The 144,179-nt window shown below is 42.6% G+C and overlaps 5 protein-coding genes and 1 long non-coding RNA gene across 12 annotated transcripts in view; 2 read left to right on the forward strand and 4 right to left on the reverse strand.

Annotated features, from left to right (window-relative positions):
- The first annotated feature begins 6,323 nt into the window (after positions 1 to 6,323).
- Positions 6,324 to 29,044, forward strand: LOC123993211. 3 transcript variants are annotated; one of them, XR_006831396.1, is made up of 7 exons: positions 6,324 to 6,617; positions 24,613 to 24,733; positions 25,135 to 25,984; positions 26,095 to 26,189; positions 26,369 to 26,497; positions 27,301 to 27,438; positions 28,718 to 29,044. It is a non-coding gene; the product is annotated as an uncharacterized LOC123993211 (long non-coding RNA). The 3 variants fall into 3 exon arrangements; XR_006831398.1 differs by having other exon boundaries at positions 25,135 to 25,566; positions 26,369 to 27,438; XR_006831397.1 differs by lacking the exon at positions 6,324 to 6,617 and adding an exon at positions 20,836 to 20,892 and having other exon boundaries at positions 26,369 to 27,438.
- Positions 29,045 to 34,028: 4,984 nt separating this feature from the next.
- Positions 34,029 to 49,491, forward strand: LOC124004525 (CCR4-NOT transcription complex subunit 4-like). Of its 2 annotated transcripts, none has more exons than XM_046313254.1 (13): positions 34,029 to 34,246; positions 35,486 to 35,704; positions 39,212 to 39,409; positions 40,685 to 40,771; positions 41,956 to 42,057; positions 42,338 to 42,463; positions 42,904 to 43,031; positions 43,432 to 43,656; positions 44,226 to 44,283; positions 44,998 to 45,259; positions 45,478 to 46,035; positions 46,388 to 46,633; positions 46,813 to 49,491. In XM_046313254.1, the coding sequence occupies exons 2-13, from the start codon at positions 35,531 to 35,533 to the stop codon at positions 47,193 to 47,195; spliced, it is 2,547 nt and encodes an 848-aa protein (XP_046169210.1). In that variant the 5' UTR covers positions 34,029 to 34,246; positions 35,486 to 35,530; the 3' UTR covers positions 47,196 to 49,491. The 2 variants fall into 2 exon arrangements, with proteins under 2 accessions (XP_046169210.1, XP_046169211.1); XM_046313255.1 differs by having other exon boundaries at positions 46,388 to 46,630.
- Positions 49,492 to 74,675: 25,184 nt separating this feature from the next.
- LOC123993219 (potassium voltage-gated channel subfamily A member 1-like) lies at positions 74,676 to 77,511 on the reverse strand. Its single transcript, XM_046295123.1, has 2 exons — positions 77,288 to 77,511; positions 74,676 to 76,847 (listed from the first exon to the last, which is right to left on the reverse strand). The coding sequence occupies exon 2, from the start codon at positions 76,611 to 76,613 to the stop codon at positions 75,135 to 75,137; it is 1,479 nt and encodes a 492-aa protein (XP_046151079.1). The 5' UTR covers positions 76,614 to 76,847; positions 77,288 to 77,511; the 3' UTR covers positions 74,676 to 75,134.
- Positions 77,512 to 94,796: 17,285 nt separating this feature from the next.
- Positions 94,797 to 97,984, reverse strand: LOC123993225 (shaker-related potassium channel tsha2-like). 4 transcript variants are annotated; one of them, XM_046295151.1, is made up of 4 exons: positions 96,215 to 97,984; positions 95,842 to 95,904; positions 95,604 to 95,657; positions 94,797 to 95,471 (listed from the first exon to the last, which is right to left on the reverse strand). In XM_046295151.1, exon 1 carries the CDS (start codon positions 97,707 to 97,709, stop codon positions 96,258 to 96,260), a length of 1,452 nt encoding a protein of 483 aa, XP_046151107.1. In that variant the 5' UTR covers positions 97,710 to 97,984; the 3' UTR covers positions 94,797 to 95,471; positions 95,604 to 95,657; positions 95,842 to 95,904; positions 96,215 to 96,257. The 4 variants fall into 4 exon arrangements, with proteins under 4 accessions (XP_046151107.1, XP_046151115.1, XP_046151098.1 ...); XM_046295159.1 differs by lacking the exon at positions 95,842 to 95,904; XM_046295142.1 differs by having other exon boundaries at positions 95,842 to 97,984.
- Positions 97,985 to 136,475: 38,491 nt separating this feature from the next.
- Positions 136,476 to 141,144, reverse strand: LOC123990383 (galanin receptor 2a). The gene is made up of 5 exons (XM_046290946.1): positions 141,111 to 141,144; positions 139,249 to 139,519; positions 137,843 to 138,137; positions 137,388 to 137,575; positions 136,476 to 137,267 (listed from the first exon to the last, which is right to left on the reverse strand). The coding sequence occupies exons 1-5, from the start codon at positions 141,142 to 141,144 to the stop codon at positions 137,039 to 137,041; spliced, it is 1,017 nt and encodes a 338-aa protein (XP_046146902.1). The 3' UTR covers positions 136,476 to 137,038.
- Positions 141,145 to 142,483: 1,339 nt separating this feature from the next.
- LOC123993244 (parathyroid hormone-related protein-like) overlaps positions 142,484 to 144,179 on the reverse strand; it is a 3,492-nt gene continuing 1,796 nt past the window's right edge. The window contains exon 3 of the mRNA XM_046295173.1: positions 142,484 to 143,869. Coding sequence (XP_046151129.1) covers positions 143,389 to 143,869 — 481 coding nt within the window. The 3' untranslated portion in view covers positions 142,484 to 143,388. The remainder of the gene's footprint in view (positions 143,870 to 144,179) is intronic.

Here is a 144,179-nt window from a genome sequence, read left to right on the forward strand (position 1 = left end):
AGTACCCAACTCACTAATGACCATCAGGTCGCTAATGGTCTGATACTCAGCACTCGATTTTCAGGACACCAACATCAAAACCTCACCCCAATTGTAAAGTATGGTAGAGGGAGCATCATGGTTTGGGGCTGCTTTGCTACCTCAGGGCCTGGACAGCTTGCCATCGTTGATGGAAAAATTAATTCCCAAGTTTATCAAGACATTTTGCATAAGAATGTTAGGCTTTCTGACTGCCAATTGAAGGTCAACAGAAGTTAGGTAATGCGACAGGACAACAACCCAAAACACAGAAGTAAATCAACAACAGAATGGCTTCAACAGAATATGCCTTCTGGAGTGGCTCAGTCAGAGTCCTGACCTCAACCCAATTGAGATGCATGACCTCAAGAGCATCCAGGTGCACTTTTGCAAACTTCAGACATACAGCGATGTTTTTTTGGACAGCAGTGGCTTTGCTCTTGCAGGTCATCTTCGCAGGACAACAATGCTGAACTTTCTCCATTTATAGACAATTTGCCTTACCGTGGACTGATGAACATCAAGGCTTTTAGGGATACTTTTGTAACCCTTTCCAGCTTTATGCAAGTCAACAGTTCTTAATCTTAGGTCTTCTGAGATCTGTTCAGGGCATGGTTCACATCAGGCAATGTTTCTTGTGAATAGCAAACTCAAATTTTGAGAGAGTTTTTTTATAGGGCAAGGCAGCTCTAAACCAACATCTCCAATCTCGTCTCATTGATTTAACTCCAGGTTAGCTGACGCGACTCCAATTAGCTTTTGGAGAAGTCATTAGCCTCGGGGTTCACATACTGTTTCCAACCTACACTTGGAATGTTTAAATGATGTATTGAATATAGACCAAAAAAAAAAATCAACAATTGTGTTATTAGTTTAAGCACACGATGTGTGTCTATTGTTATGGTTTAGATAAAGATAAGATCAAATTTTATGACCTATTTATGCATAAATCCAGGTAATTTCAATAGGTTCACCTACTTCTCTTGCCAAGCCTGAAAAGAATATATGCGAAATTCAGATCATGATTATGCCAATATACAATACATAGCCTACCACATATTATGCATGGCAGAAAAACATACATAAAAACTGATTTAAGACATCTTTGGTGCTAAATTAGTTTAGCTTGTACTCCAAAATTAAACAAATGATAATAATCGCCTTTGAGTTTGGACTGTATTATTATTTATACCGGATGGACTGCTTACCTAATACCATGCTCCAAACTTTATATCCATGAATCTGGGAGAGAACATATAAGCTTAGGCGATGCTTTTGGTTCATTGATTGTGTAGGTTGTCTACTAGAGTTAGCCTACAATTATAGTGAACTTGATTTGATTTTGAAAAGCATAGTAATAGGGATTTTTGTATATTTTCATAAATAATAGGCTGACACATTATCTTTAGCTATACAGAATATCTCCCCACCGCACATTTCAATCTCCTCCTTTCTCTCTTGAGCATGCAGAGATAGGGGCTGGCAACAGTTGAATAATGAAATATGTTTCCTTCTAAAAAGGTTACTATCGATGTTCACGAACAGATTTTTACTTGGTTTACCAAATTAAGCACTTGGAAAGCTGCGGGAACACGGTGGGCGAGTCCATGGCGTACAGAGTTTGGGTGGCATATCACTGGTTGTGCAGCGAGAGCATGCGCCACAAACGGTAGTTGATGCGTGGAGTGAAATAAGTGTACTTATAAACCAGAAAATCTATATGCAATCCCGTGTGAAAGCAGAGTTTTGATGGTTGCCACTAAAAACAAGAGGATCCCAGCTGCTACTATATTTCTTGTTTATTTCTCAGCTTCTCATATTAAGCACATGCTCTGCTATAAAACCGAAGAAGCCTACCCAGCATCATTGAACAACGAACTGGTGGGAAAGCGGCCTCTATTTGCTATTGGAGGGCATACTGCTGACAATTTCCCCCCTGCCCACTTGATAATGTGCCATTCTAAATTTAAACTAATTTGACATATTAGTAAAACATTTTTTAAAATTGAGAATAGTCTGTTGGATGACAATATGATCACTTGAGAGAACAGCTGTGCAGCCTTGAGGCAAGGAACAGGGCACAAGCTTTTTTGCAACTTTTTCAAATAGCCTATTATTATCATCATCATCATCATCATGCAGCCCATATACGTTTTTGATTCTAAGACATTCTGAGGTTAGTATCATTCAAAACTAAAGTTGCCAAATAGGTCCTATATGCTAGATTGGTTTCAAATATTAACTTTACTCAACATAGCCACTTCACTTGCTCCGGAATGGGAAAAATATCCTTTATATTTTATTCAGCCAACTTATATTCTTCTTACTATAAAATCACATAACATAAAATAATGGCACAGGAATTATATATATATCTTGCAGTGGTGGAAAAAGTACCCAGTTGTCATACTTGAGTAAAAGTAATTGCTTTTAAAGAAAATTACTCAAGTAAAAGTGAGTCACCCAGTAAAACATTAAAAGTATCAAAATTTAACTTTAACTGCAAAAGTTTAAATCATTTCAAATTGCTTATACTAAGCAAACCAAATTACAATTTTTTTATCCACAGGGGCACTCTCCAACACTAGTAGGGATGCCCAGGGATGTTCTCTTGATAAGCGTGTGAAGTGGACCATTTTCCTGCCCTGCAAAGCATTCAAACTGTTGAGTACTTTTGGGTGTCAGGGAAAATGTAGAAGAAAAAGTTGTCAAAAATATGTAAAGTACAGATACCCCAGAAAAACAACTTTAGTACTTTAAAGTATTTTTACTTAAGTACTTTACACCCCTGATATATTGTCTGATAAATTAACAAGCTTACAGCCTATGGCATGGCGCATAGCCAGATATAGTAGGCCAACTGATATTCTATGCTTCTGAAATACATTTTCTTCATATCATGTTTCTTTAGACCAGCCAAAAATAAATAATGGATTTATTGTGATAGCTTTCATGGGTGCAGGCCTGGATATGCTAAACATGTTTGTTAATTAATAGACAATTACCATGAGAGACCAGAGCCCTATACAGTGTGGCAAAAAAGTATTTAGTCAGCCACCAATTGTGCAAGTTCTCCCACTTAAAAAGATGAGGCCTGTAATTTTCATCATAGGTACACTTCAACTATGACAGACAAAATGAGAGAAAAAAATTCCAGGAAATCACATTGTAGGATTTAATTAATTTATTTGCAAATTATGGTGGAAAACAAGTATTTGGTCAATAACAAAAGTTTCTCAATACTTTGTTATATACCCTTTGTTGGCAATGACAGAGGTCAAACGTTTTCGGTAAGTCTTAATAAGGTTCAAACACTTTTGCTGTTTTTTTTTTTTTTTAGAATATCACTTCTTCAGGTCACCTATACCATCAGGGCTCTTGATTGTTTGGTTGTCTTTAATTAATCTGACCTTGATATAGCGTGACAACATGTAAACAATGTGTAAATTAAGCCATTCTCTGCTTCAGATGCATAATGAATGTCAAGAGGTGCATTGCAAATGCCCATAAGGCAAATGTCATCATACTGTAGGCCAGTGGTTCCCAACTCTGGTCCTCAAATACCGCCAGCAGGGTAGCCTAGTGGTTAGAGCGGTGGACTAGCAACCGGAAGGTTGCAAGTTCAAATCCCTGAGCTGACAAGGTACATTGTCAGCTCTAACCACTAGGTTAGGGATTTGAACTAGTCCACTGCTCTAACCACTAGGCTATCCTGCCACCCCCTGGCCATCATCACCAGAGCATCATTTCAGGTGAGCAGATTTATATTCCAGCCCAGCAATGGCACACTTAAATTATCAACTAATTAGGTTTGATAAATTGAATAAGGTGTGCTGGGCTGGAACCAAAACCTGCACACAAAGCCGGCAGGTCTGCTCCAGTCATAATACACCCTGCTGGCTTTGTGTGCAGGTTTTGGTTCCAAGCCCAGCACACCTAACACACCTTATTCAATTTATCAAACCTAATTAGTTGATAATTTAAGTGGTGTGTTACTGTAATTTTTGCTTACACAATTTGCAAACATAACACAGTATACTAAACAAACACCTTCCTAATATTGAGTTGCACCCCCATCCGATGCTTCCCACAGCTGTGTCAAGTTGACTGGATGGACCTTGAAGGAGACTGGAAGGGTGGTGGACGATTGTTGATTAACACAGAAAACTGTTGAGCGTGAAAAACCCAGCAGCATTGCAGTGCTTGACACAAACTGGTGCGCCTGGCACCTACGACCAAATCCTTCTTTAACCCATTTCCTCCCCTTTATCTACACTGGTTGAAGTGGATTTAACAAATGACATCAAAAAGGGATCATAGCTTTCACCTGGATTCACCAGGTCAGTCTGTCATGGAAAGAGAGCAGGTGTCCTAATGTTTTGTATACACTGTGTCAAACCCATGGTATACAAGTGTAACGGATGTGAAACTGCTAGCTAGTTAGCGGTGGTGCGCGTTAAATAGCGTTTCAATCGGTGACATCACTTGTTGAGACCTTGAAGTAGTGGTTCCCCTTGCTCCAACAATACACATTTAAAGCCAGTCAAACACAACAAGGCATACATTGAAGAAATACAGAAAATCAACAACAAAATCAATTACATAACTGTAATTTACATGTAAACCTAGGCTTTACTGCTCATGTAGGAAAATTTGTCCAAGTAAAGATTCGCTCATTGTGAACAATTAGCTAGCTCACGTGCAAATGGGTGCTAATGAAAGCTATGCTAACATCGGTGCGGTAGTTGGTCATGTAAAAATATACCACTGCACTGGTATATGAATATTACGACATACATTATGGATAATGACAGTCTCACTTACTTCCATGGTTTATATTTTTATCCATGTAGGTTAGGTTCGATGAAGATTCACTTTCGTTGACACCTTCGAAGTTTACCTCAACTTGGCTGACCTTGAAGGAGACGGGAAGGGTTCTGGTTAAACGCGTTGGACTCCGCCACATATTGAGCCCGGGCCCGGAACTGCACACTGCAGTCAGGTGCTTCTCCAGCGCTGAGCCATGCTTGTGCACATTTGTTGATGTTCGTGTATAAACGTGTAGGCTGCATTTCAAGCTGTCTTTGGAAAGCCAGACAGGTAAAAAAAAAGTTTGTCTTAATTGTTGTATTTTGAGACAGGCACATAATCCATTGTCTAATTCTCTGTATGGTAATAATGTTTTATTTTGTTAAGTGGCTTCTTGCATCATGGAACACAATGCAATTTACAGTCACCTATTTGGCCCGTGGTGTTACAGACCAAGTTAAAACATTTTTATATCAAGCCTTTCATAACGTAAAAACGTTTTTAAAAGTCTAATGCAATGTAGGCCTGCATATAGGCACCTTCATAGAAATCAAAAGCTATTTCCATGTGAAAATGCTATTGGATTTGCTCTAATGGTTTTGTTGGTAGGCCAACATTATGCTCAAATAGCCTTTTGGCTACAGCGTCAGGGTACAGCCTCAGCGTTCACTGTAAACGCGTACTGGAAGTTGCACAAGTTCAAGTTTAAGCTCACAAGACCTCAAATTTGCCCAGTGCCCCAAAAGTTTGACGGAAAATTGAGCCTGTGCAACTTGTTGATGGATCAGTCTGAGCCTTTGAATGAAGTTGAATGCACACAGATCCTTTAGGGTTATGGCTGAGGGATTTTCCAACACATTCCAACCTGGTTTTGATGAGTAATGGCATATTCTCTGAAAAGGGTGCTAGACTGCAGTTGAATATACGTCCAGTAATCAACATTTTAATTTTAGTTAATGGATGCATGTTTATGTGTAACAGTATAATTTTAAACCGTCCCCTCGCCCATACCCGGGCGCAAACCAGGGACCTTTTGCACACATCAACAACAGTCACCCACGAAGCATCGTTACCCATCGCTCCACAAAAGCCGCGGCCCTTGCAGAGCAAGGGGAACTACTACTTCAAGGTCTCAGAGCAAGTGACGTAACCGATTGAAACGCTATTTAGCGCACACCGCTAACTAAGCTAGCCGTTTCACATCGTTACATATGCAGTCTATATAGTTTAGCAATTGGACTATATACACAATCAGAATGGCATTGGTTGGCTACTCTCCAAATGGTACAAATAAAAATGTAACTATACAAAACCCTTCAAATAGTTGAAAGAAAAATGTAAGCAATTGCAATTTACTGTAGGCCCATTTACTGATTCCAAAATAGAATAGTGGGTACGGGATACGCATCAGACTAAGGCAAAGAAATTGAGCTACTGCTGCCCTCTAGTGACTGATAATTACAAGCCTGAGCACAAATCTGATAGAAACGTTCTTATTTGTCATTTCCTGCCAATGCTAATGTGTATAATAACATATTCACCAGAAAATGACTTTACTTGTACCTGAAGGCATTTCCTTGTTCATGTCTGCACATCCTGTAACTTCTATCAAATTCAGCTGAGTGATGTGAGCTGTATCACTCAACACATTTCCCGACAGGGCTTTTATCCTCACTGTGCACTTAGTCTACAAGAATGGTGTTGATCTTATTTGGTTGATTATCTCTGGATTTACTCTGCCATCAACTCTCATGATTCTTGAATGGCTACCTCTGAATTGCACAGAACAGGTAGGCCGATGTGTTAACACAAGTTATTTATCAATGGAAATTAATGACATATATAATATAGACTGTGGAATGCACATTTCCCTCACTTGGCTCCAAACACAGTTCTAATGTTTCCTATGTTTGTTCATGTTGTTTTCCTTTTCCAAGTATATGCCTACTGCTAGACATATCACACGTGAGAAGAAAGTTTAACAACGCAGATAATATCAAAAGATACATTATTGTATAGCCATCCTGTGTCGGCTTACTCTCCACCACAGATTGTTTGAGGACTGATGAGAGTGCGCTCCGGTCATGTCACATATCTATCCAGCACTGTTCTCAGTAATTCAAATGCTCTATTCTCATAGCTGAGGGTGTTTTCCGAATATTTTTTATTTGTTAAATGTTTTTGATATGTCTTTACATGGTGAAATGTATAATGTATTGAGAGTACGGATTATAGAATAAGATAATGTAATTGGAGAAATAGCCTACCTGTTAAAGTTCAGTGGTAGGGGTTTGGCTTTTTACATAGGGTGTGTTGCAAAACGTTTTGCAACAGACATGTTTTGCAACGGAATCTGACTAATGAATACACCCCTGTTCAGGTGGCTCATTTCATGTGAGCTTAGACTGGAGTGACATGTCCCAGGGCTCTCTCTAAAACTCAGCTGTGTGAGGAATTAGTGATACTCTCTCAAAGATATAGGCACTCTGCCTTAGAAGCCAGTTGTAGCTTCAGTGACTTGGCCATTTTGTTTGTTCTTTTTAAATTATGTGTTTGTATGTGAGTGTTCGTCAACATCTTGTAAATATCCATGGATCCAGCTGACCTTCTGCTACCGTAAATAAATAGCATTATGTTTCCATCTGACTCCTGATGCTCCAATGTGGTCTCAGGGCATTTCATATTATTATGTACATAAATCCAAGACACTCCATTTAGTGTGATATGTTACTTTTCGTATGGTGTGTTAATTTGTTAATTCGTATGATATGTTACAAATTTGCTAAACATGATAAGTGAAGAATTAACGCTAGCTAGGTGGATAAGTGCTAGCAGTTAAGGTTAAGAGTTAGCTAACCTTCACCCTTTTAGCTAACACACTAAGTACACTGAACCAAAATATAAACATGCAACAATTTCAAATAAGGAAATCAGTCAATTTAAATAAATAAGGCCTTAATCAATGGATTTCACACAACTGGGAATAGAGATATGCATCTGTTGGTCTAAGATACCTTTAAAAAAATGTAGGGGTGTGGATCAGAAAACCAGTCAGTATCTGGTGTGACCACCATTTGCCTCATGTAGCACAACACATCTCCTTCACATAGAGTTTCAGGCTGTTGATTGTTGTCCCACACCTCTTCAATGAGGTGTGAAGTTGCTGGATATTGGTAGGAACTGAAACACACTGTAGTACACGCTCAATGGGTGACATGTCTGGTGAGTATTGTAACGGTTTTGACTTGAAGTTATTATTTATAGGGGTGCCAGGTAGGTTGTGCCTACCAGAGAAAACATTGATTTCTCCTTTTGGTTTGGGAGGGAATGAGTCCCATCTGGTCCGTCAAGTCTACACCAACACAAAGGACTTATGTAAAAGACAGGATGGAAACACTTCATAAACCCTTAAAACATTGGAAAGAACATCAAAAACGACTATTATTTTGCGTGGGTTGTATTACCAACATAAATGATCACACGCATAATACAACAAATAATGAGCACTGGTTCCTCCAGAAATGTCCTGTACCTCGGGCCTAAAAGAGTCCAGCCCGGTAAAGAAGTTCAGGGAACTCAAGTGACCTTAGTCACGCAAAGTTTATCCGTTCATACAAGTGTAGCGTAAAGCCAGTATCAAATCATATAATCAAAATAATAATTTTACCACACAACCATCAAGCGTATCAAATCTTAATAAGTCCTCAACTATAACTAACTACATAAAGCATCACAGTATACATGAAAACAAATGAAATACCGTATACAAAAAGGTTGTAGTCAGACAATCCAATCCGCCAACAGATCTCCAGCGGAGGAAGGCCACGAAGAACAGAGAGGTGTAGTCCACGGACGCAAAGAGTGGATCCGGTCTTGGGTACAACTCTATTAAGCTACAAAACAAACGGAACTGCGGGTTGACCACATCCTCATTCACGCCTCCATCACAACCCCAATTTTGCGCAGCTGATGCTTGCTATTTAATTGGGAATTAAAGGGAAAGCGCCCTATTGGAAGGAGAAGCACTATTTAATTGGGAATTAAAGGGGAAGCGCCCTATTGGAAGGAGAAGCACCGAGACGGTTCAGAAAAATTCAGGGTCGTCACACAATGCAGCCCTTGTAAGTACTGGGACATTCAACTTCCAGGAATTGTGTACAGATCCTTGCGACATGGAGCCGTGCATTATCATGCTGAAACATGAGGTGATGAATGGCAGGACAATGGGCCTTAGGATCTCTTCACGATATCTCTGTGCATTCAAATTGCCATCAATAAAATACAATTGTGTTTGTTGTCCGTGGTTTATACCTGCTCATGCCATAACCTCACTACCACCATGGGGGGCACTGACATCAGCAAACCACTCACCACATGACGCCATACACGTGGTCTGCCATCTGCCCGGTACAGTTGAAACCTGGATTCGTCCACAAAGAGCACACTTTTCCAGCGTGCCAGTGGCCATTGAAGGTGAGCATTGGCCCACTGAAGTCGTTACAGGCTGGCACGTGGTCTGCGTTTGTGAGACAGGTTGACAAATTCTCTAAAACGATGTTGGTTTATGGTAGAGAAATTAACATTCAATTCTCTGGCAACAGCTCTGGTGGACATTCCTGCAATCAGCATGCCAATTGCACATGCCTTCAAAACTTCAGACATCTGTGGCATTGTGTTGTGTGACAAACTTCACATTTTAGAGTGGCCTTTTATTGTCTTGGCAAAAGAGAAATACTCACTAATAGGGATGTAATCAAATTTGTGCACAAAATCTGAGAGAATTAAGGTTTTGTAACATATGGAACATTTCTGGGATCTTTTATTTAAGCTCATGAAACATGGGAACAGCACAACACATTACCTGTGTTCATATTTGTGTTCGGTATAGTTGCAAAGTAGCTAAAATGCTTTTGTCCAGATTTGAACACAAAATGTTTGGGTTGCTAGACATTTGTGTTATACATCCACCCATCCACTCTCCTTTCATTTATGACTTAGTAACCTTCTGTCTTATGTAATCATACCAAAAGTAATATATCATACTAATTTGAGAGTCCCTGGATTTACATTTACTATGTTATGTCTAGTCGATGAGACCAGTCTAGATGCTCGCCACGACAAAAGGGCAACCAGTGAAGAACAAACACCATAGTAAATACAACCCATATTTATGCTTATTTATTTTATTGTGTGTCCTTTAACTATTTGTACATTGTATATATATATATATATATATAATATGACATTTGTAATGTCTTTACTGTTTTGAAACTTCTGTATGTGTAATGTTTACTGTTCAATTTTGTTGTTTTTCACCTTTTATATTCACTTTGTATGTTGTCTACCTCACTTGCTTTGGCAATGTTAACACATGTTTCCCATGCCAATAAAGCCCTTGAATTGAATTGAATTGAATTGCTCGCACCCCCTGACAAGACCATCTAGGGTCCACTATGTTACACACACTTAATTAAGCAATAAGGCCAGAGGAGGTGTGGTATATTTAAGCAATAAGGCACGGTGGGGGTGTGGTATATGCCCAATATACCATGGCTAAGGGCTGTTCTTTGCACAATGCAATGCGGAGTGCCTGAATACAGCCCTTAGCTGTGGTATATTGCCACAATAAGCATTCAGGGCTCGAACCACCCAGTTTACAATTGTTTATAATGGCCATTATAAACTGGCTGGTTCGAGCCCAGAATGCTGCTTGGATGACAGCCATGGTACTGTATATCAGACCGTATACTACGAATATGACAACACATTTTATTTTTACTGCTCAACTTACATTGGTAACCAGTTTATAATAGCAATAATGCACCTCAGGGGTTTGTGGTACATGGCTAATGTACCATGGCTAAGGGCTGTATCCAGGCACTCCGCATTGAGTTGTTGCTAAGAACAGCCCTTAGCCCGTGCTATATTGGCCATATACCACACCCCCTCTGACCTTATTACTTAAATTTATCACGGCTAAGGACTAACAACACTGCTAGCTAGCCTGCTAGCCCCCGAATAGCAACACTGCAGAAACTATTACTATTGCAGAAACTATTACACTCAACGGAACGACTTGATTAGTGTAGTGTCAACAACGCACCCACTGCCAGCTGGCCTACTTCAGCAGTACTGTATCATTTTAATCATTTTAGTCAATAAGATTCTTGCTACGTAGCTTAACTTTCTGAACATTCGAGACGTGTAGTCCACTTGTCATTCCAATCTCCTTTGCATTAGCGTAGCCTCTTCTGTAGCCTGTCAACTATGTGTCGGTTTATCCCTGTTCTCTCCTCTCTGCACAGACCATACAAACGCTCCTCACCGCGTGGCCGCGGCCACCCTACTCTGGTGGTCCCAGCGCGCACGACCCACGTGGAGTTCCAGGTCTCCGGTAGCCTCTGGAACTGCCAATCTGCGGTCAACAAGGCAGAGTTCATCTCAGCCCATGCCTCCCTCCAGTCCCTCGACTTCTTGGCCCTGACGGAAACATGGATCACCACAGACAACACTGCTACTCCTACTGCTCTCTCTTCGTCCGCCCACGTGTTCTCGCACACCCCGAGAGCGTCTGGTCAGCGGGGTGGTTCCTCATCTCTCCCAAGTGGTCATTCTCTCTTTCTCCCCTTACCCACCTGTCTATCGCCTCCTTTGAATTCCATGCTGTCACAGTTACTAGCCCTTTCAAGCTTAACATCCTTATCATTTATCGCCCTCCAGGTTCCCTCGGAGAGTTCATCAATGAGCTTGATGCCTTGATAAGCTCCTTTCCTGAGGACGGCTCACCTCTCACAGTTCTGACTTTAACCTCCCCACGTCTACCTTTGACTCTTTCCTCTCTGCCTCCTTCTTTCCACTCCTCTCCTCTTTTGACCTCACCCTCTCACCTTCCCCCCTACTCACAAGGCAGGCAATACGCTCGACCTCATCTTTACTAGATGCTGTTCTTCCACTAACCTCATTGCAACTCCCCTCCAAGTCTCCGACCACTGCCTTGTATCCTTTTCCCTCTCGCTCTCATCCAACACCTCCCACACTGCCCCTACTCGGATGGTATCGCGCCGTCCCAACCTTCGCTCTCTCTCCCCCGCTACTCTCTCCTCTTCCATCCTATCATCTCTTCCCTCCGCTCAAACCTTCTCCCACCTATCTCCTGATTCTGCCTCCTCAACCCTCCTCTCCTCCCTCTCTGCATCCCTTGACTCTCTATGTCCCCTATCCTCCAGGCCGGCTCGGTCCTCCCCTCCCGCTCCGTGGCTCGATGACTCATTGCGAGCTCACAGAACAGGGCTCCGGGCAGCCAGCGGAAATGGAGGAAAACTCGCCTCCCTGCGGACCTGGCATCCTTTCACTCCCTCCTCTCTACATTTTCCTCCTCTGTCTCTGCTGCTAAAGCCACTTTCTACCACGCTAAATTCCAAGCTTCTGCCTCCAACCCTAGGAAGCTCTTTGCCACCTTCTCCTCCCTCCTGAATCCTCCGCCCCCTCCCCCCTCCTCCCTCTCTGCAGATGACTTCGTCAACCATTTTGAAAAGAAGGTCGACGACATCCGATCCTCGTTTGCTAAGTCAAACGACACCGCTGGTTCTGCTCACACTGCCCTACCCTGTGCTCTGACCTCTTTCTCCCTCTCTCTCCAGATGAAATCTCGCGTCTTGTGACGGCCGGCCGCCCAACAACCTGCCCGCTCGACCCTATCCCCTCCTCTCTTCTCCAGACCATTTCCGGAGACCTTCTCCCTTACCTCACCTCGCTCATCAACTCATCCCTGACCGTTGGCTACGTCCCTTCCGTCTTCAAGAGAGCGAGAGTTGCACCCCTTCTGAAAAAACCTACACTCGATCCCTCTGATGTCAACAATTACAGACCAGTATCCCTTCTTTCTTTTCTCTCCAAAACTCTTGAACGTGCCGTCCTTGGCCAGCTCTCCCGCTATCTCTCTCTGAATGACCTTCTTGATCCAAATCAGTCAGGTTTCAAGACTAGTCACTCAACTGAGACTGCTCTCCTCTGTATCACGGAGGCGCTCCGCACTGCTAAAGCTAACTCTCTCTCCTCTGCTCTCATCCTTCTAGATCTATCGGCTGCCTTCGATACTGTGAACCATCAGATCCTCCTCTCCACCCTCTCCGAGTTGGGCATCTCCGGCGCGCCCACGCTTGGATTGCGTCCTACCTGACAGGTCGCTCCTACCAGGTGGCGTGGCGAGAATCTGTCTCCTCACCACGCGCTCTCACCACTGGTGTCCCCCAGGGCTCTGTTCTTGGCCCTCTCCTATTCTCGCTATACACCAAGTCACTTGGCTCTGTCATAACCTCACATGGTCTCTCTTATCATTGCTATGCAGACGACACACAATTAATCTTCTCCTTTCCTCCTTCTGATGACCAGGTGGCGAATCGCATCTCTGCATGTCTGGCAGACATATCAGTGTGGATGACGGATCACCACCTCAAGCTGAACCTCGGCAAGACGGAGCTGCTCTTCCTCCCGGGGAAGGACTGCCCGTTCCATGATCTCGCATCACGGTTGACAACTCCATTGTGTCCTCCTCCCAGAGCGCCAAGAACCTTGGCGTGATCCTGGACAACACCCTGTCGTTCTCAACTAACATCAAGGCGGTGGCCCGTTCCTGTAGGTTCATGCTCTACAACATCCGCAGAGTACGACCCTGCCTCACACAGGAAGCGGCGCAGGTCCTAATCCAGGCACTTGTCATCTCCCGTCTGGATTACTGCAACTCGCTGTTGGCTGGGCTCCCTGCCTGTGCCATTAAACCCCTTCAACTCATCCAGAACGCCGCAGCCCGTCTGGTGTTCAACCTTCCCAAGTTCTCTCACGTCACCCCGCTCCTCCGTTCTCTCCACTGGCTTCCAGTTGAAGCTCGCATCCGCTACAAGACCATGGTGCTTGCCTACGGAGCTGTGAGGGGAACGGCACCTCAGTACCTCCAGGCTCTGATCAGGCCCTACACCCAAACAAGGGCACTGCGTTCATCCACCTCTGGCCTGCTCGCCTCCCTACCACTGAGGAAGTACAGCTCCCGCTCAGCCCAGTCAAAACTGTTCGCTGCCCTGGCCCCCCAATGGTGGAACAAACTCCCTCACGACGCCAGGACAGCGGAGTCAATCACCACCTTCCGGAGACACCTGAAACCCCACCTCTTTAAGGAATACCTAGGATAGGTTAAGTAATCCCTCTCACCCCACCCCCCCCCTAAGTTTTAGATGCACTATTGTTAAGTGACTGTCCCACTGGATGTCATAAGGTGATTGCACCAATTTGTAAGTCGCTCTGGATAAGAGCGTCTGCTAAATGACTTAAATGTAAATGTAAATGTTTTTAGGAATGACGCAAAGCGTGTGCCTGGATACAACCCTTAAATAGAAATCTCACATGACCAAAAGTATATGGACAGATGCTTGTTGAACATCTCATTCCAAAATCATGGGCAATAATATGAAGTTGGTCCACCCTTTGCTGCTATAAGAGCCTCCACAATTCTGGAAAGGCTCTACACTAGATGTTGGAACATTGCTGCAAGGACTTGCTTCCATTCAGCCACAAGAGCACTAGTGAGGTCCGACACTGTTGTTGGCCGATTAGGCCTGGCTCGCAGTTGGCGTTTCAATTCATCCCAAAGGTATTCGATGGGGTTGAGGTCAGGGCTCTGTGTAGGCCAGTCAAGTTCTTCCACACCATTTTTAATGCTGAAACAGGAAATGGCCTTCCCCAAACTGTTGCCACAAAGTTTGAAGCACAGCATTGTCTAGAATGTCATTGTATGCTGTAGCGTTAAGATTTCCCTTCACTGGAGCTAGGAGCCTGGACCATGAAAAACAGCCCCAGACCATTATTCCTCCTCCACCAAACGTTCCAGTTGCCACTATGCATCCGTCAAACCCAGATTTGTCTGTCAGACTGCCAGATGGTAAAGCATTATTCATCAGAAGATCTCTTTGTTTCTTGAGACCTAGAACTAGCATCTCTGTTTTGTCCGAGTTTTAAAGTAGAATATTTGCCACCATCTACTTCATTATGTCTGAAACACAGGATTCCAGGGAGGGTCATTTTGGGGCTTCACCATGTTTCATCGAAATGGACAGCTGTGTGTCGTCTGCATAGCACTGAAAGTTAACATTATGTTTCCGAATGACATCACCAAGAGGTAAAATATATAGTGAAAATAATAGTGATCCTAAAATGGAGCCTTGAGGAACACTGAAATTTACAGTTGATTTGTCAGAGGACAAACCATCTACAGAGACAAATTGACATCTTTCTGACAGTTAAGATCTAAACCAGGCCAGAACTTGTCCATATAGACCAATTTGGGCTTTCAATCTCTCCAAAAGAATGTGATGATTGATGGTACCAAAAGCAGCACTAAGGTCTAGGGGCACAAGATGCAGAGCCTAGGTCTGATGCCATTAAAAGGTAATTTACCACCTTCACAAGTGTAGTCTCAGTGTGGTCTAAAACCAGACTGAAGCGTTTCTTTTACATTGTTTGTCTTCAGAGAGGCAGTGAGTTGCTGCCTTTTACAAAAGTTTTTGAGAGGAATGGGAGATTCGATACAGCAGATCGTTTTTATATTTTCTGTCTCAAGGTTGGCTTTTTCAATTGAGGCTTTATTACTGCCACTTCTAGTGAGTTTGGTACACATCCGGTGGATAGGGAGATGTTTATTATGGTCAACATAGGAGGGCCAAGCACAGGAAGCAGCTCTTTCAGTAGGTTAGTTGGAATAGGGTCCAGTATGCAGCTTGAAGGTTTAGAGGCCATGACTATTTTCATCAATGTGTCAAGAGATATAGTATTAAAAAACTTGAGTGTCTCCCTTGATCCTATGTCCTGGCAGTGTTGTGCAGACTCAGGACAACTGAGCTTTGGAGAAATACGCAGATTGAAAGAGGAGTCCATAATTTGCTTTCTGATGATCATGATCTTTTCGTCAAAGAAGTTAATGCATTTATCACTGAAGTGAAAGCCATCCTCTCTTGGGGAATGCTGCTTTTTAGTTACCTTTGCGACAGTATCAAAAATACATTGTGGATTGTTCTTATTTTCCTCAATTTTAAGTTGGAAAAATAGGATGATTGTGCAGCAATGAGGGCTCTTCGATACTGCACGGTAGTGTCTTTCCAAGCTAGTCGGAAGACTTCCAGTTTGGTGTAACGCCATTTTCGTTCCAGAGCTATTTCTGTATACCAGGGAGCTAGTTTCTTATGACAAATGTTTTTTGTTTTTAGGGGTGCGGCTGCATCTAAGGTATTACACGAGGTTAAATTGAGTTCCTCAGTTAGGTGGTTAACTGATTCTTGTCCCCTGACGTCCTTGGGTAGGTGGAGGGAGTCTGGAAGGGCATCTAGGAATCTTTGGGTTGTCCGAGAATTTATTACATGGCTTTTGATAATCCTTGGTTGGGGTCTGAGCAGATTATTTGTTGCAATTGCGAACGTAATAATATGGTGGTCCGATAGTCCAGGATTATGAGGAAAAACATTAAGATCCACAACATTTATTCCACTGGACAAAACTAGGTCCAGAGTATGACTGTGGCAGTGAGTAGGTCTAGAGACATGTTGAATAAAACCCACTGAGACGATGATGGCTTCGAAAGCTTTTTGGAATGGGTCTGTGAACTTTTCCATGTGAATATTAAAGTCACCAAAAATTAGACACAGTCTCAATGGGGATAGCTGAGCTGACTACACTGACTGTGCTACTGGCAGACTCCACTAACCTGGCAGACTGGCTAACAGCCTGCTGCCTGGCCTGCACCCTATCTCATTGTGGAGCTAAGGGAGTTAGAGCCTTGTCTATGTTCGTAGATAAGATGAGAGCACCCCTCCAGCTAGGATGGAGTCCGCCAACCCCCAAGCGTTTTGGAGTGGGTCTGTGACCTTTCCCATGTGAATATTATCTGTCATGACTACAAGATCCGATAGGAATTCAGGGAACTCGGTGAGGAACACTGTATAAGGCCCAGGAGGCCTGTAAACAGTAGCTATAAAAAATGATTGAGTACGATGCATAGATTTCATGACTAGAAGCTCAAAAGACAAAAACGCAGTCGTTTTCTTTTTGTAAATTGAAATTTGCTATCGGAATTGTTAGCAACACCTCCGCCTTTGCGGGATGCGTGGAGGATATGGTCACTAGTGTAACCAGGAGGAGAGGCCTCATTTAACACAGTAAATTCATCAGGCTTAAGCCATATTTCAGTCATGGCAATCACATCAAGATTATGATCAGTGATTAGTTCATTGACTACAACTGCCTTGGAAGTGAGGGATCTAACATCGTAGCTCTATTTTGAGATGTGAGATATCACAATCTCTTCCAATAATGGCAGGAATGGAGGAGGTCTTTATTCCAGTAAGATTGCTAAGGCGAACACCGCCATGTTTAGTTTTGCTGAACCTAGATCGAGGCACAGACACTGTCTCAATGGAGATAGCTGAGCTGACCACACTGACTGTGCTAGTGGCAGACTCCACTAACCTGGCAGGCTGGCTAACAGCCTGCTGCCTGGCCTGCACCCTATTTCATTGTGGAGCTAGGGGAGTTAGAGCCCTGTCTATGTTCGTAGATAAGATGAGAGCACCCATCCAGCTAGGATGGAGTCCGTCACTCCTCAGCAGGCCAGGCTTGGTCCTGTTTATGGGTGAGTCCCAGAAAGAGGGCCAATTATCTACAAATTCTATCTTTTGGGAGAGGCAGAAAACAGTTTTCAACCAGCGATTGAGTTGTGAGACTCTGCTGAAGAGCTCATCACTCCCCCTAACTGGTAGGGGGCCAGAGACAATCACTCGATGCCGACACATCTTTCTATCTGATTTTCACACTGAAGCTATGTGGCGCTTGGTGACCTCTGACTGTTTCATCCTAACATCGTTGGTGCCGACGTGGATAACAATATCTCTATACTCTCTACACTCGCCAGTTTTAGCTTTAGCCAGCACCATCTTCAGATTAGCCTTAACGTCGGTAGCCCTGCCCCCTGGTAAACAGTGTACGATCGCTGGATGATTTTTTAAAAGTCTAATACTGAGGGCAATGGAGTCACCAATGACTAGGTTTTTGAATTTGTCAGAGCTAATGGTGGAAGTCTTCCGCATCTCAGACCCCGTAACGGGAGGAGGAGAGTACAGAGAAGGCTCGGCCTCTGACTCCGACCAGTTGCTTAGTGGGGAGAACCGGTCCAAAGTTTCTGTCGGCTGAATGAGCGACACCGGTTGAGCATTCCTACAGCATTTCCCTCCAGAAGCCATGAGAAAGTTGTCCGGCTGCGGGGACTGTGCGAGGGGATTTATACTTCTATCTGTACTTATTGGTGGCACAGACACTGTTTCATCCTTTCCTACACATGCATTACCCTTGCCTAACGCTTGCATCTGAAGCTGGGCTTATATCACGGCTATCCTCACTGTAAGGCGATCGTTCTCCTGTATATTATGAGTATAGCGACTGCAATTAGAAGGAATCATGTTAATATTACTACTTATCTTCGGCTGGTGGAGGTCCTGACGAATCACGTCCAGATAAAGCTTCCAGGATGAAAAAGTTTCAGGAAAAAAGTAGCGTGAGGGAAAAAATACAAATATAAAACGGTAATTAAAAAGTAAAAGCCGTAAAGTTGGCAGGTAGCAAAATAAGGTTATCAACAAACCGCACAGAGTACCTAATCAAGTCTACAAGTTGTGTAGGTAGGTAAAGTGACTATGCATAGATAATAACAAAGAGTAGCAGCAGTGTGGGGGGCAATACAAATATTCTGAGGAGCCATGTGATTGGGTGTTCAGGACTCTTATGGCTTGGGGGTAGAAGCTGTTTAGAAGCCTCTTGGACCTAGACTTGGCGCTCCGGTACCGCTTGCCGTGCGGTAGCAGAGAAAACAGTCTATTACTAGGATGGCTGGAGTCTTGGACAATTTTTAGGGCCTTCCTCCTTCCTCTAGTGGGTTCGATTCCTGGGACCACCCATACATAAAATCTATGCATTTAGCAGACGCTTTGCATAAAAACTCCAAGAGCCACCACACGATCTCTCACCCACTCCCAAATGTGAACTGGAGGGCATTTAAATAAAAGAGAGAAGAAAATGCATTTTCAATTTGTCAAATAAAGTTAATTAATTGACTCTTTCAGGTGGTGTTGGATCTGCAACCTTTTTTTAAATTTTCGTGTTGCAATATTGGCCATATGTGCACTTGTTTGAGATGCCCTGTGCACTAGGTAAGCAAAGTGTTCCCATTTTGAACCATTTCATTTGTGAGAAAATACCAAATCCGTCTACCAGGCAGACAGGGAGATCTGTGGTTAAAATCCCCGTACTTACAGTCCTTCAACGACCCCCGCCCACATCAACGTTTAATACTAGCCTACGTAACATTTAATAACTTTTAAAACCATGGCCACAGAGAGAGTCAAATTATACCGCAAAGAGCTGCTGTTTTTATGAAAAAATATTTAGCACTGTTACAAAACATAAAATGTGCTTCTCTACCACTTCCACTCGCGCTGCAGCTGCAATGAATGAGTAGCCAAGTGTATTGACATCCTTGCGTTTGTATTATTATTAGCAGTTCGTCGTGTCTATTTTATAATATCGAGGAATATTTCACTTTCTCTGGTCATAGGAACAACATGAATTTGTACATGAGTCAGATGCGGTGCTACTCGATTTTCGAGGAGGCCCTCATTGTAACTAAGAATTTGTTCTTAACTGACTTGTCTAGTTATATAAAGTTTCATTTATGCTCAGTTGTGCCTTGAAAGTGCTACACCAACTGTTCTATTTTGTAATCAAAGCTCAAGTTTTGAAATATAATATTGTCCGAGAAGAACAATATTGTCAGGCCAGGCATATAACCAATATGCTGTGATCATGTATTTGGCCAGGCATATAACCAATATGCTGTGATCATGTATTTGGCCAGGCATATAACCAATATGCTGTGATCATGTATTTGGCCAGGCATATAACCAATATGCTGTGATCATGTATTTGGCCAGGCATATAACCAATATGCTGTGATCATGTATTTGGCCAGGCATATAACCAATATGCTGTGATCATGTATTTGGCCAGGCATATAACCAATATGCTGTGATCATGTATTTGGCCAGGCATATAATAATAATAATAATAATAATAATAATAATAATAATAATAATATAATATAATATAATAATATAATAATAATAATAATAATAATAATATAATATAATAATAATAATAATAATAATAATAATAATAATAATAATAATATAATAATAATAATAATAATAATATAATAATATAATAATAATAATAATAATAATAATAATATAATAATAATAATAATATAATAATATATGCCATTTAGCAGACGCTTTTATATACAGTCATGTGTGCATACATTCCAATACAGAACGACCACCAATATGCTGTGGTCATGTGCTGTGATCATGTATTTGGCCAGGCATATAACCAATATGCTGTGATCATGTATTTGGCCAGGCATATAACCAATATGCTGTGATCATGTATTTGGCCTACTGCACAAAGCTCAATCTTACATAGCTTTTTTTTAGGTTAATGTTACATTTTTTAAGTCATGTTTAAAAAGAATCTCGGCTTGCTTTTTGACTTGACTCAGAAAAGGTTGGTGACCCCTGAACTAAACTATACTGTATGTAAGACATATTCAACTTTAATTACATTACCCTTTTTTCCTGTTTTTTAAATTCCATTAATCATCTGTCCATGTCATCATATATTGCATTTTATGGTATGAAAAGTTCTCCCTTAGTTGAATTGTGCAACTCTTTGCATTGATAACGATAGATCTATATTTCTACATACAGTATAGTTTTCTGGTCTTGAAAATGTTAATTCCCAATTGCACAAATTCAGTGAGACTGGGTGAATCCATCAAAGATCAAGGCCAGAGAGTTCTATGGCAAAGTCAGGCAAGCTGTGTCAACAAAAAGCATGGTTGGGTCAAAGTTCACTCACTCTTCTGGGAAAAAAATGGCTGTCATTCCTCAGTTTCTAATTTCTCACATGCTGGGGAAGGTAAGGATTTGTTCAGCATTGTTGGAGACCAAGTTTATTTCATAATGAGCTGATGTGAATTATGGGAAATGGGATGCCTAGTGTCATTTCTATAATACGTTAGTGATGAATGTATGAGTATGCCTTAAATCTTAAGGAATTGTTATGTCAACTATTGATTCAGATCCTGAAAGACATTCTCATGTCTGTTACATAGCAGCATGTTGTGATTGTGAGTTACTTGGTATTGAATCATTGCTGTTGTTTTTGTTATTGCCTAAAGGCCTTTTTTGTGTGAACTTTGTACAGTATGTGACCATATCTTTGACAGAGTCCATTCCTCACTTCTTTTCAAGGAGTTGTTCCATTAAGTTACACTGTTGACTGTGTTTTGCTCCACCATTATGACTTTATATTGATAAGTATGAACAATTCAATAATTAACCTTACATATAGCTTATTGAGAAGGGTCTTTGATCAGTTATTGTATGGAGTGGGATAAGAAATCAATAGGAACATAGACCACTCCACAAATTTCACAATGTTGCAAACAGCACTGATATTGGGGTGTAGGTTGCTTGCTGAGTGTACCCCAATAGGTGGGAGTTAATTTGTTCCAACTAACTGGAGCATGGAAAATTTCCTGAATGGTTGAACTGGATGTTTGCCTTGCAGTGTCGGGGTAGGCTACTCACTGATGCTTTTGATGCTGGAAATCCAAGACTGAGAAATCTGTTTTCTGCAACTTCCTGTACTCTTCAAGTATGCCTGTACAGTCATGACCAAAAAAATTGAGAACGACACAAATATTAATTTTAACAAAGTCTGCTGCCTCAGTTTGCATATACTCCAGAATGTTATGTATAGTGATCAGATTAATTGCAATTAATTGCAAAGTCCCTCTTTGTCATGCAAATTAACTGAATCCCCAAAAAAACATTTCCATTGCATTTCAGCCCTACTACAAATGGACCAGCTGAAATCATGTTAGGGATTCTCTCGTTAACACAGGTGTGAGTGTTGACGAGGTCAAGGCTGTAGATCATTCTGTCATGCTAATTGAGTTTGAATAACAGACTGGAAGCTTCAAAAGGAGGGCGTGCTTGGAATCATTGTTCTTCCTCTGTCAACCATGGTTATCTGCAAGGAAACACGTGCCGTCATCATTGCTTTGCACAAAAAGGGCTTCACAGGAAAGGATATTGCTGCCAATAAGATTGCACCTAAATTAACCATTTATCGGATCATCAAGAACTTCAAGGAGAGCGGTTCAATTGTTGTGAAGAAGGCTTCAGCAAGCAAGCAAGTTACAAGCAAGCAAGGTACAGGGTTTGGACTGGGGTAAAGTCATTTTCTCTGATGAATCCCCTTTCTGATTGTTTGGGTAAAAAGCTTGTCCAGAGAAGACTATATGAGTGCTACCATCAGTCCTGTGTCATGCCAACAGTGAAGCATCCTGAGACCATTCATGTGTGGGATTGCTTCTCAGCCAAGGGAGTGGGCTTACTCACAATTTTGCCTAAGAGCACAGCCATGAATAAAGAATGGTACCAACACATCCTCCGAGAGCAACTTCTCCCAACCATCCAGGAACAGTTTGGTGACAAATAATGCCTTTTCCAGCATGATGGAGCACCTTTCCACAAGGCAAATGTGATAACTAAGTGGCTCAGGGATATTTTGGGTCCAAGGCCAGGAAACTCCCGAGACCTTAATCCCATTGAGAACTTGTGGTCAATCCTCAAGAGGCAGGTGGACAAACAAAACCCCACAAATTCTGACAAACTCCAAGCATTGATTATGCATGAATGGGCTGCCATCAGTCAGGATGTGGCCTAGAAGTGAATTGACAGCATGCCAAGGCGGATTGCAGAGGTCTTGAAAAAGAAGGGTCAACACTGCAAATATTGACTCTTTGCATCAACTTCATGTAATTGTCAATAAAAGCCTTTGACACTTATGAAATGCATGTAATTATACTTCAATATCCCATAGTAACATCTGACAAAAATATATTTCTGTCATTTTCAAAACTTTTGGCCACGACTGTACTTACATAAATATTCAGACCCTTTACTCTGTGGTTTGTTGAAGCAGCTTTGACAGCAATTACAGCCTTGATTCTTCTTGGGTATGACGCTTCAAGCTTGGCACACCTTTATTTGGGGAGTTTATCCCATTCTTCTCTGCAGATCCTCTTAAGCGCTGTCAGGTTGGATGGGGAGCGTCGCTGCAGAGCTATTTTCAGGTCTCTCCAGAGATGTTCAAGTCCGGGGTCTGGCTGGGCCACTGAAGGACATTCAGAGAGTTGTCCCGAAGCCACTCCTGTGTTGTCTTGGCTGTGTGCATAGGGTTGTTGTCGTGTTGGAAAGTGAAGCAGATTTTCAACAAGCATTTCTCTGTACTTTGATCCATTCATCTTTCCCTCAATCCAGACTAGTCTCCCAGTCCCTGACTTTGAAAAACATCCCCACAGCATGATGCTGCTACAAACATGCTTCATCGTAGGGATGGTGCCAAGTTTCTTCCAGATGTGACGCCTGGCATTCAGGCCAAAGAGTTCAATCTTGATTTCATCAGACCAGAGAATCTTGTTTCTCATGGTCTGAGAGTCCTCTAGGTGCCATTTGGCAAACTCAAAGCGGGCTGTCATGTGCCTTTTACTGAGGATTGGCTTCTATCTGGCCACTCTACCATAAAAACCTGTTTTCGCTTGATCATTATGGGGTATTTTGTATAGATTGATGAGGAAAAACATGTATTTGGTACATTTTAGAATAAGGCTGTAACGTAACAAAATTTGAAAAAAGTCAAGGGGTGTGAACACTTTCCGATTCTGGATTCTGATTTCTTTATTCTGCTGTCAGTGTTTACCTAAGAGATTCTGAGTTGAGATTGCTGAGGAGAGTTTCTGCTCAACTCCTGAGACATGGCATCTCAACATTTCTTAGTAGATTATGCATCATGATGCAATTGAATGTTGAATTTGTTTTAATTATCATAATTTGTTGTACGTTTATATTCTCTAGATTTTTGAAAAATACATGCTTATTATTTTCCCTAGATGGTCTCTTCAGAGTCCACCCGTCAGTATTCCAGGCGTTGGCAGAATACAGGTCGGTGGTGGCACTAGAGAGCACCATTATTACCCATGGCATTACCCATGGCATGCCCTATCCACACAGCGTGAGGTACAGTAAAAGAGAACCATTTTGTTTAACAAAGTTCCTGATGTAAAGGTGTTGTGCGTGTTGTTTATGTCTCAAAAATAAATGCACTTTCAGTATTTTATGTACTATTTCATTGAGGTTATTTCTACCGGTATCCTTTGTTTATTCATAGTTAGTACTGGCAGTTGCTAAGTATCCCAGTTTTGCCTCATTCAGCACAGCACAGCTCTGTGTGTGTGTGTGTGTGTGTGTGTGTGTGTGTGTGTGTGTGTGTGTGTGTGTGTGTGTGTGTGTGTGTGTGTGTGTGTGTGTGTGTGTGTGTGTGTGTGTGTGTGTGTTCTCCAAGGTCTCTGTGGTGGCACCACTGTATCAGGAACCATGATAGCAGCATACAGAGCTGGCATCCCTGTCTCTGTCAAGTGACTCAAAGTGGCTGTTATTTAGTCAGGGTCATTATAAGCTGATAATAAAACACTATAAGGAGTCGTAAATCTTACATTGTCATCAATTGTACAATGTATTACAACCGCTTCATAATGCAGCACACCTGTCTTTTTCTCCTGACCTACAGCGGGTACTCTGTCCTTGGGTCTACAGAGCGACCTGCTATTAGCTGTGCCCATCCCTGAGGAGCATGCAGCAGCCGGCCAACCGATTGAGGACGCTATACAGGCTGCACTGGCAGAGGCCAAGTAAGGAATGCATTAGGCTTAAAGGGATGTTCCACTCAAAATGGAACATAATATGATTTTTCATGTTGCCTCGATTACAATTGCGACCTGTAGCTGAATCCCCATGTTCTTTTGGATATGTATTTTGCTTACTTAGGTATTTGATAGTGATATTGTGTTTTGTCAGTATCGCTACAGAGCCCCATTCACTGAGCACTTAGTCTTTTGGTTCTCATGTTGTTTTTCTGAACGGTTATTTCCTGATCTCTAGATAGCTGCTCGCATGGCTGATATCACAGGAAGTCTCCTTTATCACAGAGTCTCTTTGTGGTTGCACTAACATGAGAACAAAATGGAAGTTTCAGTGTTTCACCTTTTAGTGACACGATTATGTCTCTGTTTCCTTCTAATTTCCCCTCTAGTGCCAAAGGCATTAGAAGAAGAGATGTGACGCCCCCTTCATCCTTCAAAAAGGTCAACGAATTGACCAGAGGAAAGTCCGTCCTAGCTAGTTACCTTCTCAGATCAATACCGTGACACAAGAAACTATGGTAGAGGTAGAGAGAGAGAATCAATCTCAGTGTAAGGTTAGACATTGTGGCGAAAAAAGGTAATGATCTGACATATTGTTGTTCTTAAAAAATATATATATATTATATATTTATATATCTTTCTCCATATAACTTTATATGAGGTCCCTTAACCTCATATTCCCAAAGATATCGCTCATGCATAATAGTGCCAGGTTGGGCAGGCAGATAGCCTGTGCACTGTCTGAACGAATACAGAAGAAGAGGACTATTCCTGGTCTTCGCATAAAAAGAGGAAGAGAAAGATTCTGACTATCAAAAATAGTGAGTACTAGTCATATGTTCCTCATCAAATGCAGGTGAACCCCTCTTATCTTGTCTTATAGAGTGCACCATCTTTCCCCACTTTAGTTTGAGCATGATGGACAGTGTGTGACATGCTTGCTGTACAATACCACTGTGGCTTGTTTTTAAAAAAAAATCATAGGTGGCGTGAACGTGGATTTTATTGCAATGGGGAAAACAGAGTAGCTTGTGGTACGTTCACAGAAACTCACACAAGCTTCACATAGGCTTACATCAAACACACTGTACTGTATACTGTAGGCATATGTCTACAACATTCAGATTATGTTAATATAATGGGTTTATTTGATTGAGACATAACTACTTTTACATTTCACATTTGGACAGACGAATACTGGAATTGTTGGCCCTGGTGGAGTAGGAAGGAACCTTGCCGGTTCGTTTCTAATTTCCTGATCTGCAAAACTTCAACTGTTTATGAGGATATGGTGTACAAATATTACATTGAGTTAATGTTGAGTTCTTTTGGGATGTTTTTCTCAACAGACTCTCTGAACAGAATGGGACAAAGACCTCTGTTCATCTCAGCCATTGGAACTGACTCTCACAGTGTTGCTGTACTGAACTAGTCTCAGCACATGGTACATATGCAAAGACGTTTAGGAGCGGTGTTGTGTGCTCTTATTTCAACTCTAAATCGGGCCCTTAGCGACTGGTAACAACTGTTTGTTATGACCAAATGCAAAGCAGAAAGAATCCCTCTCCCATAGTATTCCGGCATGACATTAAATTGCTGCTTCTTCTTGTTGTTTTATCTAAGTGCACCAGTGGCGTCGCCAGGCTTCAAGAGCAGAGGACCGCAACTTATTGTGCCGGGATGACTGAGAACGGTGACCTGAGTCTCGGATTGGGCGACAGGCATAACCGCCAGCAAATCACAGAACAGTATGTGAGTATTTCTGAAGCAGGTACGAGACATCAAAGTCTACATATATCAAGTTGTTGTTGTTGTTGTTGATATATTTGTTGTTGTTGTTGAGAATAGCACTGAAATAATAACAACTTTACCCAGGACTAAATTAGAGGGAATGTCAAAATATTTCAACAAACAGGTGTCCCAGTTTGAGGAAAACGTTTCAGGGGTTTTCTCTCATGTGTCTGTATGGCAACCACAATCGACAGTCGTCAATAGTGATCGATCACCATTTCTTCACCATCCGTGTCACTGTTTCACCTGTCTTTGTGCTGGTCTCCCCCACCAGGTGTCCCCTCATTATCCCCTGTGTATTAATACCTGCGTACTCTGTTTGTCTGTTGCTACTTTGGCTTGTCCCGACAAGTCCTACCATCGTGTTCCCTGTGCTCTAGTTTTTGGTTGTCTTAGTCTTCACAGTTCTGACCTTTCTGCCTGTCCTGATCCTGCCCGCTGTCCTGTACCTGCCCGACTCTGATTTGGATTACAACCCTTTGCCTGCCCCTTGAACTATAATAAACTCTGAGACTCGTACTATCTGCCTCCTGTGTCTGCATCTGGGTCTTAGCCTGAGCCGTGATAATCGGTGCATGTCTGTTTGATCAGGGTCCATTCACAAAGAATCTGAGTAGAAGTGCTGATCTAAGATCAGGTCCCCCCCTCTCCATATTATCTTATTCGCCATGATTTAAAAGGCAAAACTGATCCGATATCAACAGCACTCCATCTCTGAGACGCTTTATACATACGGACCCTGATCTGATAAACTTGTGTTGCAGTGTGGTATGAGCCAGCTAATTCTGACAAGGCATACAATCATCTCCTGTCTGACAGCTGGAAGGCCCTGGCCTCCACCTCCCCCAACCTGGCTGAGCTGTGTACCATGAATAAGACATTAGGCCTTCCAAAACCTTCAGGTAGCTGCAATACTTCAGCAAATGCTGTACTTGGATCATTTCTAATGCGTGTATGTTTTTCATCACCATCCTCTGGGACCACCAACCACTTCACATATTTGAACTATTCCAACACTATCTGATTTATTAACCAGTCAACTAATCATCAAGCCCTTGATCGTTTGAATCAGGTCTTCTAGTGTTGGAGTTTAACAAAGATGTGGAAAAGCTGGGGATCCCCATGGATTGGGTTGAGAAATACAGATTGTTTAAGAGTGTGTGTATATGATGAGCATATTACGAATGAGAATGTGGTCTTGTCTTATGGCGGCAGTGCTGCCTAGCTTTGTGGAGGAGGTTCTGAGTTGTGCCATGGTTCTCACATGCCCCCTATTGGACAACCTGCACTGTGTGGTGGTGACCCTGGGGGCCATGTCAGTGCTGCTGTGTGGTGGTGACCATGGGGGCCATGGGAGTGCTACTGTGTGGTGGTGACCCTGGGGGCCATGTCAGTGCTACTGTGTGGTGGTGACCCTGGGGGCCATGTCAGTGCTACTGTGTGGTGGTGACCCTGGGGGCCATGTCAGTGCTACTGTGTGGTGGTGACCCTGGGGGCCATGTCAGTGCTGCTGTGTGGTGGTGACCCTGGGGGCCATGTCAGTGCTGCTGTGTGGTGGTGACCCTGGGGGCCATGTCAGTGCTACTGTGTGGTGGTGACCCTGGGGGCCATGTCAGTGCTACTGTGTGGTGGTGACCCTGGGGGCCATGTCAGTGCTACTGTGTGGTGGTGACCCTGGGGGCCATGTCAGTGCTACTGTGTGGTGGTGACCCTGGGGGCCATGTCAGTGCTACTGTGTGGTGGTGACCCTGGGGGCCATGTCAGTGCTACTGTGTGGTGGTGACCCTGGGGGCCATGTCAGTGCTACTGTGTGGTGGTGACCCTGGGGGCCATGTCAGTGCTGCTGTGTGGTGGTAACCCTGGGTGCCATGGGAATGCTACTGTGTGGAGAGACCTTCCGCCTAGGAGAGGAACAAGGGTAAGCGGTGTGAATAACTATAGCATACCATGATGGGAATACCATGATGATGATGGTTTTTGTTTGTCAGAAGGGTCAGCTATGCACCATCCACTACCCTGCTTTGGCTCAGACCACAGAGGAAACAGTGAATGTCTCAGGAGTAGGAGATTGGTATGAAGATATGTAGGGGCAGGGAATAAACACATGAAATGAAAAAATACTTAATTGACTTCATAGGTGAAATTAGGTTTCCCACTCACCCCTCTTTCCCCTCTCCTTAGTCTTGCAGTTGGGATAACGGCTGGGATGTTCCCGGGCAGAGACAGTCAAAGCTGTGTTAAGATGGGGCTCCTGGCAACATGCCTGTCACTGCCCTCGCCACACCCCACCTGCCCAACTCTGACCACAGACTATGTTGAACCAAACAATGTCCAACCACCCCAACCCTGGCCACCCTTATGTGGATGGAGGAATGAGGAACAACTATCTTTATTATGCTGTTCGACCATCAAAATAACTTTTCAATGATTAGTTAAAACGCCTCATCTACCACAGTGACAGAATGGTGATAATTTGCATACATTTGAAATAAAATACTTTTATTTTTACTTTTCTTCTATTTACTACATTATTTCAAATGCCTAGGCAAATATAACATGCATGTTTACAGTTGCCTAGCAATAGCCTTGACCTGCTATAAGTGTTCTTCTTCGGTGAGGTTTAATGGTGGCTGGCATCCAATATGTTATATTAGTACCACCAACTAGGTCCATTACACTTTGTGATACAAAATGGGAAAGGGGAACCGAAAAACAATTATATACAGTACCAGTCAAAAGTTTGGACACACCTACTCATTCCAGGGTTTTTCTTAATGTTTTATTATTTTCTACATTGTAGAATAATAGTTAAGACATCAACACTATGAGATAACACATATGGAATCATGTAGTAACCAAAAAATGTGTTAAACAAATTAAAATATATATTTGGGATTCTTCAAAGTAGCCACCTTTTGCCTTGATGACAGCGCTGCATACTCTTGGCATTCTCTCAACTTCATGAGGTAATCACCTGGAATGCATTTGAATTAACAGGTGTGCCTTGTTAAGTTAATTTGTGGAATTTCTTTCCTTCTTAATGCGTTTGAGCCAGTTCAGTTGTGTTGTGACACGGTAGGGGTGGTATACAGAAGATAGCCCTATTTGGTAAAAGACCATGTCCATATTATAGCAAGAACAGCTCAAATAAGAAAAGAGAAAGAAAAAAAAGAAGAGTCCATCATTACAATAAGACATGAAGGTCAGTCAATCTGGAAAATGTCTAGAACTTTGAATGTTTCTTCAAGTGCAGTCGCAAAAACCATCAAACACTATGCTGAAACTGGCTCTCATGAGGACCGCCACAGGAAAGGAAGACCCAGAGTTGCCTCTACTGCAGAGGGTAAGTTCATTAGAGTTACCCAGCCTCAGAAATTGCAGCCCAGAATAAATGCTTCACAGAGTTCAAGTAACAGACACGTCTCAACATCAACTGTTCAGATGAGACTACGTGAATCAGGCCTTCATGGTCGAATTGCTGCAAAGAAACCACTACTAAAGGACATAAATAATAAGAAGAGACTTGCTTGGGCCAAGAAACACGAGCAATGGACATTCGACCGGTGGAAATCTGTCCAAATGTGAGATTTTTGGTTCCTACCACCATGTCTTTGTGAGACGCAGAGTAGGTGAACGGATGATCTCCACATGTGTGATTCCCACCGTGAAGCATGGAGAAGGAGGTATGATGGTGTGGGGATGCTTTGCTGGTGGCATTGTCAGTGATTAATTTAGAATTCAAGGCACACTTAACCAGCATGGCTACCACAGCATTCTGCAGCAATATGCCATCCCATCTGATTTGCACTTAGTGGGACTATCATTTGTTTTTCAACAAAACAATGACCCAACACAACTCCAGGCTGCGTAAGGGCTATTTGACCAAGAAGGAGAGTAATGGAGTGTTGCATCAGATGACCTGCCGCTGCTTTTGCAACAGCTAATGGGGATCCTAATAAAATAGCAATTTCTTGGCCTCCACAATCACCTGACCTCAACCCAATTGAGATGTTTTGGGATGAGTTGGACCGCAGAGTGCAGGTAAAAAAGCCAACAAGTGCTCAGCAAGTTCAGTCCTTCAAGACTTTTGGAAAAGCATTCCAGGTGTAGCTGGTTGAGAAAATGTCAAGTGTGTGCACAGCTGTCATCAAGGCAAATTGTGGCTACTTTGAAGAATCTAAAATTTGTTTAACACTTTTTTGGTTACTAAATGATTCCATATGTGTAATTTCATAGTTTTGATGTCTTCACTATTATTCCACAATGTAGAAAACTTCTGACTTGTACTGTATATACAGTTGAAGTCGGAAGTTTACATACACTTAGGTTGGAGTCATTAAAACTTGTTTTTCAACCACTCCACAAATGACTTACTAACAAACTATAGTTTTGGCAAATCGGTTAGAACATCTACTTTCTGCATGACACAAGTAAGTTTTCCATCAATTGTTTACAGACAGATTATTTCACTTATAATTCACTGTATCACAATTCCAGTGGTCAGAAGTTTACATACACTAAGTTGACTGTGCCTTTAAACAGCTTGGAAAATTCCAGAAAATGATGCCATGACTTTAGAAGCTTCTGATAGGCTTATTAACATCATTTAAGTCAGTTGGAGGTGTACCTGTAGATGTATTTCAAGGCCTACCTTGAAATCAGTGCCTCTTTGCTTGACATCATGGGAAAATCAAAAGAAATCAGACAAAACCTAGTAGTATGCAAGTATAAACATCATGGACCAACGCAGCTGTCATATCGCTCAGGAAGGAGACATGTTCTGCCTCCAAGAGATGAATGTAATTAGGTGGGAAATGTGCTAATCAATCCCAGAACAACAGCAAAGGACCTTGTGAAGATGCTGGAGGAAACAGGTTCAGGTTCAAAAGTATCTGTATCCACAGTAAAACGAGTCCTATAGTGACATAACCTGAAAGGCCACTCAGCAAGGAAGAAGCCACTGCTCCAAAACCGCCATAAAAAAGCCAGACTACGGTTTGCAACTGCACATGGAGACAAAGATCGTACTTTTTGGAGAAATGCCCTCCGGTCTGATGAAACAAAAATAGAACTGTTTGGCCATAATGACCATCATTATGTTTGGAGTAAAAAGGGGGAGGCTTGCAAGCCGAAGAACACCATCCCAATTGTGACGGGGTGCTTTGCTGCAGGAGGGACTGCTGCACTTCACAAAATAGATAGCTTCATGAGGTAGGAAAATGATGTGTATATATTGAAGCAACATCTCTAGACATCAGTCAGAAAGTTAAAACTTGGACGCAAATGGGTCTTTCAAATGGACAATGACCCCAAGCATGCTTCCAAAGTTGTAGCAAAATGGCTTAAGGACAACAAAGTCAAGGTATTGGAGTGGCCATCATAAAGCCCTGACCTCAATCCCTTAGAAAATGTGTGGTTAAAACTGTAAAAGGGTGTGCGAGCAAGGAGGCCTACAAACCTGACTCAGTTTCACCAGCTCTGTCAGGAGGAATGGGCCAAAATTCACCCAACGTATTGTGGGAAGCTTGTGGAAGGCTACCCAAAACGATTGACCCAAGTTAAACAATTTAAAGGCAAAGCTACCACATACTAATTGAGTGTATGTAAACTTCTGACCCACTGGGAATGTGATGAAAGAAATCAAATTTGAAATAAATCATTCTCTCTACTATTATTCGGACATTTCACATTCTTAAAATAAACTGGTGATCCTAACTGACCTAAGACAGGGAATGTTTCCAAGGATTAAATGTCAGGAATTGTGAAAAACGGAGTTTAAACTTATTTGGCTAAGGTGAATATAAACGTCTGACTTCAACTGTATATATATATATTTTTTGTTTCATAAAATGTGTTATTATAATAATAATTACCCTACCAACTAACCCTATACTCATTTAAATCCCATCACCTTAATCCACTACTTTGACCCTATCGGATCCTACCCTAGGCCAATGACCTGAGAAGACGGGACACTACAACTCAACATACCCTGTGACTCTACTGAAGTCAAATCACGTACCCCAATGCACTTCTCTGCTGCTTTCACCGCAGCATCTATTTTCCGTGATTTACATTCCATTTCTGCGGGACAGTTGATAACCATTGCTATGAACTCTAAGAAGCCAACCTTACTGAAGCATAAATCACTCATTGGCCTATACCTCTGTGCTGGCACCAATCTACTATTCACAGAGTTCCTCTCAGAATCCCTAACCCTCGACCCATCCTCCTCTACTTTCTTCACTGCCTCAGCATACCTTCTGCACTACTTTGACTCTATCCACCTCAACCTGCCTCTCTCACACCCAACACTTCCGGTCCCCACCAACATGGGCACCCCTACAGTTGACACACAAAACTTTATCCACCGAAACTACACAATCCTGTACCCCATGCCCTCCTGCACACTTCCCACATCTTGGAATCTCCCTCCTACACGCTCTAACAGGATAACTGATATATCCTAACATGACCTTGTTGAGTAAAGACTGAAAACTCAAAAGGACTGACAGTGACTTCTGTTTCACCACGCTCAATACCGGGTCTGCGTCGCACTAAACGGTGGGCGTCACAAACACAGTGAATCCTCAACTTCAATTGCTCCCCCATCACACTTAACGCTACCCCAGAAAGCACTCATTTCAATGGTGTCCTATTCCTAAGAGCAAAGGAAGAAACTGATCTTCACCCAATTTGAAGAAAGTCCACGTTGGGTTACGTTCCTCGACTCAACAGCACCCACCATCTTTTCAACCCAACCTGAAACCATCCATGGGATCAGCAAAAAGGCCTGTTCACCCTCTTCAAAAATCTCACTCCCACTGGACCGAATGTATCTTTATCATAACCATGTCCATCAATGCAACTTGACACCAATCTCCCTCGACATACCCTCTTCAACAGAGTCAAACCCATCCTCTGCCTCCCTCCGTTTTTTCAACCTCCTCTCTTTCCCTCCAATCCTCCTCCCTTAACCAATTACCCGACATCTTCTGAAAATATTAAACTTTTCCAAATCTATTTTTGGCCTCCTCGAGAGACATGCTAAGCCCTGTCTTGCAGACGGGTCACAAGGAGTAGGGATGTTAACCCCCATGTCCTGGCTAAATTCCCAATCTGGCCCTCATACCATCATGGCCACCTAAACATTCCCAGATTACAATTGGCTCATTCATCCCCCTTCCTCTCCCATGTAACTATTCTCCAGGTTGTTGCTGTAAATTAGTGTTCTCAGTCAAATTACCTGGTAAAACAAGGGTTAAATAAAATAATAAATAAAGTACTCCCTCTACTTCAAACACACTACCAGGCACATTCCCAGATGAGTCGGGATTTTGTTTACCAACCACCAAATTGGAAATTTGCCCGTCAAAAGTATCCAGACTGAAAGCATAATTAACTACATTTCCCACAATGCATTGTTGATAGCCTCCCACGCAGCCTCAGTACGTACTGAGCGCTTGCCCCATTCCCTCCTCCCTATTTTAACGCTAGTTAAGATGGTGGTTAGAGCGTAAAGTGTCTCTACAGATAAGAAAGAAAAGGGCAAAACATCTATCAAGCCTTTTGAATTATAGCGAAATAATAAACCTAACATAATCTAAAGTGTCTATCTATACAAATCTGGACAGTTCAGAGACATTAGCAATCCCCGCCCAATTTGGTGTGACTGTCCATTTGGAGTGGAATCCCTGTAATACGGACAGGGTAAGTGGCTAGCAAGCTAGCCCGAACTATTATTGTAACTGTCTGCTACTGATTTCGTGGCAAAATAGCATTAGCTCCATGGTTGCATAAACGAATTGATACATTTTCTATGTCAATGCCATCCTTTGCATCGTTGTCTATTTGTGGATTTACTGAACTGTCAATGGTTTACTGTGTCGGCGTCTGTTAGCTAGTAAACTAACGTTAGTAGGCCGCAGCCGCTAGCTAGCCAAGTTAGCTAACTGCGAATGCCAGCCTGGACTCTGAAGTTAGCTTGTAGGCTAATGTTAGCCTATTAGCACCTTCGTCGGTTAGCAAGCTGTCACTTTGTATTCACAAGACTCCATGTCTTGTGAACTTTGGTTAACTATTTATTCAACCCAACATTAAGTGCATGTCCTTTTACTCATCGACTTGAGTATTTTATATTTTGTTTTAGCACCTGAACGGCTAGCTGATACATAATGTCATGCCGTGAACTAACATTAGAGAATCATTGCAAACCATTCGCAACATGCTAACGTTAGTTAGCTATCAAGCTGGTTGGAATAGCTAGTAACTATCAGTCAGCTGACGTTTGCTGCTTGCTTGTACAGCTGCACCAGAAAGAGGATAGGGGCGCGAAGCCCTTCGTATTTAGGCTGTAGTTTAGCAACGGATTTTGAATTGCAACTCAACCAACTAGTGTTACCCTTGTAGCTATCGTTAGCTGGCATGTAGCTAGCTAGTTTTTTACGATATATTTAGCCCACTTACAACCAATAACTAGCTCTGTTTCAGTAACATCCTATTTGCAATTTACATCCCGGACAAGCGCAAACTCATCCTCAACAAACCCCAAGATTCGATAGGCCTGTTTATTTGATCAACCTGTGATGTAATACAGTTGACAGCTACACGATAGAACGCCCTCCTACTGTCAACACCACCTCATTCGTTTGTTACTTCCACAAGCCACTACTTTGTAACAACTGCTAACAGGCAGAAGATATTGATGAGCCTCATACCATTTAGCTTAGGCTACATGATAATAGGACATCCCTCTTTACCAGTACTACTAACTAACTGAGCAGGTCCAGTTTGGGCCTACATTTTGCATTGACGGTAGTGTGTACTCTTCATGTTCTCCATTATTCACAATTTATATTCTTCAGAAATGCTCCAAATAGAGTTTGAGTAACAATTGTGTCCATCTCAACTTTCTATCCTCTCATCCCTTACTACGCTTCTCTTTCCCAGCCCGTGACCAGCCGTGACATCTGCTCCACCTCGCCGTGCCATAGGATGTCCCACAGCCCCGAGATAAAGGACGACTCCATGGAGTGCCCCCTGTGCATGGAGCCGCTGGAGATTGACGACGTAAACTTCTTTCCCTGCACCTGCGGCTACCAGATCTGCCGCTTCTGTTGGCACCGCATCCGCACTGATGAGAACGGCCTCTGCCCTGCCTGCAGAAAGGTACATAACCTATCTTAACCTGGCCCTTACCTTAACATTCCGTTGGCACTGCCTCCACACAGACAAGAACAGCCTCTGCCCATCCTGCAGAAAAGTGAGCCTGGCTGGCGGGTGGTGCTGTCAATAAACATAGTTGTTATGCAAATGTGACATACAATCTCGTAGAATATTATTCTGCTCCCAACTCTCCTCAGAAGGATATACAGTGCATTTGGAAAGTATTCAGACCCCTGGACTTTTTACACATTTTGTTACGTTCCAGCCTTATTCTAAAATTGATCAAATATGTTTTCCCCCTCATCAATCTACACACAAAATACCCCATTGTGAAAAAGCAAAACTATTTTTTTCTCTTTTTTTTAAACGGATACCTTATTTACATAAGTATTCAGACTAGAGTTTGACTGATTAATCGGAATGGCCGATTAATTAAGTCCGACTTCAAGTTTTCATAACAATCGGCAATCTGCATTTTTGGATACCGATCATTATGCACTCCACGAGGAGACTGCGTAGCAGGCTTGACTACCTGTTATGTGAGTGCAGCAAGGAGCCACGGTAAGGTGCTAGCTAGCATTAAATGTATCTTATAAAAAAACAATCAATCTTAACATAATCACTAGTTAACTACACATGGTTGATATTACTAGTTTATCTAGCTTGTCCTGCGTTGCATATAATCGATGCGGTGCCTGTTAATTAATCATTTAATCATAGCCTACTTCGCCATACGGTTATTTAACAAGCGCATTCGCAAAAAAAGCACTGTCGTTGTACCAATGTGTACCTAACCATTTACATCAACGCCTTTCTTAAAATCAATACACAAGTATATATTTTTAAACCTGCATATATAGTTAATATTGCCTGCTAACATGCATTTCTTTTAACTAGGGAAATTGTGTCACTTCTCTTGCATTCTGTGCAACAGAGTCAGGCTATATGCAGCAGGTTGGGCCACCTGGCTCGTTGCGAACTGTGTGAAGACCAACTTCGCCAAACGGGAGATGACTTATCAAAAGTGCATTCGCGATAAAAGCACAATTGTTGCACGAATGTACCTAACCATAAACTTCAATGCCTTTCTTAAAATCAATAGAGGTATATTTTTTAAACCTGAATATTTAGCTAAAAGAAATCCAGGTTAGCAGGCAATATTAAACTAGGGAAATTGTCACTTCTCTTGCGTTAATTGCACGCAGAGTCAGGGTATATGCAACAGTCTGGGCCGCCTGGCTCATTGCAAACTTAATTATGACATAACATTGAAGGTTGTGCAATGTTTCAGGAATATTTAGACTTACGGATGCCACCAACAGTTCCGTAGTTCACTGAAAGAATAAACATTTTGTTTTTCAAATTATAGTTTCCAGATTTGACCATATTAATGACATAAGGCTCGTATTTCTGTGTTTTATTATGTTATAATTAAGTCTTAAGACTGCTCTATCAAATCAAACTGAGCGGTGGCAGGCAGCAGAAGGCTCGTAACTATTCATTCCAACAGCACTTTTGTGCATTTACCAGCAGCTCTTCCCTGTGCTTCAAACATTGAGCTGTTTATGACTTCAAGCCTATCAACTCCCGAGATTAGGCTGGTGTAACCGATGTGAAATGGCTAGCTAGTTAGCGGGCTGCGTTCTAATAGTGTTTCAATCGGTGACGTAACTCGCTCTGAGACCTTGAAGTAGTTGTTCCCCTTGCTCTGCAAGGGCCGCGGCATTTGTGGAGTGATGGGTAACGATGCTTCGAGGGTGGCTGTTGTCGATGTGTTCCTGGTTTGAGCCCAGGTAGAGGAGAGAGAGACGGAAGCTATACTGTTACACTGGCAATACTAAAGTGCCTATAAGAACATCCAATAGTCAAAGGTATATGAAATACAAATGGTATAGAGAGAAATAGTCCTATAACAACAACCTAAAACTTCTTACCTGGGAATATTGTAGACTTGTGTTAAAAGAAACCACCAGCTTTCATATGTTCTCATGTTCTGAGCAAGGAACTTAAATGTTAGCTTTTTTACATGGCATATATTGCACTTTTACTTCTTCAATACTTTGTTTTTGCATTATTTAAACCAAATTGAACATGTTTCGTTATTTATTTGAGGCTAAATTGATTTTATTGATGTATTATATTAAGTTAAAATAAAATTGTTCATTCAGTATTGTTGTAATTGTCATTATTACATTTTTTAAAAACAAAATGGCCGATTAATCAGCATCGGCTTTGTGGTTCTCCAATAATCGGTATCGGCATTGAAAAATCATAATCGTTCGACCTCTAATTCAGACCCTTTGCTATGAGACTCAAAATTGAGCTCAGGTGCATCCTGTTTACATTGGTCATCCTTGACATGTTTCTACAACTTGATTGGAGTCCACCTGTGGTAAATTCAATTGATTGGACATGATTTGAAAAGGCACACACCTGTATATGTAAGGTCCCACAGTTGACAGTGCATGTCTGAGAAAAAAACAAGAAATGAAGTCAAAGGAATTGTCCTAGACCTCCACCAATCAGGCCTTTATGGTAGAGTGGCCAGACGGAAGCCACTCCTCCAGAAGCCACTCCTCCATAAATGGCATATGACATCTCGCTTGGAGTTTGCCAAAAGGCACCTAAAGGACTGTCAGACCATGAGAAACGAGATTTTCTGGTCTGATGAAACAAAGATTGAACTATTTGACCTGAATGCCAAGTGTCACATCTGGAGGAATGCTGGCACCATCCCTATGATGAAGCGTGGTGGCAGTATCATGTGGTGGGTATGTTTTTCCGTGGCAGGGACTGGGAAACAAGTCAGGATCGAGGGAAAGATGAACAGAGCAAAGTATGGAGAGATCCTTGATGAAAATAAGAATTTTTCTTAACTGACTTGCCTAGTTAAATAAAGGTAAAATAAAATAAATAAAAAACCTGCTCCAGAGTGTTCAGGACCACAGACTGGGGCGACGGTTCAACTTCCAACAGGACAACGACCCTAAGCACACAGTCAAGAGAACGCAGGAGTGGTTTCAGCACAAGTCTCTGAATGTCCTTGAGTGGCTCCGCCTGAGCTCGGACTTGAACCTAATTTAACATCTCTGGAGAGACCTGAAAATGGCTGTGTAGCGACTCTCCCCATCCACCCTGACAGAGCTTGAGAAGATCTGCAGAGAAGAATGGGAGAAACTCCCAAAATACAGGTGTGACAAGCTTGTAGTGTCATACCCAAGGAGACTCTAGGCTGTAATCGCTGCCAAAGGTGCTTCAACAAAGTACTGAGTGAAGGGTCTGAATACTACTTACTTATTTAATACATTTGTGAACATGTTTTTGCTTTGCCATTATGGGGTGTTGTGTGTAGATTGATTGGGGGGGGGTGGGTGTAATTGAATACATTTTAGAATACGGCTGTAACAACAATGTGGGGAAAAATTAAATGGGTCGGAATACTTTATGAATATGCTGTACCTACGTACAGGTGAGCTTACCTGTCTTTCTATCTCTGCCCCTACCATCCAGCCGTACCCGGAGGACCCTGCGGTGTACAAGCCCCTGTCACAGGAGGAGATTCAGAGGATAAAGAACGAGAAGAAGCAGAAGCAGAACGAGAAGAAACAGAAGGTGACAGAGAATCGGAAACACCTGGCCAGTGTCAGGGTGGTGCAGAGAAACCTGGTTTTTGTTGTCGGGCTCTCTCAAAGGCTCGCAGACCCAGAGGTGAGACAGGACACACACACACACACACACACACACACACACACACACACACACACACACACACACACACACACATGGGGTCAGGGTGGTACAGAGAAACCTGGTGTTTGTCGGGCTCTCTCAAAAGCTCGCAGACCCAGAGGTGTGACAGGACACACACACACACTCATAGGGTCAGGGTGGTGCAGAGAAACCTGGTGTTCGATTCCACAATATAAGCCTACTATATAAATCTAGACGTGTGAGTGAATCGTTTTTTTTTTTACCCTCTTTTATAAAATGACTAAACGGTTTCTAGTTTTTATTTTATGCAAATCTTGAGGCCCCCTCACGCCCAAAGGAAACGCTGGCATACCGAAAATGAAGATATTTAGTGAATTTCCTACCTAAAATGTCAAGACTGCTGCCACTTACATAGGCATACATTTTATGTCTATGCTATGGGCTGACTGTGGCTATCCCTCGGCTGGATATGAGTAACACGGCTCTTTGCCTAGGGGTAAATATGTGGTCCTCTGTAGCTCATTTGGTAGAGCATGGCACTTGTAACGCCAGGATAGTGGTATAGATTCCCGGGACCACCTGTACGTGAAGTGAATGCATTGCATGACTAAGTCTCTTTGTATAAAAGCGTCTTTCAAATGGCATGTATTATTTTTTATTTTTTTATAGTTAAGGTGGCAAAATTCCACACATTTTCCAAAATTCTCAGGTTTTCCAGAAATTGGGAATCCTCCAGCGAGGATTTCTGGAAAACCTGGGTGTTGGGTGTTATTTTCCCACATCGGTTTTAAGCTAAAATGCCATAGGTTTCTTGTTCTATATGAAATATATTCCGTGTGATCTAAAAATCCCATTCCCTTTACAGTTAACCCATGCATGCTTGTTTGCCTGGGCAATGTTTTTTGCTGCTTAAATGAGCTGTTGCACATATAGTACATAGTTTTATCGTAGATTACTTGACGTCCACAGATGTGGGTGAAGATCAAAATAATTTAGAACATTGTTCTAACACACACACACACACACACACACACACACACGCTAAATCTAAGTCCCCAGCCCTCCACTGTGCTTCAGCCATAACCTAGTTAGTGTGAGCGATATAGCATTTCATCTCACTATTCTCTTACTTGATCATATTTCTGGTCTACTGACCTAGCTATATTTGTTTTCCCTCCCAACTGTATTTATACAATTCTGTTTGTGAACAATTTCCCCATAATGCTAGAGCATAGTACAATCATCCCTCTATTTGTCTCTGTTTCTCCACAGGTTCTAAAGAGGCCAGAGTATTTTGGGAAGTTTGGGAAAATACACAAGGTGGTCATCAACAACAGCACATCATATGCAGGTTCACAGGTAAGAGCTGGTTCTATGTGGCTCAGTTGGTGAAAGGCACGGTTGTGGGTTCAATTCCTGCAGAGATCCCATACAGAAAATATTTACACTGACTGTGCTGCAAATCACTTTGGATAAAAGTGCCTGCTAAGTGGCACATCATAAGATGTGGGATTATTCAAACGTTGGTACTCTTTCGATACCAGAACATGAAAAACGGTTCGGTGTTAGAATTTGTTTCTTCTGATATTTCTGTCAAATGTCTCCCGTAGTCTACTGATTGGGAGAGGGGAGCTAACACGATGCTGGGCTGCAACATGCTCGCGCCCCACTCATGCTGCACAGAAGTTAACACATTTGAATAATGCAACACGGCATGTAGAAATGTTGCAACTGCAAATAACTGTTCACAACATGGTCCATTTACAGACTAGAACACTTTACAATACAATAAGATACCGATTGCTTTCAACTTTGTAGGCGAGCTTTCCTTGCTAGCTTACGGCGGAAGTTAACGTCAGTTCACTACCCTAGTACTTTGTTTGCGATATTATATGAACATAATGCGAATATAGGCTGATTTCAAAGCTCATTCTCACCTAAAACCATAGTCATTGCCAAAAAAACTCCTCGTTTCCTCAGCATCACGTCCCTCTCCAGTCTCTCTCACTGTGTGAATGATGTCCTTAGGTCTTAGTGTGCCCTTTTATAGAAGAGATCGTTTCTTCTACGCAAATGTGGATCAGTACAATAAAATAATTCCCAAATGGAAGGGAATTGTTAGCCCCATGATATCATCCAAAACATGCTCACTAACTCGATGCAACACACACACACTCCTATTGAATATGTATTCACCTGTATTGTGAATAGGCGTTGGCCTATTTCTATTTACCCACTTTATCTATAGAGATTTACCATTCAAATAAATGATTAGCATGAAGTTATGTAGTTTTGTTTTTACCAAAGTCAAATTGATTGTGTAATTGGTTCGTTAATGCACACATGGTTGTCTCTAAAAAAAAATCAACCACATTTTTAATGATATTGAGCATCGAAAGATCTGTCTGGTTCAAATGCCATCCTTTGACTTTGGCTGGTATATGTGGGATTGAATTCAACAGCAGGTGATTTCCTCTCAAATGTAAATATGGAGAATGGGACATGAACTACCTATTTAAACCTATTTATTTTCTGATCCACAGGGTCCCAGTGCTAGTGCCTATGTCACTTACATCCGCTCTGAAGACGCCCTCAGAGCAATACAATGTGTGAACAATGTGGTGGTGGACGGTAGGACACTCAAGGTGTGAGACTTAACACACAGGAACAGACATTCAGGGCCAGTTTCCCCAGACACAGATTAAACCAAATCCTGGATAAAAGAAATTCCATTGAGGGTTTATTTTAGTCCAGGACGAGGCTAAATCTGTGTCTGGGAAACTGGTCCTAGAAGTAGTTGGTGACTTTTTGTAAGGAATGCTCTCAAATACTATATGACTTCTGACCTCAGCTGAAGAGAACATTCAACAGAATATCATCACAAGTACATTTTCACTGAGCTTTCTGTGTTTGTTTGTATTGCAGGCTTCTTTAGGCACAACAAAATACTGCAGTTACTTCCTCAAAAGCATGCAGTGTCCCAAACCAGACTGTATGTATCTACACGAGCTGGGGGACGAGGCGGCTAGCTTTACGAAAGAGGAGATGCAGGTCAACAAACCGTTATTCTTCCTGTTTGTGTTGCTGGGCGAATAGAGATGGCAGATGACTTGACGTCATGTATTGTACTTGCCTGGGTGTCAGTAGGCCAGGGCATATGTGTTTGATGATGGTGACCAATCCAGTTTCTTCTCTTGGATCAGTAGAGTTAATTCATTCAGATGTAAGGGTTAGGTCTGGCTGTGTTTATATATTCTTCCCTTTTAGAGATTTTTTTGGTGTCTGCCACAATTTTGTATTGTATTCTTACTTCAAATTACTTCAGACCTCCGCATTAGTGTTTCTTGAATCTAGCCTGGTCCCAGATCTGTTTGTTGTATAGCCAACTCCTATAGTCGCTGCCATACAGTTGAATTGAGTTAGGTGCACAGTGGGAGCATTGTGTTATTATTCACTGCTAAAATGACTTAATGTAATGTTTGTGTCCTTAGGCCGGGAAACACCAAGAATACGAGCAGAAACTACTCCAGGACCTCTACAAAATGAACCCCAGCTTTCTACAAACACCAACGTGTTCAGGGGAAAAGTCCAAAAGCAAATCTTCAAATTCTACACAAAGGTACATTTAGTATTTTGGTTCTCCCCTCTATCTTTTTCTTCCACGCAGCATCCCTTGATTTGATGACATTGACCTTATTTGGGGGGGCAGGACTGAGGTTGGGGAACCCTGGTCGACACAATGTATTTGCATATTTCTTTCTTGCAGTTTCTATTGTGTGCTTTTGTGAGACCTTGGGTGAGTAAGATCCATTGATACGTGTAATGAATACATTATTTGAATGGCAAATAAACTTGATATGTGAAACCTCTCCCCGCAAACCCAAAAAGCAAATATTTGCACTGAAGGCCGTGGCACTAACAGCTAGAACACCGCAGGCCGCAGTTCTCTCTCCAAGTCTTCCACACAACATCTCTCTCTTCCATGCTGACCTCTTGTTTTTGTCTATTTCTCAACACAGACCCAGCAACGGCAAGGACGGGTGGCCAACACTATCGGTGTATGGTGGCAAACTGGCCAATGGGCTGTCGGAGGACAGGAAATCTCCTCCGCTGCTAGACTGCTGTCTGGACCCAGAAGTCATGACCTCAGACGGGTTAAGACTTGGCTTGGGGCTGGACACAGGGATGGGGTCTGTCCAGGGGGCTGCCCTGTCCCCCTTCTCTTCTAATTGTGACAGCAACGGGTAATCTATAGTAATGTAGTAGTACATTAGTGGGGAAACGGGGATACCTAGTCAGTTGTACAACTGAAAATGTCTTCCTCATTTAACCCAACCCCTCTGAATCAGAGAGGTGCGGAGGACTGCCTTAATCGACGTCCACGTCTTCAGTGGGTTAACTGCCTTGTTCAGGGGCAGAACTACAGATGTTTACCATGTCAGCTCGGTGATTGGATCTAGCAGCCTTTCGGTTACTGGCCCATCGCTCCTACCCGCCAGGCTATTAGTCTTATATTAGTGAGGCTGGACACTGGGATGGGCTCTGTCCCTCTTCTACTCCAATTGTGACAGTGATCCCGTTATTACCAGGACAGACATACAGGCTGGCTGGAGTCGAGCTAAACCAAGCTGTACCGAGAAGACAAGGTTACACATTCACTATAGTTGCTGAAAAGGGAAATGTGAACAATAGAGTGAACTGAAAAGGGTATAACTCACAGGCCAAACTGGCCACCTTTTTTTGCTCCCTTTTGTTAGGCCATGAACTACACAGCTGCGTAGTCTGATGCTGGTCTGTTTCTCTTTCCCTCTAGTCCCAGCGACAAACCTCCGGAATCAATAGGTATGGTGAATGGAGAGACTTTACAACAGGTAAGAGAACTTTTGCTACCTTTAGATAATTGAACATGTAGAAGTAAAGTATTTTAATCATTTGAATGTCTTTTCAATATTCTTATAAATGTATAGATAATTACTTTATTTACATGCAGTACATAGGGATGGTATTAGAGAAATTGTCATATCTATCCAGACTAGACTGTTTCTTCCCTGAGCCATTTTTAAATGCCCAGTGTCGTCCAAAATGGGACTTTCCTGCTTTTTATATATATTTCCACACTGAGGTTGGAATAATACAGTGAAAATGATGATAATGCCATTTTAGTGTAAGAGCTGTTTGAAAAGACCGGCTGAAATTTCAGCATGTGTTGGTGGGATGAAGTTTTGGCCTGCCTGGTGACATCACCAGACTAATAAGAGTTCCAAACCCCTCTGCCAATAATAAATAGCTCCTCAATCAATCAGACCACTCCCAGACAGTCCTAGCAAAATTATTGATTGGAAAATTGCTCTTTGCTAAGAAGAATTTTTCAAATGTATTTTGGACCATTTTAATTGAAAACAATCACAGTAAGGTACCTAATTGTTACCAATAAATGATTTGATATTGACGTAAAAACGGCTGCATTGGTTGGACCTTTAAAAGATTTGTTTTCATTATGAATTATTATTGTTTACAAATGTTAGACTGTATTAATGGTATCCCCCCACTAATTTAGTCCCCTTATTCCTCTTTCCCCCTTCCAGATGCCTAACCGCGAGTCCCCTTCCCCTCCCCCGGGGCTGACTAAGCCCCCCAGCAGTCTGGTGGTTCCCATCACTGTAGCAGACCTCACCGCCCGCTCGCCCTTCGAGGGGGCTGCTGCAGAGTCCCAGTCCCTGTTCTCCGACAACAGTAACTTCAGACACCCCAACCCCATCCCGTCCGGCCTGCCCCCCTTCGCCAGTTCGCCTAGAGGGGGATCCGACTGGCCCATGACCCCCGAACCACAGAGCCTCTTCGCATCAGGTGGGTTGTGTGGGGCAGAATCACGCAGATGCACGAGCGCACACGCACTCCGTCACGGTTAAGAAACAATGCTTCCGTTAACAAAGGCAGTTTCTGCTCCACTGTTTGAACCTTGTGCCAATGAAGACAAAAATTACACACTTGTCTCTCCTTGCTGTGGATTCATTTGACTAACGTTGCTAACCACTTGCTAACTCTTCCACCCTTGCTCTCCTCAGACACAATACCGGTATCCTCCTCCACAGACTGGCAGGCAGCCTTCGGCTTCGGCTCCTCTACTAAACAGCAGCAGGACGACGACCTGGGCTTCGACCCCTTTGACGTGACACGGAAGGCCCTGGCTGACCTCATTGAGAAGGAGCTGTCAGTCCAGGACCAGCCCAGTCCCCTGGGGTCCCCCAGCCCCTTCGGCCTCCACCACCCCGGGTCCCACCACGGCCTCCACATGCCCCTCTCCAACCCCAACCATTTCCCCAGCAGCATTGGACCTCCACCCCGCCTCTCTCAGCTCCACCACAGGCACATTTCTAGCTCCTTTAGTTTCCCTGGTTCCCAGAGTCAGAGCAGTCATCATGGTGGAAGTCAGGCTGCCCAGGCCGCTGCAGCTCGGCATACCTGGATGGGCATGCCTCCCTCGGCACGCAGCAATAACCACCTCCTCTCACACTTGAACCACTCGGCCAATGCTGGAGGAGGACATAGCAACTTCCTGGACTTGAGCATGCCTCCTCAGCACCACAGTCACAATACAGGGCTGGGAGGGATCCCCATGTCAGGTAGGATACCCTGGGTCTGTTTTCTGGGAGTGTTGGGGTCAGTTATGTCCCCTGTCAAATGGAATTGACCCTAACCCTGGTTGAGTCTGGTTTAGCGCAATCTGTTCAGTATGAACGTACAAGCATTGAACTTCGAAACATATGTAATCGTTTTGCCTGTTTTGATCATGTCATATTGACCTTGCGAGAAACATATTACATGCAGATGCATTTCTGTGTTTTGCCCTGTGAAGACTTACAAATCTATATTAAATGTCTTCTCTACCGTTTATCTTTTTTTACAGAAGCAAAGCAGCACTCCTTATGTTCTCACTTATCCCTGATTTAAATGTATTTTTCTCTCTCTCTGCAGAAAACAGCAGTTCTATAGACGGCCTCAATGTGAAAGAATGGCAGGACGGTTTGAGAGCTCTCCTCCCCAACATCAACATCAACTTCGGGGGTCTCCCCAACTCCTCCTCATCTTCTTCTTCCTCCTCTTCCTCCAGTATGAACCACATGGGGGCTCCTGGGGGGCTAAATGGGCCAGGTGGTCTCTCACACAGTCTCAGCTGGGATGGTACGGCCAGCTGGATGGACCCAGCTATCATCACAGGTAGTGAGTAACTTTACGTTTTGTTTATTATAAACAAATGTATGTGTTGTATTGCACCGGTTTCCCAAACTGTCCTAGGGATCCCAAGGGTTGCATGTGTAGTTTTCACTACACAGATGATTCAAATTGTCACTTCCAACCAGAATCTACATCTTCATTCACCTCTTTCTTTCTCTCCTCAGGCATCCCAGCCTCAGCAGGCAGCAGTTTAGACTGTCTCCAGGAGGACCAGAACCCTCCTCACTGGCTCAAATCCCTCCAGGCCCTGACAGAGATGGACGGCCCTGCACTGCCATCACTCCCCCAGCAGCCCCAGAACCAGCAACACCAATCCCTCCACCACAGCCACCACCATGGCCTCCTAGACCAGGCCTCCTCACACCCACACCTCCACCACAGAGCAGGCTCTGGTTGGGCCCCCTACCTGCCCGGCCTGACCCAGCCCACACACCCCAACCCCAGCCAATTCCACAGCCCTCCCCCAGGCTTCCAGACAGCCTTCAGACCCCCAGGCCAAAGCGCCACAGAGTTGCTACAGAGCGCCTCCGGCGGGGACCGCCACTAAACTAAAGACAGATTACAGCAGACTACCCCCGACCCACGTCGTAATCCCGATCCCCAATGCAATACAGATACAGTACACACACTAATCTGCAGATGATCAGATTATGAAAATGATTAACAAAATAACAAGGCTTTCTTTTTCTTTCTCCTTCCTCCTTTTTTTCTATTCTAAAGGCCTATTTGTTTGTTTTGGTTTTTGTGGCACATGACATGAATGACCTGTTAACCCTTTGTCTGCTACTGACCGGCCCCACTGAGCTCCAGTAGTCAGGGTCACCTTCAGTAGGATGCACTGTAGTCAAACGTTTTCAAACGGAAAAATGAAAAGGAGCGTTTCTTATTGGGCAGATAAGTCCATGTAAGTCCCTCATGGGTTTTGTTTGGTGCATAATGAACACGACCCAGATGAATTGTTTGGGATCAGACCGGTGCTGACTACTCTGAGCTTCACGTGGAGTCTGTCTGTATGATCTGGACGAGCACAGAGAATAGGAGCAGTGATACTTTTTGTGACACCCAAGACGATAACTCCAAATGTACAGGAGTCAAGATTAGCTAACGTGAGTCATTTTTAAGAAGTAAATTTATGATTAAAAATGAAACCTGTAGGAAAATCGTCGTGAAAAAAAAGTGAAGTCATGATTACTCTTTGAGAATGAAGCAACAAACTGAATAGTGAATCTGCTCTTAAAGCTTTGCCCCTCATCCTCCCCACTTTGAATAAAACAGGAGACTGAATGAAACGGTTAACACTCACTCAGTGCAGAGAAGCTTTAAGGCGAACTATAACTTTAAGGCAAAAATGATACCAAATGCCTTTTAACTGATTAAGAGGAGGTAAGATTGAAAATCTTTAGAGAAAAACATGGGTAAAAATTACTTCAGGCTTGTTTTAATTGGTTCAGATGACAGAAAATGATGCAGACAGAGATGGTCACAGATGGATATAATGTTAGAATGTGGGAGTTGAGGGCACAGCCAAGCCAATCTGCTTCGGCTTCCCTGTTAGGCAGGGTCACAATGGTCACGTTCCAGGCTGACAATATTGCAGTCACGCTGCACTCGCGCAGCAACCGATGGTCATCGACTTTGCTGAATGGTGTCAGTCTGCTATATCATATGCGGTTAACTGATATAACTGATTAGCTATACCTGCTTAACTAGTTAGCTGATACAGGCATTGTGAGATCTGGCAGGCAACTGCAATGTAGTCTGCCTGGAATGCGCCCCAATGGTCTGTCTTGTACAGGTCATTAAAACCCACATTCCCTTTGGGGTCATGGTGCCCCATCCTGTAGTAGAGGATGGAGCACTGCCTAACTGGGGGACTGAAGAATAATAATTAGTCTCACGACTATTCTCAGATTGGAAGAAGAATAGGCCTAGTGTCAGGATACCAGACCTCAGCACGTTACATGCTAGTTCTGGGGAAACTAAGAATGGCTGGAGTGGAGGCCAAAAAATTAAGAACGATATTTAAAGGAAAACACCCCAAAATGATATTTTGATATCATTTCATTAGTTGATTGTTGAAGTCCCAATTTTTTTGCATGGCAGCAATCAAGTTAAGATGTTTAACATTCAAAATTCAGATTTACTGCTGTTATGCTCTTTTTTTTTCATAACATGCTGCGTTTTGCATCATTTGAAGCAAAATGCATCATGCCGGCTTTTTTTTCTTATGTTTTTTGAAAGTTTGCGATTATAACAGCAGTGGACTGAATGTTTTGGGGTGGAATTTTACTTTAAAAACTGTTGGAGGGAAGATGTAGGCTAAAAATGGGACATCCTAAGATGTAGAGTTTGGTCTGATCCGCACAGTGCCACTGTGTGGCAACTACAGTAGCTAAACCCTTATCAGGAAAGTCACAAGAAGACCCAACAGATGAATGATGACAGGGTTGATGAAAAGGCTTCCTAGATGTCACAATGTCCTGAAATGCACCTGTAGAAAAGAGTGAGAATTTAAATAATGTCATGCGATATAGGAGATTGTGTGAAAGGAAGGTGCTAGAAGACGGGCCTTGAGAATGAATAACCTCCCTTCACGACCTTTTATTTTTAAGTCTTAACTCCATAATATCTACATCTTTATCTCTTTCTCTCTCCTGCTATATCCCCTATTAAAACATTATTCACTAGAAACATGAACTGATCCAGGTGAAACCAACAATCAGTCATACTTACTGTGGTTTTTAACGTGATGCGGAGATATAAAACACAATGAGGAGCTTAAAGGAATTGAACTGTCCACTGCCCGTCTGGAAAAACAAACCTTAAATAAAAGGAAAAACCCAGTGCTCGAGTTGGCTCTTTTTGTTGTCTCAGAGATTCACACTATCACGTTTCAATGTTTTTTTTTCTTCAACTTCAAGTATTACACAGGCTGTTCTAATCTATCATAACTTGTAACACTGGCTATATCAACAACTCCCAGGGTCTGTTTCCTGGACTCAAGATTAAGCCTAGTCTTGGACTAAAAATGTATATCACTGGAGAATTTCCATTGAGCAATCTTTCTAGTCCAGGATTAGACTTGATCTGCCCCCGGGAAACCGAGTCCTGTTTCTGACGTAACATGTGCTTGATCTCCACAGCATGAAGACCAGCATTTTAAGACCAGGAGAACATTTGAATTACCTTAACAAATGTTGACACCACAAACTAAGTCAATAAATAATTTCTTCAGGCTTTCTCTCCACTAGGGGCCAGTCTGTCTTTACTCAGTACTCTGGCTCTGCAGTCTGGATGTCCCAAATGGCACCCTATTCCCTATTTACTGCACTACGTTTTTACTAGGGCCCTGGACAAAGGTAGTACACTAAATGGGGAATAGGATAGGATACCATTTGGGAAGATGCCTCTGTCTACCCAGACAAGGTTACAGAGAGCTTGGTGGAATGTTGATGCTGAAGGTTGTCTCTGGGTACATTGTCTTCATTGATTCTCCCCTGTAAAGCTAATTGTTTCATTCTGTCCCATCTGATAATATTGACATTGTCCAAAATTGATTTATTGACTTTGAGAAAGATGGCAGGAGTATGTTGCTAAGAAGAGATCTGCCTTTTTTGTTTGTGTGTGTATATATGTGTGTGTGTGTGTGTGTGTGTATATGTGAGGGGAATGAAGTTTGTATTAGTTATTCCATATGCAGTCCTCAACCTCCCCCTGTGCTGTGCAGCCAGACAGCCTATGCTCTATACTGTAGCTACCTGCAGCAGAATAGTAGTGTGCTCTGTAGCTACCTGCAGTGGGCTCTGTAGCTACCTGCAGAAGAATAGCAGTGGGCTCTGTAGCTACCTGCAGCAGAATAGCAGTGGGCTCTGTAGCTACCTGCAGCAGAATAGCAGTGGGCTCTGTAGCTACCTGCAGAAGAATAGCAGTGGGCTCTGTAGCTACCTGCAGCAGAATAGCAGTGGGCTCTGTAGCTACCTGCAGAAGAATAGTAGTGGGCTCTGTAGCTACCTGCAGCAGAATAGTATTGGGCTCTGTAGCTACCTGCAGCAGAATAGCAGTGTGCTCTGGCTACCTGCAGCAGAATAGTAGTGGGCTTTGTAGCTACCTGCAGCAGAATAGCAGTGGGCTCTGTAGCTACCTGCAGCAGAATAGCAGTGGGCTCTGTAGCTACCTGCAGCAGAATAGCAGTGGGCTCTGTAGCTACCTGCAGCAGAATAGCAGTGGGCTCTGTAGCTACCTGCAGCAGAATAGCAGTGGGCTCTGTAGCTACCTGCAGCAGAATAGCAGTGGGCTCTGTAGCTACCTGCAGCAGAATAGTAGTGGGCTCTGTAGCTACCTGCAGAAGAATAGTAGTGGGCTCTGTAGCTACCTGCAGCAGAATACTAGTGGGCTCTGTAGCTACCTGCACAGAATAGTAGTGGGCTCTGTAGCTACCTGCAGAAGAATAGTAGTGTGGGCTCTGTAGCTACCTGCAGAAGAATAGTAGTGAGCTCTGTAGCTACATGCAGCAGAATAGTAGTGTGGGCTCTGTAGCTACCTGCAGCAGAATTGAAGTGGGCTCTGTAGCTACCTGCAGAAGAATAGTAGTGTGGGCTCTGTAGCTACCTGCAGCAGAATTGAAGTGGGCTCTGTAGCTACCTGCAGCAGAATAGTAGTGGGCTCTGTAGCTACCTGCAGAAGAATAGTAGTGGGCTCTGTAGCTACCTGCAGCAGAATAGTAGTGTGGGCTCTGTAGCTACCTGCAGCAGAATTGAAGTGGGCTCTGTAGCTACCTGCAGCAGAATAGTAGTGGGCTCTGTAGCTACCTGCAGCAGAAATTAAAGTGGGCTCTGTAGCTACCTGCAGCAGAATTGAAGTGGGCTCTGTAGCTACCTGCAGCAGAATAGTAGTGGGCTCTGTAGCTACCTGCAGCAGAATAGTAGTGGGCTCTGTAGCTACCTGCAGCAGAATAGAATTGGGCTCTGTAGCTACCTGCAGCAGAAATGTAGTGGGCTCTGTAGCTACCTGCAGCAGAATAGTAGTGGGCTCTGCTACCTGCAGCAGAATAGTAGTGGGCTCTGTAGCTACCTGCAGAAGAATAGTAGTGGGCTCTGTAGCTACCTGCAGCAGAATAGTAGTGGGCTCTGTAGCTACCTGCAGCATAATTGAAGTGGGCTCTGTAACTACCTGCAGCAGAATAGTAGTGGGCTCTGTAGCTACCTGCAGCAGAATAGTAGTGGGCTCTGCTACCTGCAGCAGAATAGTAGTGGGCTCTGTAGCTACCTGCAGAAGAATAGTAGTGGGCTCTGTAGCTACCTGCAGCAGAATAGTAGTGGGCTCTGTAGCTACCTGCAGCATAATTGAAGTGGGCTCTGTAGCTAGCTGCAGCAGAATAGTAGTGGGCTCTGTAGCTACCTGCAGCAGAATAGTAGTGGGCTCTGCTACCTGCAGCAGAATAGTAGTGGGCTCTGCTACCTGCAGCAGAATAGTAGTGGGCTCTGTAGCTACCTGCAGCATAATTGAAGTGGGCTCTGTAACTACCTGCAGCAGAATAGTAGTGGGCTCTGTAGCTACCTGCAGCATAATTGAAGTGGGCTCTGTAACTACCTGCAGCAGAATAGTAGTGGGCTCTGTAGCTAACTGCAGCAGAATAGTAGTGGGCTCTGTAGCTACCTGCAGCAGAATTGAATTAGGCTCTGTAGCTACCTGCAGCAGAATAGCAGTGGGCTCTGTAGCTACCTGCAGCAGAATAGTAGTGGGCTCTGTAGCTACCTGCAGCAGAATAGTAGTGGGCTCTGTAGCTACCTGCAGCAGAAATTAAAGTGGGCTCTGTAGCTACCTGCAGCAGAATTGAAGTGGGCTCTGTAGCTACCTGCAGCAGAATAGTAGTGGGCTCTGTAGCTACCTGCAGCAGAATTGAAGTGGGCTCTGTAGCTACCTGCAGAAGAATAGTAGTGGGCTCTGTAGCTACCTGCAGCAGAAATGAAGTGGGCTCTGTAGCTACCTGCAGCAGAATAGTAGTGGGCTCTGTAGCTACCTGCAGCAGAATTGAAGTGGGCTCTGTAGCTACCTGCAGCAGAATAGTAGTGGGCTCTGTAGCTACCTGCAGCAGAAATTAAAGTGGGCTCTGTAGCTACCTGCAGCAGAATAGTAGTGGGCTCTGTAGCTACCTGCAGCAGAATTGAAGTGGGCTCTGTAGCTACCTGCATTAGAATAGTAGTGGGCTCTGTAGCTACCTGCAGCAGAATAGTAGTGGGCTCTGTAGCTACCTGCAGCAGAATAGTAGTGGGCTCTGTAGCTACCTGCAGCAGAATAGTAGTGGGCTCTGTAGCTACCTGCAGCAGAATTGAAGTGGGCTCTGTAGCTACCTGCAGCAGAATAGTAGTGGGCTCTGTAGCTACCTGCAGCAGAAATTAAAGTGGGCTCTGTAGCTACCTGCAGCAGAATTGAAGTGGGCTCTGTAGCTACCTGCAGCAGAATTGAAGTGGGCTCTGTAGCTACCTGCAGCAGAATTGAAGTGGGCTCTGTAGCTACCTGCAGAAGAATAGTAGTGGGCTCTGTCATCTAGGAGCTCTGAGAGATTAAAGGTAACAATGGGGACACTAATTCTGTGACATCACTATTGTCAGTTTTGTAATGTGGTGACAGAATCCCATTGTGATTTCAACACCTCACCCTGGGAGAGTAATGTTAACCTTACTGTTAGTGGATGTCTGCCTATTAAATCTGAATAAGGTTATGCTAATGCATGACGTTATGAATCCACCCGTCCTCTTCCATAATGTTACCACTGGTGTTCCCTGTGTGACTTACACATCCCGCGCAGCTCGGATGATCTGTTTATCTTCTTGCCTGTATAGTTGTTGAATGAATGTCTTTTTATTTGACGGAATTAGTTCAATCTAAAGCAAGGTCATTGTATTGCATCATGACCGTATGAGAACTCAACCATGTTCATATGTTACCTTTGTTCTTCCCAGTCTGTGACTTACTTGCCTCACACCATGTTGCCTGAATGTTTACCCTCTTCCCTAGAGCGGTAAATGAATGTCCTATTTAAATACGAGCTTTCATCCTGAGACAAGGTTATGCTATGAATCCAACGTTGTCCATAATGTTACCCCTGGTCTTCCCACTGGGACTTCGACACCCCACCTGCCAGAGTTGAGCTGTTACCTAATAATTATCATTTTCATTGAGCCCAAGCGCTCATAGTTCTCTTCTGTTTACCTCTGGTCTGCCTGGTCAGTGTGACTGTTACACTCTTAGAAATAAATGTGCTAAGTAGATCCATGTAGAGTTATTTGGTTTGTCCCCATAGGCGATTGCTTTTTGGTTGCTAGGTAGAACACGTTTCTGAGGGTTCTACCTAGAACCTTGTAATTAGGGTTTGTCATAGAACCCTCTAGTCTAAATGGTTCTATCTAGAACCCTCTATAAATGGTTCCTACAAAGGACCCTTTTATCATCTGAAGGTTCTTCCTAGAATCCTCTGAGCGGTTCCACCAGCCTTTAATTAGTTATTCAAATTCAACTCTTTATGACAATACATTACGTATACTGAGTGTACAAAACATAAGGAATACCTTCCTAATATTGAGTCGCACCCCCTTTTGCCCTCAGAACAGACTCAATTTGTTGGGGCATGGAGTACAAGGCGTCGAAGGCATTCCACAGGGATGCTGGCCTGTGTTGACTCCAATACTTCCCAAAGTTGTGTCAAATTGGCTGGATGTCCTTTGGGTGGTGGATTATTCTTAATACATGGGAAATTGTTGAGCGTGGAAAACCCAGCAGTGTTGCGGTTCTTGACACACTCAAACCGGTGCCCCTGGTACCTGCCTCCATACCCCGTTCGAAAGGGACTTCAATATTTTGTCTTGCCCGTTCATCCTCTGAATGGCACACATACACAATCCATGTCTGTCTCGTCCCCTTGATGTACACTCAATTGTGTATGTGAAGTGGATTTAACATGTGACATCAATAAGGATCATAGTTATCAACTGGACTTGCTAACTCTTCTTGAAGTGCTCTGTTAGTTAAGGGCTTGTAAGTAAGCATTTCACAGTAAAGTCTACACTTGTTGTATTCGGCACGTGACAAATAAAGTTTGATTTCATAGTATATGTAATTGAAAAAAAATGTTTTGTATACTCAGTGTATATCCTAAGGCCTTTTTGAGGGCATAATCATACCCTAAGAAACACCTGGTTTACATGCTGCATTAGACTGGTGTGCAAAGTGATGCTTAATTCCTATTGCAATCCAGCCATAAGATTAACAATTTGAACTTTTACTCACCTACAACCTGCATTCAAAATGACTGCCATGGTAGCAAAGATTTATAATCGAGATGACTGTAGATCTTTCTATTGTGTTATTGACCGTACTTTTGTTTGTGTAACTCTGTTGTTTTTGTCCCACTGCTTTTCTTTATCTTGGCCAGGTCGCAGTTGTGAATGAGAACTTGTTCTCAACTGGCCTACCTGGTTAATTAAAGGTCAAATAAAAGTCATATAAAATAACCATGTAGACTGGATTAGCCATCTCAGTAACGAGTGCAATAAGTCCAACTACGAACAGATTAGATTTGTTTGGGATATGTATTATAAACAATTCTAAAAAATCAACCTGCTATAGAGCATGCTGGGAAATGTGATAATGTGTGTGGTTTTGAGTGTTTTACCTTACACAGAGTGAAAATGACACAGTCACTCCTAGTTCACCAACACCATTTTTTTACACCACTGAGTGTTCATTTACCTCTTTGTTACACTGCAAAACCAACACTTGGTATCACTGGCCAATTTGCTGGGCAGACATTTTCTCATTTTGGTACAGTTTAAAACATTCTTACACCTTTCTTTTTAAACTCTAGAGGGTTCAAGTTTAAACACTGAGGTGAACATTCATGCTCAAAGCGCTATTTAAAGGAAAGGGGAAAAAATATGAAGTTTATTCAGATTTGGAAGGGTTCTGTATAGAACCATTCTTCTTTTACATTTTATTTCACCTTCATTTAAACAGGTAGTCCGGTTGAGGACACGTTCTCATTTACAACTGCGACCTGACCAAGATAAAGCTAAGCAGTGCAACACAAACAACAACAGAGTTACACATGGAATAAACAAATGTACAGTCAACACAATAGGAAAAAATCTATATACAGTGTGTGCAAATGAGGTAAGATGCGGGAGGTAAGGCAATAAATAGGCGGTAGTGGCGAAGGAATTACAATTTAGCATTAACACTGGAGTGATGTACAGATGTTCAGAAGATGAATGTGCAAGTAGAAAAAAGGTGCAAAGGAGAAAAAAATAATATGGGGATGAGGGAGTTGGATGGGCTATGTACAGATGGGCTATGTACATGTGCAATGATCTGTGAGCTGCTCTGACAGCTGATGTTTAAAGTTAGTGAGGGAGATATGAGCCTCCAGCTTCAGTGATTTTTGCAATATGTTCCAGTCATTGGCAGCAGAGAACTGGAAGGAAAGACGGCCAAATGAGGAATTGGCTTTGGGGGTGACCAGTGAAATATACCTGCTGGAACGCGTGCTACGGTTGGGTGCTGCTATGGTGACCAGTGAGCTGAGATAAGTTGGAGCTTTACCTAGCAAAGAAGGCTAGGCTTTACCTTGCCTTCCAAAGAATCCTTCTTGCCTTCCATAGAGTCACCAAAGAACACTTTCTTCCAAAAACTGTTCTGATGATGAAAAGGGTTCCAGGTTGAATTTGCCCTACAAAGAACCCTTGTCCTCCAAAAAGGTTGGGGTGACTGGAGGCTGAAGCTGCCCTCTGAGACTTGCCCCCACTGCCCTACAGCCGGCCCAGCATTAGAAGATGAGGCGGGACACTCTTCATTATAAAAGTTATGTTTATTGTAGATCCATGATTTAAACATAATCTGACATTTTATCAGAGACGTGACCCAGCCCTCTGAGTCCGGTTGCCCCAGCATTGCCTTTTGAGTTCATCCCAGCCTAGGCCCCAGTCCCCCTGTGCCAGCACAGCCCCCACGGCCAAGCAGCCCCATGGCCGTCCAGGTGCTGAGGACGCATAACAGCTAACAGAGGATGTGAATAATGCAGACAGCCAGCAGATTCTGGGGCAGTGACAATGAGTCAGCAACACAGAGGCAGTAGAGGGGGAGGCACTGCTCTCTCTCTCTCTCTCTGCTCAGTGTTCCTGGTCGGGCAACCACACACCCACACAGAAGAGCAGAGTGCTTTCATACAACAAGCACCTCGCACATTCACAGCTGAAGTGATTTTGCACAATTGAGGCATGATATGTATTTTGGAATTATAAATAGTTTTATATATATATAATTGTTTGTTTGTAAGACATTCTTTGTAAGAATCAAGTATTACCTGAAGGTTGGAATCTGTAATGGGAAAGAGAACATATAGGCTGTGGACTACATGACTGGTGGAAAAGGAACTGTAGGAAATCCAATACTGTTTTTTAATAGCTTGTGTGCGTGAGCGGACTGGGTTGGCCAGTCAGATTCCTCTGGTTAGCTTTGTCTTTGGCAGGGCCAGGAAAGAAATCTCAAACAAATAAAAAAAATGATTGATTAACTTATTGATTGCCTTATTTTGCTGCACTGGTGTAATCACGCTAGTTACTGTAGTGCTTATTGCTATGTGAGAACAGGGAGACAGTAATGGACATGGTGATGAATCATACTCTGTAATAATGCGCTCATTGTTACTGTTTTTGCTGCAGCTTCTGCTCTGGGAATTGAGTAGCAGTCGCACGCACGCACGCACGCGCACGCACACGCACACACACACACACACACACACACACACACACACACACACACACACACACACACACACACACACACACACACACACACACACACACACACACACACACACACACACACACACACACACACACACACCAGTCGGTCACTTAAAGGTCTGACATCCAGGTTTTCCTGCCTCCTAGAGGGACTGCTTGCTGCAAAATGTGTAGGGTATTCTCTATAGCTGCTGTGCCTTATGTCTGTGCTGTCCTTGAATGATCCTCTGTACCTGGGGGAGGGTACCATAATCCATCTCAGGAACACACACTAAGAACGTTGCAAACACACACACGCATACAGTACATATACACAATCCATCTCATAATCCCACACACACAGGTTAACCCCTAGAGTCGATGTCCAACCCTTGTGGAATTTGAATTAGCATAATACAAAAACCCCCATAAAAATCTGTCAATTTAAGCTAGAGATATCTGCAATGGATGTGTCTCAATCCGCCGCATCCCCCGATGTCACACTTCCGCATCTGCAGGGAAAGGTGACAAAGCTCGAGCGGTGTTTGTCAGACCATGAGAAAATCGGTCTTCTCACAAAATCGGCTGTAGCGTTCGAATGTTTTGGCCTACAAACTACCACATATTACTGTATATACATACAGTGGGGCAAAAAAGTATTTAGTCAGCCACCAATTGTGCAAGTTCTCCCACTTAAAAAGATGAGAGAGGCCTGTAATTTTCATCATAGGTACACTTCAACTATGACAGACAAAATTAGAAAAAAAATCCAGAAAATCACATTGTAGGATTTTTTATTAATTTATTTGCAAATTATGGTGGAAAATAAGTATTTGGTCAATAACAAAAAGTTTATCTCAATACTTTGTTAAATACCTTTTGTTGGCATTACTTGCTATGAATATGGGACCAAATATTTAAAAATGTTCTACTTGAATACACATATAAATGAATTTGTCCCAATACTTTCGGTCCCCTAAAATAGGGGGACTATGTACAAAAAGTGCTGTTTCACCCGATATGGATTCGCCCGATATTGATGAAAATACTCTCAAATGAAAAATGACAGTCGGCACTTTAACCTCATAGTCAGTCATTGTATCATTTCAAATCCAAAGTGCTGGAGTGAAGTGCCAAAACAACAACAAAAAATGGTCACTGTCCCAATATATGCCATTTAGCAGTTGCTTATCTCCTAAGTGACTTACCATTATGCATACATTTTATGTATGGGTGGACTCAAACCCACTATCTTGGCGTTGTAAGCACCATGCTCTACCAACTGAGCTACAGAGGACCGCTGTGGTTGGAACTGAAATCTAGACACTGGCTGTAGGTCTGTTCTCTCATAGTCTAATATAATATGAACTCCTGCAGAATTAGGCATTTCTTGCAGTAAAATGATACACAAAATGTAGGCTACATTTTGACTCGGGAACAGGAGTGGAGAAATAGGATTTATTTCTTTCAGCATCAGAGAACAAATGCATGGTTAGGGATCGTCTGTAAAGGTGCTATCTTCATCAGCATCATAAAAGCTGATGGTGAAAAGGCATCAAATAAACATCCAAGCCAAAGTGAAATCATTTTTTAACAACTTCAAATTTTCTCAAAACGGTCTAAATCTTTCCCGTTCTTTTAGATTTATAGTATTTTCTCCCCGGTCCCTAAACGTCTTTGCTGCCCGAGAAAAGCAGAGATGAAAAAGGAAAGAGAAACTAACTTTACCGATATCAACCAGATTGAAGCATTCTATCAATATATGCATTCTATCAATATATGCATTCTATCAATTTATGCCATTATTCTGGTAAGCAAGGATTTATTTAGTCTAACTATAGACAAGCTGACTAACAAATAGTATAACAAAATGTCATAAATTATAAGCAGAAATATAGGCCTTTGGGAAAAAAATCACCATCTCTGACAGTACAGCGCACATTCTATATTTGGTGCAGAGTCGGGTGCAGGCCTCAGATTTTCACTTCATCACATACAGTCAGGCAGTTGCAGATGGGTTATTTCAATTGCTGGCGGGTGCAGCTGACCCGGGCGTCACTAACCCACAATCCATCTCAGGATCATATGATGATGGCCAGATTATAATTACCTGGTGCAGGGTGCTAGGTTGTAAAACCTGTTGGGACAGACAGCTCTCTCTCTCTCAGCATCTCAGCAAAAAGCACTCTTCCCATTTTTCAGCCCTGACAGACAACATCCCAAATAGCACCCTATTCACTTAGTGCATGACTTTTGACCAGGCCCAGGCTCTCTGAAGCAGAGAAAGAGAGAGATTTAGTCCTCTGTTGCTGCAAACTCACAATTTATAATCCTGTGGAAGGGGTTTACTGTAAATGTGCGTTGCAGTCATGCAGCTCCCGTTGGCCCACAGCCCCATTGTGTAATAATGAGTCTATAGGTCTGTTCGTGACTCACGAATGGAAGTTGTTTATGTTTGACTGCACTTTACTCAGTGGCCTGTTCTACAGTTCCTGGTAACAGAGACGGAATCATATCTGGTTTCCCTGAATTTGCTATTTTCTCCTGGGTTTCCCTGTGTAAGGTGAGTCATACTGTATTGCCAATCTTGGACATCACAATATCCGACCCTCACATCAATGTTTGGCCGATTACAACTAATATTCATCCCTATTTATCTCCCATAACACCAGAGTTGTAGTGTTTCAACAAAGATACTCCCATAGAGACACAAGATAATGTGTTCGTTCTGTGGCTATCCCTCTCAGAGGTCAAGACCAAGTACTCTGGCAAAAAGTCGCCCAATGCGGAGGTTTTCCACAGAAGTATGTGAAGCGATACAAAATCAATAGAGAGGGAGAGGAGACCTTAGATGAATGACTTTCACACTGTGGTCCAGACAGATAGAGAGCAAGCCGCGCTGATGGGACTGCCTGCTATGTGATCTATGGGTGAGGGGATGAGTGGTGGGAGGAGGAGCAGAGGGTGGAGGGGCGGAGATGGAGATGGGGTAAGGAGGGGAGTGAGTAGGTCTTGTGGATGATGAGCCTTTTCTCCAGTGATTTATCCAAAGCACTAGACTTAGCCATAGAGTCAAGAACTGTGGGCCTTGTCTAGATGTGCCTTGACCAATTAGAGGGATTGTAATGGGTTTGCAAAGCTTTCTACTGTACTGTACATCTATGGTATGGCTGCACACATTGTACAGCATACGTCAGCATTCATTTGTGCACTCAAACTGTCTTTTCCTCTGTGGTTTCTATTGGCTAACCCCTTATGTGCTGCTGTGGTGCAGTGTGTTATGTGCAGCGATGCTGTAATCCAATCGGTAAATTCATATTAATGCCTGGATTGGATGATGCTAACTTTCAGCTTTTCTCCCCCAGATAGGCCTGCTGACACTGCATGATGTATAGAGGGACTGTAAGATGAGATCCTCTTCCTGGGTTGGTATCGACAAGAACACATTCTAGACTGGTTTGCTGACCCTACAAGAACAGACTGGACTAGTCTGGACTGGATCTAGTTTTAAGAACCGGCAAGATAATGCAGAGGAACGGAAGGACTTTTTCTGTAGGTGAGTGGAAGATTTACACCTTAGATGGCCGCTGTCCACTGTCATGTCGTGCTGAACCGTAGAATTATGATTCAGTCACCGTCTGCTTTCATGGTGCAGAATCGTAGATGGCCGCTGTTACAGAGGGTTCGTTTACTTTAGCAGCGTTTTACCTTTTACGTGTGTCGTCACACATATGGATGAACGAATGAATTGATGAATAGATGAACGGATGAATCAATGAAGATGTGGTTCTAGGCCACTCCACGCCTAGTAATCGATCCCTCATCTTGCTTTCCTTTTCTCCCTGGTCTGTCCTGAATCTCTCATCTTATTTCTCATGTATTTCTTTGCTGTATTACTGCCGGGTGTAGAGCTGTCAGTGGCGTGAGGTGAAGAGCAGGCACATTTAACCGCCCTGCCTGACTTCCAACAACAAAAAAAAACATTTTGGACTCCTGCGTCTCAAATGCCACCCTATTCATTATATAGTGCACTCCTTTTGACCACGGTTCATTGCCCCAAAGGTGCCAGCCTGACAGCTCCACAAAGTAGTGCACTATATAGGGAATAGGGTGCCATTTGGGACAGGCCCGTGGATTTCCACAAGGACAAAGTAGGGGAAATATGTCCTTAATAATTAAGCAAGTGTGGCAGCAGCACAGCAGCTGCAGCCTGCCTCTCCTCTCTCTTTGATGGAGGTAATGCAGCGAGGAAGTGGGCCACAGTAGAAATGAATGTGGGGGGGAGGGGTGGGGGTGTTACATGGGGATATTACATACACATACACAAAGGTATGTACACATGTGCACACATGTGCACACACAAACACACACAAAAACACACACACACAGACACACACACCCTTCCTTCCATCCTTCCTTCGGGGTTGGGTGGGGTAAAGGCCTAAGAGTGAGCGGGGTGGGATTAGGGCTGTAAACTATTCTACAGGAAGTGGAGGTACTACAGTATCGCTGTCAAAGCAGATTTTGTACATGTAAACACTTGATTGGACTGTTAGAGATATGCAAGAGGGGTTACGTGCACTAATTATATATAATATAAACATTTTTGAATGCAGAAAACAAATTACATGTGGAAATAACATGGGGTGAGTGCCTGTCTTTACTGAAATTGATCTGGAATAGCAAGTAAACCAGAAGCCTGACTCGGGAAAAACAGCAGGCCTGTGTGTGCGTCTGTGCGTGTGTGTGTGTGTCTGCGTGTGTGTGTGTCTGTTAAAAACAGATACACTAGTACATGGCTAAAAGTATGTGGACACCCCTTCAAATTAGTGGATTCGGCTATTTCAGCCACACCCGTTGCTGACAGGTGTATAAAATCGAGCTCACCGCCATGCAATCTCCATAGACAGACATTGGCAGTAGACTGGCCTGTACTGAAGAGCTCAGTGATGCCACCTTTCCAACAAGTCAGTCTGTCAAATTTGCGCCCTGCTAGAGCTGCCCCGGTCAACTGTAAGTGCTGTTATTGTGAAGGGGAAACATCGAGGAGCAAAAACAGCTCAGCCACAAAGTGGTAGACCACACAAGTTCACAGAACGGGACTGCTGAGTGCTGAAGAGCATATAGAGTAAAATTGTCTATTCTCAGTTGCAACACTCACTACCGAGTTCCAAACTGACTCTGTAAGCAACGTCAGCACAATAACTGTTCGTCGGGAGCTTCTGGAAATGGGTTTCCATGGCAGAGCAGCCGCACACAAGCCTAAGATCACCATGCGCAATGCCAAGTGTCGGCTGGAATGGTGTAAAGCTCGCCGCCATTGGATTCTGGAGCAGTGGAAAGTTCCAGTGAAGGGAAATATTAACTCTTCAGCATCAATGACATTCTAGACGATTCTGTGCTTCCAACTTCAAATCAAATCAAATTTTATTTGTCACATACACGTGTTTAGCAGATGTTATTGCAGTTGAGAAATTCTTGTGTTTCCAGCTCCAACAGTGCAGTAATATCTAACAAGTAATATCTAACAACACACACAATCTAAAGTAAATGAATGGAATTAAAAATGTAAAAATATTTGGACAAGCAATGTCAGAGCAGCATAGACTAAGATACAGTAGAATAGGACTGAATACAGTATATATATTTGAGATGAGTAATGCAAAATATGTAAACATTATTAAATTGACTACTGTTGCAGTTATTAATGTCTATGTATAGGGCAGCAGCCTCTAATGTGCTAGTTATGCCTCTTTAACAGTCTGATGGCCTTGAGATAGAAGCTGTTTTTCAGTCTCTCGGCCCCAGTTTTGATGCACCTGTACTGACCTCGCCTTCTGGATGATAGTGGTTGTGCGTTGGCTAGACCCTCTAGAGAGCCCTGCGGTTGCGGGTGATGCGGTTGCGGGTGGTGCATTTGCCGTACCAGGCAGTGATACAGCCCGACAGGATGCTCTCAATTGTGCATCTTTGAGGGTTTTACATGCCAAGCCAAATGTCTTCAGCTTCCTGAGGGTACAGGAACAATGGTGGACATCCTGAAGCATGTGGGGACAACAGACTGGGATAGGGAGAGATTGAATATGTCCGTAAACACTCCAGCCTGCTGGACTGTACATGCTCTGAGGATTTAGCTAGGGATGCCGTCTGGGCCGGCAGCCTTGCGAGGGTTAACACGCTTAAATGTCTTACTCACGTTGGCCACAGAGAAGCAGAGCCCACAGTCCTTTGTAGCAGGCGGCATCGGCTTGTCCGGAAGCAAGCCATCGTTGTCCGCGACGTGGCTGGTTTTCTCTTTGTAGTCCTTGATTGTCTGTAGACCCTGCCACATACGTCTCTTGTCTGAGCCGTTGAATTGCAACTCCACTTTGTCTCTATACTGATGTTTTGCCTGTTTGATTGCCTTATGGAGGGAATAACTACACTATTTGTATTTGGTCATATTCCCAGTCACTTGCCATGGTTAAATGCGATGGTTCGCACTTTCAGTTTTGCGCAAATGCTGTCATCTATCGACGGTTTCTGGTTAGGGTAGGTTTTAATAGTCACAGTGGGTACAACATCTCCTATACACTTCCTGATAAACTCGGAGGCTACCCGGAACATATCCCTGTCCGCGTGATCAAAACGATCTTGAAGCTCAGATTCCGATTGGTCAGACCAGCTTCAATAGTCCTTAGCACGGATACTTCCTCTTTGAGTTTCTGACTATAGGAGCAAAATCGTCTCGTGATCAGATTTTCTGAAGGGAGGGCGGGGGAGGGATCGTTGGCATCCCGGAAGTTGGAGTAGCGATAGTCTTGTGTTTTAGCAGCTTGAGTACTACAGTCAATGTGTTAATAAAACTTTGGTAATGTTTCCCTCAAATTTGCTTTGTTATAATGCCTAGCTACAATAAATATGGATATGGTGGTTTCCTGTTTGCATAAATCGGCTTGAGGGGCAATATACACGGCTGTGACTATAACCGAAGAGAGGGAGGTAATACAGACTGCATTTGATTGTGAGGTATTTTAGGTCGGGTGAACAAAAGGACTTGAGTTCCTGTATGTTATCACAATCACACCATGAGTAGTTAGTCATGAAACGTACATCTCCAGCCTTCTTCCCGGAGAGATATTTATTCCTGTCTGCACGATGAACTGAGAACCCAACTGGCTGAAAGAACTCAGACAGTATATCCCGAGAGAGCTATGTCTCTGTGAAACAGAGTATGTTACAATCCCTGGTGTCTCTCTGGAAGGAAATCCTTGCCCTGAACTCGTCAACTTTATTGTCCAAAAACTGTACATTAGCGAGTAATATACTCGGAAGCGGTGGGTGGTGTGCGCGCCTCCTGAGTCGGACTAAAAGTCAGCTCTGAGTGCCTCTTTTCCGCCAGCAACAGTTTGTGGCAACTGTTTGGGGAAGGCCCTTTCCTGTTTCAGCAGACAATGCCCCGTGCAAAAAGCGAGGTCCATACAGAAATGGTTTGTGGAGATCGGTGTGAAAGAACTTGACTGGCCTGCACAGAGCCCTGACCTCAACCCCATCTACCCCTTTGGGAGGAATTGGAACACCGACTGCAAACCAGGACTAACTTCCCATTTAGTTTATGACCAACAGTCATTTTTCAGACAAATGTTCATATCATACCATTAAAAGAAATTAACATCAGGGAGGGATGAGATGGACACTGGGGGAGGTTTGATTGTTGTACCACTGACTTGACCGATAGTTCCTCAATTGCTGCAGCAGACAGACGGAGAGGGAGACAAGACAGTGATTTCCACCATAGTTTCAATTAAATTTTCCCCTCGCAGGCTCGCATGGATACTACGGATAAGTGATCCCAAATACCAGGTACAGTATCTCCATGGAATTAGTGTCTCTTTACAACCTTCGGGTTTGGACAAACTGTACACAAAACACACACACAAACACAACACAGGGATGACACAGCCCTCTCTCACACAGCTACATGGCGTGAGACAGTTGTTTTGTCTGTATGTGTGGCTGGCTGTGGTGAAAAGTACAGTAGTACTTTTTTTGTGGTATCTGTACTTGACTTGACTTGACTATTTGCAGTTCCAGTCAAAAATTTGGACACACCTTCTCATTCAAGGGTTTTTCTTTATTTGGACTTTTTTTCTACATGGTAGAATAATAGTGAAGACATCAAAACACATATGGAATCATGTAGTAAGCAAAAAGTGTTAAACAAATCTAAACATATTTTACATTTGAGAAGTAGCCACCCTTTGCCTTGATGACAGCTTTGCACACATGGAAGGCATTTCAGTTAACAGGTGTGCCTTGATATAAGTCAATATGTGGAATTTCTATCCTTCTTAATGATTTTGAGCCAATCAGTGGTGTTGTGACAAGTTAAGGGTGGTATACAGAAGATAGCCCTATTTCCCTATTTGGTAAAAGACCAAGTCCATATTATGGCAAGAACAGCTCAAATAAGAAAAGAGAAATGACAGTCCATAATTACTTTAAGACATGAGGGTCAGTCAATGCAGAACTTTGCAAGAATTTTTTACGTTTCTTCAAGTGCAGTTGCAAAAACCATCAAGCGCTATGATGAAACTGGCTCTCATGAGGACCGCCATAGCAAAGGAAGACCCAGAGTTACCTCTGCGGCAGAGGTTCATTAGTGTTGCCAGCCTCAGAAATTGCAGCCCAAATAAGTGCATCACAGAGTTCAAGTAACAGACACATCTCAACATCAACTGTTCAGAGGAGACTGGGTGAATCAGGTCTTCATGGTCGAATTGCTGCAAAGAAGCCACTACTAAAGGACACCAATATGAAGAAGAGACTTGCTTGGGCCAAGAAACATGACCAATGGACATTAGACCGGTGGAAATCTGTCCTTTGGTCTGATGAGTCCAAATTTGAGATTTTTGGTTCCAACCGCCATGTCTTTGTGAGACACAGAGTAGGTGAACGGATGATCTCTACATGTGTGGTTCCCACCGTGAAGCATGGAGGTGGATGGTGTAGGGGTGCTTTGCTGCTGAGACCCTGTACCGATACCCCATCCCATCTCGTTTGAGCTTAGTGGGACTATCATTTGTTTTTCAACAGGACAATGACCCAACACACCTCCAGGCTGTGTAAGGGCTATTTGACCAAGAAGGAGAGTGATGGAGTGCTGCATCAGATGACCTGGCCTCCAAAATCACCCGACCTCAACCCAATTGAGATGGTTTGGGATGAGTTGGACCGCAGAGTGAAGGAAAAGCAGCCAACAAGTGCTCCTCATGTGTGGAAACTCTTTTAAGACTGTTGGAAAAGCATTCCAGGTAAAGCTGGTTGAGAGAATTCCAAGAGTGTGCAAAGCTGTCATCAAGGCACAGGGTGGCTACTTTGAAGAATCACAAATATGAAATATATTTTGATTTGTTTAACACTTTTTTGGTTATGCCATGATTCCATATGTTTTATTAAATAGTTTTGATGTCTTCACTATTATTCTACAATGTAGAAACTTGTCAAAATAAAGAAAAAGGTGTGTCCAAACTTTTGACTGGTACTGTATATTTTTGCCTACTTTAACTTCACGACATCCCGATAGAAAATAGCGTACTTTTTACTCCATACATTTTCCCTGGCACCCAAAAGTACTCGTTACATTTTGAATGCTTAGCAGGACAGGAAAATGGCCAAGAGAAGAAGAGAACAACTATGGTCATCCCTACTGCATCTGACCTGGCAGATTCACCAAACACAAATGCTTGGTTTGTAAATTATGTCTTGACTGTTTGAGTGTTCCCCTGGCTATCGATAAATAGAAAAATAAAAAATTGTGCCTTCTGGTTTGCTTGATATAAGTAATTTTAAAATTATTTATACTTTTGATACTTAAGTATATTTCAAACCAAATACTGTTTAGACTTTTACTCAAGTAATATTTCACTGGGTGGCTTTCACTTTTACTTGAGTCATTTTATGTTAAGGTTTCTTTACATTTACTCAAGTATGACAATTAGGTACTTTTTCCACCATTGCTGGCCGGTGCTGTAGCAGTGTAGCATAGAGCCGCTGTCTGTATACTGTGCTCTGTGCTACAGTACAGCAGAGCTTTGGTGTCGGTCAAAGCGTTTGCAATGGGACAGGAGCCAGCTTACCCCACCCCTGCTGCTATACTGCTGCCGGCAGAGAGAGAGAGAAGTGCTGCATTTCCTGAGGGCAATGCAGAGGACAAGAGAAAGGGAACTACACAGGGTCGCAATATCCCAAACACACACACACGAGAGAGAGAGAGAGAGAGAGAGAGAGAGAGAGAGAGAGAGAGAGAGAGAGAGAGAGAGAGAGAGAGAGAGAGAGAGAGAGAGAGAGAGAGAGAGAGAGAGAGAGAGAGAGAGAGCTGTAGCATTTACTATGATGACTCTGCAGCACCAAGCCTACTAGCAGTAACAAAGCTCTGCAGCACAGGCACAGCAGCAGGGGACAGTCAGAGTGGGGATGAATCATTTTGATTTCCCTAAATTCGCACAGACACAACGCATCTCACTCAGGCTGGGTGGATTGGGACTCTAGAATTATTAAATATGCTGAGAAATGCACCATGAGTGTTGTTTACTTTGATTTGAACAGAACACAACACTCCTTGTCAACTATTTGCAATGCTATTTGTCATTGCTATGTCTGGATTGTAATAAGGCTGTTGGGCTTTTTGGGGTGGTAATTTACTAGTGGTTTTGTATTGGCAGTTTTCCCAGTGGTGGGAGAAGTGGGATTTGCACTCTTCAGAACCCGGAATGGAGTAATGACATGTGAAGTATGATGAAAATGAGAGAGGTCATCTCCTGAATACGGGGATTAGTGTAAAGGAAAACCTTTAAATTGGCTCCCCTCTCTGTAACTTTACCATTGGGAAAAAAATAACATATGGATTTGAAGTGTGTAGCACAATGGTAGCTACATAGATAGCTGAGCTATAGGGTAATAGGGCTCAATTCCTGCAGTCCTGTGAACTCACAGTTCCATTATGCTATGTCACATACAGTAATGCTGTTCTCGGATGTCGTGAGCTTTGTGCTTCATAACAACCACAGTGCGAGCAACAGGTAGGCAAGAGGTGACGTGGACTGGAGCCAGGTACTTAAGGTAGTGCCTGAATGCAGGGTGGGTAGTTTTCAATCCACATTCATTAATACAGGTGTTTATCGATATTGAAGTACTAAGATGTTTGTAATTGATCAAGACTCCCCTGAATGTAATGTGAGAGTACCGGTGCAAACTGGTCCACTGACTGTGTCATTGGGAAGGTCACCAATGGGGTTTGGATAGAAGCCGAATGGGATACTTGAACCCTTAATGGCTCAGAAGTACACAGTCAGCACCTATAGACTTGACTAGACAGTCAAACCTCCTTTTATCGAGTAACAAATGAAAATACACAATGAGATCCTTAAAAATTTATTGTATTTGATGTACGGTGAAATCATGAGGTGTGACATGAGTAAGAAAAGAAATACCCTTGCATAGATCACAGACGATGCCTTTGTCAGACGTCTGACAAACTGAGCGTATCGTAGCATAATCCTCGTAAAACAAAACATGAATAATGACGATCAAACATTAAAAAAACACATTTGCAATGTTCAGTAGGCAAATGGACTACTTATAATAAAAAAGAGCATGGGTTTATTCAGCGACGTGAAACATTGAGAATGTTGCAGTTAGACATGTAATGGGTATAACTGACATGACTCACTGTTCTACATGACAGATGGTCATATCTCATCTGCACAATACATTTCTATCTGAATGTCTTGTAACGTTGCACCCTCCTGAACAGACCCCAGGAGTCAACAGTCCCTCGTGCCGCTGAGCTGCTCGCTCCAAAGCAAGCCAGCTTCCCTAAATACAATGCACTTCGTCACATTTCCATAGGTTCTTATAGGTTTTCTATAGGATGTCATTCCTATATACATGTACATGCACAATGGTTGTATCCAAAATCACACCCTGTTGCCTTTTTAGTGCACTACTTTTTTAGTGCACTACTCTTGTCAAAAGTAATGCACTATATAAGTAATAGGGTGTCATTTGGGATGCGCAGCATGTCTGATGGATGGACAGGACGACAAACTCATAGTAATCACACGTCTACCATCATATCACTCCCTGTCATCAAACAAAAACTAGTCACCTCTCATCACCATTCTAAGTAAAGTGAGGTTTGAACATATAGCCTGGTCAAAGATCTGTTTGTGCTGTACAGCCAACTCCTATGATTGTTGTCATTGGTAATTGCCAAATATGTTTGGCCTGACAACGACCAAATAGTTGGCAAGACGGCGCAAACAGACCTGAGACCAGGCTAGTTTGAACATGGTGGGATGTCAATAGTCAGAACGTATGCCTGATCCGAGATGAAAACCAGAAGGTATGCCTGATCCGAGATGAAAACCAGAAGGTATGCCTGATCCAAGATGAAAACCAGAAGGTATGCCTGATCCGAGATGAAAACCAGAAGGTATGCCTGATCCAAGATGAAAACCAGAAGGTACGCCTGATCCGAGATGAAAACCAGAAGGTACACCTGATTCAAGATGAAAACCAGAAGGTACGCCTGATCCAAGATGAAAACCAGAAGGTACGCCTGATCCGAGATCAAAGTGTTTGTAAATATCTTAAGCAAACGATAATGTTTTTCAATAAAAAGAAAACTAGAAATGTATAATAAAGGAGGGTATTTCATATTTTAAAAAAAGGTTTTGGTGTAGATGAACGCAAGGGTTTTCTTTGAAGTGATGCAACTGTTATTATAGCTGATCCACAGTTTTGAAAAGCTCATGCAGTCTTCCGTTGACCATGCAGTTTTTGTGATCAGTAGGTTGCCGTTGTGATATGTATACATTATCTATACATTATCTGTTGGTTTTTAGTAATGGGCATTTGGAAACGCTCTTAAATGGTGTGGTTGGTTAGGATGAATTTTCCAGTATTTCTTTAAATGAAATGAGAAGACGATCCATATATCCAGATGCTAATATAGTGATAATATAGTGGATTGTAGTCCATATCATTCAAATGTAGGCCTACAATAAATTGATAATAGTAGGCTACTTCAGTTTAATTATCATGGCTTGCCAGAGGAACACATTATTATAGAGTATTTGATATTTCAGTATATTATGGCATGTTCTTCCTAAAAACAATCCGACAATCGTAGTACACTGCCACAGAAGTAAAACAAAATAAGACACACAATGAAAAGATAGACATCATTGGTTTTGGCCTTTTGCAATATATATTTTCTTGCTATACTCTATTTTACTATAGCTAAATGATTTCTTACTACTTTTTTTAGATAGGTATGGTTTACTTATATTTTTGTTTTTGTGTTGTCATTTCTCGGAATTACGTTTTTTAAAAGACCTTCTCACACACGTCTTTCTTCTGAAGAACATACATCTCTGAAAGCGTTTCAAATTAATGCATTTTTTTCTTCTAATTACAATATAGGCACCTTCTCTGACTCTCCTTCACACTAAATTCACACTAAACACGCAGCCATTCAATCCAGCAGCTGGCTGTAAGTGCATTGCATTTCAGACTATTAATTCCCTCCGGGAGGGTGCTACAGACTACGTTGCCCCATTTATCAACATAGGGTCCTAACTAGAAAACGACTCCAGATCAACCTTTGAGTTTGATGGGGATTGGATGGTCGCTGTAATAATAACACTCTACACTACCGTTCAAAAGGATGGTCGCTGTTGTAAATGTCTTGTCAAGAGATCGTCTTTTTCCTCAACATCTTTTTTAAAATAGATTCATTCAACTCCTATTTTACAAAGGTTTCTAAGAAACAGGTAACTGCAATTCTATTACTATAAGAATGCATTTTTTTGTGTTTTTTGTGTAGAATAATTGAATGCATAGCACCATACATAGATTGCCCTCACAGCAAGAGCAATGGATGCACTGGTATCGTGACATGAGGGGTTTTGCATGTGTTCCCTCAACCTCACTCTGAACTGTTGCATCATGGGTATTTGGTGGAATAGAACCTGTTTTGTCCAACCACACTTCTGGGCCATAAGAGAAACCACATATGGTAAAACTATATCATTTACCTGATGGTCAGCTAGCTACTGTAAATGGTATAGATAAAGGTTGCTGTGGATAATCACTTTTTATTCGTTGTACTTTGGGGTATTCTATATGTCTGTTCTTAAGACCTGATGGCATTCTCTTGGTTAGAAACCTTAAAAATCCCTGACACAGAAGTAACATTTTTTTTTGCACTTATATGTCAACTCCACTGACATATTCACCTCATAATGTCAAATGAACTGACGTCTAGGAAGGCTCTCGCATAGACAGACACCAAACCTGTTGTAGACAGACACATTCCAAGTTCCCCAGCAATACACTAGAACGACCATGAGCAAATAAAGAGAACATAGCCGATAACACATAGCACAAAACGACCAGCAACTCGATTCACAGAATCAAAAAAGGCCTCGCCCATAACCAGTGTGCACATAGAGGCTTTCTGCTAGTCCACAAAAGGTATAGCCTTTGCACAAACTGATGAAAGCAAATGCTTCACTAGCTGAGACATTTTAGTTGAGGGGTTTACACATACAGTAAAAGGCCAATGGAAAATGAGAAAGGAAACATGGTACAGTACTTATCACCAAATGACATACCATCATGATGGCCTTTGAATCTTTAGCCATGTTTACGTGTGGTCTCATAACATCTGTCTTGTGTACAACCCCTCAACTTCAGTGTCACAGACATTGTGTCGCTACCATAGCAACATATATCTTGACCCTAAATCATCTGGTCATTTCACACACTTACAGGACAAATTTTGCTGCAATAACGAAACAAGATTCACACGGCATCAGTAAGCTTTGCGCAGAGCTGGAAGACTCAATTGTGAAATACATGTAGCTATTGAGCAAATGGAACGTGCAAAAACGGTGTAGCATCTAATAATGCACTTATATTGCCCAGAGTGAAATTCCAATATGCTAAAAAGTCAGTGTAAGAGCCCCTGGCTGCTCCGTTGTCATTCTGTGACAGGTACACACTTAGAAATGGAATTGCTAGAATGGACATTCCCATTCAAGTCAATGTTCTGTGATGGATGTGAGTAATTCTATTTCTATTAATACACATATCAATGAAGTGTGGCACACTTTCAGACGTTCGCAGATACAATTGCCCAGGGTATTTCTATGATTTAACAGTAGCAAACCTGCCTTACTTCTCAACAACTGTAATACGAAAGAATCCAAACCAAACCATTTGTATCAACAGGTTTTTCGAGAATCCGTCAGTCTACATCTCTATGCTCTAGTCAACTCTACTACTATCGTAATGTGTTTATTTTATTTTTTGATTGTGCGTAGCTTGGAAGGAAAATGGGATAGGGGTACGGGTGGTTGGTGCAGTATGTCTGTCCTAAGACCTAAGTGCTTCTCTAAGGCTACTTTTAGGGGCCAATCTAAGAGTTTAACATCCGTGTCTGTATTCATAAAGCATCTCAGAGTAGGAGTACAGATCTCGGATCAGATGAGTCTTTTAGGTCATAATGAATAAGATTACATGGACAGTGGGGGGACCTAATCCTAGATCAGCACTCAAGCACTCTGAGACCATTTATAAACACAGGCCCTGATGACCACAGTCTACTCCACTTAGAGGCCCTGTTGCATGTTTATGCATCGAAGAATAGCCTGGCTTGCAGCTCTGCAGTGAGTTCTGCAGTGACCTCACTGAGGTAGACACATTTAAAAGACTTTATGGCACATAAATCAATTGCAACAGCAACACAAGCAAAGCAAAGCAATGAATATTCCCTTTTGATTTGAAGTGGTGCATGGGTGGAGAAGTATAAAGTACTGGGGGGGGGGGGGGGGTTGCTGGAATATTGTTCTAGTCTTGGGTCAACTCAACTATGGATCATGTTGGTAGTGCACTTCCATGGTTGTTTTCACCAATCGTCATCATCCTCCTCCTCATCAACAACAATAATAACAGCATAATAGTGCTGAAGCAAGATGTTTTGCATCGGATCTGTTCAACTTGTCATGGATTTCCATTGTAGGCTATATTACACAGAGGCACTTTCACTGAGCCTGTTGCATGGTGAGCGGGGTAAAGGCACTAAGCAACTAATGTACGGAAATTATTATTGGCAATATCTATTAAACAAAGGCTCATTTCAGTCAAATGAGAGTTGTTTCTGTTGTTTTGTGTTGTGAAAACAAACGTATCCCTAAATTTAGTGGTGAAATGGAAGGCCTGACTCATAATAGGTTTACTTTTTCTATGTTCAAAGGTCCATGCACTGCGCTATTGAAGTAATACTGTAACTTGGTGCTTTATGAGTATATGCATTTTGATAATAAGTATTTATTCTGCTTCTTTGATCTCCTACGTTTTAAATGAGAAAGTCAGCATCCCCGAGTTGGGTTTTGGATATATTTTGTCACATTTCAGAAACGGTTCAGAGATTTTTTTTAAACAGTTTCCACGTTTCGTTTCCATGACAGTATGATACACTTTTCAGAGTGTCTGTAATTGCAACAAGCTGAATACTGACGTCATGCATTTAGATATACTAGGATACACAGTACCTTAGTCGATAGGCCATAATGCAGTTGACTTTTTCTCATGCTATGATCTTCGTTTAGTTACTGTTTCCCTTAAGATTTTTTTTAAACATTCACTCGCTAAATAATTAGGAATTTTCAAATCAAAAACTATTTCAAACCAGTTCTGCACTCTAAGTGAAAACGAATAATAAATGGGAATCGAATGAAGGCATAGGGGGATGGAAAAATTCGAAATGAATATATTTGTAGCATTATTATAAGGTTATGTCTCATCATCACGCATGCCAATATCAAAATGTATGGGGAGTCTCTTCTAAACATGCTCATGTGAAGCTCTTCTGTTATATCATTGTGCTGTCTTGCATCTAACGGGCAAAAATGCCATTGTACCACTTGCTGATATCATAATTACAGCATTTTACTGCTGAAAAATAGCAGCATTGCGGATGTCCGTAGGTCTTTCAGACTGAGGCAAGTAGATAATCAGCCTCTTTTTAACATCCAAACCAGGAGATCAGTGATCCTCCGTTATCAGTATTTTTCCTATAAGGTGCTTTGCTGGATAGTAGATCCCTTGATGACAGAGGGGTAGAGGAGTCGCCTCGGACTTTTCAGACCAGGTGTCGGTCTGACTGGGTGCTGCAGATCCTGACTTGCGTGTCTCTCTCTTCGCAGCAGATGGTATTTATGATGCATGTTATCCTTGATGCAGTGTGCACTTGCTGAAATGTTATCTGTACCGATGCATAACGTTTTAATTATCACGCCTAGCTTTGTCTGATAAAAACAGATATGTCGTCTAAGTGATGTTGGTTAGTCGTCCTCCAAGGGCGCGCGATTATGCGTGTGCGTGTTAAATAGAAGTTGATGTTTCTTTTTTATATATTTTTAATACGTATTTGAATGATCATTTTTAAAATAATGAATTACTCTAGCTGTCGTGTTCTCTAATAACAGCTTCATTTTCATATTTTTTCCCCCCTTTCAAATAATTCCTTTCAAATTGGTGAGCATGGTTGTTGTCATAATGCCATAGAGCGCTTATAGGAGGCGAATGAAGCATTCAAAAAGGATGGCGTACTCAACGTGTGACGGCATCATGTAAGTCCCATGTTTTCTCATTCGATTCTACACATCTGTGAGCAGCTTGCTTTTATTTACACAGTTTTGGTTTGCTAGAGTGCAATTGCCAGTTCTGAGGTTTGCCTCTCTAAAATTGTCGATGCTATTATTAATATCTCCGTCAATTTCCATGTATTCTGATTTGCTGACAGTGGACGAGCTGCGGCGACTAGAGTTGCTTTCACTAATGTTTGGTTCACTAACGTTTAATAGTTGGGCCTGCTCCTCTCCCTCGGTCTCCCTATGGTAGAAGTAGTTGAAGTTGGACACAATGACAGGCACTGGAAGCGCAATCGTCAACACACCAGCAATGGCGCAAAGGGAACCCACTATCTTGCCCCCTATAGTGACAGGCACCATATCCCCATAGCCCACAGTTGTCATAGACACCACGGCCCACCAGAAAGCTTCCGGTATGCTGCCAAAGTACGACCCTTTCTCCTCCGCCTCTGCGAAGTACACCGCGCTGGAGAAGAGGATAACTCCGATGAAGAGGAAGAATATCAGCAATCCGAGTTCGCGCATACTGGCCTTGAGGGTCTGTCCCAGGATCTGCAATCCTTTGGAGTGTCGTGACAGCTTAAAGATTCTAAACACTCTGACCAGTCTGATTACCCTGAGGATGGCCAGAGATGTCGCCTGCTCCCCCATGCCCTCGTCCTGGTCTTCGGGGTCCTCAGCCAGCTCCGTGCCCAGTGTGATGAAGTAAGGGATGATGGCCACTATATCAATAATGTTCATCATGTTTTTGGAGAAGACCGCCTTGCTTGGACACGCGAAAAACCGCACTAACAACTCAAACGAGAACCAGATAATGCACAGAGTTTCAATAATGAAGAAAGGGTCGGTTAGGATGTTTGGTTTGTAGTAAAAGGTATGATTCCCCACAGTCTTAAAACGACCCCTAGGGTCCTCTTTCAAGTCGGGTAAAGTCTCTAAACAAAATATGACTATGGAAATCAGAATTACCATTACAGATACTATAGCAATCCCTCTGGCCGGACCCGAGCTCTCTGGGTGCTCAAAAAGCAGCCAGATCTGACGCTGGAATTCCTTCTCAGGTAAAGGACGTTCTTCCTCCCTGACGAAGCCCTCATCCTCACGGAATTTCTCCATGGCATCCACTCCCAACTCATAAAACTTGATCTCTTCAGAGAACATGTCCAACGGAACGTTGACGGGCCTTCTCAGCCTACCCCCGGACTGGTAATAGTAGAGGATGGCATCGAAACTGGGACGGTTTCTGTCAAAGAAATACTCGTTTCTCAGGTGGTCAAAGTAGCGCATCCTCTTCTTGGGGTTGCCTAACAATGTCTCGGGGAACTGGGAGAGAGTTTTGAGCTGGGTCTCGAACCGCATCCCCGCAATGTTGATGACCACTCTTTCGCAGCAGTCGTGGTCTTCATGGTCGGGGGGGTACGCGTCCTGCGGGTGCCCCGGTACGGCTGCAGTCTCATCCATGTTATCTCCTGCCACAACGGTCATCTTGTAGGTCCAAGGAGTTTTGGAATTCCGGTTATCCGGTTAATCTGATTGAACAGGCGGCATTCAGGTTTTGGGTTGATACAATTTACTTCTAAATTCCTCTTCTTTTTCTCCAAATATGTGTTGTCCTAGTACCCAGATAAGGGGCTACCTTGCTTAGCCTCAGTGCGGCTCCACTGCGGTTCTCGCTGACTCGACCATTGCTGCTCTCCGCTGCATCTGCTGCTGCTGCCTCTGTTACCCAGTCAGAGAAAAAAAAGACAAACGATTGGATCGAAGGAACAGCGGAGATATTTGCTAGCTCAGCAATTTCTGCCATGTATTTATTTATTTAGCCTCTAGGCTATATGTCCAGTCTATTTATCAGCGTCCAAAGGGGTAAATTATGTTGTTTTATTGGTGATAATCTAGACATAAAGCAATCGAATATGCATATTATAATTGGCAGGGTAAATGCTATATATAGCCTATATAACAAATATATATATAAATATAGGCTACCTCACGCAAATAATTAAGCGTTAAATGCACTAAAAGTCATATAGAAGGCAATACCAACTGCCTGTCACAGTCTCTAAATACTAGTAACATTGTAACAATAGCCTTGAAATTATTCCCCCTGACCCCTCTTATGACAGACAGACAGACAAGAGTGCACCAGTTTCAATGCTTACCTGCGTCTTGTCCGCGACTCAGCACAGTCATCCAACCGCTAGGACAGCCAGGACTGCCGAAGCTTTGTTGTCATGTGTTAAAACATGAACACTTTACAACACACCCCGCCGCAACACATTGGAGCTTTCCTCTGTGCAGGCCCTGGTATAGACTGAAACACTCAGGACATCACTGTCTGAGCCCTTCGTATCGGTAAACTTAAATGTCTTATTTGTCTACATCTTGATCCCGTCGCTTAACATTCGTTGTAAAATCACGCTGGAGTCGGAGAAACGTGAGCTACTTCTGTAGCCTACAGTCACTTGTGCGGTGGGGCACTTCGGTGTGAATGGCATAGAGCAGGATAAATTATTATGCTGCAATTCAGGGGGGAGATACATTAAGGGGCAATAAGCGAACCCTTGCCATTTCAAGATATTACCGCATCAGCAGAAATGTCCTGTTACGAGTAGACAAGATGACGAGCATTTTAAAATTTGTTTTACCTCGAGCCGGCACAGATGGAGGTATCGATTTATGTGAAGATATAATCATTTCTTAATAATGTTCAGTATATTGTTCTTATGTATTCCACATGCAAGGAGAGTGGATGAGGAGATAGAGGGAAGGGGCGAGAGAGAGAGAGAGAGAGAGAGAGAGAGAGAGAGAGAGAGAGAGAGAGAGAGAGAGAGAGAGAGAGAGAGAGAGAGGGAAGGGGCGAGAGAGAGAGAGAGAGAGAGAGAGAGAGAGAGAGAGAGAGAGAGAGAGAGAGAGAGAGGAGGGAGGGAGGGAGGGAGGGAGGGAGGGAGGGAGGGAGGGAGGGAGGGAGGGAGAGAACGGGTTTCGACGCAATGCAGACTGGCTATACTAAAGCACGCTGCCACGAGTGCTCTCTACACCACAAAAAGACAAGAGTATTTGTGTGTGCCAGCACTGGTGCAATATCTGCTCCGCTGGAGGGTGATGAGCAGGTATCTTAATCATTATTTCCCCAAAACCCAACAATGGTCCTAATGATAGGCTACTTATAAACTGATATTCTGGAAAAAGTAGTCTAACTTGGCACGGTCATTACTTTATACAGTTTACATTACAACACTCAGCTGTGCGTATTCTAACTCAGCTCAATTATGTGAGTGGCCAATGACCGGAAAGAGCGGCCGCGGTGCAGATCGTTTCAGCACGACAAGGAGTGGCTTGATTCAGCGCCATGGACAGCGGTCGCGAGCACCGCGTCTCAGAACAGACCGCTCGATCATCATCCTCCGGACGTTCCACCCCCTGCCCTTCCTCGTGCATGGTGCAACGTTATGTTGTTGTTTGTCCTGTCAGTCTAATCGACGGGACGAAACACGCAGGTTACCGTTTTAAGATTGATTTGCGTCAAGCTGCACTGAGTTCATTCAAGGACAGGGGGCTTTTCAAAGGCAATGAAGTGAGATGACTTTTTTTTTTAGAAGGGCTGCGTGCATGATTGCAAGGGGATGTCTGATCATTTGGGATAAGCTACAGTTATTACCTGTTCACTTGTTTTATAGAACACAATGGGAATAACTTTTTTAGTAACCTGCGTGTTTCGTCCCATAGATATGCTATGTGTTTTTAAAATGGTCTAATAGGCCTAAACAAACACTAACATATATTTCCATTACTTTTGGAAAGTAGTGGGCCTTTTCATGGATGTGAATAAAAAAACATACTTATTGCACTTAGTGCCACCAACGGGTCTGGTGCGGCCATCTATGGTTGCAGTGACTTTGTATTCACACAGCTTCTAAGGACATATACATCGAGTTTACATCCCAATTTTACAGCCCCATGTCCATCAGTTCAGTTCTAGTAGCCAGTTGTTGCCCATGATGGAATCATTTACAGGGCTTGACGTTACAGGGCTTCGGACAAGTAGGACAGATCTTTTGCTTGCCTGAAAGCTCAAGTCACTTGTCCAACTAAAACTGTCTGTAACACCATGGGCCAAAAGGGGACTGACAGTTGTGTGTTTTATGACGCAAAGAAAAGAGAATCGATGTCAAGCAAGACATAAAAGACCTTAGCTATTCCACCTAACATGTTCATGGAATGCATGATGCATATTTTGATTTTCAACATGTCAACATTGGATTTAGAATGATCCAATGTCTTTCTTTCCTGAAAGCGAGGTCAGTACAGGTGCATCAAAGCTGGCACAGACAAACTGAAAAACATCTATCTCAAATAGCCATCACTAGCCAACCTTCACCCAGTACCCTGCCCTAAACTTAGTCACTGTCACTAACTGGCTACCACCCAGTTACTCATCCCTGCACGTTAGAGGCTGTTGCCCTATGTGCATAGACATGGAACACTGGCCACTTTCATAATGTTTACATAGTGTTTTTCCCATTTCATATGAATATACTATATTCTAGTCAAGGCTATCCTATTGAAATATTGCTATACATACACTACAAGTAAAACGTTTAGAACATCTACTTATTCAAGGGGTTTTCTTTTTTTTTTTTTTAAACTATTTTCTACATTGTAGAATAATAGTGAAGACATCAAAACTATAAAATAACACATATGTAATCATTTAGTAACCAAAAAAGTTTTAAACAAATCTAAATATATTTTATATTTAAGATTCTTAAAATAGCCACTCTTTACCTTGATGACAGCTTTGCACACGCTTGGCATTCTCTCAACCAGCTTCATGAGGTAGTCACCTGGAAAGCATTTCAATTAACAGGTGTGCATTCTTAAAAGTTAATATGTGGAATTTATTTCCTTCTTAATGTGTTTGAGCCAATCAGTTGTGTTGTGACAAGGTAGGGGTAGTATACAGAAGATAGCCCATATTATGGCAGGAACAGTTCAAATATGCAAATAGAAACGACAGTCCATTGTTATGAATGGGCATGGAGGTCAGTCAATATGGAACATTTCTAGATCTTTGAAAGTCTATTCAAGTGCAGTCGCAAAAACCATCAAGCTCTATGATGAAACTGGCTTTCATGAGGACTGTCACAGGAATGGAAGACCCAGAGTTACCTCTGCTGCAGAGGTTAAGTTCATTAGAGCCTCAAAAATTGCAGCCCAAATAAATGCTTCACAGAGTTCAAGTAACAGACATATCTTATCATCAACTATTCAGAGGGAACTGTGTGAATCAGGCCTTCATCGTCAAATTTCTGCAAAGAAACCACTACCAAAGGAGACCAATATGAAGAAGAGATTTGCTTGGGCCAAGAAACACGAGCAATGGACATTAGACGGGTGGAAATGTGTGCTTTTGTCTGCAGTCCAAATTAGAGATTTTTGGTTCCAACCTCTGTGTCTTTGTGAGACGCGGTGTGGGTGAACGGATGATCTCCGCATATGTATTTCCCAACGTAAAGCATGGAGGAGGAGGTGTGATGGTGTGGGGATGCTTTACTGGTGACACTGTGATTTATTTAGAAATCAAGGCACACGTAATCAGCATGGCTACCACAGCAATCTGCAGCGATACGCCATCCCATCTGATTTAGGCTTAATGGGACTATCATTTGTTTTTCAACAGGACAATGACCTTAACATACAAATCATTAAAATCCAGACAGAAAATATTTACACAAGAAGCAATCTAATATCACACAGTCAAACTCTCAGTCTTTTAGTAAGTTCACCATTCTGCGATTCTCACTGTTAATATTGCACGGCCTCCAGGCTACACACCTCCAGGCTGTGTAAGGGCTATTTTACTAAGGAGAAGAGTGATGGAGTGCTGCATCAGATGACCTGGCCTCCACAATCCCCCGACCTCAACCAAAATGAGATGGTTTGGGATGAGTTGGACCGCAGAGTGAAGGAAAAGCAACCAACATGTCCTCAGAATATGTGGAAACTCTTTCAAAATTGGAAAATCATTCGAGGTGAAGCTGGTTGAGAGAATTAAGTGTGTATTTTTTTATATTGATATCACAAATGTATAATTTGTAGTTCTTTATTAAACATTTATTTATATGACTGTGTAAAACCTAGCAGTACTACTTAATTCTGAGTGAGACAGATATATAGCGTTTTGCAAAAATATACTCTACCGTTCAAAAGTTTGGGGTCACGTAGAAATGTCCTTGTTTTTGAAAGAAAGGAAACTTTTTTTCCATTAAAATTGTCACGTTCTGACCTTAGTTTCTTTGTTTTGTCTTTGTTTTAGTATGGTCAGGGCGTGAGTTGGGGTGGGCAGTCTGTTTTGTTTTTCTATGTTGTATTTTGCGTTTGGCCTGGCATGGTTCTCAATCAGAGGCAGGTGTCGTTAGTTGTCTCTGATTGAGAATCATACTTAGGTAGCTTTTTTCCACCAGTGTTTCGTGGGTGATTATTTTTTCTGTTCTGTATTCCACCGTTCAGGACTGTTTCATTTCGTTCTGGTTGTTTTTGTTTTGTGTTCATATAATAAATACAATATGGACACTTACCACGCTGTGCATTGGTCCTCCGATCCTTCTTACTACTCCTCCTCAGAAGAGGAGGATGAAAATCATTACAAAAATCAACTGAAGCTGTCAGTTGCGGACTCGTGAAGCCAGTTGTATTGCTTCTTCAATCAGAACAGTTTTCAGCTGAGCTAACATAATTGCAAAAGGGTTTTCTAATGAGCAATTAGCCTTTTAAAATGATAAACTTGGATTAGCTAACACAACGTGCCATTGGAACACAGGCGTGATGGTTGCTGATAATGGACATCTGTACGCCTATGTAGATATTCCATTCAAAATAATTTACATTAATGTCTACACTGTATTTCTGATCAATTTAATTTTAATGGACAAAAAATGTGCTTTTCTTTCAAAAACAAGGACATTCCTAAGTGACCAAACTTTTGAACTGTAGTGTATATTATTTGTCTCTGGAATGAAAGCATCAAGTGATAGATTTCAAACAAGCCCATGCCATTCACTTTGGATAAAAGTGTCTGCTAAATGGCATATATTATTATTATTATTATGAGTCAATAGTGATAAAAAACATAGCAATCTCTTTTATAAGTTCTTTAAACAATTAAAGCACATTTGACCATTTACCAACATTTCTAAAAATGGATATATAGCGTTTTGGAAAGAAACTTCAAATGTGCACACGTATATACTATTCCATTTTTTTATTTTTCATTGGCTGATTGCTACCGACTCTTAAGAATCCCCACCCAGTTGACTACTTTAAAATGGTGGAAGTCCTCAATTGCAATAGAGCCCCACAGTGGAAGTGCCATAATACCCATAAAACCTAGCTGTCAAACAAGGAAATGGTTCCAATCGTTTTTCCACCATTCATTTTTCCCATGGAGGATTTTAGAAATACTTAAAATAAGGACTGTGTTTCGTGATTCAAAAATACTTATTGGCATCAAAGTAGTTATCATGCAAAACTACAAATCGTTGCAATCAAATGTATTTATAAAGCCCTTTTTACATCAGCCGATGACAAAGTGTTATACAGAAACCCAGTCTAAAATCCCAAACAGCAAGCAATGCAGATTATCCATACACCTTAGCAAAATACATTTAAACTCAGTTTTTCACAATTCCTAACATTTAATCCTAGTAATAAATCCCTGTCTTAGGTCAGTTAGGGCCACCACTTTATTTTAAGAATGTGAAATGTCAGAATAATAGTTTGTGAGATTGATTTATTTCAGCTTTTATTTCTTTCAACACATTCCCAGTGGGTCAGAAGTTTACATACAATCAATTAGGATTTGGTAGCAGTGCCTTTAAATTGTTTATCTTGGGTCAAACGTTTTGGGTAGCCTTCCACAAGATTCCCACAATAAGTTGAGTTAATTTTGGCCCATTCCTCCTGACAGAGCTGCTGTAACCGAGTCAGGTTTGTAGGCCCCCATGCTTGCACACGCTTTTTCAGTTCGGCCCACACATTTTCTATAGAATTGAGGTCAGGGCTTTGTGATGGCCACTCCAATACCTCAACTTTGTTGTCCTTAAGCAATTTTGCCACAACTTTGGAAGTATGCTTGGGGTCATTGTCCATTTGGAAGACCCATTTGGGACCAAGCTTTAACTTCCTGACTGATGTCTTGAGATGTTGCTTCAATATATCGGCATAATTTTCCTACCTCATGATGCCATCTATTTTGTGAAGTGCACCAGTCTCTCCTGCAGCAAAGCACCCCCACAGCATGATTCTGCCACCACCTGTAATGGGATTCTACCTTGGAAGGAGAGGAGGACCAAAATGCAGCGCGGTAGTTGTCCATGGTTTTTTAATTAGAAAACTGACCATGAACACATAACCAAAACAAAGTGAAAACCCCAAAACAGTCCCGTGTGGCACAAACACTAACACAGGAAACAACCACCCACAAAAACCCAATACAAAACAGGCTACCTAAATATGGTTCCCAATCAGAGACAATGACTAACACCTGCCTCTGATTGAGAACCATATCAGGCCAGACATAGAAATAGACAAACTAGACACACAACATAGAATGCCCACTCAGATCACACCCTGACCAAACAAAACATAGAAACATACAAAGCAAACTATGGTCAGGGTGTGACACCCCCGTGCTCCATGGCTGGGATGGTGTTCTTTGGCTTGCAAGCCTCCCCCTTTTTCCTCCAAACATAACGATGGTCATTATGGCCAAACAGTTCTATTTTTGTTTCATCAGACCATAGGTCCAAAAAGTACAATCTTTGTCCCCATGTGCAGTTGCAAACCGTAGTCTGTCTTTTTTTATGGCTGTTTTTGGAGCAGTGGCTTCTTCCTTGCTGAGCTGCTTTCTGATTATGTCGATATAAGACTCGTTTTACTGTGGATATGTATACTTTTGTACCTGTTTCCTCCAGCATCTTCACAAGGTCCTTTGCTGTTGTTCTGGAATTGATTTGCACATTTCGCACCAAAGTACGTTCATCTCTAGGAGACAGAACGTGTCTCCTTCCTGAGCGGTATGACGGATGCGTGTTCCCATGGTGTATATACTTGCGTACTATTGTTTGTACAGATGAACGTGGTACCTTCAGGTGTTTGGAAATTGCTCCCAAGGATGAACCAGACTTGTGGAGGTCTACAAATAGTTTTCTGAGGTTTTGGCTGACTTCCAACTTCAACTGTAGAAGCACCTGCACGTCATCTCTAGCTGGCACGTTTGCTAACATGTCAATTTAAAGAAATGTAGCCAATGTATTCATTACTACATTTAGCTAATATTACAGTTATTCCAGATGTTTTTTACCTTTGCCAAGATTCGGCAGTGTCATCCAGATCATCATGGCATTTGTAGTTCTTTATGATAGCCACATTAGCAGGTAATTAGCATTTCATTAGTGGGGGTAAATATAGGTGAATATATACTGTAACTGCTCTTAAATGCTAGTAAAACTAAATGCATGCTTTTCAACCAACCCTCGTAAAACTGACTATCCTGCCGATCCTTGACTTCGGCGATGTCATTTACAAAATAGCCTCCAACACTATACTCAGCAAATTGGATGTTGTCTATCACAGTACCATCTGTTTTGTCACCAAAGCCCCATATACTACCCACCATTGCGACCTGTATGCTCTCGTTGGCTGGTCCTCGCTACATATTCTTCGCCAAACCCACTGGCTCCAGGTCATCTATAAATGTTTGCTAGGTAAAGCTCCATCTTATCTCAGCTCACTGGTCACCATAGCAACACCCACCCGTAGCACGAGCCCCAGCATGTACATTTCACTGGTCATCCCCAAAGCCACACCTGCTTTGGCCACCTTTCCTTCCAGTTCTCTGCTGCCAATGACTGGAACGAATTGCAAAAATCACTGAAGTTGGAGACTTATATCTCCCTCACTAACTTCAAGCATTGGCTGTCAGAGCAGCTTATCGATCGCTGCAGCTGTACACAGACCATCTGTAAATAGTCCATCCAACCAACTACCTACCTCATCCCCATCTTTTTTTTCTTTTTTTTCTGCTCTTTTGCACACCAGTATTTCTACTTGCACCTGCTCATTTGCACATCTATCACTCCAGTGTTAATTGCTAAATTGTAAGTACTTCACCACTTTTGGCCTATTTATTGCCTTACCTTCTTACTTCATTTGCACACACTGTATACAGATTTTCTATTGTGTTATTGACTCTACGTTTTTTTTATCCCATTGTTGTTTTTGTCGCACTGCTTTGCTTTATCTTGGCCAGGTTGCAGTTGTAAATGAGAACTTGTTCTCAACTGGTCTACCTGGTTAATTAAAGGTGAAAAAAAAATATGTATACTGTGTTACTCTATATCCATGTTAAAACACAAATTCGTCCCCTCTCTGCTGTGGGGACGATAAGGTTAACATATAGCTGGCGGGGTTTATGCTGCATCGGCAAAATAGTGAGTTTTCATCAATCATTTTCATAGCTGTCTTTTTACCACCACAAACTGATGCTGTCACTAAGACCGCACTCAATGAGCTGTATAACGCCCTAAGCAAACAGGAAAACGCTCATCCAGAGGCAGCAGTCCTAGTGGCCAGGACCTTTAAAGCAGGGTAACAAATGGGTTTTACCTCATTTCTACCATCATGTTAAATGTGCAACCAGAGGGAAAAAAACTCTACCTTTATCCACACACAGAGACGTGTACAAAGCTCTCCCTCGCCCTCCATCTGGCAAATCTGACCATAATTCTATCCTCCTGATTCCCGCTTAAAAGCAAACTAAAGCAGGAAGCACCAGTGACTCGTCAACAAAGAAGTGGTCAGATGAAGCAGATGCTAAGCTACAGGACTGTTTTGCTAGCACAGACTGGAATATGTTACGGGATTCTTCCGATGGCATTGAGGAGTACACCACATCAGTCACTGGTTTCATCAATAAGTGCATCGATGATGTCATCCCCACAGTGACTGTACGTACCCCGAGAAACCACGGATCACTTTATTTAACTAGGCAAGTCAGTTAAGAACAAATTCTTATTTACAATGATAGCCTACCCCATCCAATCCCAGACAACGCTGGGCCAATCCCCATGGGACTCCCAATCACGACAGGATGTGATACAGCCTGGATTCAAGCCAGGGACTGTAGTGACGCCTCTTGCACCGAGATGCAGTGTCTACAGGCAACATCCGCACTGAGCTAAAGCTGCTGCTTTCAAGGAGCGGGATGCTTATAAGAAATCCCGCTATGCCCTCCAACGAACTATCAAACAGACAGATAGGACTAAGATTGAATCATACTACACTGTCCCCAACGCTCGATAGATGTGGCAGGGCTTGCAAACTATTACAGACTACAAATGGAAGCACAGCCGAGCTGCCCAGTGACACGAGCCTACCAGATGACCTAAATGACTTCTATGCTGTTCTGGACGACTGTGTGATCACGCTTTCCAGAGCCGATGTGAATAAGACCTTAAAACAGGTCAACATTCAAAAGACCGCAGAGCCAGGCGGATTACCAGGACGTGTACTCTGAGCATGTGCTGACCAACTGGCAAGTGTCTTCACTGACATTTTCAACCTCTCCCTGTCTGAGCCTGTAACACCAACATGTTTCAAGCAGACCACCATAGTCCACCATAGGTAACCTGCCTAAATTACTATCGACCCGTATCGCTAATGTCTGTTGCCATGAAGTGCTTTGAAAGGTTGGTCATGGCTCACATCAACACCATTATACCCAGAAACTCTAGACCCACTCCAATTTGCATACTGCCCCAACAGATCCACAGATTATGCAATCTCTATTGCACTCCACACTGCCCTACCCACCTGGACAAAAGGAACGCCTACGTGAGAATGCTATTCATTGACTACTGCTCAGCGTTCAACACCATAGTGCCCTCAAAGCTCATCACGAAGCTAAGGACCCTGGGACTAAACACCTCCCTCTGCAACTGGATCCTGGACTTCCTGATGGGCCGCCCCCAGGTGGTAAGGGTAGGTAACAACACATCTGCCACGCAGATCCTCAACACGGGAGTCTCTCAGGGGTGCGTGCTCAGTCTTGAGAGGTCCCGAGAGTCCTGTACTTGCTGTTCACCCATGACTGCATGTCCAGGCACGACTCCAACACCATCATTAAGTTTGCCGATGACACAACAGTGGTAGGTCTGATCACCGACAACGATGACACAGCCTATAGGGAGGAGGTCAGAGACCTGGTCATGTGGTGCAAGGATAATAACCTCTCCCTCAACGTGATGAGAGAGAAAAAAACAGATGATTATAGACTACAGGAAAAGGAAGACTTGAGCATGCCCCCATTCTCATCGATGGGGCTGTAGTGGAGCAGGTTGAGAGGTTCAAGTTCCTTGGTGTCCACATCACCAACAAACTATCATGGTCCAAACATACCAAGACAGTCGTGAAGAGGGCGCTACAAAGCCTAATCCCCCTTAGGAGACTGAAAAGATTTGGCATGGGTCCTCAGATCCTCAAAGAATTCTACAGCTGCACCATCGAGAGCATCCTGGCTGGTTGCATCACTGCCTGGTATGTTAACTGCTCAGCCTCCAACCATAAGGCACTACAGAGGGTTGTGCGAGCAGCCCAGTACATCACTGGGGTCAAGCTTCCTGCCACCCAGGACCTATATACCAGGTGGTGTCAGAGGAAGGCCCTAAAAATTGTTAAAGACACCAGCCACCCTAGTCATAGACTGTTCTTCCTGCTACCACAGGACAAGCGGTACCAGAGCGCCAAGTCTAGGTCTAAAAGGCTTCTTAACAGATTCTACCCCAAAGCCATAAGACTCCTGAACAGCTAATCAAATGTTTACCCATACTACCCCTCTTGACTACCTCCCTCTTTTATGTTGCTGCTTATTGAAGTAGTCAATTTTCTTCTTCACATTTGGCTGATCCATCCTGATGACCCCATTGGACATACCTCCAACAGGGTCTCCAGGAGGGATCAGACAATTCAGTTGGTAGTCCCAGCCAGTTGACTACATTAAAATGGTGGAAGCCCTCAATGGCACTGCCCATGCTAATACGACAGCCCATGCTAATATGGACTTTTGGCCACTGGTGGCCTCTATCATTCTCAATGGACTGCTTATAACAACGCCACCTATAGGCCAATCGGTACCACTCTTTTTGACCAAAAATATTGTCTTCACTGTGAACCCCTGATGACAATTTACAAAGCATGGTTTGATTGTACACACTGTACAAGCAGGAATAAATACACCAGTGGCAATATCCCACAACAGTTATGTTTGTTTATAACCACAGACATTGTAATTGAATAAAGTATGCGTAGCCTAATCGATGTATATCCTACAGGGTTAACATTAGGAATGAGTCTAGTAGTAATGCTACAACCCAAATAGTGTTATGAGAGTTTAGGCTTACTACACTTTTTATCAATTAGGCTACTTATTGTGCCCCCCCAAAAAGTTCATAATCAATATCCATTTAGGTTTTTACAGTCAACTGGGTACTCAACAACAGGGAAGGTATCTTTGGACATGATCCATTGACAATCCATTGATAGACATTTTCAGGGCCAAACAGCAAGTGTAGTGAGCTCTTAACTGCTAGTATCATTAATAAAGAATGGGCTGTCTTTCCAACCCTCCCTAACTGCACAACGGATCTCCTTGACTTCCTCTCTCTCTCTCTCTCTCTCTCTCTCTCTCTCTCTCTCTCTCTCTCTCTCTCTCTCTCTCTCTCTCTCTCTCTCTCTCTCTCTCTCTCTCTCTCTCTCTCTCTCTCTCTCTTTCTCTCTGTCTTTCTGTCTCTCTCTGTCTTTCCCCCACACTCTCTCTCGGCTTAGTTTATTCTGCTAAGATGTGCTGCTAGCTGGTGCTACAAGTGGACCTACCATATTGATTAATGAATATCATACACTTAATATGTCACTGTCGCACTTCAATTAAGTTATTGGAGTCGTTTGCGATATTAACTAGTTACTTTAAAGTAAGGACACTCCCATCCCACTTCCTAAATATTGCATGGAACTCCATTCCATCTCATATTGCTCAAATAAACAGCAAACCTGGTTTCAAAAAACAGATAAAGCAACACCTCACAGCACAACGCCTCTCCCCTATTTGACCTAGACAGTTTGTGTGTATGCGTTGTTATGTAGGCTACGTGTGCCTATAAAAAAATGTATGTAGTTCTGTTCTTGTCTATTAATGTTCTGTACTGTGTCATGTTTCATGTTCTGTGTGGACCCCCAGGAGGAGTAGCTGCTGCTTTTGCAACAGCTAATGGGGATCCTAATAAAATACCTAATAACTAATATTATTGAAGAGTTACTATTCGTGGGAGGATCTATGTTGTTAATATTATAAAATATGATTCTATTTTACATTTTCCGTACATGAAATTAATTGCAACTGTGGAATATTCAAATGTGTATTTCAGTACTTTGTTATAGAACTGTTTCGTCACTTGATTGTTTTGTTCTCATTTGCAAACCAAATAAAAAGTGGACCATATTTTTGTTGTTGTTCTACCTTAAACGTATATGTAACATAGGTCAACTAATGTTGAATACTTATCGTTACTAGTGAGATTCCAGTAACCAATCATATTTAACTAGGCAAGTCAGTTGAGAGCAAATTCTTCTTTACAATGACGACCTACCAGGGAACAGTGGGTTAACTGCCTGGTTCAGAACTGTCATGTTTTGTCATTTATTATCTTGTCTTGTCCCTGTGCTTCCCATTCTATTCGTTTCCCTCTGCTGGTCTTATTAGGTTCTTTCCCTCTTTCTATCCCTCTCTCTCCCCCTCCCTCTCTCACTCTCTCGCTCTCTCTTCTCTCTATCGTTCCGTTCCTGCTCCCAGCTGTTCCTATTCCCCTAATCAATCATTTAGTCTTCCCACACCTGTTCCCGATCCTTTCCCCTGATTAGAGTCCCTATTTCTTCCTTTGTGTTCCGTTCCTGTCCTGTCGGTTCCTTGTCTAGAATTCACCGTGCTGTGTTTGTGTATCGCCCTGTCGTGTCGTGTTTTCCTCAGATGCTGCGTGGTGAGCAGGTGTCTGAGTCTGTCTGGTTCAAGTGCCTTCCCGAGGCAACCTGCTGTTCACCTGCTGTTCAAGATCGAGTCTCCAGTTTGTCCTCGTCATTTCGAGTGAAAGTTGTGTTTTTTGTTTGTATTTACTTTACTGGATTAAAGACTCTGTTTTCGCCAAGTCGCTTTTTGGTCCTCTTTCACCTGCATGACAAGAACAACAGATTTTTACCTTGTCAGCTCAGGGATTCAAACCAGCAACATCTCGGATACTGGCCCAACGCTCTAACCACTAGGCTACCTGCCACCCCATATTGTAACATGTTTAAAAGTTGACAACTATTACAAATCAACTGTCAGATGCTGCTTAACGAGCTGTTTATTTTGAGCCAATCAATACTAAAAAAAATTGCCTGGCTCCCCCTCCACTTTGTTAAATAGAAAACCTAAACCCATGGCAGCAGATCCACAAGGTCTGCCATGAGAGGTGACTGTATAGTTCCCTGAAGGAAAAGCACCTTTAGTCAATCTGCTTTCTCTGTGAGAGCTTCCCAACACACAGCCATTAGACACACACAGCTGCACCACATATCGCACCTTCACAAAAAACATAAAGCCATGGCCAAAGGCCAATCAGACTTGTGAACATATTCCCTAGATGTGTATTGCCACTTTCCATGTTGTCTATAGTTTGTGAGGTGTGGAAACAGTTTGTTACTTTTATGTACAGCACTTTCGGAAAATATTCTGACCCCTTGGCTTTTTCCACATTTCGGTAGGTTACAGCCTTATTCTAAAATGTTTTCAATTGTTTTTTTTCCTCATCAATCTACACACAATACCCCATAATGAAAAAGCAAGAACAGGTTTTTACATTTGCAAATGTATTTATTTATAAATCTAAAAATGAAATAACACATTTACATAAGTATTCAAATCAAATCAAATTGTATTTGTCACATACACATGGTTAGCAGATGTTAATGCGAGTGTAGCGAAATGCTTGTGTTTCCAGTTCCGACAATGCAGTAATAACCAACGAGTAATCTAACATAACAATTACACAACTACTACCTTATACACACACACAAGGTTAAAGGGATAAAGAATATGTACATAAAGATATATGAATGAGTGATGGTACAGAGCGGCATAGGCAAGATGCAGCAGATGGTAGTATACACATATGAGATGAGTAATGTAGGGTATATAAACATAACGTGGCATAGTTTAATGTGGCTAGTAATACATGTATTACATAAAGATGGCAAGATGCAGTAGATGCAGGAGTTTAAATGAGTACAGTATATACATATACATATGAAATGAGTAATGTAGGGCATGTAAACATTATATTAAGTGGCATTGTTTAAAGTGGCTAGTGACACATTTTTACATCAATTTCCATTATTCAGACCCTTTACTCAGCACTTTGTTGAAGCACCTTCGGTAGCGATTACAGCCTCGAGTCTTCTTCGGTATGATGCTACAAGCTTGGCACTCATGTATTTGGGAGTTCCTCCCATTCTTCTCTACAGATCCTCTCAAGCTCTGTCAGGTTGTATGGGAAGCGTTGCACAGCTATTTTCAGGTCTCTCCAGAGATGTTTGATCGGGTTAAAGTCTGTGTTCTGTCTGGGGCACTCAAGGACATTCAGAGATTTGTCCCAAAGCCACTCCTGCATTGTCTTGTCTGTGTGCTTAGAGTCGTTGTCATGTTGGAAGGTGAAGCTTCACCCCAGTCTGAGATCCTGAGCGCTCTGGGGCAGATTTTCATCAAGGATCTCTCTGTACTTTGCTCTGTTCATCTTTGCCTCCATCCTGACTAGTCTCCCAGTGTCTGCTGCTGAAAAACATCCTCACAGCATGATGCTGCCACCCCCATGCTTCACCATAGGGATGGGTGCCAGGTTTCCTCCAGATGTGACACTTGGCATTCAGGCCAAAGAGTTCAATCTTGGTTTCATCAGACCAGAGAATCTTGTTTCTCAGGGTCTGAGTCTTTAGGTGCCTTTTTGCCAACTCCAAGCGGGCTGTTATGTGCCTTTTACTGAGGAGTGGCTTCCGTCTGGCCACTCTACCATAAAGGCCTGATTGGTGGAGTCCTGCAGAGATGGTTGTCCTTCTGGAAGGTTCTCCCATCTCCACATAGGAACTTTAGAGCTCTGTCAGAGTGACCATCAGGTTCTTGGTCACCTCCCTGACCAAGGTCCTTCTCCCCCGATTGCTCAGTTTGTCCGGTCGGCCAGCTCTAGGAAGAGTCTTGGTGGTTCCAAACTTCTTCCATTTAAGAATGATGGAGCCAACTGTGTTATTGGGGACCTTCAATACTGCTGAAGTCTTTTGGTACCCTTCCCCAGATCTGTGCCTCGACACAATCCTGTCTCGGAGCTCTACGGACAATTCCTTCGACCTCATGGCTTGGTTTTTGCTCTGACATGCACTGTCAACTGTAGGACCTTATATAGACAGGTGTGTGCCTTTCCAAATCATGTCCAATCAATTGAATTTACCACAGGTGGACTCCAATCAAGTTGTAGAAACATCTCATGGATGATCAATGGAACCAGGATGCATCTGAGATCAATTTCGAGTCTCATTTGAAAGGGTCTGAATACTTATGTAAATAAGGCATTTCTGTTTTTTTTAAGTTGAATACATTTGCCAACATTTCTACAAACCTGTTTTCGCCTTGTCATTATGGGGTATTGTGTGTAGATTGCTGAGGATCAGTCTTTTTTTGTTATCCATTTTAGAACAAGGCTGTAACATAACAAAAGGTGGAAAAAGTCAAGGGGTGTGAATACTTTCCGAAGGCGCTGTATTTTGTTTTGTTGCTTTTTGTGCTATTGCTCTGCCTGTGTTGCTTGTTCTATGTTGCTTTGCATGTGCTCACTGCTCATTGTTTGTCTGTATTGTTGTTGTAATTGTTTATGATATCCTGCCCAGGGACTGTGGTTGAAAATTAGCTCGCTGGCTAAAACCGGCACTTTTACTGAAACGTTGATTAATGTGCATCGTCCCTGTAAAAATACAAATAAACTCTAACTCTTGCGCTAGCGCGAGTTAGCAACTTCCTTCAAACTACACGTGGAGACATAAAAGTGGTATCCACAAATTCACCTCACTCTGGGGAAGTACACTGAACAAAAATATAAACGCGACATGGAAAGTGTTAGTCCCATGTTTCATGAGCTGAAATAAAAGATCCCCAAAATGTTCCATATGCACAAAAAGCTCTCAAATTGTATGCACAAATTTGTTTACATCCCTGGTAGTAAGCATTTCTCCTTTGCAAAGATAACCCATCCCCCAGACAGGTGTGGCATATCAAGAAACTGATCAGCATGATCGTTACACAGGTGCACCTTGTGCTGCGGACAATAAAGGCCACTCTAAAATCTTGTCAGACAACACAATAACACAGGTGTCTAAAGTTTTAATAATGTGCAATTGCCATGCTGACTGCAGGAATGTCCACCAGTGCTGTTGCCAGAAAATGAAATGTTAATTTCTCTACCATAAGCTGCCTCCAATGTCATTTTAAGGAATTTGTGATTACGTCCAACCGGCCTCACAACCGCAGACCATGTGTAACCACTCCAGCCCAGGACCTCCACATCCAGCTACTTCACCTGCAGGGTCGTCTGGGACCAGCCACCGGGACAGCCGATGAAACTGTGGGTCCGCAGAAACTGTCACAGAGAAGCTAATCTGCATGCTCGTTGTCCTCACTAGGGTCTTGACCTGACTGCAGTTTGGCGTCGTAACCGACTTCAGTGGGCAAATTCTCACCTTCAATGGCCACTGGCACGCTGGAGAAGTGTGCTTTTCACGGATGAACTTGCATGGCATCGTTTGGGCGTGAGGTTGTGAACAGAGTGCCCCATGGTGGGGTTATGGTTTGGGCAGGCATAAGCTACGGACAACAAACACAATTGCATTTTATTGACAACAATTTGAATGCACAGAGATGAGATCCTGAGGCCCAATGTTGTGCCATTTATCCGCCCTCATCATCTTATGTTTCAGCATGATAATGCACGGCCCCATGTCACAAGGATCTGTACTCAATTCCTGGAAGCTGAAAATATCCCAGTTCTTCCAGGGCCAGCATACTCACCAGAAAGGTCACCCATTGAGCAGATTTGGGATGCTGTGGATCAACGTGTACGGCAGCGTGTTCCAGTTCCCGGCAATATCCAGCAACTTTGCACAGCCATTGAAGAGGAGTGGGGCAACATTCCACGGGCCACAATCAACAGTCTGATCAACTCTATGCGAAGGAGCTATGTCGCATTACATGAGGAAAATGTTGGTCACACCAGATACTGACTGGTTTTCTGATCCACGCCCCTACCTTTTTAAAAGGTATCTGTGAACAGTCATGTGAAATCCATAGATTGGGGCCTAATGAATTTATTATAATTGACTGATTTCCTTATATGAACTGTAACTCAGTAAAACCTTAGAAATGGTTGTGTTTTGCGTTTATATTTTTGTTCAGCGTAGATAAAGGGCCTCTTTGCCAAAATCCCAAAGTATCCCTTTAATGTGTGTAAAGGTGCACCCATCCAGAACGAAACCAACACATTGAGGTATTTTCTGAATTGTTTTATAAAAAAAAATATTCTTCAAATGTTCACATACATTTTAACAATCTTACAAAAATATAAATAAATCTTCATGACATTTCATGAGCAGAATTGATGTCTCCTTACATGCATACTTAATAGGATTCCTATGGTTAAGCTGTCGGGGCCTGTAAGTTATTTTAAGAGTAGTGATTTTAAAACTAGCTTCCCAAGGAACGTTTATGGCTAAATCAGATACTCTGTACAATAAAATAGTTCAATAAAATAAAGGACTACCCAAATAGTTCCTTTGAAATCATCCACGTAAAGGCACACAAAGCAAGATATGTTCCCATTAAGATTCTGAGTCAAGAATTTACAGTATAGGCCTATTTACAACAGGATATCTACAGTAGTCATTTCATAGTTCATTGAATGGACAGCAAAATACTTTGAAAGGTTAATTGATTTTCAAAGGTTATCGGTTTCCTAAAGGCAGAAGGCTCCAAACCCGTATTTCCTTCAGCGAGCTCCTCATTGGATGTTGCATCAGCACCTGTCATCTCACATTGCTGGCCAATTGTTCATGGAGACATGTCATGTGTGTTTTTTATTCACAAGTACATCTAGCATTGGAAAAGCCATCCCTGCATTTCCTTTCAAGCTGAGCAGAAACGCAATGGTCTTTGATCTTGTCCCCCTGGAAGTAAAAAGAAGATCATGTTGTTTTTCTTTCTGTGGTGACCTTCCATCACTTCTGTCTAAAATGTCCATATAAAGTTTTTTAGGGAAAATGTATGAACAGTCATAAGTAAATAATACACACACTTACATCAGCATTTCCTTTCAAGTGGAGCAGAAAGGCAGTGGTTTTTGATCTTGTCCCCTGGAAGTAAAAAGAAGATCATGTTTTTTTGTGTGTGGTGACATTCCATCACTTCTGTCTAAAATGTCCCTAAAAAGCTTTTTTTATGGAAAATGTATACACAGTCACAAGTAAATTATACACACACTTACATCATCAGCAACGTCTTGCACACGTAACGTAAATAGCTGCTTGAATGATTTACCTGAGACGCGTCTGCTGCGCGATTGCGTTTCAACCACACAGTGGCGCTCCGAGTTCAGAAATTCTATAAACTCTCCAAAAGCAACCCAGTTTTAGAAGTTGTTGTAGCCACTCAACACTGTATGCTACTGACCTGTAATACAGTTTTAGGCCTACTGAAGGTGTCAAACAAATTAATTCCAGCTATTTTAAGATTATATGCCAACAAACACCGTGCGTAATAGGGTGGGTAAAATTGCGTGTAGTTATTCAAACATGCACATAGGCCGGACACTAAAGATATTCAACAAATGAATTCAAGTTATTGAGAGATTGCATGCCAACTAACTGCTTGCGTAAAAGCGCCCGTAAATGTTCTCAGGCTGGCTACTCACCGATATCGTTTTTTCCTGCTCAGCTAGGGCGTTGCTTGTTTTTTCATACATCTGTCAGCTTGCCAGTGTAATGTTCATATGGGCTAAAGTTAGTAAATCTAAGTGTCTCGAGAGAATCATCTTCAATGTACTCTGATTTGGCTAGGGACTGTTTGCTGTCGCTGGTAGATTTGAATTCGCCAAATGAAGTATTCTGTTGACCACAAGTCACGTGAGTATACACGGCGGTGTCCTCATCATTGCGTTCTCTGTGATAGAAGTAATTAAAATTGGAAACGATGACAGGGACAGGTAGGGCTATGGTCAGCACTCCGGCGATGGCACACATCGATCCCACTATTTTGCCGCCAATAGTAACCGGGCACATGTCTCCGTATCCAACCGTAGTCATGGACACCACCGCCCACCAAAATGCGGCGGGGATACTCGTGAATCCCGATTCAGGGTCGTCTGTCTCTGCAAAGTAAGCAGCGCTGGAGAACAGAATAACCCCTATGAGAAGAAAGAATATCAAAAGACCAAGTTCGCTGATGCTGGCGTTGAGTGTCTGGCCCAAGATTTGGAGACCCTTGGAGTGCCTGGAAAGTTTGAAAATCCTGAAGACTCGAACCAAACGGATTACTCTGAGTATGGCTAACGACATGGCCTGCTCGCTTCCCGCTCCCTGTAGCTCAGCGAGTTCAAGTCCAAGGGTGATGAAATAAGGAGCAATCGCTAATATGTCAATGACGTTCATTGCGTTTTTGAAGAAAGCCGGTTTGCTAGGGCACGATAAAAACCTCATGAGAAATTCAAAGGAAAACCACACGATGCAAAGTGACTCAACCATAAAAAACGGGTCTGTCAACGGATTTTTTTTTTTGTGGCGAGTAGTCCCATTTGTGATGAGGTGATTACTGAGTTCTATGTCTGTGCTGTGATCTTCCCTGAACCGTGGCAATGTCTCCAAACAGAAGATCAGTATGGATATCAAAATCACACTGACTGATACAACAGCGATCATCCGGGCAGGCCCCGAGCTGTCGGGGTACTCAAACAACAACCACATCTGGCGCTGAAACTCGTTGTCAGGCATCGGACGTTCCACCTCTCTAATCATACCTTCATCTTCTTTGAACATCTCTATGACCTCCTCTTCGATTTCATAAAATTTGATTTCTTCCATGAAAATGTCCATGGTAACGTTGACAGGTCTCCTAAGCCTTCCCCCGGACTGGTAATAATAAAGGATAGCATCAAAGCTGGGTCTATTCCTGTCGAAAAAGTACTCATTTCTCAACGGATCGAAGAAGCGCATCCTTTTACGTGGGTCTCCCAATAGCGTAGAAGGAAAGCGCGAGAGGGTCTTCAGTTGTGTTTCGAAGCGCAGCCCGGAGATGTTGATGACGACCCTCTCGCTACACTCCTGGTCGCCCCGCTCCACGTCGCAATCATCTTGGTACCGGGGAGGGACTACCACAGTCTCGTCCTGGTTCTCACGGGATACAACAGTCATCTTTTGCCCCTCTCAAGGGTGAGCGCTTCACTCAACTCCACGGCCCCCACTGTCACTTTCTCTCGGTAGTTTTTCTTTCTTTCTTTCTCTCCCTCTCTTTCTTTGGGTAATGAATCCAAGTAAATCCTCACTGTATCACTCCAGCCTCCCAAATTGTATGATTTATTACTCCACCATATGTTTTGTTCTGCCCAGTAAAAGTTTCCCCCATTTAAATCAATAAACTTTTTGTAGGTGCAGACGGTCCTGAAATACTCCCCAGTATGTCTACTTGCTACCGTTGGCTGTCTACAGTATTGGCTATCATATTCACACCATTTTAAACAGCCAGAAGCCCTCCCCAAATTGACTGACGTGATGACACTCGCTGCGCTGTCCACTGCTCACTTACTTCTCTCTCTGTGTCATGTTGTTGAATCTAACACAACTGGTAAACACCCATTACACTTCTTTAAAGTTTTCTCAACTCAGGACTTGCAGTGTTGACCAGTGCTCTAATATCTTATTTCAGAGAAACAAATCGCTGACATCATTTTTTAAAGGATTGACCGAGTTTCCTTTAGTTAACCTACACAACAATCACAACTCAGTCAACTTCACCAGTTCGTTTTTTTAACGTGGACTAACCGCAGGGGCTTTAATGCAGCTTCACATTGGAACAATATTAGCAAGTTTTGCACATCATGTCTAAATCATCCAAAGGTATCAATAAATCATTGTGAAGCTCTATGAATTCGCTTATAGATGTTGAGAAACAAATTGATGCTTGAAAAATGCTGATATCGGTCCCATGACTTGAATGGGATTTGTGTCACAAAGGCTAAAATGTTAGCACGTGGAAACAGTGCCAGGGAAACTACACCAAAGCATGGATTGCTGTCATACCTTGGCCATAGGCTGCTTACAGGGTAAGGAAATCATGAAATGTCATTTTGAAATTTGGGGAACTTTCCCCTTAAGAACGACTGCAACACTCAAAATGAAAAAAGTATTTTTTACATGTTCTTGATATTACAGGAAGCCCTCTGCCCACACTGTGAGTTAATGCTCTCTTACACAACCGGTTTCAGTTGCTTCACACATGGTGTGCTTTGAAGACTGTGAGAAATGACCCGAAACAAAATCAACCATCCTTCCTAGGAATATACAGTTGATTAATCTGTGTGTCAAAACAGAAGCCCCAAACCCAAGATAGGCTGTGCATCTACAGATACTCCTCAAATGACCCGTTTTTGATACAGTAGCCTATGTAGCCTACCCAACCCATGCTATAACAGCTAATTGATGGCCAATGAAGTTCACTTTTACTTTTGTGGTGATCAAACGTCCTTCTGTAGCTCAGTTGGTAGAGCATGGCGCTTTACAGGGTAGTGGGTTTCCCCGGGTGTAGAATGTATGCACACATGACTGTAACGCTTTTTTCTAAATGGCATATATTATTATATATTATATATATTATTATATTATTATATTATTATTATATTATATTATTATTATATATTCTGAATGGGTGACCATCAGTTAACATAGTGGACACAGCTTAACTGCTTGCTCCCTCTATCTATACAGACCCAGGGTTGGATGTTAGCGTCAAATGTCAGCGTCAGCGACATGGTTCCCCCCACCGATAACCTGTTAGCAGCATACAGCGGTCACCAAACGGCTATCTAGGTCAGGCTAAGGTGGCAGGGCCTTCTGTCTTCATGTTGGGGCGGCAGGTAGCCTAGTGGTTAGTGTTGGACTAGTAACCGAAAGGCTGCAAGATCAAATCCCTGAGCAGACAAGGTAAAAAATCTGTCGTTCTGCCCCGAACAAGGCAGTTAACCCACTGTTCCTAGGCCGTCATTGAAAATAAGAATTTGTTCTTAACTGACTTGCCTAGTAAAATAACAAACAGTCAGAGTCACTTCAAGCTGATGAATGTGTCAGAATAAAAAAAGGTTCTAAGAATGCCAGGTTCATCATTACTGTCAAGAATCTGGATCTAGAATTTCTCTGTCATTTTTCACATCTTTTCCCCCCCTTTGGTCATGTAAGCTATGACACGCAGATCCTCTTACGCAGCCTTAACTGAAAACAGCACTAACTGATGACCAGTCACCTCATTTGCCTCTGAGAGACACACTTCTTTCCCAGAGTTAATATATTGCATATGTGAATCTGGGGAAAAAGTAACTCTGTAATGGACATGGGTTATTATAGCTGACTGAAAAATAATATAATTTAGTTAGCCCCACCCCCCTACCCGCCCAATGAGACGTGTAAAATGCTGACAGGAAGCACATTCGACCCCCTCATTATGGGTGTCCTGACCTATGGGTGCAGGAGACCCTCCATGGCAACAGGATATCCTCAAGTCATTCACACCACTAACGGAAGGCAACATAGAGGTCATGCCAGGTCCCACAGCGCTCCCATGTACACAGTACACAAGCATGCATACATTGAAGCACAACATGAACTCATCAACCAATGTTGACTTGTCAAAATAAATGCATGTATAATAGTGTATATAATCCAAGTCTTTCCTTCTTATAGGACGTTAGAGACTGATTGACAAGGACTGCATGCATACACTCATTGTCGATCACGCAACAGAAAAGCATGGCATTGGCAATGTATCCAGATCAATTCATTATTATCATTATCATGGAATAATCTTGGTGTTAGGGATTGACGTCGGAGATGAGGCATGATACCATGTGGTCCTCCGTATGGAAGTATTAAAATCAATATCATGATGATGAAACACTGCGCCAAGTTCTTCCTGGGTGGAAGTCGTGTTTACCGACTTTGAACACAGTTGCACGCATTTCGCCATGCAGCCTCTCTTTATCTAAATATAGCAGAGATGAGCTTTCCTCCTTCCTTTCACCAAGCAGCACTGACGTGAGGTAATCACAGTGGGGACGGTGGGTGACTTCCTTGACTTTCACTTTCCATGTGTGTCCGTCTGTCCATCCGCCAGCGTTAACCGCACGATTCAATAACTGTATATGAAGATGAAATACCATTTGTAGACCATATGTGTGGTATGATATTGTATTTTTATTAGGTCAGTCCCAGAGGTCAACAGCTTTTGGCTGACGGCCTTTGGATCCCATCATTATTGTGCCAACTATGTTGCTGGATATGAAATAGTGGGCCTTTTGACTTGACCTGATAAATGCATTGCAGCGGAAGTGGTACCAGGGCTTCAACGGAAGGGATGAGTATGTGGATGTGATTCCAAGAACACAGGATGAGATGTTACTATCCTTTGTGCAAGCACTTCCAAGAGTTAATGAACAGTGAGCGTGGTGAAATTTGGGGAGCTTGAGTCAGAGTCAAGAGTCTGGGAAGCCTCTGTTTTGAGTAGGTTTCCATTTACACAGACGTCTTACAGCAAGACCATCCACTTTTGTCTCAAGACTTCCTTAAGGTTTTGTCATTTAGACAGCCAGCAGGTGAGATACAAATGATATCTAAGAATGTGGGGAATATCTCAATATTGTGAGGATATATATTGTATACAAGCATATTTTTGTATGGTCAGGAACAACATTCGATGGGAACTAAGGGTTTAGTTGAACTCATTATGCATAGTTTAAGGGTAACTCTCAACCCCAATTTCATCCTTTGCCCAACACCTTAAAATAAAATAAAAAGCATTCAAGTGAGCATTGTGGGTGGGGGAATTGCTTAACGTAGGTGGTGTAAGTTCGAGTCTCCCATTGGCGCAAAAAAAAATATTATTTGAAAGTGCATTCACATTTATTGCGGTATTGTGTTGGGAAGAAAAGTGCAATCATCACTTTGAAAATTGTGATCTTTTTCCAATGGTCAAATTAACTCACAGATTGGTCTTGGGTACTGAATAAAAACTACAGCCAGGTCAACCCCTCTTAAAGGGATTATTTTACTCTTCAAGAGTTAGACGTGTGTGGGCATGGGAGGAATATTGTACATAAAGGATTTCACCTGGATTCACCTGGTCAGTCTATGTCATGAAAAGAGCAGGTGTTCTTAGATTTTTGTACACTCAGTGATAATCCTCATAGCCTACTTGTTTTGTTTTTCTTCGTAAAAGCAAATAGATGTGTATGAAACATTAAGCAAAACATTGGATTTGGTCATAATATTCTGAAATGTGCCTTTCACTGCCTTTTGAATTTTTTGTAACATCAGTAGTCTAGTCAAGGAAGCACCACAAAAAAAATATATTGTCACTCCACTTACCAAGACCATTGCCAAATAAGTAATGATGGGTTGTTCGCAAACTAACGGCTCTTTTTTTTGGCAGCTCTTTTTGGTGAACATCGGGAACCGAATCACATCTGTGAAAGTACCGTTCACTGGGCTCCCTGAAGATTGTAAATCCTCACTGCACGAACAATAGATAGTGATGAGAGATGCTCTTTCTGGTCCACACACATTTTTGCAGTGAGTGCATGTTTTTCCTCATTTTTTTGCAGGTCATGTAATAATTTGGTCATGTAAAAAATGTCTTTGAACTTACATGTCACGATCTGACATAATGACAGGCGACTGCAGGCTTTACATGAGAGATATTCAATTGTTTCATGGTTGTAGGTATTTTTAAGCGCTACTGAACGAAGAGCCGTTTGGGAGCCAAATGAATGGCCCTTTTAGCAGAACGGAGCCAAATGAGCCGGCTCACTAAAAAGTCTAAAAAGAATGCCCATCACTACAAATAAGGCGCTTGCTTTTATAGTAAGCTTTCAGGTGGTGCCATCCAGCACGTGCAGAAGGGAAAGTATTTCATACCGAACCCCTCCACACGATTTCAATGGTATAGTTGAACCACTAGAGGCAAAAAGAGCTAGATTCACTTTTGCAACAAGCAGTCAAAATGAAGACCAGAATTGATGTTTCATTATAACTAAGGCCAAAATATCTGGTTTTAATAATGAAAGTTACTCTAAGTAATGTAAGAATAACATGTGAGAGTAAATTAAATGAGTTACAAAAGGCTACTGTATATCTTGACAGACATTTACTGCTTCCTCCTTCCTCCCCCTAGTGTATTATAAATATCTCCAACATAGAAAGCAGGAGAGCAAACTCATCTCATTAGAAGTGTGAGAGTGTTGGGTCTAAACAACCTTAAGATCTGTTAATGCTATCCCAATTAGCCCCTGTGTATGTACACTAAATGACCAGAAATATGTGGACATCTGCTTGTCGAACATCTCATTACAAGGTGTAAAGTACATAAGTAAAAAATACTTTAAAGTACTACTTAAGTAGTTTTTTGGGGGTATCTGTACTTTATTTATACTTTTGACAACTTTTACTTCAGTACATTCCTAAAGAAAACAAGGTACCTTTTACTCCATACATTTTCCCTGACACCCAAAAGTACTCGCTACATTTTGAATGCTTAGCAGGACAGGAACATGGTCCAATTCACACAATGGTCCAAGACACAAATCCCTACTCCCTCTGATCTGGCAGACACACTAAACACAAATGCTTAATTTGTAAATGATGTCTCAGTGTGCCCCCGGCTATCTGTAGATTTAAAAACAAACATTGGTCGTTTGTTTAATATAAGCAATTTGAAATTATTTATACTTTTGATACTTAAGTATATTTTTGCATTTACATTTAATTTTGATACTTAACTATATTTAGAACCAAATACTTTTAGACTTTTACTCAAGTAGTACTTTACCAGGTGACTTACACTTGAGTCATTTTCTATTAAGGTATCTTTACTTTTACTCAAGTATGACATTTGGGTACTTTTTCCACCACTGCCAAAATCATGAGCATTAATATGTATTTGTACCCCCCTTTACTGCTGTAACAACCTCCACTCTTCTGGGAGACGGCTCTCCACTAGATGTTGGAACCTTGCTGCAGGGACTTGCTTCCATTCAGCCACAAGAGCATTTGTGCAGTCAGGCTCTGATGTTAGGCGATTAAGCCTGGCTTGCAGTCGGCATTCCAATTCATCCCAAAGGTGTTCGATAGGGTTGAGGTCAGGGCTCTGTGCAGGCCAGTCAAGTTCTCCACACTGATCGACAAACCATGTCTGTATGGACCTCGCTTTGGGCACGGGGGCATTGTCATGCTGAAACAGGAAAGGGTCTTCCCCAAACTGTTGCCACAAAATTGGAACACAGGATTATCTAGAAAGCCATTGTATGATGTAGTGTTAAGATTTCCCTTCACTGGAGCGTAGGGGCCTAGCCCAAACCTGTTAGGTGGAGCAACACAGGGGAACCCGAGAGCAGACTCAGATGAGGAAATAGGGATGAATGAACCAAAATATTTATTGTTACACAGAGATGTATGGAGTGCAGATCCGGGGAAGCTTGGATGAGTTGCTGAAAAACCAGATGTGGAGACTGCGGTTGGAGTTGGCTGAGTAGAACAGGGTAAACAGGTCCTGAGGGAAACCCAAGGTAGTGGTGGTGAGTAAAATCCAGAGCAAGATAGTTGGGTGGTGAGATGTGGAACTGGATGTGGACTGGAGCCAGAGACAGAGCGGTAACTGCAATGAGAGGATAAACGGTGTCAGGCAGGGAAACAGGCACAGCAGTGTAACAGGATCTTGAATAATCATAAATGGCTAGAATCATGAACTGACTGAGCAGAGATTACGATCTGGCAGAGTGGAAGTGGCAGGACTGAGTATTTGTAGAGGTCTTGATTATGGAACGAGTTGCAGCTGGTAAAGATCTGCTCTGACTCCAGCACACCTGTCTCCAACCACACAATCACACAGAGAGGGAGAGGGAGACCGACAGAGAGTGTACAGGGGGAGTAACTGCAGGTCAAGAAGACACCGGATGAACACCAGAGGGCATAGCAGGGGCAGATGTGACAAAACCATGAACAACAGTCCCAGACCATTATTCCTCTTCCACCAAACTTTACAGTTGGCACTATATATTGGGGCAGGTAGCATTCTCCAGGCATCCACCAAACCCAGATTTGTGCGTCAGACTGCCACATAGTGAAGGTGAATGCACCAATTTGTAAGTCGCTCTGGATAAGAGCGTCTGCTAAATGACTTAAATGTAAATGTAAATGTAATGAAGCGGTGCTCATCACTCCAGAGAATGTGTTTCCACTGCTCCAATGGCTGCAAGCTTTACACCACTCCAGCTGACGCTTGGCATTGCACATGGTGATCTTAGGCTTGTGTACAGCTACTCGGCCATGGAAACTAATTTCATGAAGCTCCCGACAAACAGTTATTGTGCTGATGTTGCTTCCAGAGGCAGTTTTGAACCAGGTAGTGAGTGTTGCAACTGAGGACAGATTATTTTTGCACACTACCCGCTTCAGCACTCGGCAGTCCCGATCTGTGAGCTTCGCAGCTGAGCCGTTGTTGCTTCTAGATATTTCCTCTTCACAACTATAATTGCACCTACAGATGGCCGGGACAGTTCTAGCAGTGCAGAAATTTGACGATCTGTCTTGTTTGAAAGGTGGCATCCTATGACGGCGCTACGTTGAATAACTGAGCCCTTAAGTAAGGCCATTCTACTGCCAATGTTTGTCTACAGAGATTGCATGGCTGTGTGCTCGATTTTATACACCTGTCACCAATGGGTGTGGCTGAAATAGCCAAATCCACTAATTTGAAGGGGTGTCCACATGCTTTTGCATATGTAGTGTACTGTATGTGTGTGATCAGAGGCTTAGGGCACAGGCATCCAGACCTGGATTCAAAGACTATTAAAAATGATTTAAACAAATGTATCTGCTCTTAATTGAGCTTGCCTGTTGCAATGGAACCAATAGAAAAGGCCCAACGTGCAAACCCCCACCCACATGGCACTCCAGGTAGGTGAAAGCAACTGTTTAAAGTATTTGAAATATTTGAAATAGTATTTGAACCCAGGTCTGAACCATCTTCAGACACCCTGAGATGTCTGTCCCAGCCTTTAGGCTTCCTATGTGGATTAAGGAGACACCCTAGGTCCCCAAGCCAAGCTCTATGCCAGTTCCTGGGGAGGGTTTGATGGCCGCGCACCCATTTTAGAAGGCTGTTATCTAACGTTGATGGCCATGGTTTAACTGATAAGTAACTAACCAACCTGGCATGGAGCAAGAGGAGGCTGAAACCCGACACTGTGGGTTCCTCCTCGAAATATCCTCCTCGGCATTCTACATTCTATCTCCTCCTCAGAGCATGATTTCACTGCTTGATCATATCAAGCCCTTTGCCCTTTTTTAGTAGACAGCATTGGCAGTCGGAAACTTCCAATACAAGCAAACCTGGGTTCAAATACTATGTCAAATATTTTCAAAAACATTATCTATGCTTGACTGAGCTTGTCTGGCTTTAATGGAGCAAAGGAATATTTCCATAACTGCAAATCCAACTCATCTCACTCTACAGGCAGGTTAAAGCAAATGCTCAAAGTATTCAAAAGATATCAAATATGATTTAAACCCAGATCTGAATCCAAGCCCTGCCTGGCACCTGTAAGTGGATCAGTTCCAGGACTGAGACGCTGTCCTCTTCACAGTTGTTAATCAGGGGGGGGGGGGGGAACATCAAAGGTCTTTGTGAATGTTATTTTTTATTTGAGTAATAACTCATGTGTAGCAAAGTATCTAAACTCAGCAAATCAATGAACCATAAGCAATTAATGAACATGCACCTGTGGAACGGTCGTTCAGACACTAACAGCTTACAGACTTTAGGCAATTAAGGTCACAGTTATGTAAACATAGAACACTGAAGAGGCCTTTCTACTGACTCTGAAAAACACCAAAAGAAAGATGCTCAGGGTCCCTGCTCATCTGCGTGATCTTGCCTCAGGCATGCTGCAAGGAGGCATGAGGACTGCAGATGTGGCCAGGGCAATAAATTGCAATGTCCGTACTGTGAGACGCCCGAGACAGCGCTATAGGGAGACAGGATGGACAGCTGATCGTCCTCGCAGTGACAGATCACGTGTAACAACACCTGCACAGGATCGGTACATCCGGACATCACACCTGTGAGACAGGTACAGGATGGCAACACCAACTGCCTGAGTTACACCAGGAACGCACAATCCCTCCATCAGTGCTCATACTGTCCTCAATAGACTGAAAGAGGCTGGACTGAGGGCTTGTAGGCCTGTTGTGAGGCAGGTCCTCACCAGACATCACCGGCAACGACGTCACATATGGGCACAAACCCATGACAGCTGGACCAGACAGGACAGGCAAAAAGTGCTCTTCACTGACGAGTCACGGATTTGTCTCACCAGGGAAGATGGTTGGATTTGCGTTTATCGTCAAAGAAATGAGCATTACACCGAGGCCTGTACTCTGGAACGGGATCGATTTGGAGGTGGAGGGTCCGTCATGGTCTGGGATCTAAACTTGTTCCGTTTATGTCTCAGAGTAAATGTATCGTTAGTAAGCCACTAGAATAACTTATATTGAATAGACAATATTGTCCTTGTACGGCACTGAAATTGACTTTGTGCTCTACTGTACATTCCCTATGTCTAAACAACAAAAGGTGTGGAGAAGATACAATCCAAAACCTCACTATCCACATCCAGGTCATGATTTAACTTTTGTCAAATTGCCCCAGTTTCAGTAACACTCCCACAACGCTTGTTGCTCCCACAACCATGTTGGTTCAAGTATTTATAGACAGTATGTCTAGTTTTCTCCACTAGCAAACAGTGGGTTAATTGCCCACGTGTTTTAAATGTACTGTTGTCTGGCAACACAGCATCACATCAATGTGTACCGTCTGCACCGAGCACATCTTGTGCGTACATGGGATCTGTATAGTAACACCACCAACACATGTGTAACAATGTTGCTTCCGTCCCTCTCCTCGCCCCAACCCTGGCTTGAACCAGGGACCCTCTCAACACATCGACAACAGTCACCCTCGAAGCATCATTACCTATCGCTCCACAAAAGCCAAGGGAAACAACAACTTCAAAGTCTCACGCTCGCTCACCATAGACAAATGCGTAGTTTTATTTGACACGTTTAAAAGATTGATGTTTCGGCCTTCGATGTCCTTCTTCAGAACAACTTGCAAACAATTGCCCATTCCTATACGTGAGTACTATACTGAACACAAATATAGACACAACCTGTAAAGTGTTGGTCCATACACACAAAAAGCTTATTTCTCTAAAATGTCGTGCACAAATTTCTTTACATCCCTGTTAGTGATCATTTCTCCATTACCAAGATAATCTATCCACCTGACAGGTGTGGCACTTTAAGAAGCTGATTAAACAGCATGATCATTACACAGGTGCACATTGTGCTGGGGACAATAAAAAGTCACTAACATGTGCAGTTCTTCACAATGATCTTATATGGACTGTAACTCAGTAAAATCGTAGAAATTGTTGCATGTTGCGTTTATATTTTTGTTTGGTGTATTTTAATAATATGTTAAAAAAATAATACACCTTGGCTGTTTAGTCAATTATACTTCATGACCGTTGCCTCCCGTTTTAGTTTATTGTGATGGTAATGACTTTAAAAAAAAATGTATAAGGCTGTGTGATGGAAATGTTTATGTTTGCGCTAATCTAATAACCAATTTCTGTGTTCTATTCATGTGCTTTTCTAATAACCAATTTCTGTGTTCATGCAAGTCACTGATTGAACGAATCCTCACTATCAGTATTGGTATAATTCAGTTTCAAGGTCTCAGTTTAGAGAGAAGAAGCCTTGTGGGGTATTGGTCATGCATGACCCAGTATTGCATGACCTAGTATTGTTTGTCACATGAATGAAGCAAATGTTAATGATTAATTAATTATGAATGATGAATAAGCTGAATCATGCAAATATAACTTATCTGTATATAAAAGAACTAACAGGACTTCCCCGTGTAGAGCTCCTGATCAACATGTGTACTTGAGTTTGTTGGAACCTCTCCAGCTTGCTGATAATTAACAATGATTCATTTAAGATTGACTTTGAGTGTCTTTGTGTAGAATATCCATGACAATTTGGCATCGTGAACATCATGATTGATTCTTCCTGCGGAGCTTTCCAGTGGTGGTCTGCGAGGAAAACCGGTGGCGCCTTTTATGAAATGTGAGGGAAATTCCAGCCTAACTAACAGACGACGAGACCCGCCCATACCAGACCCTTACTGTGAGCTGCCCAGGAGGAGACTCATCACCCGAAAACAACTGAGGGACTGAAACTGATTTCAGTAAGTCAATTGAAATGAATTTTTTATGATAAAACCATTAAAATGAAGGCAATTAACGCATAAAAAGATACACATAGTCTTATAGAGAGGAGGCGCAACACTAGTCTTATGAGAAGACTAGAGCAAGGGTGTAACGGTAATAGAAAGCCCCACTGACAGCTGTCTGTAGGCATTTATAAGAAGTGTCTATGTGGTCTGCAGCCACTAACAATAACACTTAGTGTTATTATATATGTACAGGAGATACATATGGTGCATAGCATATGGTGCATAGCAAGATGCACATTGGATAACAAGGGAGATTACTGAGTGTGTTAGGGAATAGTACTATTAACCTTTTCACACGTACCAACAAACGGGTGTGATCATTCAGTTTATTTTTGGAATCAATGTTCAGACATTCACAGAAGTAGGTACAGCATAACACAATCATCCAAACTGGAAAATGTAAACGACCTTTGTCCTAGCGCTAACTGAGGAAAGATTAACGTAACACAAGTGGTCATATTTTTAGGTCATACTCTCAGCTGACAAAAACTACACTATGAATTAGCTAATAGCAATTACTATTTTTAATGAATCACATCACAGCTGAGCTCACCATTGATCAAAAATATTTGAGTAAAACACTTTCTAGAAATCGGATGTAATCCGATGATATGTAGTTTGTGCACGCCGCCATGTCTGTTTTTTTGCATCAACCAAAGATAATAAGAGGAGACCAGATGAGTTTGGTCTATAGTATGCATGTTGAAGGGGATGTGTCGTGTACCATTGTTCACATCACATCATTCACTTTCCGAAGTTTACTCGAAAAATGAGTGAACCCTTCCTCACCTCATTTTGTTATAACATCTTTGGTCTGACAGATGTTTACTTGAAACCCAGAATGCATTGTATGTCAACAAACATGGCTCCACACATAGCTAGAATTAGCTTAGCTCATCATAATCAGTACAACCTTCAAAAAAGTATTTTACACACATAATATGTGTCCATTACAATCTATGCAAGAATCGGAATGCATGATTTGTCACCAGCACTTGAAAACATGTGAATAAAACAGTAAATAAATAAATAATTACCACACAAAACACTTTCTGATGGTGATTTATTGATACAAGTGGTGTGTGCCGGCAGTCAATCATGTAACCTCTCACTCCCACTGACAGAATACTGGAGCACAGATCCCATGTTTGCAACTCCCTTCTTTGCCACCCTCTTTCCCCCAAATTAAAATGCTGCTTCGCCCACCCACTGGAGCAGGTTGTTCATCGACTGTCAGATAAGAAAGAACACAGAAGAAGGATCACCTCAAAAGCACGGACCATTCCTTAATGGGCTGGCAGTGAAAAATCAGTATGAGTTTTACTTTGGAGAATTTACTGTGAAAATGACAGAGGGAGACAACTGTGTCCTGTTACAAAACCAGGACATTGCAGTTGTACAGAATGTGGTCGTCAATGAAATGGGCAACACTTTCGTAGTCTACAAGAAGTTTAGGAACATGGTTGATTTCTTCACCTACCCCTTTGCCGTCTTCCAAGATAGGCATTTTTCACCTCTCTGGATTATCAGATAATCTCCTCTTCACCAACGCTACAAATGTGCTGAAGAATTCTTCTTCCTTGCCAGAATGGATAAGCTGGCTTTCCATTGAGCCACTTGTAGACATGGCATAGCCCTGTTTGTTTCTGTTCGCCTCTCACAAGGTAAATATCTTAGGTTTTCACTGGGTATTGTGTGATTGGAGTGTAACTGATTCTTTTTGATTGTAAGCGGTCTCTATGCTTAGTTCTCCCTCATTCTCTCCTGTCTTTAGATCATGAAGTTTTCTGTAATTCAGTTCCTGGATGACAGGAACGAGCCATATGCAGTAGCTCTACAAGTATGTATCAAAGACGACATCTGTTATTGGCCACCACTCAGCCTCAGAAAAAATAACAAAAGTAACAATTTAGCCATCGAGTGTACTCCACCAGACAGCACCTGAAAAAAAAAGTTGCTTTAAGATCATGAAGGGAGCAGGTCATTTTGCCTAATTTATGTCTCTGATATGCTCTCATTTGAACTGTTAGTGTAATTAACTTGTCTGATGTGACAGTCCGTGTTTTGCAGAATGATTCATTCCTCTACCTTGTTATTCACTGGTCTAGACAATTAGGAAATGGCACAAATGTGATGTGAAAACATTGAGGTGCTAGTGGACAGTAGAGTTGGTATGTTAAAAAGCTTCGCTTCCAGACACACCGCCAGTCCCACCGTATCAGGAGCTTCTATCAAACCGTGAAAACATTGCGGTGCCAGCAGACTTTAGAGCTGGTATGTAAATTAGATTTTTTTAAATGCTTGATTGTATGCCAAGTTCAATTTCTGTACCATAATCAGCTTTCATGGTCAATTTCCAAAAGTATTTATGTAATACCTAGGATAGGATAAAGTAATCCTTCTCACCCCCCTTAAAAGATTTAGATGCACTATTGTAAAGTGGCTGTTCCACTGGATGTCATAAGGTGAATGCACCAATTTGTAAGTCGCTCTGGATAAGAGCGTCTGCTAAATGACTTAAATGTAAATGTAAGTGTAATGCATTTTTGTATTCTTAGAACTAGTTGTCTCCAATATAACACATATGCCACGTCAGGGGCCAAGAGTCCGAATACAAATTAGGGAAGCATTATTCATTCCAAAATCCATTGGAGGATATATCCTGTCCTGCTAAATGAACTTGGTACATTCAGGCGTTTGGAAATTGCTCCCAAGGATGAAACAGACATGTGGATGTCTGCAATTTTTTTCTGAGGTCTTGGCTGATTTCTTTGGATTTTCCCATGATGTCAAGCAAAGAGACATTGAGTTTGAAGGTGGGCCTTGAGATACATCCAGAGGTACACCTTCAATTGACTCAGATTATGTCAATTAGCCTATCAGAAGCTTCTAAAGCCATCGCATCATTTTCTGGAATATTCCAGGCTGTTTATAGGTACAGTACATGTGGACTTCTGACACACTGGAATTGTGATACAGTGAATTATAAGTGAAATAATCTGTCTGTAAACAATTGTTGGAAAAATTACTTGTGTCATAAACAAAGTACATGTCCTAACCGACTTGCCAAAACTATAGTTCATTAACAAGTATTTGTGGAGTGGTGGAAAAACAAGTTTTAATGACTCCAACCTAAGTGTATGTAAACTTCTGACTTCAACTGTACTACATTTACACTACCTCTGTCACGACTAGTCAAGGTGGGTGGAATCAGGCGCAGAGAGCAAATAATGAATAAAGGTTTATTCTCCGGTGAACAACAATAAACACGGACAACCCAAAAATACAAACAGGGTGAAAAATATCCAAAACAGGAATAAACAGACAAACCGGAGAAATAAAACACAAAAACACCGACAGCCGAAACAAAATGTCAAAAACAAACAATCCCGCACAAAACAAGGGCGGGACAACCTACATTATATACAGATACTAATTAACTAACACACAGGTGAAAACAATCAGACAAAACCAACAGATAACCGAAAAGGGATCAGTAGTGGCTAATAGGACGGTGACGACGACCGCCGAGCACAGCCCGAACGGGCAGGAGAGCCAACCTCGGCGGAAGTCGTGACAACCTCTATCAGATACCTCAATATTTATCATTTACAAATGAGCTATGACATAGCCAATGACTATATAACACGATTTTGGATTTCACCCCCATTCCACAGGCCTAATGGAATGGTTTAAACCAGTTGGACATTTTTATGGAGTGAGTTTATTTTCTTCTCCCTCTTAGACCATGCACATTGCAAAAGTGGATTGCTGTTATTGTCATGGAAGTATCAACTTTACCCTGTATATCTAAAAATGACCATATACTGTACATAGATTTTTTAAAGCAAAACTAACAAAAATATTGCTGATGGTGAACCTGAACAATCGAAATCAAATCCATTGTAAAACCATGTTCACCAGGTATTGCCAGATTAGTTGTTTTTACTTTTATTCCGGTAAAACACAATTGTCAACAGCCCTTAGATAACTTATGTAATTTCCTAGGTTATTATTGTTGTCACTCAACTAATATAGCCTAATAACACAAAAGCCATTTTAGCATTTGAAGGATGAAGGTGCCGCACAGATGTGCAAGAACAGGCCGCCTACCTCCAGAGTGGCCAGAGTGCGAAGCTGGGCACAGTACGCAGTTTGACTGCAGTAGACCACTGATATCGCCTGGGGTTGTTAGGCATGCAAAAGGTCTTGTAGATCAATGACTGGGTGTTCCCTACATGTGTTCGTGCGTGCATGCGTGCGTGTGTACACTGCGAAGATGTCGCTGTGTTTTCAGCGTCCACCAGAGCAGTAGGTGTAACTCAATCCAGCTCAGAGAGCAAATGTCTGCTAGGGAACCTTAGAGGCACCTATAAATAAACACAGATGCATACCCCTCCAACGTTCCGGTGCGCCAACGCTGGTCTTAGTGGCCTATATGCGCTCATGAGCTCATGGCAACAGGCGTCTTCTGATCATGTGGGGGTGTATCTACATAGTCTGATCCTAACCGAATTGTTCCGTTTCACTTAATCATGAAGCAATTTAGTTTGGTTCCATGCTAGAATGTTAATGGTTTCACTGTAAATTAAACAAATGCCAAGTAGGTTAATTCATAGGCTATTGCGGTGTAATTACCATTTTACTAGGTGCCATAGGCTAAATACCTGGTCATATATTTTCCAACCCTGGGATACGTGTTCTGAGAAGAGGTAGATCTTGTTACAAATAAAATTAATAACATCAACATCAATCATTTATAATGGTGCAAGTTACATACAATATAGGTGTGTGTGCATGTGTCCAATGCAGTTGTCTTCAATTCCCTCCTTATGACCTTTTCTCCTCGTGGCTCAAGAACCCTGTTAAAAAAAAAAATCCCTGCCACCTGGCAGGTCATTACAGGCCATTTCAAAATGAACAATGCATATGATATCTAACATGAAAGCAGCAGTGCATGGTGAACAGGAGTGCCTCACGCCCCACAAGAGGTAATGAAGGTAAGAGATGAATGAAGGTGATGACGGTAAGAGTGTTCTAAAGTTACCCTTTTTTTTGTCCGTAGCAAATGACTCTCTCTTTTATACCCTCCTTGACACTTGACATTATGCACTTGGTTCTCTGACCATTTCAAATAGGAAGCAGAGCCAGCCAGTAGGTCTTGTGGTGTGGTTGAGAATTGACCACAAAATTCCAGCAAACAACCCAAATACCTCAATGAAAATATGTGTTAGAAAAGGGAAACTTTTATCAGTTACCAGTTTTATCATTGGAATGTGATACAAAACGAGGTAATGGTGTGCTTCAGGACCCGAGTGGTCGGGTAAAGCTGTTTGGAGTGTTTATCCGACTGAATCGTTTTTTCTTTATATCCCCCGACTTCTAAAACTGAACTTGCGCCCCCGTCAACAATACATATTTCGCTATATCTCTCTCAATATGAAAGAGAGTCATAAATGAGAGTTGAGTGATACAGAATAAACATGTAATTCTGCATGTTGTAACGGTTGATAATATTGGCTGCTGGCTGTCAGTCTGTCTGACGCTGCACAGGAGCGCAGATTTGAAAAAACACTGGTGGTTCTATGGCACAAAGTTGCTTTGACGTTCCTAGGTTGAGCTTCTGAATGAACTGGACTTGTGGGTGTTTTTCATTCAGGAAGGGATATAGCATATTTTCCTTGTGCACCACTTGCTTGTTGGACCATATTTCAGGCTTGTCAGCACGCTAGTGCCAGCAGCATGTTGGACACTATGGATTATAATCACGAAAGCCAGCTCTGTCTACTGGTACATTTTTATACAGTAGAGTAACCTACATGCTTGTTGTAGGCTACAAGCAAACGAGAACCAGTTTTCTGATACTGACAGATGGAAGGGTGGCTGACCCAGCAGCTGCTTGAGAACTTTCAGATAGAGCACGTTATGACATCTTGCGTCTTGCCTGGGTTTGTTTACATTGTCTTTTCTGGGTTTGTCGCCCTGACAGTTTAATATTTCATAATCACAAATGACATAATGAGATTTATTGAGTCTGGCTATAATGTCATAGAAATAACAAATGAATAGAAAGGCGTCTCTGTTCAAGTCAGTGGTGGCATAATGGGTGGACTGGCAGCCATTTTGAGTGTACCCATCCCAGGAAGTAAAATCAGGAAATGTACCCTTCAATTTGTGCTGTGATTTCAACTGACATGACAAAAACTGCATTCCATTGCATGAGCCACATCAGTTAGCATCATTTGAATTAACATTCTGCATTACCATGGCAATCCAGCATCAGCTGACAGAATATTCCAAAATACCATGGCAATTATTGCATCACAATCGCAGGCAGCCATTGTTAATGTGCTGTGCATGTTCTCAACCAGGAGGATAGGCCTGTGCTGGGTTTGATACATTTTTTCATGAAGCTATCATGCATTTCTATACATAAACAACAATGTGATACTTGTAACTTCATAGTCTTGTTGTTCTTATGCATTAACATCTTGATTGATACTTGTGTGCTTAGAACTAGCGGCAACATGGCGTCTTTCGATGTGACATCAGAAGATTGTGGGGGATTTCGCGCCATGTTGGTTTTCACTGTGGCCGTGTTACATTTACATTTACATTTAAGTCATTTAGCAGACGCTCTTATCCAGAGCGACTTACAAATTGGTGCATTCACCTTATGACATCCAGTGGAACAGCCACTTTACAATAGTGCATCTAAATATTTTAAGGGGGGAGGGGGGTGAGAAGGATTACTTTATCCTATCCTAAGTATTCCTTAAAGAGGTGGGGTTTCAGGTGTCTCCGGAAGGTGGTGATTGACTCCGCTGTCCTGGCGTCGTGAGGGAGTTTGTTCCACCATTGGGGAGCCAGAGCAGCGAACAGTTTTGACTGGGCTGAGCGGGAACTGTACTTCCTCAGTGGTAGGGAGACGAGCAGGCCAGAGGTGGATGAACGCAGTGCCCTTATTTGGGTGTAGGGCCTGATCAGAGCCTGGAGGTACTGAGGTGCCGTTCCCCTCACAGCTCCGTAGGCAAGCACCATGGTCTTGTAGCGGATGCGAGCTTCAACTGGAAGCCAGTGGAGAGAGCGGAGGAGCGGGGTGACGTGAGAGAACTTGGGAAGGTTGAACACTAGACGGGCTGCGGCGTTCTGGATGAGTTGTAGGGGTTTAATGGCACAGGCAGGGAGCCCAGCCAACAGCGAGTTGCAGTAATCCAGACGGGAGATGACAAGTGCCTGGATTAGGACCTGCGCCGCTTCCTGTGTGAAGGGTCGTACTCTGCGGATGTTGTAGAGCATGAACCTACAGGAACGTGCCACCGTCTTGATGTTAGTTGAGAACGACAGGGTGTTGTCCAGGATCACACCAAGGTTCTTAGCGCTCTGTGTTCACTTTCCACTTGGAGGGTAGGTGCGTCCCAAAGATGCCGACTCTTTCCACTTCATATTTTTTAGCATTTTAGTAATTTAGCAGACGCTCTTATCCAAAGTGACTTTAAAGAGAAATTAGGTTGAAGTGCCTGGTCCAACGCTCTTAACCGCTAGTCTTCACCTGAAACACAACACTCTGCCCATGATGCTGTTGCAGACGACAAACTGAGAGGCATGAACGATGATTTATTTCTATTGTGCCGTAGATAGTGAATGCATAGGAACATATATTGACAGCTAGATAGACAGCTAAGTAGTTTCAGGCCAACCAAACAGCAACAAAGAAGATAGCTAGGTAGCTAGCAAGTTAGCGGCTAACCACAGATAGAGTAATGAGTTATAAATAATATACATTTGAGCTAAAGTTAGCTGACTTGCTACTGAATATGTGTTGTGTTGTTTGACTGGTGACAGCTGATGTTTACAAAATCCTGTATGAATTACATTTTTAGCAAAATTGACATGGTTGCCTTCTTGAATGGTTGGTTTAACCAATGAAACCTAGCTATCACAATATTAATGCATTTAAATGTATGTTTTTGTTAGAAATAAGCTTTATTTTGCTAATTTCATAAGTAGCTACATGAAACCACAGGAAATGTCACAGGAAAACGATTGTCTGTTTAGCCTCTATCTGGAAAGTGTGGCTGGTCTTTTTGAATGTCAGTGCTCCAAAGTGAGATCAGGCCAGCAGGTTTTAACTGACGGGGTGCATTTCTGTGTAGTCAGGTGGAATTACAGTCAGGCTGGCAGCAGCATACTGAGTCCCAGTTAGCAATGAGCAATCGGGAGGCCGGCGTCCCTCCAGAGTGGTTGTGCACCTCGCCATTTATTTTATTATTTAACATACATTGAATGCCATGTCCATTTGAAAAACAGTTTGTGATTTCCTATAAGTATTTACAAGTACTATAAATGATTGTGTGTGCGAAACATATCCGATTATGAGGGCCAGTCCTGGTTCACCAAATCAACAGGTGTCCAGAAATAAATCCAGTCAAATCAAATTGAATCAAAGTGACATTGTAAAGGAATCAAATAAGTGACATTGAAAATAGACTAAAAAATAACACTAAACTAAATCAAGTACAAAAGAAACATGCAGATCAAAGAAATAAGATGAAACAAAAATAGCCTAAAGGCATATAGTATGGAAATAGTTTACCAATGCGCAAAATAACTTCAGTGCATTAGCAGGATAGAATTATAATTAAAGTATATCTACATAGTGCAGTTAGGTGACATAACTATTGCACTAAAGGGATTTTACGTGTCTCTATTTATAAATGGTAAGTGTGTAGTAGGGTGCAATAGTCAGCCCAGAGTTGAGCTGTTGGATCAGTCTTGTGGCTTGGGGGTAGAGGCTGGCTTAGAGATAGGTGATCCAAGACTTGATGTTGAACCTCACTGTACATAGAAGTGTTTTGGAAATGTTGAATGGTTTGTGAGTGTCTGATTGAAACATATATATTTTTTTAAATGTTTTGATTAAAAAATACAATAAATACTCCAGTCTGAATTTACATGACTAAAACCAGGTAGAAAGTGTGTAGAAATTATAATAAACCTGTACATTTTTTAAATAATTTATCCTTCACAATATTTTCAATATAGAGTTATTAGCAGTGCTATTTAGTGGATTTTGTTGATTTTGTGGTGTCAAACCAGTGAGCTTAACATTCTTCATCCAGAATATGAACAAAACTTTATTATTGACAATGAAATAGGTGGGATTAATTTGACAGTTCTATATGTAGAAACAGTTCTGGAGAACACGCATCTGCGATGAAAGGAAGTATCCTCTCTGCAACAGGCAATATGAGGGTTAGAGTACTATCTTAATAGAGAGATTTTGTCATGGAATTCATGCATGTTTATGAAAGCTAGCAATCTGGGTGAGTAACATTACCTTCATGTACATTCAAATTGAGATCTAGTATCCTGTCATTCCAGAGGATGTGCTGGGGATGACAATGAGATGAGGGACGACATTCATGGGAGAACATACCACTGCTCTTTCAACAACGCATCTTTTAAAGATGAAGAGGAGGAGATGGTGGATGATGAACAGATGAAGACACCGGCAGTTTGATGTTGAGAAGTATTCACACAAGACTAGAAGTCAGATATAATCCAAGTACAGATGAACACAGCACCAACCACAGCTTGCTTGTTAGTTTTGATTGTCAGAGGTAAAGCTTGACATTTTTTGTGTGTGTATTGTATCACTGAAGTTTCAGAGAACAATTAAACCACTGAATTAGCTACATGGTTTGGTAATTAGTTAAACTAACTTCCACCAAACCAATAAAAAAAATGAAGTTCAACTTGTAGCTACTTCCGAAACTGCCGACCATGTTGGCTTAAACCCAAACTTCTTCCACACCAATGTGTGAGTTGTTTCTCCACTACCCAGAAGCACCCAGGTGGTATTTGAGATCCAGTCAGGAAGGGCTGTGCTTCGCCTGTGGGAGCCCCGCCACATGTATGGTGTGTCTGGACATGTGTCCCAAACACTCCCATGCTTTCCCCACGAGGGTGAGGTCATCCCGGGGGAAATACAGCATATTGGTGAGCCGGTTTCCTGTTTCATGTTCTCATCACAAGCTTCTTAGTTCAGGAGTAGACTTAATGAAAGCTAGACTTTATACCAGAGAGCATTTAATGCTTGGAAAATGCCATTTTGGATCCACAGAGCACCTTTTTATATATATAACATTTTTCAATTTTCCCTATTCTCTCTCATCTTTCCTGGGCTCCCGGGATGGACTGAGATGCACTTTCAATTGAGATTCTCCAGCGAGCAGGATTTAAGTCCAGGATGAGGCTTACTCTGTTTCTACTTATGGCAGGGGTTCTCAAAGTGGGGTCCGTGAACCTCTGGGACCAGATGTCAAAATACATTATTATTTGTATATTTTTTTACATCAGATTTGAAAAATGAATTTGACTAATAACAGATTAAACACGTTTTGGCCAAGGGTTACTTGAAATAAGTTTAGAGGGTATGATACAATATAATATGATTAATCTCCAATTTAGGTTCTTATCCCTGGGCAGGCACACATGAATATTGGTATCCACAGTACTCCACCAATTATAAATTTCTTCCCTGACCCCTGCTGCTGTGTCTTTCTCTGGGCTGATGACACCACTCTGCTGTTCGAGGGACGCTTCGAGTGTGGCAACTTGCTGAAAGCAACAAGAGTGTGAGTACATAACATCCATAAGTATTGTCAAACCTCTCACACTGTCATTCAAAGTTCTGAGTGATTTACCATTTTTATTCTGTGTTGTGTGAATTAATTTCAATCCTCTAATATTGTCACTCATCCGAGTCATGAGTGAATGAATGCCCACAGCCATTTACATTCTGTCTAATCCTATTTCATTCAATTTCAGTGGTAAATTTAATTATGAGCTCTCTCTGCGCACCAACCTGTACACAGAGAAGCACACTCAGTGGTTCTACTTCCAGGTGAGGAACACCCGTGTGTAGGTTCGTTACCACTTCAACATCGCCAAACTGCTGAAGGTAGGTTGTTATTACCATTTTTACTGTGACTCTTTTCCCTCTCCCCTTTGGATGTATTGTTGTTGTTGTGTTTTACCAGATTGTCATGTGATATAGATAACACTTTAAATACATTTTGATTTGAAGGTGACCAGCCTGTGTGAGTAGGGGAAGCTGCCCCTGCTCTACTCTGAGGAGAAAGGCCCAGGTCCAGGGGGTGGGCTGGCATCTTACATTTACATTACATTTAAGTCATTTAGCAGACACTCTTATCCAGAGCGACTTACAAATTGGTGCATTCACCTTATGACATCCAGTAGAACAGTCACTTTACAATAGTGCATCTAAATCTTAAAGGGGGGGGGGTGAGAAGGATTACTTATCCTATCCTAGGTATTCCTTAAAGAGGTGGGGTTTCAGGTGTCTCCGGAAGGTGGGTCAACAGGCCTCCTACCAATGTAACGGGCGCCAGCACAACAACCAGCCCAGCTACACCCTCTCCTGGATCTTCTGCTTCCCTTATTGCCAGGTAAAGAACATGAGAGAACGTGCTCCTGCACTCGAGTACCAAAAGGCATGCACTCCCTTGATTGTAAATTGCAATTAAAGCTTTGTCTAAAGGCCCAGTGCAGTCAAAAATGAGATTTTACTGTGCTCTTTTGCTAAGAAGCTATTTTGGTTTCTTTTTACATATTTCTTTTCTTCTTCTAAACACGGTAAGGTACTTAATTGTTACCCAGAAATTATATGATATTGAGATAGAACAGCTGCATTGGACCTTTAAATTATTTTTCTTTATCTTATTCAAACAACATGTCTTAGAAGACATGTCTTTAATACGCAAAAATGTGTATACATTTTAGTGGGTGACTGTTGTTGATGTGTGCAGAGGGTCCCTGGTTTGCGCCCGGGTATGGGCGAGGGGACGGTCTAAATTTATACTGTTACATTGATGCTGTTGACCAGGATCACTGGTTGCTGCGGAAAAGGAGGAGGTCAAAAGGGGGGTGAGTGAAACGGCTAGCTAGTTAGCGGTGGTATGCGCTAAATAGCGTTTCAATTGTTGACGTCACTTGCTCTGAGACCTTGAAGTAGTAGTTCCCCTTGCTCAGCAAGGGCCGCGGCTTTTGTGGAGCGATGGGTAACGATGCTTTATGGGTGACTGTTGTTGATGTGTGCAGAGGGTCCCTGGTTCGCGCCCGGGTATGGGCGAGGGGACGGTCTAAAATTACATTTACATTACATTTTACATACATTTAAGTCATTTAGCAGACGCTCTTATCCAGAGCGACTTACAAATTGGTGCATTCACCTTATGACATCCAGTGGAACAGCCACTTTACAATAGTGCATCTAAATATTTTAAGGGGGGGGGGGGTGAGAAGGATTACTTTATCCTATCCTAGGTAGTATTCCTTAAAGAGGTGGGGTTTCAGGTGTCTCCGGAAGGTGGTGATTGACTCCGCTGTCCTGGCGTCGTGAGGGAGTTTGTTCCACCATTGGGGAGCCAGAGCAGCGAACAGTTTTGACTGGGCTGAGCGGGAACTGTACTTCCTCAGTGGTAGGGAGGCGAGCAGGCCAGAGGTGGATGAACGCAGTGCCCTTATTTGGGTGTAGGGCCTGATCAGAGCCTGGAGGTACTGAGGTGCCGTTCCCCTCACAGCTCAATAAGGCAAGCACCATGGTCTTGTAGCGGATGCGAGCTTCAACTGGAAGCCAGTGGAGAGAGCGGAGGAGCGGGGTGACGTGAGAGAACGTGGGAAGGTTGAACACTAGACGGGCTGCGGCGTTCTGGATGAGTTGTAGGGGTTTAATGGCACAGGCAGGGAGCCCAGCCAACAGCGAGTTGCAGTAATCCAGACGGGAGATGACAAGTGCCTGGATTAGGACCTGCGCCGCTTCCTGTGTGAGGCAGGGTCGTACTCTGCGGATGTTGTAGAGCATGAACCTACAGGAACGGGCCACCGCCTTGATGTTAGTTGAGAACGACAGGGTGTTGTCCAGGATCACGCCAAGGTTCTTAGCGCTCTGGGAGGAGGACACAATGGAGTTGTCAACCGTGATGGCGAGATCATGAAACGGGCAGTCCTTCCCCGGGAGGAAGAGCAGCTCCGTCTTGCCGAAGTTCAGCTTGAGGTGGTGATCCGTCATCCACACTGATATGTCTGCCAGACATGCGGAGATGCGATTCGCCACCTGGTCATCAGAAGGGGGAAAGGAGAAGATTAATTGTGTGTCGTCTGCATAGCAATGATAGGAGAGACCATGTGAGGTTATGACAGAGCCAAGTGACTTGGTGTATAGCGAGAATAGGAGAGGGCCTAGAACAGAGCCCTGGGGGACACCAGTGGTGAGAGCGCGTGGTGAGGAGACAGATTCTCGCCACGCCACCTGGTAGGAGCGACCTGTCAGGTAGGACGCAATCCAAGCGTGGGCCGCGCCGGAGATGCCCAACTCGGAGAGGGTGGAGAGGAGGATCTGATGGTTCACAGTATCGAAGGCAGCCGATAGGTCTAGAAGGATGAGAGCAGAGGAGAGAGAGTTAGCTTTAGCGGTGCGGAGCGCCTCCGTGATACAGAGAAGAGCAGTCTCAGTTGAATGACTAGTCTTGAAACCTGACTGATTTGGATCAAGAAGGTCATTCTGAGAGAGATAGCGGGAGAGCTGACCAAGGACGGCACGTTCAAGAGTTTTGGAGAGAAAAGAAAGAAGGGATACTGGTCTGTAGTTATTGACATCGGAGGGATCGAGTGTAGGTTTTTTCAGAAGGGGTGCAACTCTCGCTCTCCTGAAGACGGAAGGGACGTAGCCAGCGGTCAGGGATAAGTTGATGAGCGAGGTGAGGTAAGGGAGAAGGTCTCCGGAAATGGTCTGGAGAAGAGAGGAGGGGATAGGGTCGAGCGGGCAGGTTGTTGGGCGGCCAGCCGTCACAAGACGCGAGATTTCATCTGGAGAGAGAGGGGAGAAAGAGGTCAGAGCACAGGGTAGGGCACTGTTACACATATACTCAATTAGTATTTGGTAGCATTCCCTTTAAAATGTTTAACTTGGGTCAAATGTTTCAAGTAGCCTTCCACAAGCTTCCCACAACAAGTTGGGTGAGTTTTAGCCCATTCCTCCTGACAGAGCTGGTGTAACTTAGTCAGGTTTGTAGGCCTCCTTGCTCGCACATGCTTTTTCAGTTCTGCCTACAAATTTTCTATAGGATTGAGGTCAGGGCTTTGTGATGGCCACTCCAATACTTTGACTTTGTTGTCCTTATGCCATTTTGCCACAACTTTGGAAGTATGATTGGGGCCAAGCTTTAACTTCCTGACTGATGTCTTGAGATGTTGCTTCAATATATTCACATAAAATTTCCTACCTCATGATGCCATCTATTTTGTGAAGTGCACCAGTCCCTCCTGCAGCAAAGCACCCCCACAACATGATGCTGCCACCCCCGTGCTTCACAGTAGGGATGGTGTTCTTCGGCTTGCAAGCCACCCCTTTTTTCCTCCAAGCATAACAATGGTCATTATGGCCAAACAATTCTATTTTTGTTTCATCAGACCAGAGGACATGTCTCCAAAAAGTACGATCTTTGTCCCCATGTGCAGTTGCAAACCGTAGTCTGGCTTTTTTATGGTGGTTTTGGAGCAGTGGCTTCTTCCTTGCTGAGTGGCCTTTCAGGTTATGTCGATATAGCACTCGTTTTACTGTGGATATACATACTTTTGTACCTGTTTCCTCCAGCATCTTCACAAGGTCCTTTCCTGTTGTTCTGGGATCGATTTGCACTTTTCGCACCAAAGTTGTTCATCTCTAGGACACAGAACACGTCTCCTTCCTGAGCAGTATGACGGCTGCGTGGTCCCATGGTGTTTATACTTGCATACTATTGTTTGTACAGATGAACGTGGTACCTTCAGGCATTTGGAAATTGCTCCCACGGATGAATCAGACTTGTGGAAGTCTTTTGATTTTCCCATGATGTCAAGCAAAGAGGCACTGAGTTTGAAGGTAGGCCTTGAAATACATCCACAGGTACACCTCCAATTGACTCAAATGATGTCAATTAGCCTATCAGAACCTTCTAAAGCCATGACATAATTTTCTGGAATTTTCCAAGCTGTTTAATGGCACAGTCGACTTAGTGTAAACTTCTGACCCACTGGAATTGTGATACAGTGAATTATAAGTTAAATAATCTGTAAACAATTGTTGGAAAAATTACTTGTGTCATGCACAAAGTAGATGTTCTAACTGACTTGCCAATACTGTACTTTGTGAAAAAGAAATTTGTGGAGTGGTTGAAAAACGAGTTTTAATGACTCCAACCTAAGTGTATGTAAACTTCCAATTTCTACTGTATATGTTGTATTTTGCAGATTGTAGTATACTATAGTATTTACTGTAGGTTTTATGCAGACTGTACTATACTGTAAAAACAGACAGAGGCACCAGTCTCACCCGTCTGTAATGTTTTTCCTGTACATGTGTGAGAGAGTACGTGTGTGAGAGAGTTGCAGATTATGACATCGGAGGCAGGTCTTCCCATAGACACAGAACCAACTGATACCTCACTGACTGACCATGAGGCCAGCCACAGGCTACCCCATTCACCACAGAACTTCCTTTAGGGCCCGATTCAGAGCGGAGTTAATCACGCACAATTTGGATTTTGGCATAAATTATTAATTGACGAGTATAGTTGTGTTTCAGCACCAGTGGATCCAACAGTTTAGAGTCAGATGGACCTCCTCCTCACCTCCAGGCCTTCAACAAGGTAGTAACAATGGTAGTAAGAACTAACAGTAGTGTTATTGTATCATCAACAAAAAGTACTGTATCTAGTCTGATGAAAAGGAAAGCATGTCAGGTGAATCAGGAGCTAGCGGACAAACACGCTTGCACTGCGAAACGAGTGGTGTCACTTTCACTCCCTCTCTCTCTCTAGCCCCATACACACTTTGCAGACGTTGTTTTGCATAACCATTGTGTTTTGTCTCCACTACAGTTCTGTTAACATTTTTTGTGCAAACTCTGCAAAAAAAATTGTTATCAAGCATTGTGTCAAATGCATTGTACAGTTGTAGAACCTGTTTGTGTTCCAGCTGATGGCTCCTCCAGCAGCACCCAGGAGGGAGCCTCCCAAATGGAGGGAGATTACTAGTCCCCCCAGAGCCCAGCCTTCCAGATAAGGTAGTCTGTTGTGGTAGTCTAAAGAGGGAGTCTTAGCAAGGCTACATTTCATAATTCTCTTACCTCCCTCAAGTGGTGTAGGAGAATACTGCATCTTCACATGCCCACAATATGACACCATGTTCATTTAAATCACTGAGTGAATTAAATCCCTGTATGAATCTCTGAACATTCCTTGAAACATTCAGCATGTTCAGGGCCTGTATCGCTGTTTTCTCCAGGTGTCTGTCCTATACCTGTTCTTCGACACAGAGAGGGGCCACGAAATCGAAGGTATATCATCCATCTAATAACATCCTCCATGTAGTCATTACTACACAATTTCCTCTATCTCACACTCTTATTCACAAGCCAAAGCCAAAAACAAGTCTGTTTTACAGTGTAGCATCGCTGCTAAATAAATGTTGTTATTGTGAAAAGGGTTCTGAGTTTGAAACCCGGGTTGGGAAAACGGATTATTTGTTTGTCTTGTTTGCAGGACCCTGTCTTTCAAAGATAATTTGTAAAAATCCAAATAACTTCACAGATCTTCATTGTAAAGGGTTTAAAACCGTTTCCCATGCTGTTCAATGAACCATAAACAATTAATGAACATGCACCTGTGGAACGGTCATTAAGACACTAACAATTTACAGACGGTAGGCCATTAAGGTCACAGTTATGAAAACGTAGGACACTGAAGAGGCCTTTCTACTGACTCTGAAAAACACCAAAAGAAAGATGCCCAGTGTCCCCGCTCATCTGTGTGAATGTGCTTTAGGCATGCTGCAAGGAGGCATGAGGACTGCAGATGTGGAAAGGGCAATAAATTGCAATGTCCGTACTGTGAGACACCTGAAACAGCGCGACAGGGAGACATGATGGACAGCTGATCGTCCTCGCAATGACAGACCATGTGTAACAACACCTGCACAGGATCGGTACATCCGAACATCTCACCTGTGGGACAGGTACAGGATAGCAACACCAACTGCCTGAGTTACACCAGGAACGCACAATCCCTCCGTCAGTGCTCAGACTGTCCGCAATAGGCTGAGAGAGGCTGGACTGAGGGCTTGTAGGCCTGTTGTAAAGGCAGGTCCTCACCAGACATCACAGGCAACAACGTCGATTATGGGCACAAACCCACCGTCGCTGGACCAGACAGGACTGGCAAAAAAGTGCTCTTCACTGACGAGTCGCGGTTTTGTCTCACCAGGGGTGATGGACGGATTCACGTTTATCGACAAAGGAATGAGCGTTACACCGAGGCCTGTACTCTGGAGCGAGATCGATTTGGAGGTGGGGGGTCCGTCATAGTCTGGAACGGCATCATGTGTCACGGCATCATTGCAGGCAATCTCAATGCTGTGCGTTACAGGGAAGACATCCTCCTCCGTCATGTGGTACTGCTCATTCTGTGCGTGATTTCCTGCTGGACAGGAATGTCAGTGTTCTGCCATGGCCAGCGAAGAGCCCGTATCTCAAACCCATTGAGCACATCTGGGACCTGTTGGATCAGAGAGTAAGGGCTAGTGCCATTCCCCCCAGAAATGTCTGGGAACTTGCAGGTGCCTTGGTGTAAGAGTAGGGTAACATCTCACAGCAAGAATGGGCCAATCTGGTGCAGTCCATGAGGAGGAAATGCACTGCAGTACATAATGCAGCTCGTGGCCACACCAGATACTGACTGTTACTATTGATTTTGACCCCCCCCCCCCCCTTTGTTCAGGGACACATTATTCCATGTCTGTTAGTCACATGTCTGTGGAACTTGTTCATTGTATGTCTCAGTTGTTGAATCTTGTTATGTTCGTACGAATATTTACACATATTAAGTTTGCTGAAAATAAACGCAGTTGACAGTGAGAGGACGTTTATTTTTTTGCAGATTTTTACGAGTGCTTAAAGTCACCTTATTGTTCTGAAATACCACATACACACTTATTAGCGCATCATGTATCTCTTCCTGTACATGTTGTAACCTAGGCTATGACTGGGGCCCTGTTCAGTGCCCCTGGGCTGCCCCCCCCCCCCCCCCCCCGTGACCAATTCACAGCTGCCCAGGGACAGCAGGGACAGGGAGCACCTTCCCAGTCATTCTCAGTGACAGCCCGGCCTGGCTGCAGGAGACAGGACCACCGGAAGGCTCTCCCCAGTCCAGTGTAAGCAGAACACTGAGCATGGACTTGGTTACTGGTACGGCTACTAGTACTGGTCTGAAACTGGCTGGCCTTAACTAATTATGTCTAAGATGTTGCAGATAGCAGCTATTTTGAAGGCTTTTACTTGCAATTATCGTAATATGATGTTGGATTAGCTACTTTAGTTGAATGCACTTATTGTGAGTCTCACTGGTTAAGAGTGTCTGCTATAAACATGTTCTTCTTCTGAACAGGGAGAGGGCCACATTCCTATACTGCCCCTGCCAGTATGCAACTCAGATCCAACCGGTAAGATAAACACAACATAAACTAGGTTTCCATACAACCTTTTTATTGGAGTAAAGTACAATGTCGGATAAAAAAATAAATATGTAATGACAGGCCTGAGGGAAACAGAAAATGTGTGTGGAAACTTTCCAAATTTGGACAAAACTAAACATACTAGTCAAGGTGTCGGTTAAATGTATTATTTGTGAAATGTCCATGGAAACGCTTTTAAGAGCAAATATTGATATAATAACCATCATAACAAAGTAAACTTGTGGTGGTCCTCCCACAAACACTCGTTGTTACAGCATACAGTTTATTAGGCTACAGATTAAATACATTATGATGAATTTAACAGGGTGGTGAAAGTCGAGGGTCTTATTCTGGTGACATGATCATCTTGCTCATTTGTCCATAATTATCTGATCATGTAGGCTATACCCGCACTGTATCTGCGAGCTGTTGGCTAGAGCGCAGGTGCCAATACCAGAGTGGGCACACTCGCTATATGCAACATTCTTTGTGAGAAAACCATCAGTAGAGTTTTAAATGCCATGGAGAGAAACAATTCTGGTAAATGGGAATTTAACCGCAAAAGGTGTTTTTATGTGCACTACGTCATCACGCACAGCATTTGATTTATTTTGTGTGTGACATTCAGAGGGTGAATGGGCGAGACAAAAAATGTAAGTGCCATTGAACGGAGTATGGTAGTAGGTGCAAGATTTGTCAAGAACAGGGTATGGTAGTAGGCACACCGGTTTGTCAAGAACATGGACATGCCCTGTCAAATTTAGGCTGTTCTCAGGGCAAAAGGGGTTGCGACTCAATATTAGGAAGGGGTTCCTAATGTTTTGTACACTCGGTGTATTATATTACATTACTCTAAAACATTTCTAGGATGCCCAACATCTTTCCCTCTTGGGTGCATAGCCAACACTGGACCTGACTTCAACTATCCCAAAAATACTGTGCTGCAGGATGACACGCACTCTAAAGTGCAGTCGTGCACAGCAACAAAAAAAAACGTTAGGACCTTTAAATATTTGTTTGTATTTCTTGCGTATTTGTGTTTTTTTTTCTCCTCCAAATAACATTTTCTCTGAGGAGTGGCTTCCGTCTGGCCACTCTACCATAAAGGCCTGATGATGGAGTGCTGCAGAGATGGTTGTCCTTCTGGAAGGTTCTCCCATCTCCAAAGAAGAACTCTGGAGCTCTGTCAGACTGAGCATTGGGTTCTCGGTAACCTCCCTGACTAAAGCCCTTCTCCCCCGATTGCTCAGATTGGCCGGGTGGCCAGCTCTAGGAAGAGTCTTGGTGGTTCCAAACTTCTGCCACTTAAGAATGATGGAGCACAATGTGTTCTTGGTGACCTTTAATGCTGCAGAAATGTTTTGGTACCCTTCCCCAGATCTGTGCCTCATCACAATCCTGTTTCGGAGCTCTACAGATAATTCCTTCAACCTCATGGCTTGGTTTCTGCTCTGACATGCACCGTCAACTGTGGGACCCCAAGTGTAGGACCTTGGGCTCCCGAGTGGAGCAGCGGTCTAAGGCACTGCATCTCAGTTGCTAGAGGCATCACTACAGACCCTAGTTCAATTCCAGGCTGTATCACAACCGGCCGTGATTGGGAGTCCCACAGGGCGGCGCACAATTGGCCCAGCGTCGTGCAGGTTTTGCCAGGGTAGGCCATCATTGTAAAAAATAATTTGTTCTTAACTGGCTTGACTAGTTAAATCTAAATAAAAAAATATAGACAGGTGTGTGCCTTTTCAAATCATGTCCAATCAATTGAATTTACCATAGGTGGACTCCAATCAAGTTGTAGAAACATCTCAAGGATGATCAATGGAAACAGGATGCATCAGAGCTCGATTTCGAGTCTCATAGCAAAGGGTTTACAAAAATGTATAAAAACCTGTTTTGTCATTGTGAGGTATTGTGTGTAGATTGATGAGGAATTTGTTTAATTTAATCAATTTTATAATAAGGCTGTAACATAAAAATGTGGGAAAAGTCAAGTCACCTCCACATCCTTCTCAGCCCACGGCTGAAGGTGGTACTCAAATGTTTTCTGGTTTGATTTGACAACTTCCAGCACATCAGGTGGTTTCAGTGATCTGAAAGTACCTTATACAACAAAATACCAATAGACAAACAACAACACGAAGTAAATCACAAATTTGAAAGACTACAGTCTATGCAATAATACATTATCTACAATTACATCGTTTACCCCAGTCAACAGCTGTGGCTCCCGTCCGTACAGCAGGCGATAGGGCGAGTACTCAGTGGAGCCCTGGACGCTGCTGTTGTGTGCAAAGAGAATTACCTTCAGGTTGTCCTCCCACCGCTCCTGGTACCCGTCCAGGGACTTGCCCATGGCAGTCTTGAGGGTCTGGTTGGTCCATTCATCCAAACCTGGAATAGGGGGTAGGAAAGGGATATCTATTGACAATGTAAGATATTGAAATATGTACCATGGAAAAACAAAACATTAGTGACAGAATATAACCTATAACATCCGTACCTTGTTCCGGAGTTCACAACCTTGGTCACTCAAGATGACCTCAGGAGAACCATGTGTTGAAGATGTCCATCAGCTTGGAGTTGGCCTCGCCAGTCATGTCCTTGATGGGTAACTTACAAAACTAAAATAAATGTTTGGGTCCAAGCACCCTTTTTAATGGGTTACAGAAGGGAATATAGAGTTAAACACATTCTCTTCCTTTACTGGCCTTAAACATGTCTTAAGGATTGTACCTTTATTTTCAAATTCTGCCTAAAATTACCCAAATCAAACTGCTCAGGACCTGAAGCAAGGATATGAATATTCTTGATAACATTTGAAAGGAAACACTTTGAAGTTTGTGGATATGTAAAATGAATGTAGGAAAATATAATACATTAGATCTGGTAAAAGATAATACAATCCAAAAACACGTTTTCAATTTTTTTGCGGTTTCAATTTTTTTTGAAACGCAAGAGAAAGGCCAAAATAATCAGATAAATCAAATCAAATCAAATTTTATTTGTCACATACACCAGAAAATAATCAGATAGGAGTTCAGGTGCAATTTAGATGTTGGCCACCAGATGGCAGCAGTGTGTGTGCAACGTTTCAGACTGATTCAGTGAAGCACTCCATTACTACACTATATTTTGTATCAAGTCCGCCAGGAGTTTTTCCAAATGAGCCGATTGATACATTTTCAAGTACATAACTATAGAGAACATAGAAAAATGCTATGGTAATAACAATTTAAGTTTACACACTCCCAGGAATGTCATACATGATGGACAATTAGCTTCCCTACAGAAAAGACACTAACCATCTCTGGGACCCTCAGGATGACAAATCAGAGCAAGATTACTGAATGTAAGTATATTATTTACCGTCAGAGGTTAATGTATCAAACCAGTTGCCATGATAAAAGCATTTTGTTGTTGTGCACTCTCCTCAAACAATAGCATAGTATTTTTTTCACTGTAATAGCTACTGTAAAATGGACAGTGCTGTTAGATTAACAATAATTTAAGCTTTCTGCCCATATAAGACATGTCTATGTCCTGGAAAGTTTGCTGTTACGTCATTCTAGTCACATTAGTGCATGTTAGCTACAACTGTCCCGATTTCGGGACACTGACACTGTAAATGTTAATGGGTATTGCCTCTACCGACTTGGTCAAATATGTCGCCATCAAATACAAGCTGTTGCGATTCCTGGATTTTGTGAAGGGTCCGATGGGGTCCACACCTAACATTTAAAGTGTTTGAGAGAGGATTACTTCATACTTACTCGTACTTATCATACCTTATGCAGATTTTTTAATTTGTAAAGATACTATGCACACACACACACACTATAATAATGCTGTCCTCCCCTCAGCAGCCTCCACTGAACTATATGTATAGCTAGCAACTAGCTAACGTTAGATGAGAATGGTTGTTGAAAAAATGGTTATGTAGCTAAATCTGTCCAGTTATCTAATTGAAGCTAACTGCTTAACATTACCCCGAATTGTGAATTTCTCTGAATGTTGCGCCTCTTGTCGAGATTAGTGATGTCTTCACAGTACTTCGCCTGGATGGAAAGATAAAAGAAAATCTCATCTAGGTATGCCTTTGAAGTGCAAGCTACATACAAACAGAAATGTGCAATAACAGTTACAGTAGCTTGCTTGTTAGCTAACGTAAACTCACCCAATTCCGTACAAATGTGCGTAACCGCAACATTCAAACGAGGCTACAAAGAAAACTAATGGGACTGTAGGGACTGTGTTGACTTCAAAATCGGGGGTGTGAACTACGTTTACATTCAAGCAGTGATCGACATGGTAATGGATCTATAGTATTGGAGAAAAGTTGAAAAAACGGAACCTCCGTTACATCGTGACGTGTCATGTCGTACCGTACAGCACGCATAAAGCAACTATTTCTGTCTTACAATCTCTCTCCACCAGGTGTAGCACTTCTCTCATCATTTAAAAACAAGAAATGGATAGTGACGGGGTAAGAGGGGGATACCTAGTCATTATTTGCGTCATCCATTGCATGCGATCATCATTCTCAAAGCCGCTGTTTACTTCTAAGATCACTTTAGCACCGCCCTAAAAACCCGATTCAAATTCGACACTAACCTTCAAATAGGTATGTAATGACACATTATATAAACTCTTTAGAATGTTTTATTTACATTTTAGAGGTGATAAGTTGGACAGATCGAGCAATTTTCCCACACAACATCTCTCCTTCTCACTATCACGCATTAGTTTTGCTTCCCCACCCGCCATTTAAAAGAAAGACCCGACTGTGTAACGTTTGTCGCCGGAAGGAGACCAAGGTGCAGCGTGGTAAGTGTTCATGATTCTTTAATTACTCAGAACACCAAACAAAAACAACAAAAGAATAACGAACGTCACGTTCTCAGGCTTCACAGAGCTAAGAAAAAACAAGATCCCACAAACACCAAAAGGAGAATGACAACTCATATGTGATTTCCCAATCAGTGACAACGATAAACAGCTGCCTCTGATTGGGAACCACACTCGGCAAAAAACAAAGATGCAGAAAACATAGAAATAAAAAAACTAGAATGCCCACCCTAGTCACACCCTGGCCTAACCAGGGTAGGCAATAGAGAATAAAAGCCTCTCTATGGCCAGGCCGACGGTGCTCATTGCCTTCTTGAATCATGCAGAAACGGGCAGCGTGGGGGTCATGTAATTGATTCTGTTGGAAAAGGGAGAAATTGTGCTTTACAATGGTATTGACATTACAGTTGATCTGGAAGTATTACATTTTTGGGGCGCTAAAATAAGGTCAATTGTACGAACCAAGGCGATGTACAAAAGTGAGTGAGTTTATGTTAGCTAGCTATGTAAGTAACGTTACAGTAGCTAGCAACGTCAATCTTTAAAAATATCTTATTGTTAAATAGGAATAAATAATATATGTACTTAAGACAAATACATGGTAAAGAACGTGTTCTCTTTCCAGTCTTTTCAGTTATCTGAAGTAGCAGGTAGTCAGCCGGTTTCACCCTCAAAAACATTGTGAAATAGAACTAGAACTGTCCGCTTGCTCCTTCATTCGCGACCACTATGGAGTAAAATAGAGCCAAGCAACCAGCATAGCAACGGACGCTTTGGTTCATTACGTAATCCGGTCAGAATGTTGCAGCTTCTAGCAACTGCCCTAGCAACAGAAGCTAGAACTCATCGAATTCCATTGTGATGTAGATCGGGGGACACTATTTGGCATGACAGGCCTAGCACCGCACGGTATGGCTCGTTACAGGAACATGTAAGCCACTTTCAATTTCCTTATGTAGGGGGCAAGATAAATGTTTCAATTTCCTTGTCTTTCATCAAGATAAATGTTTATGGTGTAATGTCATCCCCAGGCTATTGCGCACACAGCAAATGTAATCGTCACTAATTAACCCAGCCACAAAGTAATCATTATGGCTAAACACCCCCCATTTACACAATTTATCTTCTTAAAATTAGATTTTAAACCTAACCCGGAACTGTAAACTTAAATTTAGATCAAAAAGCACATTTTAGTTTTAATGAATTTTTACGATTTAGCCTAATTAACTTTGTGGCTGAGCTATCTAGTGGACTCCCCCGATCATACTTCGACCTAGTGGGTTATGTCACATTCGACATTGGTCATTATGTCACAGTTATGTAACATTCATGAACCCTTTGTAAAGCATGACATACGGTTATAGATGCTTTGTAACATTTATGTAGTGCTTATAAAAGGCACTATGAAGGCTTTATGAAGGCTTTCTAAGCCGAACGTAATTTAAAGCGAGACCGGTTAGGGTCAAGGTTTTTAAATAACTTTTTCTTTAAGACTTAAAACACTTAGTTTATTTAGGGTTAACTTTTTTGAACTCGATCCACAAATAGGATAAATGTAAATTAATTTCCTTAGGCATTAATCATGCAAACCTATTCGTTTTTTATTGTGACATAGCCTCAGTGAGATTCCAACCTATAATTTTCTGTCGTTTATCCATGAAATTAGTCCACTTCGCCACCAGGAAGGAGCTAGCGTTCCATGATTTTTCATACATGCAAAGCTGTAAATTTGAGTCTATTCAAATAGACCCCATTTCAAAGTAACAAACACTCATTAAGTAACAAACACTCATTAAGTTTAGGTGCGGCCAATTAGTGGGTGTGGCTAACACACCTGAACACACTTAATGGATTTCCCCTTTTGAGTTGTCTCACTGAAATCTTCTTACTCATTCAAATGGAACGCCGCAGCCCGTCTAGTGTTCAACCTTCCCAAGTTCTCTCACGTCACCCCGCTCCTCCGCTCTCTCCACTGGCTTCCAGTTGAAGCTCGCATCCGCTACAAGACCATGGTGCTTGCCTACGGAGCTGTGAGGGGAACGGCACCTCAGTACCTCCAGGCTCTGATCAGGCCCTACACCCAAATAAGGGCACTGCGTTCATCCACCTCTGGCCTGCTCGCCTCCCTACCACTGAGGAAGTACAGTTCCTGCTCAGCTCAGTCAAAACTGTTCGCTGCTCTGGCTCCCCAATGGTGGAACAAACTCCCTCACGACGCCAGGACAGCGGAGTCAATCACCACCTTCCGGAGACACCTGAAACCCCACCTCTTTAAGGAATACCTAGGATAGGATAAAGTAATCCTTCTCACCCCCCCTTAAAATATTTAGATGCACTATTGTAAAGTGGTTGTTCCACTGGATGTCATAAGGTGAATGCACCAATTTGTAAGTCGCTCTGGATAAGAGCGTCTGCTAAATGACTTAAATGTAATGTAAATGTAAAAAATGGCTGCTCAACTTGTTGACTGCTTGATCCACGCACCAGACATTGTGGGCTAGGTTAGGGATGCTGTGTTGCACGTGTAGCGCTACATTTTACGCGCCGTCATTACATCATGTACCTACGTTAGATTAGTATGCACTATCAGCTTTGACATCGGTTTTTAACATCGCCGTTAAACTAGACATCGCGCCGATACCGATGTTGCCATTTTTAGCTAATATCAGCCGATTCCGATATGTTCACCGACATATCATGCATCCCTAATAGAGAGAGCTTTGTTGATGCTGAGAATGGAATGTATACATATTTAAATAACATTCTTAAACGTTCATTTTTGGTTTTTATGGAAAGTTTTGACGTTCTTGGAACAATTTGAGAATGTGACTTTAAATAGGACCATGAGTAAACCTGTAAGATATGTTATCTTGAAGTACTGAAATTCCTACAGAAGATTGTTGTATCTTAACGTTCTTGGAACAATTTCAGAGCATTCCCAACGTCAAACCAGTTGGAGAACATACTAGAATTAAATGTAACCATGTTTGAACTATAAAGAAACCAAATATAGTTTTGTATTTGCTGAGAATGTTCCAACGCCAAGCAACTGTTTTGCACCATTCCCAGAAAGTTGTGGGAAGGTTGTATGCAAAATAACCATAGGTCAACCACGCTCTCATCAAGCTCTAAGAAACTCATGGTTTTCAGAATGTTATATGCTAATGTGACCTTCTTGGTCCCGTCCCTCACGTCAGTGAGTCAACACAGGAAGGAGCAATGGATGAATAGTACATTTATTTCCAAAGCTGCAATCATTACTCGACAGGATATAAATAGCACTCCCACAGCAAATCTCCATAAATCTGCTGCCTGACATACTAACAAAAATAAAAAACTATCAATGTCTATCAAAGTCATTGTGATTGTATAGTGGATAACAATTTCCAATCATTCTTAATTTAATACAAATAAATACATTGTTTCCATGTGCAATCTGATATTTATAACATCAGAATAAACTATACTATCTATTTTATTATTCAAAATATATCAAATTATCCCGAAATTACTCAATGTCACACTCTCGTGGCGAAGAAATATAATACACCTGGAATGTACCACATATTTTCCTAAACTAACAAAACCAGGCTAATACGCTGGCTGGTGCTTATGAGTTTATAAAACATATTCTTTACACGTCATAAATTACCTGCAATGATGGGACACACACAGTATAGATGAATGCTCATTCGTCGACGGGGTATAAATAGCACTCCTAAAGAACATGCATTTTTGAGTTAGCTACCAACTTCAGAGGGAACTTTATTTAGCTAGCATAAAATCCACATGGAAAACTGAGATTCGGCAAATAACGTTTAAAGAGTGGCTTATTAGACGCCAAACCAACAACAGTTGCTACTAATAACATAAATTGCTAATGTACGGTGTAAAATGTGGATTTTATGATGTAATGTCAACTTTTTACATTTCTATCCCGGGACCATTCAATTTTCAATTTACCCACAGCAATTCTCCATAAATCTGCTATGGATCACCCAGAATCCCATACCTTTTTCAGTGTGTTAGACAATGTAAACACACTAATCTACCAGGAGGTGGCAGAATACCCATTTTTTATGCAGGAATTTAACAATGTAATTACACTGTTACACTAGCTGGGGAATTCAATAGTCTGGTCCCAGATCTCGTTGTGTTCTAAAAGTAATTTCAGCATAAAAACATCTGAAAATCAATCATAAGTCATTTAAATGTTTTTTTGGGGGAAAAAGTTTTAATTCATTAATCGAAATAATGTTTGTTTTTTAATCCCTGGTTGTTTGAACACAATGGAATTTCAATTCCATTTTTTTAATGTCCTAAATGACAAAGTACAGAATATCAGACAACAGACAATAAAACAATTTTAACATTAAAACAATAACATTTTACTCGCTTTTTACCCTACATACAGTACATGTCAATCGGTTCCTGCAAGAATGAAACACAAAAAGAAGAAGCGGAAGGTAACTGTACAAACTAAAATAAACAGATCGGTAAAACACCAACACAAAAAGACTGCATCAGGAACCTCACCGATGAATGTGAGCTAATGTACTGCACTGCAATGTAATGTGCTGTATTCATATTCAGACTGTATCAACATCATCCAATAATACGCACACCATATTTCGTCCTGGGTGGCGAGATTAGGCTTTTCACCATCTCAAAGCAAAGCCAGCTCCCCTCGTGACCAGTGTGTCTACATAGTCTCTGTAGTGATGCTGACAACCTGCGGCTGCACCCTATTCCTGTTGCAGTTAAACAACCAGGCACTCCTGCGGTGGCGGTACCTCTTGGACAGCAGCACATAGAGCACAGGGTTAACACAGGGATGGAGGTACTGGAGCACGGTGCAGATGAAGTAGAACATCTCCCAGGACTGGCCGTGGCGGTAGAGCCCAAGGAACACACACAGCTCCAGGATGTACCTAATAATGAAGACGAGTCAGGAGAAGAGGTATAAACAAGAACAAGTGTTATAATTTCCCCTAATGTATACAATAAAGTCGTCATCATCTTCCTCATCCTCTTCATCATCGTCATCATACCCGGGAAGCCAGCAGATGGAGAAGGTCCCGGCCGCCAGGAACACCATAAAAGAGGCTCGGCGTGTGTTGCGGGCACTGGCCACAGACATGACTGGGCTCTTGTGGAGGAAGCAGGCCAACCGGACGTAGTTGAAGGCGATCACCAGCATAGGGACGAAGTAGTAGAGCATGAACTGGCTGAGGACCACCTGGTGGAGGAATGGATGGAAGAATGGATTCAAAATGTTGTGTTTTCTCACATCAATTGGACACCATTTTCTTTCAGTGAATGAAAGTAACTGTCTTTTTTTTTACAGACCTGGTTACTTCCAGTGACATTATTTTAACTAAATATAATAGTTTTTGTTACACATTGTGTGCATCTCAAATGACACCCTATTCCCTCTAGTACACCAGGTCAAAAGATGTGCACTATATAGCAAACAGAGTAGAATTTCAGACCAAGCCATTGTTACCTGATAGTGGTGTTCCTGTATGGTGGGCAGGCAGAATGTAAAATTACCCAAGCTGGGGCTCAGGCTCTCCTTGGTGGCGAAGATCCTCAGAGGCACGCTGATGAAGAAGGCTGATGCCCAGACCAAGACGAACATCAGGACTACCAGGTCCATGGTAGGAGGGTGGTAGGGGTTGGTGATGATCATGGCACGTGTCATGGACACGGCACACAGACTGTAGGTGCTGGCTGCCAGGGAGAAGGCCAGAAAGAACTGGTACACCTTGCAGGAGGTGTCCCCCAGCGGCCACGAGTAGCTGAAGAAGACGATAGGAGATGATGAAAGATTATAAGATTATTGTCACAGAGAGATGGTAATCCTACTTCTGCTTTTATACCAAATACTCAGAGATAAACACAGCGCTCATATTCCACAAGATTCTTTTGTTTGCCAAACATGGGGTTTGATCTGCTGTGCTAGTTTACTCAACTGTCAGGTAGCCTAGCCAATAGCCGTAGAGGTTAGAGGGGCCACTGGACCTCTAACCTCTACGGCTATTGGCTAGGCTACCTGACAGTTGAGTAAACTAGCACAACTTATTCAACTAGTCAAGGGCGTGATAATTAGACTACAAGGTGAATCAGATGTGCTAGGTCTTTAATAGCTTAGATAAAATACATGGCACAGATAGGGGTCCCTGAGAAGAGGTTTGCTACCTGACAACGGAGTGCAAGGTGAATGGTATCAGCAACAGGGTGAGGAAGTCTTCCAGGGCCATGCTCTAACCTCTAACCTACCTGACAGCAGAGTGCAAGGTGAAGGGGATGACCAGCAGGATGCGGAATTCTGCCAGAGCCAGGATCTCTGATCTCTAACCTCTAACCTACCTGATGGCAGAGTGCAGATTGGAGGGGATGAGCAGCAGGGTGAGGAAGTCTGCCAGGGCCATGATCTCTAATTTTTAACCTCTAACCTACCTGATGGCGGAGTGCAGGGTGAAGGGGTTGAGCAGCAGGGTGAGGAAGTCTGCCAGGGCCAGGATCTCTGATCTCTAACCTCTAACCTACCTGACGGCAGAGTGCAGAGTGAAGGGGATGAGCAGCAGGGTGAGGAAGTCTGCCAGAGCCAGGATCTCTGATCTCTAACCTCTAACCTCTAACCTACCTGACGGCAGAGTGAAGGGGATGAGCAGCAGGGTGAGGAAGTCTGCCAGAGCCAGGATCTCTAACCTCTAACCAACCTGATGGCGGAGTGCAGGGTGAAGGGGATGAGCAGCAGGGTGAGGAAGTCTGCCAGAGCCAGGATCTCTGATCTCTAACCTCTAACCTCTAACCTACCTGACGACAGAGTGCAGAGTGAAGGGGATGAGCAGCAGGGTGAGGAAGTCTGCCAGAGCCAGGATCTCTGATCTCTAACCTCTAACCTACCTGATGGCGGAGTGCAGGGTGAAGGGGATGAGCAGCAGGGTGAGGAAGTCTGCCAGAGCCATGCTGAGCAGCAGGATGTCCAGACAGTTCTTCCTCAAGGTGTTGTACTTGGCGAACAGAGAGAACACCAGTAGGTTGGCACAGAAACCAATGCCCAGGATCACCCCGCAGGTACAGGCAAAGATCAGGGAAAACATGTTGGGGACAGCCTGTTGTGTGATCAAAGATTTAGATATAATCTCAATCTCAAAACGGTTAGATAATCTCAGTTCTTGGAAACGTTTCAATATAGTTTAATTTATATCAAATTTGCCAATCCACTTTTTATCAGTGGAGGCTTTTTAGGGGAGGAAGGGGAGGACTGTCCTACTCAGGGAATTTCATAAAAATACAAGTAGTGAAACATAAAATATATTCAAATGTCACCAAATAACTGATTAAAACACACTGTTTTGCAATGAAGGTCTACAGTAGCCTCAACAACACCCTCTAGGGTAGCACCATGGTGTAGCCGGAGGACAGCTATTTTCCATCCTCCTCTGGGTACATTGACTTCGATACAAAACATAGGAGGCTCATGGTTTTCACCCCTTCCATAGACTTGCACAGTATTTATGGTGACCTCCAGAGAACGTCCTCAAAACTCTTGCAATATGAACTGAGCACATCCAATAAAAGAATCTGAGACTGAATCTTGTACTGAAAGCATAAGCTACAGCTAGCTAGCACTGCAGTGCATGATGTGTGGTGAGTAGCTGACTCAAAGAGAGAGAAAGACAATAGTTGAACCCTGTTGAACAAATTAATTTCTTGAAAAAATGAAGGAGAACCAGCAGAGAGAGCGAGAGAGAAAGAGCTAACTATTTTCTTAGTTTACCTTTCACTTAGCTAATGCAGCTAAATTAGCCTACTCAACAACTCAGAGAGGAATGCTATTTATGTTAGCTAGTTAGCTAGCTGGCTAAGGCTATCCAACACTGCAACTCTTCCAACTGTTAAACTGCTTGCTGTACACTGTACTCTGTGATTGTACACATGGATTGGATTGTGGGTTTACTAACTCATTAGTTCTAGTTTGTTGACTATAACGTTAATACGGTGACAACGAAGTAGGCTGTGTAGTGGTTAGAGGTTATAATATGACAGTTTGGCTTAGAGTTTTTGCGCCTGGTCACAGACTGCTGTTGTGTTTTGCTCTGAAGCCTACAAGCGAAGGGAAAAGGTGAGAGGTGGACAGCGCGTAGATGCGAGAAAGGAAGTACACAATGAGCAAAGTGATGATGCTGTTTATGAAAGTGAACTGTGTGTAAGGGTGGTCAGTGGTGTATTTATTTAACCGATTCTGTTGCAAAACGTTTCTTCAACAGAAGCAAACAGAATGAAACGGGGAGGGACTTACCTAAATTTGTCCAATAGAAACTCTTGTTTTTCTTTTTGGACAAATGACTACACCCCAGATCAGCTAGATGCAGGCAGGAGTGTGCAAGGCGGTATTGAATCACGTTGATTACTTCAATTTGTCTTCGGCCTGTGCATTATAAACTTTCATTTGTAGGCTAGGTTGATGTTAAATTGAGCTGGATGAATAGAATATGATTGACAGTAATAGAAATAAGGCCATACCCCCCCCCCCCCCAAAAAAATGGTCCCAATCTTAAACGGCATTATCGCCACTGAGTTTTATATACATTTACATTACATACATATACATCAAGCTTGATCTAGATTTTATAACCACAAATAGCTAACAAAATTGTTATTATTGTATTTAAAAAGTTGACCTACTACTGGACTACAACGGACTTGCTCTGTACCTGAAATAATTATTTGGATGACCCTGTTTAGCCCTGTGTGTTACTTACCATACTCTTGGGTTATTGAGTGAAGTATCCTCATGTGTACCAAGATAAACAGCAGTATTCTCCGTCATGGGTAAATCCGTTAGCCATTCTTTGAATTATTTTAGAGTATCCCCATAATGAAAACTGTTAAAAGTGGCTTGCATGTGAAATCTATGACTCTTAGTTTTTGTTTGCTGACTATGGAGAATGGCAAACATCACTCACTCTGGTCAAATTGATTCTGGTTGGATGAGTTTAAAGGGAGAGTACTCACATCTGACTCTGAATTTAGCACAGTCACAGTTTCTGAAGGACTGCGGTGTATGTCTATGTTCATTCATGTTGTCTGTGTTGTTGTTGTATCTTATAGTTTTCCAGAGGAATGTGTTTTTGGCAATTCCAATGGTTATTATTATGTAATACTGTAGCTTCTGAATGGAAGTGCGTGGGTTTATCACAAGAAGTAAATAACCTGTCACGGACCTTTTCTGACCTTTCACATGAGTAAAACGTAGACATTAGAGAGAGATAATCTACATTTTATTGATGTGTGTTATGTGGGGGTTTCCATACAGTATGTGTTATGTTCAGCATATTTAACCCCCATACATACAGAACCTACTCGCAAAAGAAAACGTTCCACTTTCCTTTCCCGTGTATTGTATTCCTGTTGATTGTCTCCCACCCTCTCCCTCCCCTCTCTCTCTCAGTGAGTTATTAATGCCTTTTCCATTGTTACATTGATTTCTTCAGCACAGTAGTGTGGAACGCCAGTCTTCTGATGGGGTCTTTATCAGACCATTCCACTGTGTTTATGACTCTGGCTCTGGCTAATGGCCTCAGTACCGGCTCTTAGGACAGGATGTAGCTGCAGTACTAACGCTGCTGCCTGGTGCCATTTACTCTCTCCCCTCCCAGCAGGTCCATAGAGCTGTGTGACCCAAATGGCACCCTATTCCCTACATAGTGCACTAATGTTGACGGGCTCGCGCTGGTCAAAAGTAGTGCACTATATGGGGAATAGGGTGCCAATTTGGGACGTGTCCATTCAGTCAGAGGCGGGTTAAAACACACCACATGGTTCTCTAGTGTGACATTAGCAACCTTATAAGGTCCCTTGTTCATGCTGAATAGTCAACAAATAGGCTATATTGATGACTTTCTCATTGGTGATAGGCTACGGTAACTCTATGTAACTCATTGGCGCAATAATTGAATTTATATAAGAAAATGGAATGGTACAGTATTTGATTGGACTACATTGTCTGTAGAGAGAACACAATGTATTCATGAAGCTTTAATTGTTTGATTTTTTGTTGAAATGATGGTGCTCTCAGTGCAAAAGTGCTTAAACTTGAAATAAGTCTGTGATTATACCAACAGTTTCAACTCTGTCTTCTTTGATCAAAAAATAGTTTCTAAAACTGGAGAGGAGTTTGACGGAACAATCCAATAACATCCAAGTCAATGAGGTGATAATGGGCAGTACTATAAATGGAAGAAAACAAAAATAAATACAAATTAAAAATGAAGCATTTATATCAACAGGAAGGAAGGAACATTTTTCAAAAAATAAAAAAAAATCAACCACAAAGGAGAACACTTGTGTAACTTAACAAAAACATAAGGATATCATCATTATATCTAAAGTGCATTATATTGTTTTTATAAAATGACCGAAAGTCAGCAGCACCGTAATACATTCACAAAATAAATACACAGTTCAAATGAAATAAATTATGGGAGAAATATTTGTTATGGATGCTAACTACAGATTTTTAAAAAAAATATTCACAAGAGCCACCAAGCATTAAAAAGAATAGTCCTCCCTAATTTTGTGAATTTAAGTATGTATAGTTAACAAATATTTTATGCGTAACGTTTACCGCGTAGCCTATGCTCTACTTTACATATGGGCATCTGGTTGGATGAGTGTGTGATCAGCCCCTGGAAGGCACCTGTCGTACATCGTTTTCTCACAAATTATAATGGCGAAGGAGTAAAGCATAGTTTGTCATTTGATATATCTCAAGATCTGCATATTATTCACCTAAATAAATACGAATGCAAAAGTAATATATGTTGTTATAAAGTATGAAAACACCTCTGATCTCTGGATATATAAAAGTACTTTATATCAAGGCAAAAATAGAAAATAGAAAAAGCAGCTGATTAAAACAAGAAGGGCAAAGAACAATGTCCACTATGGTATTGGGAGACTGTTTCAGTTATTTGCTTGAGAGTCGTTGAGATCTCAATCAGTCATGCTGGAACTTCTCTGTCTGTCAGAGTTATTAGTTCAGCGCCACCCAAAGGCTACATGATGTGGTCTGTCTAGCGTCCTCTGTGACTCCCTATGTGTCTCCCATGTCATGACGAGGGTTGTGTCGCGAGCCCGCCGCCTCCTCTTCTCGCTCTCCCTCCGTCTCCCTCTCTCTCCCTTCGCCTTCTTTTTCCTCTTGGTGGACACCTTCAGCGGCTGGTCCTTGTAGGCCACAGACTTGTTGGTCTCCTGGGGGAGGTTGCCCACCTCCCCTCCCAGCTGGAAACTCAGAGGGAGGTTCTTGGTCCCTCCGGGGGGTTTGGGGGGGCGTAGGGCGCTCCCGCTGAAGGTGATGTGGCCCCCGTCGGCGTTGTTCCTACTCTGGGGAGGCGGGGCTCGCTCGCTGTCGGCTGTGTGGACTTTATCTAGTAGCCCTTGGAGCCAGAGCCGTCTCTTGAACTCCTCCAGAGACCGTCCCTTGTCGTGCATCAACTGGGCGTGACTCACTGACCTCCTCCTGAAGGGGGAGAGGAGAAGGAGATTGTCAATGAGTGTTTAAACTGGACTCACTCTCTTTGTAAGAGTAGATGGTAAAGAAAAATAGAATCTTTGTGCCACACCACATCTGAAGCTTCATAGTGGTGCAGAGCCTGTGGCCAAGCGGTAACACAGGCTCTTTTCATAAAAATAAAAAACTACTTTTAACTATTCTTTAAGAGAATAGTCCACCTTTCCCACAATCCTCTCCTGATCTATCATTTTCTATTATAACTATTATTTTGTGGCACCTACAGTATAGTCTAGTACAGTATAAACCTGACAGTATA

Source organism: Oncorhynchus gorbuscha, linkage group LG02 (assembly GCF_021184085.1).
Source record: "Oncorhynchus gorbuscha isolate QuinsamMale2020 ecotype Even-year linkage group LG02, OgorEven_v1.0, whole genome shotgun sequence".
NCBI lineage: Eukaryota > Metazoa > Chordata > Actinopteri > Salmoniformes > Salmonidae > Oncorhynchus > Oncorhynchus gorbuscha.

Bases quoted from the DNA above. Each gene is read 5' to 3' on its own strand.
- LOC124004525 (XM_046313254.1), top strand. From the start codon at position 35,531: ATGTCCCACAGCCCCGAGATAAAGGACGACTCCATGGAGTGCCCCCTG. The intron at 40,772-41,955 runs GTAAGAGCTGGT...TCTGATCCACAG, and splicing joins CATCATATGCAGGTTCACAG to GGTCCCAGTGCTAGTGCCTA. The intron at 45,260-45,477 runs GTGGGTTGTGTG...TGCTCTCCTCAG, and splicing joins ACAGAGCCTCTTCGCATCAG to ACACAATACCGGTATCCTCC.
- LOC123993219 (XM_046295123.1), bottom strand. From the start codon at position 76,613: ATGACCGTTGTGGCAGGAGATAACATGGATGAGACTGCAGCCGTACCG.
- LOC123993225 (XM_046295159.1), bottom strand. From the start codon at position 97,709: ATGACTGTTGTATCCCGTGAGAACCAGGACGAGACTGTGGTAGTCCCT.
- LOC123990383 (XM_046290946.1), bottom strand. From the start codon at position 141,144: ATGAGGATACTTCACTCAATAACCCAAGAGTATG. The intron at 138,138-139,248 runs GTAGGTTAGAGG...CGTCTTCTTCAG, and splicing joins ACCCTGCACTCCGCCATCAG to CTACTCGTGGCCGCTGGGGG. The intron at 137,576-137,842 runs GTAACAATGGCT...TTCCTCCACCAG, and splicing joins TACAGGAACACCACTATCAG to GTGGTCCTCAGCCAGTTCAT.